Raw genomic sequence first — 144,179 nt, 5'->3', positions numbered from 1 at the left:
ATTTCAATAACTTGAGATATCTGCAAAAATAAAGTTCTTAACGGCGTGTTTTCATTCTGTCCAGCCCGTGTGTAATCATATGTGAACCCCATTGATCCTGCGCCCTGAATAATATGTGTCCCGTATTCCAAACGAGCAAGTTTACGCCGTCCGACGCGTAATTATGAAAACCTAGGTTCTCTAAGAACCTAGGTTCTCTAAGAACCTAGGTTCTCAGAGAACCTAGGTTTTCAGAGAACCTAGGTTTTCAGAGAACCTAGGTTCTCAGAGAACCTAGGTTTTTCAAAGAACCTAGGTTCTCAAGAGAACCTGGGTTCTATGAGAACCTTGGTTCTCATAATGAGAACCTAGGTTATCATGAGAACCTAGGTTTTCTGAAAACCTAGGTTCTCAGAGAACCTAGGTTCTCAGAGAACCTATGGTTCCCAAATGAAAACCACGGATATGACAAGCAGTTCGACGCATAATCCCAAGAAACTAGGTTTCTCATGAGAACCTAGGTTCTCATTCTGAGAACCTAGGTTCTCATGAAAACCTAGGTTTTCAAATGAGAACCTAGGTTCTCATGAGAACCTAGGTTTTCCAATAAGAACCTAGGTTCTCAGGAAAACCTAGGTTCTCATTTGAAAACTTGGGTTCTTGACGCCATGTGCAATCTTCAAGCGAGAACCTAGGTTCTCATTCTGAGAACCTAGGTTCTCATTTTGAGAACCTAGGTTCTCATGAGAAACCTAGTTTCTTGGGATTATGCGTCGAACCGCTTGCCATACCGGAGTATGTCAAGCGGTTCGACGCATAATCCCAAGAAACTAGGTTTCTCATGAGAACCTAGGTTCTCAGAATGAGAACCTAGGTTCTCAGAATGAGAACCTAGGTTCTCATGAGAACCTAGGTTTTCAAATGAGAACCTAGGTTCTCATGAGAACCTAGGTTTTCAAATGAGAACCTAGGTTCTTTTGAAAACCTAGGATACCAAACGAGAACTTAAGTTCTCAGAATGAGAACCTAGGTTCTCATGAGAACCTAGGTTCTCATGAGAACCTAAGTTCTATGTGTCTATGAGAACCTAGGTTCTCATGAAAAACCTAGTTTCTCATGAGAACCTAGGTTCTCAAGCGTAAACCAAGGTTTTCAAATGAGAACCTAGGTTCTCATGAGAAACCTAGGTTCTCATGAGAACCTAGGTTTTCATGAGAACCTAGGTTCTCATGAGAAACCTGGTTTCTTGGGATTTCATAAACCTTGGTTCTCATGAGAACCTAAGTTCTCATGAGAACCTAGGTTCTCGTGAGAAACCTGGTTTCTTGGGATTTCAATAACCTAGGTTCTCATGAGAACCTAGGTTCTCTGAGAACCTAGGTTCTCAGAGAACCTAGGTTTTCAGAGAACCTAGGTTCTCTGAGAAACCTAGTTTCTTGGGATTATGCGTCGAACCGCGTGCCATAATTAACCTCCAGTTGTCTCCCATTGCTTGGTACACGCTGGCGGCATATGTGTAAAATGAATAGAAATAGGCGTGAAACCGTGAATGTTTCTCCCCAAGAGCATTTTCTGAACAATGTTCAGACAATGCTCAGTAATATTCTACGAAACTTATCTGTTGAATATTTGTGACAACAGGCATTAGCCGTCGGTGACCTCTTCTTGTTCATGTTTCCGTGCATGGGTGTTCTTGAGGAATGAAATTAGTAAAGTAATCGGTCGACATTGGTCTGAACACGTTAATAAAAAATTGAACTGTTTATGAAATACATCTTTAATTGTAAATATTATTTTGAGACTAAAAATTCAGATCAATCGTTACATAATACATTGTTACAGCATTGAATGAGTTTCAAATATTCAGTTCCCTTGTTCGGGCCTCAAACGACTGTACGGCACAGTTTTCTAATTTAAGTATGTCTGTGACCTACATGTAGGAAGCAATCATTATGGTATAAAGTTTTATCTCTATTGATTATGTGTAATAATGTATTATTCAATCGTAAGATATCGGCAACATTGCAAGAAAAACTTATGCGCTAAAGACTTTGCAAACATATTTCAATAACTTGAGATATCTGCAAAAATAAAGTTCTTAACGGCGTGTTTTCATTCTGTCCAGCCCGTGTGTAATCATATGTGAACCCCATTGATCCTGCGCCCTGAATAATGTGTCCCGTATTCCAAACGAGCAAGTTTACGCCGTTCGACGCGTAATTCTGAAAACCTAGGGATCTGAAAACCTAGGTTCTCAGAGAACCTAGGTTCTCATGGAACCTAGGTTCTCTGAGAACCTAGGTTCTAGAGAACCTAGGTTCTCAGAGAACCTAGGTTTTCAGAGAACCTAGGTTCTCAGGGAACCTAGTTTTTCAAAGAACCTAGGTTCTCATGAGAACCTAGGTTCTATGAGAACCTTGGTTCTCATAATGAGAACCTAGGTTCTCAAGAGAACCTAGGTTCTCTGAAAACCTAGGTTCTCAGAGAACCTAGGTTCTCAGAGAACCTATGGTTCCCAAATGAAAACCACGGATATGGCAAGCAGTTAGACGCATAATCCCAAGAAACTAGGTTTCTCATGAGAACCTAGGTTCTCATTCTGAGAACCTAGGTTCTCATGAAAACCTAGGTTTTCAAATGAGAACCTAGGTTCTCATGAGAACCTAGGTTTTCCAATAAGAACCTAGGTTCTCATGAAAACCTAGGTTCTCATTTGAAAACTTGGGTTCTTGACGCCATGTGCAATCTTCAAGCGAGAACCTAGGTTCTCATTCTGAGAACCTAGGTTCTCATTTTGAGAACCTAGGTTCTCATGAGAAACCTAGTTTCTTGGGATTATGCGTCGAACCGCTTGCCATAGCGTAGCGAGTATTATACCACTATCTTATTTTTGGAATGACAATCATTCATTAAACGAGGCGAAATGACATCAAGTTCATTAAGTCTAACACCTACAATGCATGCACTATTCACTTTTTATTCTCGCAGATTTCAATATTAGTTCTTAATTTACGGCGGGTTTAGAGAAGGTGATTAACACACCAAAACGAAAGAAAGCCAAAACGACAAAAAGGATCACAAACTCATAAATTGTCATATGGGCGCCGTTTTGGTCGTTTTGGTGAGTATGTTTGTGTCTTTCTTGTGTTGGCGTTTTTGCGGGTTCGAAATGCGAAACATATCATAACTGTCGTATCGTCGGCCTTTTTGTTTTTCTGCTGGGTATTATTTGTCGTTCTAACATGCTGGCATGTTGACGACCTTCTTTAAGCCCGCAGAACACTCAGTACACTATGGCAAAAATCAGTTACCAAAGTTTTTACTTGAGTGAAACTATATCATTTCATAAGTTTACATAGCAAAGCCTTTCAGATAGGAATTCACATTTTGAACGTTCCAAGGTTTTAGAACTATCACTTTACAGTAGCAAGTGTGCGTATTATTAAAGTATGTATTAACACAACAGTAATTAGCTAGATTAGCAAAATGTTTGATTTTTTAATAATGTGTCAAAGATTCTAGAAACAAAGTGTAAAATAATTTTATTGGCCAACGATTCCTTATTTATCGTTTCGTAAATAGATAACCAGCAGTCATAATGGATAAAATTAGCAAGCGTTTTGAGCGCTGTTCATCGATTATTTGAAAACACGTCTGCCACAAACTAAGTGTCAACATACTCTCCAAAGTTCTTACTCATAAATGGCTGCTTGGTATCGCTTGAGAGTTTGCTTAAAGGGGACCGTGGTTCGAATCTCGTCGATGGAAATTTTATATTGTATTGTTAATTATGAATAGAGTTTTAATAATTCTAGATAATCGAGTTATTCACAACAAACATTTACGAAGCAACCACTCGCCAGTAGTTAATGAATATTAATTTCACGTTGAAGTTTTAAAGGCATAATATTTAGATTTTTTTCCCGATCATTTGGAAAACATGACCGTCCTTTGAAGCTTTTGATTAAATCCTTGACTGTCAATACTGGGTTTGTGGGTTTGATTCCCAGCCCGGCCATGCTTGTGATGGGCTTGGTCATGATCCTGTTGGTAAGAGAGAGCCCTACATCTAAGTCAAGAAGGACAACTGTTGGTAGTTTTTGGATAAGTATGTGTACTACCGGGAGAAGTCGTAAACTTAAATATAAATGTTTAATATTCCCCCGAACCTTTCAAGATGGTGATCTGACCACCGCTATATTACTGAAAACTATGCAAATGGTTCAAACGACAGAAAAGCAACGACACTTAAACAACAACAACAAATGTATGTCAACGTATCGAATATAAAGTTTCTTAAAAAATCAAATGCACGGGCATATCATTTTTTAAAGGGGCCTTTTCACGTTTAGGTAAATTGACACAATTAAAAAAAAAGTTTTCAGATTCGCAAATTTTCGTTGTAGTAATGATATTAGTGAGGAAACAGTAATACTGAACATTTACCATGCTCTGAAATATCCTTATATGAATCTTTTGACGATTTAAAAACCGGAAAATTATAAAGAGTTACGAATCGAAACGATTGAATAATTTGGAGAGTTCTGTTGTGTTCGTTATATTTTGGGATACTAAGAGGATTGCTGATATAAAGCATAAAATACATCACCCATGTCATGAGCACGGATGGCCCACTGGTCTAAGCGATAGACTTTTACTCCAGGGGTCAGTGGGTCGAGCCCAGTTGAGGGTTACTTTTCCTAGCTTTTATTTTATTCTTGTTTTTTACTTGAGTTTTTTAGATTCAATGTTTACATTTATTAATACAACATGTATAAAGCATTTATTGACATACTTCAATACATGCCAAAATATGTCAAAAGGCCCCTTTAAACAGCCAAAACCTAGTTTTAAGGTAAATAAGATCAGCAAGATGAATAAAAAAGAATTAAACGGAAAAGAAATATATTGAAAAACATAAAAATTCAATTAAAGCATTTGTTGCACAATAAAGAATTAAGTGTTCTTATTATTCCTACAGTTCATGACAATATTTGTCGGTGCTAACGATATCGTGTCATGACTCTAGGCTAATACTGAATTATGATTTGCTCATTCAATGCTTGTTCAATGGCTGTACATTTACTAATACCATAATCATAGTCTTAAAATTTTAAACATTGTTCTTTCATACAAATGCTTATTCATTTAATTAAAGCAGCAACAACAGCTCTATAACAGTAAATAAGATACAGAAAGGGATTAGGCTCATTACATTAAACTTACTATAGACAATAAAAATTAGTAAACATAACATATAGTTAAAGACATGAATACAATCGTATCACAGATAACAATCAGCTACAAACGTTTGCAGAAAAAGACAAGAAAACAATGTTATCACAGATATATATCACCTGCATAATTGAGTAGAAATATATAAACGAGTTGAAGCAAATGAAACACAAGTAAAAATACAACATCAAATAGCGGTTACACTTTCCATACAGTTACGACTGTAGAATTATCGGTATTTGAGATTTTTGAACGGCAGAATATTATTTTACGGAATAACTGGAGCATGATCTGCGTTTAGGTAGAAAAATATACCCGACCCGATAAAAATACAAACAGGGAAAAGCATCGCTAACGTTGCTCCAAGTGCAGACTTTTCCCGTGGCGTTGGTGATTTAGCATTCGAATCCACGAGATCCTCCGAAACTGTGGCTTGTCCAGGCGGTGAGGCCGTCATAGATTTGTGTTGTTCTTCACAGGGCATGTCACCCGATGCAATTGCGTTTGTTCCAGAAATAATGATTGAGGAAACATTTGCATTGAATATCGTCCCATCTGAAATTTAATTAATAACATAAAAAACAGCGCTTTTAAATAATGGCGGATTTTTTTGATAGTATTGTGCATTTAATTCACTTGAGTAAAGAACAACAATCCACTAGTTCAGCTAGGAACTTTGGGATAGCGACTGGTTTTATATGTATTTGGTGATGTTCTGAATAGAATACAATTTATGGCTGTGCTTTATTCATTTTCTTGAAAAAAAAATCACGCACTGTGTTAATGTCTGTCTCAGTCACGTGGAGACAGGGAACATGCCGGTAAAGGTTCTGCCAATAAATTCAACTAGTTTGTGCTGATATTGGTCATTTATTACCTGTAATGCTGATGTTGATAATCCAAAGACCTGTTGCATTTTCTCCCCAGAAATTCACGGACCTCATTAAGACATCCGTTATGATGTCCTTTGTGCTGATTTGGCCTTCTTGTACAAGAATTGACTTAGTACCGCTTGGTGAAGTCATGTGCACACTTGTCTTGTTGGGATTTGACGTGTGACAAGTGATCGAGACCTGAACTTGCTCAACCGTAGATACACATGAGCAATAATCTACGCACTTGATGTCAAATCCGAACGAACACGACATGTCACCGCAACTAAATAAAACAATACTATGCGGTATGATTAATAAATGATGATACCAATTGTTTGATTTTCCTACAATTATGAGAAGGCCATACCACAAACGTGTCATTGTAATTTTGAATTGAAGTACAAGTGCTTTTTTGATTTTGAATTGAAGTACACAGTACTTTTTAATACATTTTAGAAGAGACACATCGGAATGTATCGTTACTGTGTTGTTCCGATGCGTTGTACCGTACAAGTTGATTGTGTGACGTTGTATTTAAGGAGCCAGCAGCGATGCGATGTAACATAACCAACGAGTGGTAAACAACTAACCACTACTGACATTTAATATTCACTTTATGATTTACGGATGAATTTCCTTATTTTGACGGTACTTAAACAATATTTTATAAAGTTGTGAACAGATCAGAAAAAAATCATTTACAAAGATCAAGTTACCTTCACTGTATATTTGCTTATACATAATCATAATATCGACTATTTTACATAGGCAAAATAATAAGCGAGGCCTATGATGTGTAGAAAAATAAAAAAATGTAAGAGTCAGTAAATCCGCCACCTCTCTTTAAAAAGTTCAACTGCTTTTAAGTAAGATATGTTTGATGTAAACTCTTCACGAAAGCAACATCTGGTGGCTAGCTCACAAACAAAAAGAAACAACATGTGTTTATACATACATGTAGTTTATTTTCTGGTTTTTAAAGATGCATTGATTTGAGAAGCCGTTAATCGGGAACCGCGATAAGCTTATTCCACTGTATCTTTACGATTGTTTTTAATCAATCTTCAATAATAGTCAGGGTGTATGCACATACCATGATGATTCGATTTTACAATGGACGTAATGCGGACCTTAAATCGAGCATCCAAAGTATGACACATAGAATGCCTCATTGTCATGCATTTTTAATTTAGGGGGTCGTATATAAAGGAATCATAGGATAAATGCGAAAAATGTCAATAATGTTAATAACATCATCTGCATTGATCAAGACCATCTCACCACTTATTACCATTTTTAAGGCTAATTTTGGTGAGGTGGCTGATTTGCTACAGTGGCGAAATGAGTCGGTGTGCCATTAGCTCCTTTCAATAAAACAAATAAAGATATTCTTGAAAAAAAAACGAAAAGAAAAGCTCAGTTTTTCTCAATGCCATTCGGAACCTTACGGATAACGGTCTTAAGAAAACATAAAAGTATTGCGTTCTTTTTCCAAACAGATTTCACACTGTAACATTAAAAATTCGGATATAATCTTCTGTTTTGGTACTAAAATGCACGTGTATTTCAGGTAGATTATCTATATGTATGTTATAAATCGTGATATGTTATAAATCGTGATATGAATTCAATACAAACCTTCTTTGAAACAGATGCGTTCCTGTAACAGCGAACATATTTCCGACAGGGGTCCACGTTCTTGCCAGTGATACAGCTTTTCCAGCATTTATTAAGCCAAAGCCAAACATTGCGTGAACTGTAAAAATAGTATTGTAAACTCGGTTAGAGTATTAAAAAACCCTAACTTGTGAGTCTTAGACTTGGCCAGGTAAAAAGGTTTATCTGATGTGTAAAGTTTGTGTTGTGTGAAGTTTTTTTTTATGGCTTTAAAAAATTATTTGTAAGAAATTCTATTAAACCAACACCTAACGTTTTTCTTATCTCGATATAGTCGCTTAAGCGCATGAGTTATTCACATGCAAGTACGCTGAGTGGCCCACGGAATGCAACGAATCACAGCGTATTTAATTTACATAAAACGATTATATTTGGCTTTCTAATAGAATATTTTTAAGTATGTTATGCTTCTTTATTATTTATAACACGAACAAATGTGTTATGCTTTCTATATAATATATTCCAGTCGTTACTTTTCAAATGTTTTTTAGTGGTTCATGAAAAAATAAACACAGTATTGTGCGTTATTATGAAGCTTAACAAGTAAATATTCAGTTCATAATTATGGATTATACTAGTATTTGGGAATACTGAACATTTAGAAACATTTCGAACAAAGAAATTCTTGTAGGATCAGCTATCTTGTATTTAATGCAAGTGAAAATACAACAAAAACATTAAAAATGACACAAATAGTTCAACACAAAAAATACACAACAGCTGTGAACACATCTACAAAGGATCTACAAATATATATATTAACTATTCTTTCGTTTTGTATTTTGCGAAACTCTTGGTGAAACATAGCACACGATATATTTTGATGGCAATGAAAACAATCTCTTGCACTTGCAAAGCACATGTATTTGTATAGGTGTATATTTATGAATGGCTCGCTTACAATATTTGCCTGCTGCGTTCGGTGTGAAGTTGGAAGATTCACTCTTCAGCGACTCGTGTTCGGATGACTGTACTATGATATGCATAACATCACGCCAAGAAAGACCTGGGCTGTAAGTTACCAACAACTAAATGCCAACCTTAAAACGTACAGTTAAAGGTTAAATTTTATATTGAAAATTAAGTATACATGTACATTGTTTATAGAATATATGCATACTTAATTATTTGTAAGTTAATAAATAGTTTTCAAGAATCTTCCTTCAAACAATCTTAATATCAAACTTCTAATAAACCTGTCATAATTTTTTGTTTCCACGCATATAATTTCAGAATTTTAATGGGATATGAAGTATTTAAAATAATTCTTGCACACGTATGGAAAGATTGACAAATAGTAAAATCAAAAACTCACTTAGCTTGGAGAACAAGTGCCAGTATACCGGACAGAAAAGCTGTTGATGCTGAGGTTCCCCCGAATTTGTCCGTGCATTTTCTATCTGGATAAATGCCTGCTGTGGTAGTCTGACAAAGAAAAAAGATAGTATTCAATTGATATACATCCAAGTCTTTCGCGGATTCCAATATAACTAAAAACGACACTAAAACATCGCGAAAGTTTTGCATATAAAAGTCGGTTAGTTTAAATATAGCTTTGTAGACAAGATCAATGCCAAAGATAACGCATCATTAAAAACAAATCATAAATAATATGTTATTAAATATGTTTATATGGGGATGAAATAGCCATTTCATACCATACTTTTTAATGAGTTCAGGAAAGACTCGCATGCTAAACAATCGCTATGGCGAATGTAATAAATCATGGTATGAAATTGACAATGACTGCAGATCTTTGTTTAATATATTTAATCAAAGAAAATTGTTATTTACGAAAAGATCATGATAAAACCGGACAGCAGATGACATTACATGACGACACTTAACGTAGCAACGTCATTGTCAAAAATGTCGTAATTGAAACAAAAAGAAGACAATGAAAACGCTCACAAAGCTGAACTTAACATTTTTAAGTAAAGCAACATCATGATTGTTATATTACATAGAAAACATTGCATAGCGTATGATAAATACTCATTCATAACCGTTATAATTAATAATTATGATAATTTTATCTTCTTTTTTTCCATACAATTATGAGGAATTTGTATATAGCATTTGTAACTGTTTGATATACGATACCATTCCTGCAGACATCAAAGAAAAACTGTAAGCAAGCGCTGAAGTAAGGACAGCAGCATTGCTAGCAACGGACGCCGGAACACTTCCATTTGGATTAACACCACTGACGACGATAGTGTGTATGTTGTTTTCAAGTCCACCTCCGATTTTCGCTGACGGAAAAACAAACATCGATCCTTTGCCTTGTCTTCCCTAATAATGTGGAGGAAGTAATAATTTAAGGACATTACTGATGACTGCTCTTCTTGTTCATTTTCTCTGAACAATATCACGTTATGTGATTCATCAATCATGTGTATCGATTAAAATTCGCATGAAACCTGTTTATTTATTTTTTAAACATGTATAAAATTGTAATAAGGAACGATCTTCAAAAACGTTTTGAAAAGCTCACTAAAATATCATACTTAAAAGTGTACGAATGATAAAGTTTACTTTCGATTTTATTTATACTTTAGTGCTGAGCGTAAAAAAAGCTCCAAAATTAAAATATTGCACCTAGTTTTTTTGCGTTTTTATCATTTATATTTTTTGGAAAATATACTTAACGGCTTGTAACAATTAGATTGTTGAGTTTCATTGACGTGTCTAAAGCAAAGACTAATTTTAATGTGTGAAGAATTTTAAAAACCATTAGAAACATGTGTAAAAAAGAGAAATGCGATTTTCTAATACGTAACTAGATTTAAGTGGAAAGCAGTCGATATGCCCCTTTAATGTTGTCTTAACATTATCAAAAAATGCAGCATAACATACAATGCGTGCGCCCTGTTTCAACACAGCTTCGGTGGCGAAGTTGAGGTTTCGAAAAGTGTTGCTGTAAGTAAATGCGTTCACGTATACTGAGATGGTATCTGTTCTATGTACTAATCCTCCAGCAATATTGTCGTCGTCAGCGAGGATACCTACTTTAACGTCCAGATGAGCAACTTTTATTACTGAAATATAAACAAAGTGAATCCCAGATGCGTTTGAAACACGAGTTCGTTGAACTAAGTCAAGAATTCCCCGCCCATACAAAAACAAACAGCAATAACAGGCAAACACAATAATGCTAATAAAAAAAAATAGAAAAATATAGAAATCACTAAAACAACATGATACACATATTTATAATGCCCAGATGACCGCACTGGAATAATAAGTGAAAGCTTTCGATTTCTCAGCAAGGTTTATTGAATTAATCGGCTCACAGCTGAAGGTTACACAATAAAAGCTTACTGGCTAGTTTTGCTTTAAAAGCAACCCCTTTAGCACATGGTGCACTCTCATTGCTGTTCGCTGACAAGAGACCGCATACATTGGTTCCGTGGCTGGAAGAAACATCAGTTATAACGAAACAAATAAGAGAGCAATGAAAACATCGAAGCAAATGAATAACTATAAAAAGAAAAAATTTGAAGATATTGTGTTGACAGGGAATGATACAAACAAAGAATTTGAGGTGAACGCAAAATACCCTCACCACTAACAAACAAATCCACTAATTTATATTGACAACGGCCGCATTAAGAAATAACGAACTGTTTGATATGCGATTTACATGATGATTAATTGCAATTGACATTGCGAAACAGTTATTTTCTTATAGAAACTGATGTGATGTCAACTCACTCTTGCAACTGTAAAAATTCTCCATAGCTACGTTGATATCCGGGGGAAACGTCAGAAGTGTTTGAATCGTAGTTCCAACTTAATTGCTGAGCCTTTTTATGAAAATATACTATATATTCGCTACGAAATTTCCGAGCAAGATTTGTTTCAGTTTTATATTATTCAATTATAATTCATCGTCAAAATGTATTTTTGTTTTGAATCGAATAGATACTGACCCTTATCCTGTAAGTCATAAAATTTATGAGGATTTTCAACAATTAAGAGATAATTGTTACTTATTTAACGTTGGAAAATATATCCCCAAGTAAAACAAAAACCTCACTCAAATGGATACTCACAATATTGTCCAGGAGGTAGGGATGTGTGATATCCACGCCAACGTCTAACACCCCTAGTGTAACGTTCTCTCCAGTCATGCTAAAGTTCCACGCATCTCCTATGCCCATTCCGTACCTCGAGTCATGGACACCAAGCTTTTTGAACAGTGTGCAGATTACATTTATTATTGAATTATATTTACATAGAAAATTCATTGAATATTATCGAAATAAATGCTTTATTTTCTTGTTCTAATTATGTGTTTCATAAATTCAATGGCGATAGTTACATTTTGCCCGGTCAGACCATCTGATGTAGGTTGTATGTGCCATCTCCTGACTTGCTCAACCGTTTGTATCTGTAATATTCATGTTTTATACGAACAACTGGTATATTTTAAAATGAACATGCATGTATTATTATTTTTTAATTGTCATGGCAGTATAAAACAGTCTTTAAATTAATCAAGTTATTTGATATTCTAAATATTAAGTCGAAATAAAAAATTACTAAAGATATTAAATGATTCACGCCAATGGTTCTAAAGAATGATCACTGCTATAGTACATCGCGCTGTGCCATCAGTAAACAACTTGCCTTGTCATCATAGCTCTTGATCAACTGTAAGTCCTCTTCTGACAATTTCCCAGTTAACCCTCGTTTTTGGAAAACGTAAATGCCTGAAATGATCTTTACAAACAGAAGAAATTGTGCTTGATTAATATTAACATTAAGAATGAAGTCAATTACTGTCTTAGTATTTTACAAGTTGTGTAATTGGTCACACGTTAACATACATAACAGTGTGCAGTTAACTTGTTCTTTCTGATGGCTCCTATTGTTTGTCGGTAGTTGTCAATTTATTCGAGATTTATGTGAACGTATTTTTATGTAGTGATTTACTTTTAATAGTTTCAGTGAATTATTCTTAGACAATAAAAGTAACACGACTTATTGATATGGAGCGAATTGCCCAGGTTACTATTTTGTAGCTTTAAGTTTCGCGTTTATTCTGATCAGACACATACGCACAATGCTAATAAAAATGATTGCCAAATAGTTACTTGTAGTATTTGCCTTATTATAAATCTCAAGTTCATAAAGAGCTTGCGTAATGTGGCTGTTATCGCTTTTATTTCAGGTTGGTCATGATTGCTTTACACTTAACACGTTCTTGTACATGCATTAAAACATTTTCCCTTTTACTCATAGTATCGGCCCTCCTCATTGTATCGTGATTTAAGCGAAAAACCCTCAAGAAGTACTGGAAAGAGATTTTTTTCAATTTTATTTATTTGATGGTTATCCATGGCTATGACGAAGATCACTCTCGTGTTAATTGGAAAAATGTCATGTTTATTCCAGGTTAATGCTATGATTTTTAAATTACGTAACACACGATTATATATGTATGTAAGTTTTTTTGGGAGTAATAGTAACTTTGTCAAATGTTTTTTATGCCGCTTATTTTGTATAAAATGTAAAAAAAAAAGAACAACATGAGCATGGCATGAATCTCGTTTTTCCATTATGATACTACTTTTAGAACATGCACATGCGCGTAGTAACACATCCAAGAAACCAATCAGAAGGGCAGATATTATGAGAACCATTGTACGTGATACAGATTACTACAGGGAGATAAATCTACCCCGTATTTTGTCAAAACAATGTCGATTTCAATGCAGTTTTCCAAAAAAAATACACATTTAAGTATAGATTGACATATAACGCTTGCGTGTTTTTGTATCTGTTCACTTCCATAGTTCGTATGTATTCATTAAGAGGGCCGATACTACGGATAGACATGCTAGGCATTCGTTTCGGATGTTTTAGGATCAATAAACGATATTCTCACGGTTTATAATAATAAGTTGGGTAATAATTTCCAGCAAAGACAATTAATACCACTAAACTAACCTTCAGCCCCATAACTATATGATATCTACGGGGGAAAACTAAATGGTTTCACACTATTGATTCATTGATTAACATACATATTTTAAAGTTGCACATAAATAAACAAATAAACAAAGACCAAACTTATATCAAACAACGTACTATAGTATATAGCTTGTTTAAAACGCAAGTTATGTTACAAGATTGACATACCCTAGGAAACAATTTGTTTGTTAAATTTTGATTAAATATCAATACTCGATCCCCTATGTTATCAACTTATAAACAAAGAGTTAACAAATTGTATAGTGTATGAAAACTCATTTCGCAATTTATATTTCAAAATATAATAATTTAACAGTCTGTTTCTGCAAATAGAATATGTTCGTGTCATTTGTTGGTAAATAAATTTAATTTTATTAGGCATTGATCACATATTTAATAAAGAATCATAATGAATCTACATATGCAGGAAAAAATATGGATTTTATGAAGATACTGTTCTTAAAATTCATGCGGATGGAAGTGATTTCGTATATTTATCGTGATTAGTTTAGACCATTATCCCATGAGTAGTGTTTAACAGGTATTTACAAAAATAATTATACTGGTGGTGGCGATGTCTTATATTTTCATTGTAAGGTGGATGACCAACTTGCTGAATAAAATAAACAATGCTGGTGATTGAGGTCTTTAATAACTCTCATGAAAAGGGTGTAATAATAACCCGAACGAAGTGCAAGACTAACATGTTGAATGAAATAATAATGATGTTTGTGGTGGTGTCTAATATTTCACATGTTTAGTGTATAATCATTTCCCATGAGAACTGTGAAACATTAAAAACGATGCACCGTGTAAAGTGTTTTTACAAATTATATACATTCTGGTGCCGGCCATGTGTTGTATTTCTCATGGTATCTTGTCAGAAAAGTGATGGTGACAGACAAACAGACAGCAAACATACAGACGGACAGACGGAACAACGGACGGATATACGGACATACGGACGGACGAACGGATGGGCGAACCGACAGACATACAGACAGACAGACAGACAGACAGACAGACAGACAGACAGACAGACAGACAGACAGACAGACAGACAGACAGACAGACAGACAGACAGACAGACAGACAGACAGACAGACAGACAGACAGACAGACAGACAGACAGACAGACAGACAGACAGACAGACAGACAGACAGACAGACAGACAGACAGACAGACAGACAGACAGACAGACAGACAGACAGACAGACAGACAGGCAGGCAGGCAGGCAGGCAGGCAGGCAGGCAGGCAGGCAGGCAGGCAGGCAGAAAGACAGACAGACAGACAGACAGACAGACAGACAGACAGACAGACAGACAGACAGACAGACAGACAGACAGACAGACAGACAGACAGACAGACAGACAGACAGACAGACAGACAGACAGACAGACAGACAGACAGACAGACAGACAGACAGACAGACAGACAGACAGACAGATACAAATTAATGCAATCGATGGTAAGTACACGTAGGCTCTATCAATGCGGAACATAATTATTAAGAATTGCATTTCTTTTAACACTAAGCCTTTTTGATAAATTTACACGCGTTTTAAATCATTGATTTGTCACATGAAACTCGTATCTTATGGAATTTATATACAGATGATTGATATATGGGTACGGCCTACGTATTTTTTTCTTATCTCAGTGTAACAGCAAAATACATACATTCAAAATGGTATTCCTCTTTTAAATCTTTGTCATAACATTACTGACAATAACGTTCATCTCGTAGAATGTTATTCTGAGCGTATCTCCCAGTTTGAATTATCAACGGGTGTGCAGATACTCTTAATCTTAAAAAAAAATAAGCGCAGTCGTCTAGGAAGTAAATCTAAATATTCTTCTATATAAAAGGCTTTGCAAATTTACACATGACTCATTTATAATGATTATTAATATAACCTTGTCATTCTTGTTTAAAAAATGTTAACAACGTCAAGTCTACATTTAAACCCGCTAATAAAACCTTTAGCTTGCACAACGTTTGGATTTTCAAATACATAACCGCTGGACATTTGAGACCCATTTTGTATAGCCTTCATCACAATCGTTTAAATAATAGAATATCATAATAAATGTTAAATACGCCAAGTGTAATTTCGATCCTGTCTAATGTTTTTCAAGGTCTTCGGTCTTTGAATCTCACGAGGGTAATGCCAGAATCCTCAAACTTCAGATTCGCCTGAGGTCTGAGACGCATTTCACAATACAAGCTAGGACTTTGATTTTCGGCTAGTAGGAGGTTATTGCATGTTATTGCTTCTCCTTTTATACCCTATACGTACGTATATTTTCCTACAGTTTATACGACACAGTTTGACAATATTTACCCTGAAAAAAATATGTCAGTCTGAAACGACCCGACAATGCGCATTATTGATACTGAATTATAAAAATCATGAGACATGCATAGAAAATATAAAGCGAAACACTAAACCTGTGACACAAATGTATAATCCTCTTTCCTTAAAACACCTGCAACATGTTCAAAGTCTTTATCGTTGACCTTAAAGAACAATTTATCGGTGTAATCTGATATTTGTCCGTGCACTGTTGCTAGAAGAAACACCAATGTGCATGTGAGTGGCATTGTAAAACAATGAGCTCACTGTTAAACCACTTCAGATGTTAAAACGTTGAATGCTCACATTCGCTGGTATACTTTTTATTATGTGAAACAGGATCTGTCGTTAAAGGACAGTAGAAAAGAAAACTGATATGAATGGGGTCTACATCAATACACTCGAGACGCGTCAATGTAAAGGAAGTTTAAGTTCAACAGAAAATTCAACGTAATTATTGTGTAATAGAACAGCCTTGCAATCACAACATATTTAAAGTTTCGCGGCCACTTCCTCATTAACCGCTTAAGTTCCGTATTATTAGTTGGTCGCGTTAGCGGTCGACTAAATTTACAGAGCATATTTTGCAAATCAGTATGTGCTCAGAAGACTTAAGAACTGTAAGAACCGCAACTCACTCTGCCAGGGACGATTACCACTCCCTGTGTGCAGCAGATGACAAATGATTCTGCTCTAGCATTGAGTGTATATACCAGCTTGTAAGACGACATTGTCCAGTCTAGTATCTAGTATAGTGTTTATCATTGAAATCTGTACATATCTGCTGCTTTCAGGGAAAACGGGGCTTAATGCACGTCTAATAAGATTAGCCTGTGTACACTGATTAGCCTGTGCAATGCGCATAAGTTAATGAAGGACGACAACAGCGAACATCTTCAGTGCCTTCAGCGCTTTGATTTATCTTGTGTCGTATTCGAGTTATCAAATAATTTGGAAAGACCTCGGGAGCGAATTAGTAGTATAACGGCTTTCATTGTGCTGACTTTAAATGTCCAGATAATAATTTTCGGAATATGTATGTGGTAACACGATCACCACACGATTTCTTTCGCGAAGAAGTTAATATGATAATTAGTGCGAACCTTTACTTGTAACAGCAATTTAATCATGTTAAGGTTGCCTTTAGCAAGATATTGACATTGTTACTTCTGTCGCTTAATTAACGTTTAGGTGATTTAGTTAAATAATATACATTTAACAGAAATATTTTTGTAAACGATTACTCAATATTATGGCAAGTAAGAAGTAACATGAATCTTTTCGCGAACGCTAACTAATGAACGTGATATTTTCGAAAAACGTACGTGGTTAACACTATACGTAAGTGGTTAACGCGAATCTTATGTGGTTATTCTAATGTTGTTCCAAGCCACCATACAAAATATTGCATTTGTGTTTCAGTTATTAATTTTACCAACGAAAAAGGTACTCGGGTGATAACAACATAAGTATCTCATTCAAGAAAATCGTTGGTGAGTAATGTTATGACACTGGAAAATACATATCATTTTATTTTTTCCTTAATCGTTTATTGAATTTTAAATACTGCGTCATATGTGATCCGATATATCTGTTGGTATCAAAACAAAATCATAAGCATGATCGACATACTGGCATGTAGGAAAAGTCAACATTAAAATAAAACCTCACTCTGTCATAGCGCTTATTTTGCTCGCCTTCTAAAGTTAACAAACAGCTCACACTATTGAAACACTTATTTTATCATCACTTAAGTTTTATTTGTGTAATAAATTTGATGTAAATAAAATCACTTTAAAGTGGTTGCTGTGAGGTAAAGTGTATTTAAATTTTACAACGCTGAAATCAATGAAACACATTCATACGTACACATTTGGATTTCGCAAACCAATCATTTAAAACCCATAATGCGTTGATTTGAAAATTCCAAGGCAGTGATCACAACTCTAATGTGTTGTGTTTAATGTTGATTTGTTTGTTCTTGTCCTGTATTGTATAGGCCACTATTCACTTGCCTTAAATTGGGGCCTCGATGATGTTAACGCGAGTTTCCTTCCTCTTAATATTTCTTAATTTTAACCTTTAATTGTTTATTTTAGGGATATTATATTGATATTTATTATTTTGAATAATATCTTACTTGATTATTCAACTTAAAAATAATAAACTTGATATTTCCACTTCATTATCAACAAGATTTTAATAATTCAAAAACATTTTTTTTAATTTTGCCTTCAAATATAAATTAATAATGTATGCCCATTTTTTATTTCGTGTTTTACGTAATTGATTTAACAAATGTTTAACGGATTCGATAAAGAATTTGAGTAAAAAGTGCAAAAAATATTTCAACGATATAACAATCAACCACAGCCTACAATTAACGTATACCCAGTTGAAGTCATTCTCCTAGCAGAGTTGTCGTTCGTGCCTCAACATACATGTAATGAACCAATCTTCACGCAGAGTTGTCGTTCCTTGCTCTCACATACAATCTCTGCCATTACATAAAATCCTGCCATTTTGGTAGGACTTTATTTTAATGGTTTAGTATTATATAATGAAAAGTAGTATCATTTTCTTTAACATTTCGAAAATAGTTTATAAAATTAGGTTCATAATAAAAAATAATTACCAAAAGTAAAAAGAACAACATTAAAATTCCAACCTCCGCGCAGAGATTTGGCGGGAACCAGCATAGGTGGATCAAATCCCTGCCTTCATAACCAACAACGTTATGATAGCCTAGCCACGTGGTACAATTAGTTTACCGTTGTTATTTTTACTCTGTTATTTATTTAGGTAATTATTTTTTATTTTGAACCTTAACATATCCACTATTTTCAAAATGTAAAAGAAAATGATACTACTTTTCATAATATAATAATGAAACCAATAAAATTAAATCCTACCAAATCTGGGAAGATTTTCTTGTGATGGCAGAGATTGTATGTGAGAGCAAGGAACGACAACTCTACGTGAAGATTGGTTCATTAACGAATGACAACTCTGCGTGGAGATTATTAAAATAATTGCACGACGTGTCTAGACACTCTTCACGTGGTTGGTTATGAAGACAAGGATTTGATCCAGCTATGCTGGTTCCCGTCAGTGTAAGGGAGTGAGCTTAAGATTATTTTACTGATACCGGTTTATTTATAAATCAACAATATATGATGCAAATCATCAATATATTGCTGTTCATAATTGGAGTATGAATATGGTATCAATATCTCAAAATTGAGACAATCTAGGGTCATTGTAAATGTATTTTATACTACATACTAAAAGAATACCCTTCACACGGACCTAGGGGTGACTAATGCGCGCAATATATGCCGTCCTGACCGGGCATACAACACGATACCCACGTTCGACCAATTCCGCTACTCTCCATTTATCGACCGTGGGACATTACGAACTCTTTTCACCGTTTTAGTGTGTGTCAAATCCAGTAATTTTATTGGATCACTGACGGTTTCATGAGGATATTTTGACCAATGATACAACTCGTACTATAGAGACTTCGGGTTTGTTGTCAAATTGGCGTCGTCCGTAGAAATGGAATTTCGTCGTGCACGCGAATACTTTTTATTTGAGAATTTAAACGACTTCAGAGTAAACGTATCTCTATTCTCTTACATGGACGCGATGTCTTTTGAAGCACTTGGACAGGTGTGGGTTTATTTTCTATGGCGGCCTTTATCCAGGCGAAGCATTGACACTTCCAAAGCGAAGAGAATTCTTTTTTTAAAACAGCGATTTCATTGGTCTACTGAAAGGTTATAGTTAAGGTAAAAACGGCGTGTATTGCTTATATTGTCCCACGGTTAATGCTGGAGAGTAACGGAATGAATTAGTCGTGGGTATCAGACGATGGGCATACAATTGCCTTATTTAAATACATTATTGTTCGTCGTTATGTTATGCATGTTCACGTGTGTTGAACAGCCATGTGAGGTTCATCAAAATGCTCTATAGATATGCACATACGTCCATATTATAATAAGTGTTAAGCTAATGTTTTATAAGTTGTTGTTCTTCTTCTTCTAGTAATGTACAGATCCCCTCTGGGGCAATTTCGTACATGGGGTTTATGTACAGGGACGTATGCACGGCGCGCAACTATATACAGTGCTGATTAAAAGGTTAAAAACATCTGTCTCTCGGGTCTACTGCTTCGCCGACATGCCCCTCTTGAAGGCCTCTACGCTCTCAGCTATGGTGCCCGGCGATGGGTGCTGGTTCCACAGTCTGATGGCGGAGGGGAAGTAGGAGTACTTGTAGACGTCTGTCCGACAGAAGGATAGCAAGAAACGTGAGCAGTCGCCCCTTGTGCTTGAGGTAGTCAGGTGGAAGAAGGTCTCTGGTTGGATGTCAATGAGGAAGTGTGTTATTCTGGACACCATTACAAGTTTGGCGTTGGAGCGTCGTTCGGCAAGGGGCTGCCACCCTAGGTTTGCCACCATTTGGCTGGTGCTGCTAGTAGTGTGGTAGTCTCCCTTGACGAATCTGGCTGCTCGGCGTTGGACAGCTTCCAATTGGTTGATGTTTGTCTTAGTGTGGGGGTCCCATGCGGTTCCTGCGTACTCTAGGATTGGCATGACAAGGGTCTGGTCACACTGTGCCTTTATATCCTGTGGGCAGCTTGTCAGATTTCTCCTGAGGAAAGCGAGGCTGTTGTTTGCTTTCTTTGCGGTCGTGGCTACATGCGTGTTCATGATCAGCTTCTCGTCGATATGGACTCCGAGGTTTGTTCCTCCCTTCACTACCTTGAGATCCCTACCATGGATGGAGTAGGTAGAACGGATAGGGTTTCTCTTCCTTGTGATCTGGATGACCTCACATTTAGATGGGTTGAAAGACATCAGCCAGTCCCGTTCCCATTTCTGAGATTAATGTACATTTTCTGGCTTCAGTTTGATCTTTTGATTTATCTGACTGACATCGCCAAAAAGGATGGGAATCAACATTTTAATTTGAGCGAAACGACTAGACTCTTTCACGATTGTGTGTATAAGTTCAATGGTCACATTAAGTACGTCTAATTATAACGATAATAACATATTTAAATGTAAACTTTACGTCATCTTTATGTCATAAGATATGTAATTATGTAATTAACAATAAGTAAAAACAGCACATTGTGTGACGTAAAAAATGCCATTGAAAAGAATTAAATCATAATAAAAACTTACTTCAGAAAAGACAATACTTACTCAATAGTATGATTTATATCATAGGTAGCGAAATATACTATACTTTTGTATATGCTTTCACTCCAGGACTCCAGGGGTCAGTGGTTCGAGCAAATTTAAGTTCTACTGTAGTACATACATCACAGGAGTTGAATTAGGACATTAACCGTAAAATGAGATTTCGTATTCGTTTAATTGTGTTGTCTTATACAAACACACTTGTTCTAAACACTTGATAACTCGAATGGGGTTATGTATAAGTATGTGTAAAACTTTAAAAACAATATACTCACAATGCGTTCGCAAGAACGTTAGCCATAGTGTCTTCTGTAACAACCTTTTTATGCCCCCGGATCGAAAGATCGGGGGTATATTGTTTTTGGCCTGTCCGTCATTGTATGTGTCTGTGTGTGTGTGTCCCAAAACTTTAACCAAAACTTTAACCTTCGTCATAGCTTTTGCAATATTGAACATAGCAACTTGATATTTGGCATGCATGTGAATCTCATAGAGCAGCACAATTTGAGTGGTGAAAGGTCAATGTCAAGGTCATCCTTCAAGGTCAATGGTGATATATATGACTTCAAAGCGGCGCAGTAGGGGCATTGTGTTTCACAAACACAGCTGTTGTTTTTTTCATGACCATCTTGTTCTTCAAGGGGTTTGGACAACTGAGAATATCACAGCGGTGGATGTGAAAACTCAGTTTCTAAATTGTTTTATTGTATTTTTTCTCTTCTCTGTACTCTAGATTGTTAAACCTAAAGACTACATTCGTTTGCAATCAAATCAAACTCATCAGTTTTATGCTGTGACGAAACGTACGTCGCAAAACTTGCACTTGTTATTACAGTGTCATCTGTGTTTTTGCGGTCGGTATGTCAACTTACTAAGCTACCTTCTATGTCAGTTTGACTATTATCCTCGTTTTGGAGCATATATTGTGATGTTTCTAATGTGTTCTCTGAGAGTTCATCTGTTAAAAAGTTTGTGTCATTTTGAATGTCATTTTCTATGTTTCCAATCTCTTGGTCGCGTTCGTTTTCTTTGTCTTGTTTCGTTTCCCCGTCTTCGAGTTCAGGCAAATCCTTTTCTATTATCCCCTCTCTATGTTTGCTTTCTAATAAATCAGAGTAATTCCTGGACGGTATTTTAGCACTGGATGATACACCACTGGACAAAAATGACCCGATCGGGGCTGGGTTTTCAAGTGCTTTCCAAGATATCGGCTTGGTACTTAGATCCTGTGACCTTCCCGTTATTGACATATCTGCCAATATATAAACGCACAGTTAATAGACTACAATGCGAAATAAACGATTTAGCAACATAAACTCGGTTTCAATATTTACACGTTAGTATTTCAAATTACTGCAAAAGTGAAAGTAAAGAAATATACTTTAATACAAATATAAAAAAAATATGTTCGCGTTACCTTAACTTTCAAAATATATTTGATAGTTTCATACCATTTTCCTAATTGTTGATTGGTTACACTCAGTGAAATAAAGACAATAGAAATAATACACAATCTCCTCTTTATAAACTTGTTTCGGTCGTTTATCGATTACAAATTTAACCGGCTTTACAGTATACATTTTTTAACAATAGGACAAGCCGCGTGCATCCATACGTGTAAATACGTAATTTGTTGACGGGGGCTTGGGCTCTCTTGTACAAGAAACAACCGTAATGGCTTGTTGTTCAGTTTATAAGTAAGACTGTTGTTTCTGAGGATGAACATTAAGGGCAACTGCTAATGCAGTTTACTTTTTTCAAAATACATATGGTTTACCTAATGTTTTGTCACTCATGTGTGAATATAGAATAGTGAAAACGATAAAATGAGTCGATCCGGTTAGCTTAGTTGTTAGGGCACGGGTCTAAACAATTTGACAATTGCGGGTTCAATCACCGGCCCTACCAAATAACTTCTGTGATGATTTGTCTTGAACTTACTCCAGGAATTCTATCCCTAGCTTTTATTTAATTCTGCAGTTGTCACTTAGTGGCAAAAGTTTGGATATTTATTTACTGATAAACCATCTAACACATGGAAAGTGTGCGTTTGTACACGTATTTGCCTTGATATGGCTGAAATAGGCCTTTCCCAAAATTAGGTTTCATCCCTTGCGTAATCACGAGTTATGTCACATTTCATTGTTTTTGTTGATCTCGAGCAGTGTCCAATCATCACACTACCATTCAGAATTGTTTTTTTATTGAATATTTTAATTTAGAAACTGCAAGTTCATTATTTTATTTCCATCAACATTCTTATCGTTTCTATTTATCCGTGCGCGCTTTGGTTGGTGAAAATCTTGCCTCAGACAGCCTGAATTAAATACAAATCTCTATTCATAATCCATTAAAAAAAATAATTCTCTCCCAAGAAGCAAAAGGAACATACAAACTATGGACTCACAAAATGTTTCTGTGTTGCATTTTGTTTAAACAATAGAAGAATATTTCCCCGTACACCTTCTTAGTTTAAGCTTCACTTCCAAGGGTACCGCATTTGGCAAAAATATAGATGCCATAATCAATTAATCATGCTGCGAGTGAGTGTTTTAGATTTTGCGTAAACTCACGAAACATATCGTCTTTCGTCTACAACTATCATAAACTACATAAAAGTATGAACACATGTAGACCATCATTTGCATACACTACATAACAGCATGAAAAAATGTAGTACATCATTTGAAAACAAAAGCAATCGGACTCGAAATAGCACAGATTGCTCACTTAAGATTGCTTGTCTCACCAATGATATTCAGAACTACCTAGTTTCAATATAGGCTAGTTTAAATAAGCAAAACTATTTTTAAATATATAAAATGATGGTTAGTTCACAACCAACTCATAATGCATCAATTTTTTTTTACATGGTACCTAAACAGATAGGGAAGAAATTACTCGGCTAAACCATGAACATCAACATACTTTTTCCATAATTAATAAGAGTAGGGAACATTTGACTGGCAAATAAAGCTTCTTTTTCACACATTTTTTCAATTTGTTTTGTTTTGCCATTGTATACTTTTATTGACAACACAATACTATTTGGAATAGGCGTCAAGTATCCTAAAAAAGAATAGAACGTTGAATAAAAAATCTTTACTGGTAGCGGGAATAGAGACGCGATCCTCTTAATATCAAAACCAATAATTAAACCCAAAAGTTTATCTTTACACTTCGAAGGCTTAACATATGGCGTAGCGAGTATTATACCACTATCTTATTTTTGGAGTGACAATCATTCATTAAATGAGGCGAAATGACATGAAGTTCATTAAGTCTAACACCTACAATGCATGCACTATTCACTTTTTATTCTCGCAGATTTCAATATTAGTTCTTAATTTACGGCGGGTTTAGAGAAGGTGAGCAACCCACCAACACGAAAGAAAGCCAATGTATACCCAACCGCCATAACGACAAAAAGGGTGACAAACTCATAAATTGTCATATGGGCGCCGTTTTGGTCGTTTTGGTGAGTATGTTTGTGTCTATTTGTGTTGGCGTTTTTGCGGGTTCGAAATGCGATACATATCATAACTGTCGTATCGTCCCCCTATTTGTTTTTCTGCTGGGTATTATTTGTCGTTCTAACATGCTGGCATGTTGACGACCTTCTTTAAGCCCGCACAACACGCAGTACACTTTGGCAACAATCAGTTACCAAATTTTTTACTAGAGTGAAACTATATCATTTCATTAGTTTACATTGCAAAGCCTTTCAGATAGGAATTCACATTTTGAACGTTCCAAGGTTTAAGAACTATCACTTTACAGTAGCAAGTGTGCGTATTATTAAAGTATGTATTAACACAACAGTAAATTTTAAGATTTTAGGACAACTGTTTATAGATTAGCAAAATGTTTGTTTTTTAAATAATGTGTCAAAGATTCTAGAAACAAAGTGTAAAATAATATTATTGGCCAACGATTTACTTATTTATCGTTTCGTAAATAGATAACCAGCAGACATATTGGTTAAAATTATCAAGCGTTTTGAACGCTGTTCATCGTTTATTTGACAAACACGACTGCCACAAACTAAGTGTCAACATCCAAAGTTCTTACGCATAAATGACTGTTTGGTTTCGCTTGAGAGTTAGCTTAAAGGGGACCGAGGTTCGAATCTCGTCGATGGAAATTTTATATTGCATTGTTAATTATGAATAGAGTTTTAATAATTCTAGATAATCGAGTTATTCACAACAAACATTTACGAAGCAACCACTCGCCAGTAGTTAATGAATATTCATTTTACGTAGAAGTTTTTAAGGCATAATATTTAGATTTTTTCCCCGATCATTTGGAAAACATGACCCTCCTTTGAAGCTTTTGATTAAATCCTGGACTGTCAATACTGGGTTTGTGGGTTTGATTCCCAGCCCGGCCATGCTTGTGATGGGATTGGTCATGATCCTGTTGGTAAGAGAGAGCCCTACATCTAACTCAAGAAGGACAACTGTTGGTAGTTTTAGGGATAAGTATGTGTACTACCGGGAGAAGTCGTTAACTTAAGTATAAATGTTTAATATTCCCCCGAACCTTTCAAGATGGTGATCTGGCCGCCGCTATATTAATGAAAAACATGCAAATGGTTCAAACGACAGAAAAGCAACGACACTTAAACAACAACAACAAATGTACGTCAACGTTTCGAAAATAAAGTTTCTAAAAAAAATCAAAAGCACGGGTATATCATTTTTTAAAGGGGCCTTTTCACGTTTTGGTAAATTGACACAATTAAAAACAAAGTACAAAATTGTCACAAAACCAGATTTTCAGTTGAAAAAAAGTCTGATAAAGGGAGACAATTCAAAATGTGTATTGTTAACCCCCTTGTGTACAAGTTTTGACCTTGATTTCAATTAGAAAAAAAACAACAAGAGATGAGTTCGTCAGAAACACAATGTCCCCTATTGCGCCGCATTGAAATAATATTTTTATATTTTTATTTTTTGACCTTTGACCTTGAAGGATGACCTTGACCTTGAACTTCCACCACTCAAAATGTGCAGCTTCATAAAAACGTCGCTTTGAATTTTTTTTTGGACCTTTGACCTTGAAGGATGACCTTGACCTTGAACTTCCACCACTCAAAATGTGCAGCTTCATGAGAACGCCGCTTTGAATTTTTTTTTTTTACCTTTGACCTTGAAGGATGACCTTGACCTTGAACTTCCACCACTCAAAATGTGCAGCTTCATGAGACACACATGCATGCAAAATATCAAGTTTCTATCTTCAATAATGCAAAAGTAATGGCCAACGTTAAAGTTTTGTTTTCGGACGGACAGACGGACAGACTGACATACACACATATATACATACATGATACTGACATACTGACGGACAGTTTAACTGCTATATGCCACCCTACCGGGGGCATAAAAAGTCTGTTAATGATTGTTCATAGTTACATTGTTACAAAATCAATCTATTTTGAGTTGTGGCGACCTTGACCTTGGAGATAGTGACGTAATTCTTTCGCGCGACACACCGTCCAATAATGGTGAACAAAAGTGCCAAATGATTTTAATATGTCACAATGAATGACTTAGTAATGGCCCAAACAAGCTCATTTATGGCCATTTTGACCTTCAAACTCAAATTGTGACCTTGACCTTGGAGATATAGACGTGTTCTTTCGCGCGACACACCGTCAAATGATGGTGAACAAATGTGCCAAATGATTTTAAAACCTGACAATGAACGACAAAGTTATGGCCCGGACAAGCTTATTTATGGCCATTTTTGACCTTCAAACTCAAATTGTGACCTTGATCTTGGAGATATCAACGTAATTCTTTTGCGCGACACACCGTCTAATGATGGTAAACAAACGTGCCAAATGATTTTAAAATCTTACAATGAACGACAAAGTGATGGGCCGGACAAGGTTGTTCCGCCCGCCAGCCCGCCAGCCCGCCAGCCCGCCAGCCCGCACCCCGCCCGCCCGCCGACATTCGCCAATCTAATAACTAGTTTTTTCCTTCGGAAAACCTGGTTAAAAATGGTTTCAGATTCGCAAATCTTCGTTGTAGTAATGATATTAGTGAGGAAACAGTAATACTGAACATTAACCATGCTCTGAAATATCCTTATATGAATCTTTTGGCGATTTAAACACCGGAAAATTATAAAGAGTTGCAAATCGAAACGATTGAATAATTTGGAGTGTTTTGTTGTGTTCGTTATATTTTGGGATACTAAGAGGATTGCTTATATAAAGTATAAAATACGTAACCCATGTCATGAACACGGATGGCCGAGTGGTCTAAGCGATAGACTTTTACTCCAGGGGTCAGTGGGTCGAGCCCAGTTGAGGGTTACTTTTGCTAGCTTTAATTTTATTCTTGTTTTACTAGAGCTTTTTAGATTCAATGTTTACATTTATTAATACAACATGTATAACGCATTTAATGACATACTTCAATACATGTCAAAATCTGTCAAAAGGCCCCTTTAAACAGCCGAAACTAAGTTTTAAGGTAAATAAGATCAGCTAGATGAATAAAAAAGAATTAAACGGAAATGAAATATATTGAAAAACATAAAAATTCAATTAAAGCAATTGTTGCACAATAAAGAATTAAGTGTTCTTATTATTCCTACAGTTCATGACAGTATTTGTCGGTGCTAACGATATCGTGTCATGACTGTAGGCTAATACTGACTTATGATTTGCTCATTCAATGATTGTTCGATGGCTGTACATTTACTAATACCATAATCATTGTGTTAAAATTTTAAACATTGTTCTTTCATACAACTGCTTATTCATTGAATTAAAGCAGCAACAACAACACTATAACAGTAAACAAGATACAGAAAGGGATGAGGCGCATTACAAGTTTAAACTTACTATAGACAATAAAAATTAGTAAACATAACATATAGTTAAAGACATGAATACAATCGTATCACAGATAACAATCAGCTACAAACGTTTGCAAAAAAAAGACAAGAAAACAATGTAATCACAGATATATATCACCTGCATAATTGAATAGAAATATATAAACGAGTTGAAGCAAATTTAACACAAGTAAAAATACAACATCAAGTAGCGGTTACACTTTTCATACAGTTACGACTGTCGAATTTTTAAGGGTGTCACGGTACTCCGTGGGACGGTATATCGTAATAGTCTCCCCTCGGTACGGTTCACGATACGCCTCTGAGTCCGTACGGTACGGTACGGTACGGCATTTTCCATGACGCATTTTAAGGGAAGTAACTGTAATTCGCCCAAAAATGGCGGAAGTTGAATTGAAATCACCTTCAGCGAGCTTTTAATTAAAGATATGGAAGCATTTTGTGTTATCAGTAAGAAAGTGGTAGGCGCTTATTTCGTATAAACATTTGCTTTATATCACGACTTTAGTCGCTACGAATTTCCTAAGCAGGAGCTGTAATTTTGTGATTCCGCTGAGAACTTCGCTAAATCTTTGAAACCATTAAAATTAAATTTCAACCACTCAAACATGTGCTGTGTCGCCTACGTCACGAAACAAGGTGCAATATTTAACTTGTTCTACGAATTGCGCTTGGAGTTTTACGGCACAAGCAAATATAGCCAGGACACAAGCAAAGATAGCCAATTTGACTAGTTGGTAACCACGTTTTATTTTTAACTTAAATAATCTATCGAAGTAAAAGAAACATAAAGCAGTCCGTATTTTGTAAACATATTCATAATTTCGTGTTCATATTTAATCAAAGTTTTAGATTTGTAAATAATAATTACTAATTGTCATTTCGTGTACTTTCATGACATAATATGGTATTTTGTATATTGTATGACGTATGGTATATGTAGAGGTCTTTAAATGAAATTGAAAAATGGTTTTAAATGGTTTGTATGTTGTTTCCATCTGACGATACGTATCGCGATACGTATTGTATCGTACACACTGTACCGCGATACGTATCGTATCGTAAGGTGAGCGTATTGTGACACCCTTACCAATTATCGGTATTCGAGATTTTTTAACGGCAGAATATTATTTTACGGAATAACTGGAGCATGATCTGCGTTTAGGTAGAAAAATATAATCGACCCGATTAAGATACAAACAAGGAAGAGCACCGCTATCGTTGCTTCAAGTGCAGACTTTTCCCGTGGCTTTGGTGTTTTAGCATTCGAATCCATGAGATCCTCCGAAACTGTGGCTTGTCCAGGCGGTGAGGCCGTCATAGATTTGTGTAGTTCTTCACAGGGCATGTCACCCGATGCAATTGCGTTTGTTCCAGAAATAATGATTGAGGAAACATTTGCGTTGAATATCGTCCCATCTGAAATTTAATTAATAACATAAATAACAACGCTTTTAAATAATGGCGGATTTTTTTAAAGAGAAAAAATAATGATAGTATTATGCATTTAATTCACTTGCGTAAAGAACAACAATCCACTAGTTCAGCTAGCAACTTTGGGATAGCGACTTTTTTTATATGTATTTGGTTTCATCATAAAAGATGTTCTGAATAGAATACAAGTTATGGCTGTGCTGTTTTCATTTCTTGAAAAAAACATCACGCACTGTGTTAATGTCTGTCTCAGTCACGTGGAGACAGGTAACATGCCGGTAAAGATTCTGCCAATAAATTCAAACTAGTTTGTGCTGATATTGGTCATTTATTACCTGTGATGCTGATGTTGATAATCCAAAGACCTGTTGCATTTTCACCCCAGAAATTCACGGACCTCATTAAGACATCCGTTACGATGTCCTTTGTGCTGATTTGGCCTTCTTGTACAAGAATTGACTTGGTACCGCTTGGCGAAGTAATGTACACACTTGTCGTTTTGGGATTCGACGTGTGACAAGTGATGGAGACCTGAACTTGCTCAACCGTGGATGCACATGAGCAATAATGTGCGCACTTGATTTCGAATCCGAACGAACAAGACATATCATTGCAACTAAAAAAACACAAAACAATACTATGCGGTATGATTAATAAATGATGATACAAATTGTTTGAATATCCTACAATAATGAGGAGGCCATACCACAAATGTGTCATTGTGATTTAAAATTGAATTACAAAGTGGTTTTTTAATACATTTTAGAAGAGACGCGTCGAAATGTATCGTTACTGTGTTGTTCCGATGTGTTGTACCGTACAAGTTGATTTGTGACGATGTATTTCAGGAGCCAGCAGGGATGCGATGTAACATAATCAACGAGTGGTCTACAACTAACCACTACTGTCATTTAATATTCACTTTATAATAAACGGATGAATTTCCTTAAGGAGTCACATTTTGACGGTACTTAAACAATATTTTATAAAGTTGTGAACAGATCAGAAAAAATCATTTACAAAGATCAAGTTACCTTCACTGTGCATTTGCTTACATCATAATCTTAATATCGACTATTTTACACAGGCAAAATAATAAGCGAGGCCTATAAAGTGTAGAAAAATAAAATAATGTTATAGTCAGTAAATCCGCCACCCCTCTTTAAAAAGTTCAAACTGCTTTTAAGTAAAATATGTTTGACGTAATCTCTTCACGAAAGCAACATCTGGTGGCTAGCTCACAAACAAAAAGATACAACCTGTGTTTATACATACATGTAGTTTATTTTCTGTTTTTTAAAGATGCATTGATTTGAAAAGCCGTAAATCGGGAACCGCGATAAGCTTATTTCACTATATTTTTACGATTGTTTTTTTCAATCTTCAAAAATAGTCAGTGTGTATGCACATATCATGATGATTCGATTTTACAATGGACGTTATGCGGGACCTCAAATCGAGCATGCAAAGTATGACACATAGAATGCCTCATTGTTATGTATTTTTAAGTTAGGGGGTCGTATATAAAGGAATCACAGGATAAATGCGAAAAATGTCAATCATGTTAATAATATCATCTGCATTTATCAAGACCATCTCAACACTAATTGCCTTTTTTTAAATGCTAATTTTGGTGAGGTGGCTGATTTGCTACAGTGGCGAAATGAGTCGGTGTTCCATTAGCTCCTTTCAATAAAACAAATAAAGATATTCTTGAAAAATTGAAAAAAAACGAAAAGAAAAGCTCAGTGTTTCTCAATGCCATTCGGAACCTAACGGATAACGGTCTTTAGAAAACATAAAAGTATTGCGTTCTTTTTCCAAACAGATTTCACACTTTAACATTAAAAATTCGGATATAATCTTCTGTTTTGGTACCAAAATGCACTTGTATTTCAGGCAGATTATCTATATGTATATTATAAATCGTGATATTCATTCAATACAAACCTTCTTTGAGACAGATGCGTTCCTGTAACAGCGAACATATTTCCGACAGGGGTCCACGTTCTTGCCAGTGATACAGCTTTTTCAGCATTTATTAAGCCAAAGCCAAACATGGCGTGAACTGTAAAAATAGTATTGTAAACTCAGTTACAGTATTAAAAAAACCTAACTTGTGAGTCTTCGACTTGGCCAGGTAAAAAGGTTTATCTGATGTGTAAAGTTTGTTTTCATGGCTCTCAAAAATTATTTTATATAAGAAATTCTATTAAACCAACACCTAACGCTTTTTTATCTCGATATAGTCGCTTAAGCGCAGGAGTTATTCACATGCAAGTACGCTGAGTGGCCCACGGAATGCAACGAATCACAGCGTATTTAATTTATATGAAAACAATTATGTTTGGCTTTCTAAAAGAATATTTTTAAGTATGCTATGCTTCTTTATTATTTTTCATGCTTTCCATATAATATATTCCAGTCGAGACTTTTCAAATGTTTTTAGTGGTTCATGAAAAAATAAACACTATATTGTGCGTTATTATGAAGCTTAACAAGTAAATATTCAGTTCATAATTATGGATTATACTAGTATTTGGGAATACTGAACATTTAGAAACATTTCGAGCAAAGAAATTCTTGTAGGATCAGCTATCTTTTATTTAATGCAAGTGAAAAAACAACAAAAACATTAAAAATGACACAAATAGTTGTACACAAAAAATACACAACAGCTGTGAACACATCTACAAAGGATCTACAAATATATATATTAACTATTCTTTCGTTTTGTATTTTGCGAAACTCTTGGTGAAACATAGCACACGATATATTTTAATGGCAAAGAAAACAATCTCTTGCACTTGCAAAGCACATGTATTTGTATAGGTGTATATTTATGAATGGCTCGCTTACAATATTTGCCTGCTGCGTTCGGTGTGAAGTTGGAAGATTCACTCTTCAGTGACTCGTGTTCGGATGACTGTACTATGATATGCATAACATCACGCCAAGAAAGACCTGGGCTGTAAGTAACCAACAACTAAATGCCAACCTTAAAACGTACAGTTTAAGGTTAAATTTTATGTTGAAAATAAGGTATACATGTACATTGTTTATAGAATATATGCATACTTAATTATTTGTAAGTCAATAAATAGTTTTCAAGAATCTTCCTTCAAACAATCTTAATATCAAATTTCTAATAAACCTGTCATAAATTTTTGTTTCCACGCATAGAATTTCAGATTTTTTTTAATTCCGCGCAATTTAATGGTATATGAAGTATTTAAAGTAATTCTTGCACACGTATGGAAAGATTGACAAATAGTAAAATCAAAAACTCACTTAGCTTGGAGTACAAGTGCCAGTATACCGGACAGAAAAGCTGTTGATGCTGAGGTTCCCCCGAATTTGTCCGTACATTTTCTATCTGAATAAATGCCTGCTGTGGTACTCTGTCAAAGAAAAAAGATAGTATTTAATTGATATACACCTAAGTCTTTCGCGGATTCCAATATAACTAAAAACGACACTAAAACATCGCGATAGTTTTGCATATAAAAGTCGGTAAGTTTAAATATAGCTTTGTAGACAAGATCAATGCTAAAGATAACACGTCATTTAAAAACAAATCATAAATAATATGTTATTAAATATGTTTATATGGGGATGAAATAGCCATTTCATACCATACTTTTTAATGAGTTCAGGAAAGGCTCGCGTGCTAACAAATCGCTATGGCGAGTGTAATAAATCATGGTATGAAATTGACAATGAGTGCAGATCTTTGTTTAATATATTTAATCAAAGAAAATTGTTATTTACGAAAAGATCATGATAAAACCGGACAGCAGATGACAGTTCATGACGTCACTTAACGTAGCAACGTCATTGTCAGAAATGTCGTAATAAAAACAAAAAGAAGACAATGAAAACGCTCACACAGCTGAACTTCACATTTTTAAGTAAAGCAACATCATGATTGTTATATTACATAGAAAACAGTGCATAACGTATGATAAATACTCATTCATAGCCGTTATAATTAATAATTATGATAATTGTATCTTCTTTTTTTCCAAACAATTATGAGGAATTTGTATATAGCATTTGTAACTGTTTGATATACGATACCATTCCTGCAGACATCAAAGAAAAACTGTAAGCAAGCGCTGAAGTAAGGACAGCAGCATTGCTAGCAACGGACGCCGGAACACTTCCATTTGGATTAACACCACTGACGACGATAGTGTGTATTTTGTTTTCAAGTCCACCTCCGATTTTCGCTGACGGAAAAACAAACATCGATCCTTTGCCTTGTCTTCCCTAATAATGTGGAGGAAGTAATAATTTAAGGACATTATTGATGACTGCTCTTCTCGTTCATTTTGTCTGAACAATATCACGTTATGTGATTCATCAATCATGTGTATCGATTAAAATTCGCATGAAACCTGTTTATTTATTTTTAAACATGTATACAATTGTAATAAGGAACGATTTTCAATAACGTTTTGAAAAGCTCACTCAAATATCATACTTAAAAGTGTACGAATGATAAAGTTTACCTTCGATTTTATTTATACTTTAGTGCTGAGCGTAAAAAAATCTACAAAATTAAAATATTGCACCTAGTTTTTTGCGTTTTTATCATTTATATTTTTTTGGAAAATATACTTAACGGCTTGTATCAATTAGATTGTTGAGTTTCATTGACGTGTCTAAAGCAAAGACTAATTTTAATGTGTGAAGAATTTTAAAAAACCATTAGAAACATGTGTGAAAAAGAGAACACGCGATTTTCTAATACGTAACTAGATTTAAGTGGAAAGCAGTCGATATGCCCCGTTAATGTTGTGTTAACATTATAAAAAAATGCAGCATAACATACAATGCGTGTGCCCTGTTCCAACACAACTTCGGTGGCGAAGTTGAGGTTTCGAAAAGTGTTCCTGTAAGTAAATGCGTTCACGTATACTGAGATGGTATCTGTTCTATGTGCTAATCCTCCAGCAATATTGTCGTCGTCAGCGAGGATACCTACTTTAACGTCCAGATGAGCAACTTTTATTACTGAAATATAAACAAAGTGAATCCCAGATGCGTTTGAAACACGAGTTCGTTGAACTAAGTCAAAACTTTCCCCGCCCATACAAAAACAAACAGCAATAACAGGCAAACACAATAATAAACTAATTAAAAAAGAAAAGAAAAATATAGAAATCACCAAAACAACATAATACACATATTTATAATGCCCAGATGACCGCACTGGATTAATAAGTGAAAGCTTTCGATTTCTCAGCAAGGTTCATTGAATTAATATTTGCACGGATTCACGGATAGCTGCTAGCACATACATTTACAACAGGCGCAAATATTGCCAATAATATTTCAAAAGTTTGTTGTAATTTTAAAAAGTTTTTTAATTAAATGTCATCGAAAATACTAAAATAATGTATTGAAATATCGGCTCACAGCTGAAGGTTACACAATAAAAGCTTACTGGCTAGTTTTGATTTAAAAGCAACCCCTTTAGCACATGGTGCACTCTCATTGCTGTTCGCTGACAAGAGACCGCATACATTGGTTCCGTGGCTGGAAGAAACATCAGTTATAACGAAACAAATAAGAGAGCAATGAAAACATCGAAGCAAATGAATAACTATAAAAAGAAAAAAATTGAAGATATTGTGTTGACAGGGAATGATACAAACAAAGAATTTGAGGTGAACGCAAAATACCCTCACCACTAACAAACAAATCCACTAATTTATATTGACAACGGCCGCATTAAGAAATAACGAACTGTTTGATATGCGATATACATGATGATTAATTGCAATTGACATTGCGAAACAGTTATTTTCTTATAGAAACTGATGTGATGTCAACTCACTCTTGCAACTGTAAAAATTCTCCATAGCTACGTTGATATCCGGGGGAAACGTCAGAAGTGTTTGAATCGTAGTTCCAACTCAATTGCTGAGCCTTTTTATGAAAATATACTATATATTCGCTACAAATTTCCGAGCAAGATTTGTTTCAGTTTTATATTATTCAATTATAATTCATCGTCAAAATGTGTTTTTGTTTTGAATCGAATAGATACTGACCCTTATCCTGTAAGTCATAAAATTTATGAGGATTTTCAACAATAAAGAGATAATTGTTACTTATTTAACGTTGGAAAATATATCCCCAAGTAAAACAAAAACCTCACTCAAATGGATACTCACAATATTGTCCAGGAGGTAGGGATGTGTGATATCCACGCCAACGTCTAACACCCCTAGTGTAACGTTCTCTCCAGTCATGCTAAAGTTCCACGCATCTCCTATGCCCATTCCGTACCTCGAGTCATGGACACCAAGCTTTTTGAACAGTGTGCAGATTACATTTATTATTGAATTATATTTACATAGAAAATTCATTGAATATTATCGAAATAAATGCTTTATTTTCTTGTTCTAATTATGTGTTTCATAAATTCAATGGCGATAGTTACATTTTGCCCGGTCAGACCATCTGATGTAGGTTGTATGTGCCATCTCCTGACTTGCTCAACCGTTTGTATCTGTAATATTCATGTTTTATACGAACAACTGGTATATTTTAAAATGAACATGCATGTATTTTTTTTTAATTGTCATGGCAGTATAAAACAGTCTATAAATTAATCAAGTTATTTGATATTCTAAATATTAAGTCGAAATAAAAATTTACTAAAGATATTAAATGATTCACGCCAATGGTTCTAAAGAATGATCACTGCTATAGTACATCGCGTTGTGCCATCAGTAAACAACTTACCTTGTCATCATAGCTCTTGATCAACTGTAAGTCCTCTTCTGACAATTTCCCAGTTAACCCTCGTTTTTGGAAAACGTAAATGCCTGAAATGATCTTTACAAACAGAAGAAATTGTGCTTGATTAATATTAACATTAAGAATGAAGTCAATTACTGTCTTAGTATTTTACAAGTTGTGTAATTGGTCACACGTTAACATACATAACAGTGTGCAGTTAACTTGTTCTTTCTGATGGCTCCTATTGTTTGTCGGTAGTTGTCAATTTATTCGAGATTTATGTGAAAGTATTTTATGTAGTGATTTACTTTTAATAGTTTCAGTGAATTATTCTTAGACAATAAAAGTAACACGACTTATTGATATGGAGCGAATTGCCCAGGTTACTATTTTGTAGCTTTAAGTTTCGCGTTTATTCTGATCAGACACATACGCACAATGCTAATAAAAATGATTGCCAAATAGTTACTTGTAGTATTTGCCTTATTATAAATCTCAAGTTCATAAAGAGCTTGCGTAATTTGACTGTTATCGCTTTTATTTCAAGTTGGTCATGATTGCTTTACACTTAACACGTTCTTGTACATGCATTAAAACATTTTCCCTTTTACTCATAGTATCGGCCCTCCTCATTGTATCGTGATTTAAGCGAAAAACCCTCAAGAAGTACTGGAAAGAGATTTTTTTCAATTTTTATTTATTTGATGGTTATCCATGGCTATGACGAAGATCACTCTCGTGTTAATTGGAAAAATGTCATGTTTATTCCAGGTTGATGCTATGATTTTTAAATTACGTAACACACGATTATATATGTATGTAAGTTTTTTTGGGAGTAATAGTAACTTTGTCAAATGTTTTTTATGCCGCTTATTTTGTATAAAATGTAAAAAAAAGAGAACAACATGAGCATGGCATGAATCTCGTTTTTCCATTATGATACTACTTTTAGAACATGCACATGCGCGTAGTAACACATCCAAGAAACCAATCAGAAGGGCAGATATTATGAGAACCATTGTACGTGATACAGATTACTACAGGGAGATAAATCTACCCCGTATTTTGTCAAAACAATGTCGATTTCAATGCAGTTTTCCAAAAAAATACACATTTAAGTATAGATTGACATATAACGCTTGCGTGTTTTTGTATCTGTTCACTTCCATAGTTCGTATGTATTCATTAAGAGGGCCGATACTACGGATAGACATGCTAGGCATTCGTTTCGGATGTTTTAGGATCAATAAACGATATTCTCACGGTTTATAATAATAAGTTGGGTAATAATTTCCAGCAAAGACAATTAATACCACTAAACTAACTTTCAGCCCCATAACTATATGATATCTACGGGGGAAAACTAAATGGTTTCACACTATTGATTCATTGATTAACATACATATTTTAAAGTTGCACATAAATAAACAAATAAACAAAGACCAAACTTATATCAAACAACGTACTATAGTATATAGCTTGTTTAAAACGCAAGTTATGTTACAAGATTGACATACCCTAGGAAACAATTTGTTTGTTAAATTTTGATTAAATATCAATACTCGATCCCCTATGTTATCAACTTATAAACAAAGAGTTAACAAATTGTATAGTGTATGAAAACTCATTTCGCAATTTATATTTCAAAATATAATAATTTAACAGTCTGTTTCTGCAAATAGAATATGTTCGTGTCATTTGTTGGTAAATAAATTTAATTTTATTAGGCATTGATCACATATTTAATAAAGAATCATAATGAATCTACATATGCAGGAAAAAATATGGATTTTATGAAGATACTGTTCTTAAAATTCATGCGGATGGAAGTGATTTCGTATATTTATCGTGATTAGTTTAGACCATTATCCCATGAGTAGTGTTTAACAGGTATTTACAAAAATAATTATACTGGTGGTAGCGATGTCTTATATTTTCATTGTAAGGTGGATGACCAACTTGCTGACGAAAATAAACAATGCTGGTGATTGAGGTCTTTAATAACTCTCATGAAAAGGGTGTAATAATAACCCGAACGAAGTGCAAGACTAACATGTTGAATGAAATAATAATGATGTTTGTGGTGGTGTCTAATATTTCACATGTTTAGTGTATAATCATTTCCCATGAGAACTGTGAAACATTAAAAACGATGCACCGTGTAAAGTGTTTTTACAAATTATATACATTCTGGTGCCGGCCATGTGTTGTATTTCTCATGGTATCTTGTCAGAAAAGTGATGGTGACAGACAAACAGACAGCAAACATACAGACGGACAGACGGAACAACGGACGGATATACGGACATACGGACTGACGAACGGATGGGCGAACCGACAGACAGACAGACAGACAGACAGACAGACAGACAGACAGACAGACAGACAGACAGACAGACAGACAGACAGACAGACAGACAGACAGACAGACAGACAGACAGACAGACAGACAGACAGACAGACAGACAGACAGACAGACAGACAGACAGACAGACAGACAGACAGACAGACAGACAGACAGACAGACAGACAGACAGACAGACAGACAGACAGACAGACAGACAGACAGACAGACAGACAGACAGACAGACAGACAGACAGACAGACAGACAGACAGACAGACAGACAGACAGACAGACAGACAGGCAGGCAGGCAGGCAGGCAGGCAGGCAGGCAGGCAGGCAGGCAGGCAGGCAGGCAGGCAGGCAGGCAGGCAGGCAGGCAGGCAGGCAGAAAGACAGACAGACAGACAGACAGACAGACAGACAGACAGACAGACAGACAGACAGACAGACAGACAGACAGACAGACAGACAGACAGACAGACAGACAGACAGACAGACAGACAGACAGACAGACAGACAGACAGACAGTCAGACAGACAGACAGACAGACAGACAGACAGACAGACAGACAGACAGACAGACAGACAGACAGACAGACAGACAGACAGACAGACAGACAGACAGACAGACAGACAGACAGACAGACAGACAGACAGACAGACAGACACAAATTAATGCAATCGATGGTAAGTACACGTAGGCTCTATAAAGGCGAAACATAATTGTTAAGAATTGCATTTCTTTTAACGCAAAGCCTTTTTGATAACTTTACACGCGTTTTAAATCATTGATTTGTCACATGAAACTCGTATCTTATGGAATGTATATACAAATAATTTATATATGGGTACGGCTTACGTATTGTTTTCTTATCTAAGTGTAACAGCAAAATACATACAAACAAAATGATATTCCTCTTTTAAATCTATGTCATATCATTACTGACAATAACGTTCATCTCGTGGAATGTTATTCTGAGCGTATCTCCCAGTTTGGTTTCTCAACAGGTGTACAGATACTCTTAATCTTACAAAAAATAAGCGCAGTTGTCTAGGAAGTAAATCTAAATATTCTTCTATATTAAAGGCTTTGTCAAATTTACACATAACTTATTTATAATGATTATAAATATAACCTTGGCATTCTTGTTTAAAAATGTCAACAACGTCAAGTCTACATTTAAACCCGTAATAAAACCTTTAACTTGCACAACGTTTGGATTTTCAAATACGTAACCGCTTGACATTTGAGACCCACTTTGTATAGCTTTCATTACAATCGTTTAAATAATAGAATATCATAATAAATGTTAAATACGCCAAGTGTAATTTCGATCCTGTCTCATGTTTTTTCAATGTCTTCGGTCTTATAAATCTCACGAGGGTTATGCCACAATTCTCCAACTTCAGATTCGCCTGAGATTTGGAACACATTTCACAATAGCAAGCTATGACTTTGATTGTCGGCTAGAGGAGGCTATTGTATGATATTGCTTCTCCTTTTAATACCCTATACGTGTCTTTCCCTACAATTCATACGACTCAGTTTGACAATATTTACCCTGAAAAAATTATGTCAGACTGAAACGACCCGACAATGCGCATTATTGATAGAGATTTACAGCAATCATTAGACACACATAGAAAATATAAAGCAAAATAAAAAACCTGTGACACAAATGTATAATCCTCTTTCCTTAAAACACCTGAAACATGTTCAAAGTCTTCATCGTTTACTTTAAAGAACAATTTATCGGTGTAATCAGATATTTGTCCGAGCACTATTGCTAGAAGAAACACCAATGTGTATCTAAGTGGCATTTTAAAACAATGATCTCACTGTTAAACCACTCAGATGTTCAAACGTCGATTGTTCACATTCGTTTGTACATTTTTTATTATGGACAATAAGATTTGTCGTTAAAAGACATGGTTGAAAAGAAAATTGATATGAATCGGGTAGCAATCAATACACTCGAGACGCGTCAATTTAAAATCCATATTGATACGAAGTAAAACGTTTCGAACTATAATAACCTGTTACATGTTTACATTCTTGCAAATCTCTTTAATTTCAGTTCATAATCTTCAGGAATTTTAAGTTAGGGAAGTTTAAGTACAACAGAAAATACTCCGTAATTATAGTGAAAAAAGAACAGCCGTGCGATCACATTATAAGTTTCGCAACCACTTTTTCATATCCACTTAAGTTCCGTATTATTTATCTTGCGTCGTACTCGAGTTATCAAATAATTTGGAAGACCTCGGGAGCGAATTAGTATTATAACGACTGCTATTGTGTTGAGATTTAAATGTCCAGATAATAACTTTCAGAATATTTATGTGGTAACACGATTTTATTCGCGAAGAGGTTAATTAATATGATAATTATTACGAACGAACTTGTAACAGCAATTTAATAGTGTTAAGGTTTACGTGAGCAAGCTGATATAAAAAATGATACTTATGTCGCTTAATTAACGTTTATGTGATTTAGTTAAATAATAAAACATTTAACAGAAATATTTTCGTAAACGGTTACACCATATTCCGATAAGTCAGAAGTAACATGAATCTTTTTGTGAACGCTAACTTGTGACTAGCTAGCTATACGTGGTTAACACGTGGTTATTGTACTGCTGTTCCAAGCTGTTACAATTAGTGTGTACCCAGTTGAAGCTTATTTTAAGGACACATAACGGGTTATGTATAAACAAATAATATTTGACGCAAATAATAAATATATTGCTGTTTATAATTAGATTATTAAAATGGTGTAAATATCTCAAAATTATGACAATTTATGGTAACTGTAAATGTATATTTATTTTATACGCAAACTTAATTGTCATTGTTGTTAACCATTTCATTTGTTGTTGCGTATGTTAAACTTCCACAGTTTTAGAAACATCTATTTTTTTCTGTTTGGTCCAGGGAATTATAAACCCGAAGATTTATACTATAATCTTTACAGATATTTAAAGGACAGAGCTGAAACAAAATCTTGCCGGACGGAAAGCAACGAAAAGACTACCCCTTAGCCCTCACACAGACCTAGGGTCGGCTTATGCGAGCAATATATGCCGTCCAGACAGAGCATGCAATTGCCTAATTTAAATGTATCATTTTTCGTCGATATGTTATGCATGTCCGCGTGTGTCGAACAGCCATTTGAGGTTCATCAAAATGCTGTGTGTGATTAGCTAATGTTTTAAAAGTTGTTCTGAGATAAATGTCCGTTTTCTGGCTTCAGTTTGATCTTTTGATTTATCTGACTGTCATCGTCCTAGAGTCTCGAGATCGCAATAATGGATGGGAATCAATATTTTCATAAGAGCGAAACGAATAGGCTTATTCACGATTGTGTGCGCAAGTTCAGTGGTAGCATAAAGTACGTCTAATTATAACGATAATAACAGATTTAAATTTAAACTTTACATCATGTTTATGTCATAAGATATGTAATTAACAATAGGTAAAAATCAGCAAATTAGTTATATATGACGTAAAAAATGCCATTGAAAAGAAAAAATTCAGAATAAATAAAACTGTAGAAGTTCAATAGTCCGAGTACAATTATGCAATTTCAGAAAGAAGCCGTGGTGCTGGTTAAAAAAGTGACACGAATGCACAAGAGAACAAACTCAATTAAGCGATACTGACCGATTGTTGCCCAACAAAACAAAATGCCAGTGTGTCTTTTCAGTTTTTAAAGATACGAAACTCTTCAAACCACTGTATATACAACGTGGATGCTAGAGTGTCATATTGAGAAGTACCCAATGCTATAAGGCTTAGGTAGACTAACTATAATTTGTTTGAATGATCTAGTATTTTATGAAGGGTATTATATATTTAGTTTTAATGTGATCTGTTTATTGCATCTTTAATCGATCATGTTATGTATGGTTGTCTTATATTTCAGTGCAAACAAGCATATTATTGTTATAATTAGTCTAGATTAAGGCAAAATGACGAGCATTTCTTTTTGTTTTATCTTTAATTAATTTGACATATAGTCTGTCACGGTTCAGCATTTTTTGCGGGTAGGCGACTTGTGTCAAGTTTATAAGCGAATCTTATGGACGAGTTTGATCAACTTTGATAGCAATGACAAATCAAAGCGCTGAAGGCACTGTAGGTGTTCGCTGCTGTAAAATGATTAGCTTGTGCGCATTGCACAGGCTAATCAGTATGCACAGGCTGATCTTATTTGACATGCATTCAGCCCCGTTTTCCCTGAAAGCAGCCAATATGTACATATTTCAATGATTAACACCAGATAGCTAGGAGAATTAGCATAAAAATCTTGCAAATCTGTAAGCAAGCATGAAATTTTGCATGAACTCTCAGTTTGATATGCACTATTGACAGAAATCGTTAGCCAAACAAAAAATTCAAAATGGCGGCCATTTTCAAGATGGTCGCCATTTCCGATTCAATCTATACAGCAATGTTGGGTATATCTTAAGCAACTGTGCGTAAAAATTGTGCAAATCTTCAACTTAGCATGACATTTGGTATAAACACTAAGTTTGACACACACTTTTGATAGTTAGTCAAAAATTCCAGATGGCGTCCAGTTACAAGATGGCCGCCATTTCTGGTCTCAGTTCATGTGAACAAGTTGGGTAGCTTACATAAGTATGCATAATAATTTAGAAAATCAGTATGGAAACATGCAATTTGGTATAAAAACTAAGTTTGATGAGCGTTTTAAATAAAATCTTTTAGCCACCCGAAGATAGAAGATGGCGTCGATTTTTTTTCAAGATGGCAGCCGTTTCTGGTCTCAGTTTTGATGTCCAAGAAGTTGGGTTTATCTTAAACTAGTATTATTTGGGTATTTTAGACATGAGTATTAGTATATGTGACAAGGCTTGTACAGCTTAGAGTTATATATATATATATATATATATATATATATATATATATATATATATATATATATCGGTTTTGGCGGTCCTAGACCGATTGGGGTCATGAAAGACCGATTGAAAATCCCAAACAGTCGGTCCGATTCTGTTTGCTAAAATTCCCATGTCATGAAATCGAGTACACAGTGCACATGCTATTACATCCTAATTACATTCTTATCTCGATTAGGTGTGATAAACCATTCGTTGCAGTCTCTAAACCGGTCAGGACCAGTTTATTGCAAGTCAGCCGACTAGTATCAGAATATGACCCCAAGCAGCGAAGATTCGCGCGGTTGTGTATTAGTCATGCATGAATAACCCCGTGTAAATATCAATCGATAATTTCACTGGCTTATACCTTGCACGCTAATCGGTCCGTAATGTGTACTCGTCTATATATATATATATATATATATATATATATATATATATATATATATATATATATATATATATATATATATATATATATATATATTGCAACAGCCAGCCTCAGTTTGTGTGACAAAAATGGCTTCAAACTTTACAACTATGAACTTTGATTCCTCTAAACATTTTCTTAAATTAAAGCTTAGTTACACGAAGAACAATACAATTTCGTATCTTATTTTGATATTAAAAACCTTACTGACTGATATCAACTTGAATGCACTTTTTGTATATTTTATTATTTCTAGCGATTGTAAATGCAAATATCAATGAAAGTTCCATTAACAACAAACTAAAACTAGAGTTGAAGCCAAACAATTAGCTCACCATGTTAGGATTTTAAACAAAAGCATGAACTGATTGGATTTAAAATCGGATTATGAACGATCATATATTTTATTTTTTGACTTCGTTTATGACATTCAATTTTAGGAATCAACATTGATACAGAAAACAGACAAGATGTATCTAGGATGGCCATACTTGCCAATAAACACACTGATGGTATGATTATTGGCATTTTCCCATTACACACTCATTGTTTCAGTATCAGGACACGATCGTCTTTGAAGTGAAGTTAAATGAAGTTCACAGTATTCATTGCATGCGTGCAGGTCACATTATTAATTGCATGCGTGCATGTGTGAACATATTTATCAATGGATGTTTGTTTTGCAAAAAATATAGGGCGATGCAGATAATTTCTTTGTACGATATTCATGATTGAAGAAGTTTTTAATGTAACGCTTTTTACACTATTGATAAAGTGCAGGTGCCAGATTTTACTGAATCGCAATTTGCAACGCTGAACCCGTTATATAAAAGCAATAGCATATCCAACGCGAATTCATTTGTTTAGAAATTCTAATAAAACTTTGCGAATGTCGGTGTTAATACGAATTCAAAATGAGCAATGAGCTTGCAAAGTATGCGGTTGTGATAGATGAAACGGTTTCCTGTTTTGCTGTCATATGCATTCAGAAGAAGATGAGTGCATGTTTGCAACTGACAAATATGATATATTGTTACATGCAGTTATGCGCCTTCGATTGCCTTAGTTTCATTAATTGTGGAACAACTTGCGGTATTTTGGCATACGATATGTATGGTGATTTCCGCGGAGTTCTTTCTGAAATATCTGTTAACTCTGCCTTGATCTTCTTGAATGATTGGAGCTTTTATGAGTACATTCGTTTACCGATCCTGGGTGTCATATAGCTGAGAGTTTGATTATTGCAAGTGTCCCGTATAATAATATTGTGAAAGTAAGTCATTGAGAATATGTGAAAGATTGATAACAATGCTCACAGGGATCGAAAAAAAATACACATCTAGGAATTCAACCCAATGAATACTGTTACATATGTATCCTTAATATGAGAAGTATAAGAAATAAAAAACGGTTTTTATACATATTTTGTGTTGAAAAATCTCACTAGCAATACTAAGTGTGTGTTTTATTATGTCTGTTTTTAAAGATTTGTCACTAAGTTATGCATGTCACTTTTCCAGAGTCAACGTACTTTGGCCCCCTGTGACTTCTTTGTGATCACACCTCTTCAATTTCTTTAAATTACAAGTATTTACAATAGCTTTACTTGTACCTCAGTACGTATACTTTTTCATTTGTAGTTATTATTTCCATTTGTTTGTGAACAACTACGTAAACGGTATTGAAGATATTACAAAATCACAAACATATTATATTGATGTAGAGTATTTTTACAGAAGTTCAAGAATCATACTTCATAGGACACTTCACCCAAGGTCAATAAATTTAAATAAACTCGTGTTTACATCTATTGATTAAAATATGTTTTGTTTTGAAAAAAATGGTTTTGTTTTCGCCAATAGCACGATACTAGACCTTGTCTGAAAAGTAACGTAACAATCCTTACTGCGAGTTCATGAAAATTGAGTCGTAACGTTATTATGAAGTTTTTCACAAGATTTTATATTTTGGGGTCAGCGTGTCATTTGTATACTGCAAATCAATGAAACGATTGAATATCCATGCACAACATTAAATGCTGACTTGGCTAATAGCTTGCAACCTTTATCTGAATATCACATGTTATTGAAATGGACACCTTGATTTTATCATCCCGCGTTCTATGAATTAAATATCTAAAACACAGATACTATTTGAATTATCTTATGTTTAGGTCACCTCGTCACATGAATGATCGCATGTGGTAAAATCACCTGATATGCATATACAGGTTAAATGCTAGGACGTCAACAACACGTGTTTGGGGTTTTATCCGTATTTATCTTGATAAAGTCTATTGACGAGTGTTTACTTCATTTATTTATCTCAAACTAAGATAGTTGCAATATAGATTGCCATTTTATCAGCCAAGTTACATATTCAATATAAAGCAATCTTCGGACTATTTGTTTTCATACTCTGCATTGATTGTAGGGCGTATGTAAACAGTACCAATTACAATAAAGTGCCAATAAATGTCTTAATGAGATCATACGTTTAATCATACCATAGTAAAACACCCAACGATCCTTAAACAATATATGTGAATAAAGAAAGTTCATATACATTATAAGGAGAGAAGTTCTGAATAACCCTGCTAGTATTTCAAACTCAATTTAAAGTCAGTAATCAAGATTGATCACACATATCTTAGAGTCAATAAATATAAGTCTTCAAGTAATGATGTTGCACCTATAGATTTACAATAAACTATTATTAATAATCTTGAAGTTCAAACTAGTCTTTATGACAAAGGTGATGATTGTGGTTTATATTGTGTTATTTTTATTTTTTGGAAGGTACTGTCCAACAATTGATACCAATAAATCCATAATTAGCGCACCCCTAGGTGTAAACTAGTTTTCTTTTTAAATGTTATATATACTTATTTATTCAACATGTTTTATCACAGCTGTTTATCTGTGCCATATATGTGTATGTATTGTCTTTATATTATAATTTTATTGTGATATATACGTACATATGTGTATTGTGCAAATTGCGACAATTTTGATACAAATGTACAATATTTCACATGTAAATGTCAAAAAAGAATAAATTGTATCTTTTAAACATTCTTAACAACAAAGCAACCTGAATAATGTTTGTTTTCATTAGTCTCCGAGTGCAAATACCTTGATTTTCAATAAAAATTGTATACACAATTATGCAGCGGCCATTTTGGAAAAAATGGCCGCCATGTTATTATTTTTGGTGGCTAACGGGTTTTTTGGAAAGAGCACATATTAAGGTACATTCATGGAACATTTGGTGCTTGCTAACGAGTTTGCAAGATTTTGCTGATAAATGAACCTAAATACCCAAGCTAAGACTGGTCAATCTCCTCTTACAAGCTGTTAAACACTATTAGTCATATAAACCCTCTGCAGTGTACCAGTGGTGAACTGTAAATAGGCAAATGTTCTGGTTATCTTCCTAGCAGACGTTCATAGCATTTGTCCACTCTCTTACACAAAGGTTCATCACATTCACATGAATGTTGAGGCACGAACGACAACTCCGCTAGAAGAATGGCATTTGTCGTCTGCTACAACAGGCAGTGGTTGTCTTTCCATACCGTACCTAAGGCTTATAAGCACATACTGATTTGCCAAATATGGTCAGTAACATTAGTGTGAGCTAACGCTCACACTAAAAACGTCATATCTGTTATCTCATGCCTTTAATATAGCAAATACTTCGTACACATTCTGATAAAGTATGAAAGTTATTGACATTGATGTCGTTGACGTTGCAACGTCATTTCAGCGAAATAACATAATACGATTGGTCACTCGTAGCTAGTCATTGGAACAATACAAATTGTATCTTGTATATGATAACGTAAATGTCGTTAAAAGAATATGTAATATAAGTTAAAACCTAATTGTTAAGTAAATATGGTTGTATGGTAACACTTGTCAGGTGCACACAAATGTTGCTATGTATTTAGATTGCATATTGTATTTGGGCCGGTGGCCATATATGTACAAGAAATGAATGAATGAATGTTATAACATACAAAAAAGCAACTGCCTTGCACACGAATTCAGCTAGTTTTATGAATGTTAACATAGACTATTAATCTTGTAAAAACGTTTTTTGTTATGTGTTTCAAGTCAGACTGTTATGAACGGCACACTGTCTATGTACATGGTTAACATGACAACTTTTAGTAAATATTTTGGATGTTTGTAGAGACATCTTTCTTGGCTAAATAAAATAGTTTTTTTCTATGAAACAATATAGAATTCTGATTATAACATGCAATCAATGAATATTTCATAAATACATTAAACTGTTGTTCATTGTAGCAAGTTTACATTCCATAACATATAGACCAGTAAGAACGGAGGTCAACGGAGCATGCCTGGAACCTTTTTTTGAAATATGCTGGTGATGTTCTATATTGTCTAGGGTAAAATCAAATTTTTGTTCCCAAGAAAAATGTTATGCCCACGGGGTCTTAATCCAAGATGGCCGACCAAAACATATTAAATACCGTTTTTCGTGAATAACACAAACAATATATATTTTCCATGATTTTGGACAGCTTTTTAATTTGAGCAATTGAGAACATATTATTCTTATTAAAGAAATATATTTTTTGCTGGTTGCCTTTGAGTGGCTGGTGAAAACAAAAAAAAATTTAACTGGCTTTTCTTTGAATTTCCTGCCCCAGAGCCGTGCGTCTGTATCAAAGAGATGATCCCTGAAACAAAATGCTCAGATTTAGTTCAGTTATTGTTAATCAGTATTAATGCAAGAATACAAATTGCATGGCATCCCTGATAGTATCACAATATAGGAGTAGATCTAATAGTCGTCATTTCTTGCTGCACAGCAATATAACTCGACCCCCAAAGTAATTCACACGAACGAGAGATATGCTGACTACGAATACAACTTATGTATTCCAATACCACCTATGTTTCTCTAATATATTTTGGTGAATTGTGGCCTTTCAAAAACGATTTGCGTCACAGGCGAAGATTCTGGTGTAGCTGGCAATGTTAAATATTGAAATATGTGAAAATGGATAAAATAACCGAATGTTACGGGTAAGAATTTCGATGAAAATTCGAAATACTCCCCAATTGTCTATAAAGGTCAGCAATTGGCATACGATTTCGGAACGGATTCTAAAGATAATATATATTAACTTGATTATTTACAAATTTACCAGAATTAATGTGTGTGCGTTCGAATAGCATTGAGCTTTTTGAGAGAAAGTGTCTCCAAGAAGAGCGTATAAGCAGGGCCGTACGCAGGAATTTTTTACTGGGGGGGGGGGCCCAACAGGGAAGGGTGCGGGAGGTGTCTCCCCGCCAGATTTTTTTAAATTTTGCACTTTTCAATATGAATTGTATTGCTTAAAAAACTTATTTCGTGATATAAATGTATGGAATATAACAAGTAAATCAGCACCTTTTTGAAGCCTAAAGCTTTAAACATTGGTGTGAAATTCACACCAATGTTTAAAGCTTAAGATTTCATAAATATATGATGTTTGGTAAAGACGAAAAGCAAACTTTGACTATCAGAGAATTTTATTAAGAACTGTAGCACAAAGTATGACTGATATATAACCATAATAGTATTTTCTCTTTGAATTTAAACTTCCTGTAAAGTTTTAAAATAAATTCCTAATACAATGTTTATCATCTACTAAATATTTCAACTTTTGCAATTATCAATACAGATTAACAATCGTCCGAATTAAATTGGACTTAAAAATGTTCTATTTACAAAATGTAATAACCGTTTTCCGGAGGTTTTACATGCAAAATTGTGTGAAATTCGTTCCTGTCCATTGATTTTTGGCGAAGTTATGGGAATTGCACTTAGTTTTTTTATTTTATTTTTTATAATAACCGTTTTTCGGAGGTTTTTTTACTCAACTCTCTCATATATTGAGCTGGTTTTGATGCCCCCGGTAGGATGGCATATATATAACGGTCGGACTGTCCGTCCGTCTGTCGTTGCGGCATTTCATTTTCCAGAGTTATTTTTCAAAACGCTTTGAAATATTGACCTGCTATTTGATGTGTGAGTCTACCTACGTGACTTACAGATGGGGTGTGGGTTTCGCTCCGATTCATTGATATTTGGCGAAGTTATGGGCCTTGTGCTTATTTCTTTTATGTAATATACGTTTTCTGGAGGGTTTTTAAAGCAACTCTTTCAGATATTGGGCTGGTTTTGATGCCCCCGGTAGGGTTGCAAATATCAGTCGCACTGTCCGTCCGTCTGTCCTTCCGGCATTTCATTTTCCACTCTTATTTTCAAAACGCTTTAAGATATTGATCTGCTATTTGGTGTGTAAGTCTACCTACATGACTTAAAGATTGAGTATGAGTTTCGTTCCAATGCCATTGATTTTTGGCCACGTTAATTATGGGCCTTAGACTTGAACAAAGAGACGCACAGGTTCAAATAATGCCGATTATTAGTATCACCTCTCATTTCAAACATTATTTGTTTTATGACCTCCGTGTGTGTGTGTGTGTGTGTGTGTGTGTGTGTGTGTGTGTGTGTGTGTGTGTGTGTGTGTGTGTGCGTGCGTGCGTGCGTGCGTGCGTGCGTGTGTGTGTGTGTGTGTGTGTGTGTGTGTGTTCCAGAGTTTAGTTACAGGTCCTGCGCGCCCCTTCATGGGGTCATTTTGGCTAGATCTGCCCCTGTGACCTTTCAGGGGAAAATATTTAATTTTGAGCCAAAGTAGGTCAAATTTACCCCGGCTGCCCGGGTATTCGCCAAAGAAATAATTTTTATCCAAATAGACAAGTGCAAGGTGGCCAATGAGACAATTTGCACTGGTAGACAATTTTAAGACAATTCATGTCTGGATACCCCGCCCTCGAGGGGACAAGGCGACTCCGCCAAGGGAGTGCTGATAATCTTCAAAGAAATCTTCCCGCTCCCAGAACCCAGCTCTGCCTTTATGGCCGCTCTAGACGTTACCGGCCGTCGACCCGAACCCCAGAACGGTTTCCCTAGCACATTGAGCGTACTAATTTAAGTACCGCCGTCCTGGGAAACTTCCATAATTTTCATAAGGCCGTCCCTCGAAGTCTTGGTCTGCATCGCTGCTCCAGGTCCGCCCCGTTCGTCCTCTACGCTGCCACCTCCGCTGCCCCGCTGTTCTCGTTCCTCTTCCGACCCCTATCCACCCACCGGCAATTAGCATCCGGCTCGGCGATTCTTCCGAGTTCAGGGAGTCAGCGGGGTTCGCGGGAGAGGACGTCCGACTTGAGGGATGACGGTACTCGCTGGATTCGCAGAGCCGCCCGTTTTATGATCTCCTGTATCAGTAGTCTTATTTATAAGTTGCTTTCATTATATAGCTGCTTCTCTTTCCTTGGTCAATCAAAATACGTGTTACATCAAGCATCGATAGATGAAGCATTCAGGATCACAAGGGGATGTGTTTAGAAGGCGATAAGAAAACATTGCTTAGGGGCTTATCTCCACTGGCGAGCGCGATTCCCCTTGTTTATCAGAGACATATCAAAAGCATGAGCTCTTAAGAAGTTTTGAGGGAATTAGGTCGGACCTTAATTAATGATTCATGAAGAAGCCGGCAGGGCCTGCAAATAAACTCTGAAATACACACACACGTTTTGAGGGAATGTGAACTGTGGGCCCTTTCATGAGAGAACAATATGCAGTAGGCCCATTATTTAAAAAAAATAATAACTCTTCAAACAGCTTGTAGAGTGGGAGGGGGGAGGGGGTAGCGGGTCCCAGGACCCAAAGCCTGGGTAAGGGCTTGATACGTGAAAATTCAAAAGACTCTCCTCTTTAGGCTCCATTTTAACCTTTTTCCTGTCAATTTATGTATCTCCGGAAATACAACCTATGATTTAAAACGTATCCTCATTGGGGATTTATAAGTTGATTGAACGGTCGTGTTTACGTCAACGTCAACGTTCATGGCGGTTGTTGCCCTTTTACGACCAGTTTTTGGCGGGTCCATACAATAACCGAAAAGCACCGAAAAGCACCGAAAAGCACTCAATTTCTCTCTATATATATGCAATATATCGTTTTTAGTGTATGTTAACGAGTTTAATTAGTAATAAATGGTTATTTGATTGTATGTTTATACTACATTGTGCCCAAAATGGTAAATATCGGCAATTACCGACCGAAAAGCACTTCATGTGGAAACCGAAAAGCACTCAATTTCTCGCTATATATATGAATATTTGCGTTTCTATTGTGTGTAAACGGATTAAATTAGTTATAAATGGTTATATTTCATGCATATTTATACTACCTTGGGTTTATTATGAGGTATTAAGCCCCAAAATTGGATAAATATCGGCAATATACCGACCGAAAAGCACTTCAAGTGAAGACCGAAAAGCACTCAATTTCTCGCTATATATATGAATATTTGCGTTTCTATTGTGTGTAAACGGTTTAAATTAGTTATAAATGGTTATATTTCATGCATATTTATACTACTTTGTGTTTATTATGAGGTATTAAGCCCCAAAATTGGATAAATATCGGCAATATACCGACCGAAAAGCACTTCATGTGAAGACCGAAAAGCACTCAATTTCTTGCTATATATATGAATATTTGCGTTTCTATTGTGTGTAAACGGTTTAAATTAGTTATAAATGGTTATATTTCATGCATATTTATACTACCTTGTGTTTATTATGAGGTATTAATGCCCGAAATTGGATAAATATCGACAATATACCGACCGAAAAGCACTTCATGTGAAGATCGAAAAGCACTCAATTTCTCGCTATATATATGAATATTTGCGTTTCTATTGGGTGTAAACGGATTGAATTAGTTATAAATGGTTATATTTCATGCATATTTATACTACCTTGGGTTTATAACGAGGTATAAATGCCCGAAATTTTATAAATATCGGCAATATACCGACCGAAAAGCACTTCATGTGAAGACCGAAAAGCACTCAATTTCTCGCTATATATATATAATATTTGCGTTCCTATTGTGTGTAAACGGTTTAAATTAGTTATAAATGGTTATATTGCATGCATATTTATACTACCTTGTGTTTATTATGAGGTATTAATGCCCAAAATTGGTTAAATATCAGCAATATACCGACCGAAAAGCACTCCCGCGACAGCAGAGAATCACCGAAAAGCACTCAAGTTCTCTATATATACATGCAAGTTAACTATAAGGGCCGATTTTAATGGATTGAAAAGATGTACATATTTATTTAGTCAATAATGACTTCATTAAATAAAAAGTTTAAATATAAAGCTAATTACTATTTTTGGTGGCCACCGAAAAGCACTCCCGCGACAGCACAGAATCACCGAAAAGCACTCAATTTCTCTATATATAAACGAAACTAAGCTATAAGTGCCGTTTATAATGGATTGAAAAGATGTACATATTTATTTAGTCAATAATGACTTCGTTAAATATTGATTTAAGTTTAAAGATAAAGCACAAGCACTCAATTTCTCTCTATATTTAATATAATCAATGATGACTTCGTTAAATATTGATTTAAGTTTGAAAATAAAGCACTTTATATATATGAGGCGCGTTCTGAGAAAAGTGGGCTTAATGCATGTGCTTAGAGTGTCGTCACTGATTAGCCTGTGCAGTCCGCACTGCTAATCAGGGACGACACTTTTCGCCCAAACGTGATTTTCGGTGAGGAGTGACTTCCTTGAAACTAAAAATACCATAAAAGCGGAAAGTGTCGTCCCTGATTAGCCTGTGCGGACTGCGTAGGCTAATCTGGGATGACATTTTACGAACATGCATTAAGCTCCTTTTTCTTCACAGAACACGACTCATATATACATGAGGTAGTTTGCCAACATAATGAATATGTTGCCCAGCTTTTGCCACGTGGAGGCCACCTCTTGTAAGAGCCAAATTTTGAAAAAAAAGGCCGAAATATTCCCGAAAGTTTATGCAAGAAATAAAACAAAAACGGAAATAGTCCCATTTGTATAAACAAGAAATTAAATATTTGCAGCTGTTTGTAATGAAATAAAACTGCACAGCTTAAGATAAGCTTGTCTGTCAATGATTATGTTACCCTCAAGTTCAAATCAGATTATGGTTATAGAAAGTAATGATATGTAAAAAAAAATCCAGGACATACACCGGCATATGGGACGCAATGTGTATATAAATATATGGTACAAACTAACTAATAAGTGGTACATAATATAAAAAACATAGAATAAAAATGGATAAACTATACATACAACTAGGTTACATATACATATGCAAAGAAGGTAGTAAAGTTCGAATAAAAGATAGATTAAACAAAATAAACAAAGATACAACTATGTTACATAGACATATGCAAAGAAGGTACACAAGTTATAAAATTCAAGATCATGATTATAATAACAAATGTGAACAATGATAAAAAACCAGGTATGATTATCATTAAGATTTGTAAAGAAATCTATACGACGGAGCATTTAAATCGTGTTTCATTTATTTTCAGATATAAATATCAACGGAATGCACAGGTAAACTATCAGTGAGTTTTAATTACAACACAACTGATCGAAGGTGTTAATACTGTTATCTTATCAGCGGGGTGTTAATTAAATAGCATCCGATTGAAGGTGCGATAGTCTTAATACACGCAGCGCGCAATCTGATTACCCGCTGCGCACACGCGTCAATATGATAGAAAGCGGGTATATACGATTTTTTATATGTGTTTATTTGTAATATATTGATAAAATATGTTACAATTGCACAAAATAGACAAGAAAAATTCTACATTAAAGCCGAATTTCATAAAATGCAGCAAAGACAAATTAGCGACCCGAGCCGATTGTGACGAACATATTTTCCTACAATAACCGAAGCATTCGACTTTGTATTAGGATAGGAGTTAGTGTTCGTGTGTCGTATGAATAGATGTCGTTGCAGAAATTCAAATAAACCGTTAAACTAAGTTTAGATTCACATTGTACATGTATGATATACATGCTGGCGAATTCGGCTGTACAGCCGTTTTCAATTTGAGTATTAAATATCTGGCTTGTTTCGCATTTTTCGACACATGTTCTTCTTAACTTTTATTTTAATTTATATTGAAATATATATATAATTAGTTTTTTAAACATTTTATATAAATTCATAAATATTTGACAAAATCGTATATACCCGCTTTAATTTCCCACTAAACAATGTTACAGTTTTGTCTGCCTCAGAAGCCGTTGCTTGGTCATTTGTCAGTTCATCATTCTGATTTGCATCACTGCTCTCAGATAATGAGTTTTCAAAAGACCTTTCAACAGTTTCCGAGTGGTCATAATCGGAGTCGTCACCATCAATTACCACAAAAGTTGCATTAGCAGGAATTGAACATGTTTCTACCTTTGTAACTTTAATATCATCACTGAGTGGCGAAACATCATTTACTAAAATTTTGTTTGCAGGAATCAATGGCATTCAAACATTTTGAAATAGATCTAAACAGACAGTTGCCGTCACCGATTTTTTTGATAGGTGTGTAATGCCCTATCATTACAGGATGAAATTTGTGCAGAATATTGATCGCCATCTTGTCCGCGTCTGAAGACGGGAACGTAACATCAGTCTGCTGTAATCCCACATTATACGCATCTAATAGTTTCCTTTCGGACTTAGCAGCATTTATCAATGCATTTTTCTTTTTTGACTGTAATGCGGCCCGAAGTCTGTAAAAAGAGGGTGTCCCGAAGAGTTGACTAAATTTCTACAGCTAACATTTAATCAAGCGCGTAAACTTCTCAAAAAACGATATTTCCCTATTTCCGTTCACATTTTAAAAATGTATGTATTAATGGCTTACTAACGCTCGATTGGTCATTGTCGGCTCGGGTACTACCTACATGTACCCGGTCGATATTAGACTGTACCCCAGTTGTATTTCCCGCCCAAAATCCGATGTCGTAAAACGCGCTAACGATTATCTTAAACAAACTTCTGTTAAGAAAAACTGCATCAACATGAGTATGAGTTACTTAAGAGTACCCGGGGTACATGTAAGTTTTACCCGAGCCGACAATGACCAATCGAGCGTTACTAACAGTAAAATACCCAACAGCGGTATAATGTTATAGATTTATTTTTGCATTAACATTAATTCAAAACATTTTTAGTTCAAAATGTTATTCACGTTAAATAAATACATCAGTTCTTCTGTTCATTTGCATCAAATTAAAGGTTAAAGTCCGATTGTTTTTAAAAAACTGCTATTTTATGAATACATCTAGCATGTACACTTAACAATAATGATGTTTTAAAATTTTGTGAAGTGCGCGGGCCATTGAACGTTGAGATAAGCAATGTTGCGAATTAAATTACACATAATTAAAAACTTATTTATTGTAGGATACCGATTACACGGAGCTTGATTACGCTGCGAACTAGAACTCTGCGGCAATGTATCTCCAATGAAAGATGTAACATTAATTCAAGCACGTATACTTACCAAAAAAAAGATATTTCTTTATTTCCGTTATCAGTTTAAAAATGATGGTATTAAGGTGTTACTAAACAGTAAAATACCCAACAGCGATCGGGATTAATGCACTTGGCCGCTAGACGAAAAATTTTATACAACTATTCTGGGCAAATTTCACTTTCAATAAATACATCAGTTATTTTTATCAACCAAATTCCTGTTGTGTGCTACTGTTTCTTATCAGAATTATATATTTTACAATACACCATCAGACCCGAATGAATACACCATTTATTCCAAGCAGGTAAATAACAATTACTATAATAAAACAGTGGAAGTCTACACGGTGTATTAGCAACCTGCTGTGGTGATCTTATCAGTTCAATACACAGGAACATGGCTACTGTACTGGAATTGGATTTACAGCCAAAATAACTGTTTTTACTCATAGTTATGAGTAAATTTATTATTCTCTATTCTCAAAATACTATTAAAATCTCATCATCTTTATAACCCATATCATCATCATTATCATTATCAAACAAATAATAAACCAAAGACAAAATAGGAGTGAGTGCTTGTATTTGACAGGACTTTCAACATATAAATGCAAAAAACAATTCTTCTGACGCCCGTATGTGTTGTATGTGCAATGGATATAGACCTCAACGGCACCGCTCAATTGATGAGCCTCGAGACGACTGGAAACAGTGTAACATCTTTGTTCAGGTGTATAAAGAACTGAAACGATACTATTTAAATGCTGTAGGGCATGTAATTATGAATTCTTCACATGCACATGTGTGTCATGTGAAAAAATGCAAATTTATTCATAACAATTAGACGTCATGTATATAATTCAAATAAAGAGTTACTGTTTGAATAAACTGATCCCGGCCGATGCCCAAAGTGCACACAGGACGCCCACAATGCCCATCAATCACGCTAACTTGCTTAAATATTATATATTAACAATTATGAAACATTAATTTGTTCAAAGAAGCTGCTAATATCTGCAAGATTCATCCATCACCACCAATCAAGAGAAGTGTACATGACTTCACGTACACCCCATACAATAATCAGTAGTAATAAACGACTCAGGTAAAACCGCGAGCGGGATACGCAACCCTACTGCCATTTCTGTTTTCTTATTTTTTCTTTTAATGGCAGGGGGACGTATGAGGACCCATGGCTCGAGACCGGTGTCTAGGTGCCTTCATCACCTCCCGAAACCTCTACTTTTAGAGAAATCTACAAATAAGCAGCTATTATTATACTGTAAACATTAAGTATTATTTAGTAAAAAATGTAATTAAAACATTATCAATTTCATTGCGCAAATTAACATAACAAACAAACATCAAAAGCATCCCGCACACACCCCGGACATCAACATAAAAACAAACAAATCACTCAAACCATAAAATCCATAAAGCACCTAAAAAGAATGTTGATAAATCATAAGTATTCCGAGAAATATATAAATGCATATGACGAACAGCTATATTAAACCGACTTCAACATCTAACCAGTCACACCAAAATGAAAATATTAAGTAATCGTACAATAAGAATGTCTTTAGAATTAAACGTTCATTACGAAAGACAACAAAAAATAATAACACTGAAATTTAAACATACCAATATTTCAATAAATATGCTGGAGGTACTATCTCCAGGTAGTGAGAGTCTCGAAAAACATGACACCCATAACTTAAAAAACCTCATTCAAACACAATATTAAGTAAAAAATGAGTCAAAATAATCAAGAAAACTTAGCTGCTTCAGACTTAAATGAAAATACACCCATCGTCTTTCCCAGTAAAGGAATCGGTTTGTGTTAAGATCCCATCTCACATGGACTAAAAACCGAACTGAAAATATACTAAATATAGACTTTATAATTGCAAAATTATAAACATAAAAGCAATGTAACCAATTATTTAACCATACATATGTTCATTAAGGGCGGGCGGGCGGGGTTATCACCCGTTCGTTTTCTTGCTCCATAACTTTGCCTGTCAAAAACAACCCTCGAATGGCGTCTCACTAGATGTGCAAATCATATATACCCCAAAACGAAAAACTCGTGCGCTTTCGCGCTAAAACATGCACACAAAACCCGTGCATTATACGCGCTAAACCATAATCTCTCTTCTAAATAACACGTATTTAACCATACTATACCGTATTTATCAAACCGAGAATAATTTCATTCATTTCAGTCTACACTGTGTATTAGCAACCTGCTGTGGTGATCTTATCATCTCAATACACAGGAACATGGCTACTGTATTGGAAATATCGGATATACAGCCAAAATAACTTTCATTTATTGCTGAAGTGGTGTGCTCTAACAATTGATCCACCTCACCGTTGCACTTTTTTTTATTACATTAATTAATTTACTGAGTCGGCGCTGCGCTAATAAAGTGTGATGGTGGAAATTAAGAAATAAGATATATTTTCGCATGAAAACTGAATACACATGATACATGGATAAAATATATATAAGACACATTTGAATCTTTCATTTCTCCAAAAATTAGCACGTAGTCACATATATATAAGATAGATTAAATACCAGAAAACAATATAAGTAAGACACATTTGCATCTTTCATATCTTAAAAAAACAACATGTGAATTTAAAGAAATACATTTATTACTGGCACTAGCTATTCTAAAAGTCGGCCGTCAACATAAGTTCAAAGAAGGAACCACAATTAAATACGATCCATTTTCGAATGGTACTGATTGTATAGCAAGTAGTCACATATTAATTCTAGCTTGCATTAGTTAAAATAATTTTGTTAATTTTGTTAATTAAGGTCAAATTAATCTGTTCTTTAGAGATTAAAAGGGTTTAAAGACGGCGCTAATAAAGTGTGATTGTGCCCGTGCCTGAAATATACGTGACACGTTGTTTTTTCTGCACTCATTTGGGGAGCTATTGAATTTAAAGTGTACATGTTGATTTTTTTGTATCTTCAATTAAAATCGCTATTATTAATACAAAGCACATTAACTAAAAGTCATGCTGCAATTTCTATTCAAGAGTTTCACGTCAATTAGAAATACTTAAAACATATACATCAATTTACGTATAAGATGATAAACACCATGAAATGCTTTTCGGTTGGTACATTGCCGATATATTTATAACTTGCTACCTGTTTTTTATAAAAAAATATATATTATATTCGATTTTTAACATGAATGTCTCAGTCCTCTAAACCGAAAAGATCCGTAACACAAAATAGTGTCTTTGTGTCGTATGAACGAATCTGCACTAAAACTAAGATTAGATTCACATCGTACATCGAATAATTAATTGAGCACATGTAAATCTATGGCACGCCTGAACCACAAAAAAGAGAAAAACTAAGTTTAAGTAACTTAAACTTAGTTTTTCACTACTTAAACTCAATTTAAGTAACTTAATTCGAATTAACGCTACTAAATGCATTAAGTAGTTAAGAAGAGTTATTTTCTATTTATGTGAGAAAAATGAATTAAGCAGAGAAAAACTTAGTTTAACTCGTTAAGTGCGCCCGAACAACAAAAATTGATTTTTATTACCGTTAAGTTACTTAAATTGCATTTAACGCTGCTTAAAATTAATTTAAGTGCTTTCGCATCGTTAATTGTATTTAATTATTACTTAAGTAATAAATTTTTTACTTAAGTTGAATTATTAATTATCGTTAAGTCAAAACTCGCGTCCGAAAATAAGCATATGAAACAAGCGTTTTGATTGGTTGTCAGGTTTGTTAATAAATTCATGCCCGAGGTCGGAAGAAAAAGATTGCCATGTGGTACGAGCAAAAAATACAGATATTATAAATTTGGATTAGAATCTTAAGTCAGCTAAAATTTGTTTTAGTCTGGAATAACATTCAAAACACCCTTTCATCATCAAATTTTGCTGACAGTCAGTAACTATGCAATAAACATCAAAAACGATCCGCCCGTCTATATATTTCCGGGTCATATCGCATTTACCTGTAGTTTGCCTCTCTGTACATCTCTGAGTGTTATTGAAACTCTTTCAAGAACACTGTCAGCTGTAGGTAAATGCGTGCGTTGTAACCGATCCATTGCAAAATTGTAAATGGCGGTAGAAGAAAATCCTTTCCTGTTTACGTTTGTTACGACGTTTCTGATTGGCTTAGGTCTTCCGGATCATTAACTGACCAATCAAAACAATTCGACTTTACAACTTAAGTAAAATTCCTTACTAAAGTTGAATTCGTGTAACTAAAAACATATTTTAAGTAGAAAAACCTATTTTAACGCAACTTAATTGAAAATAGTACAATTGATAGAGAAAATCCTTGTTAAGTTGAATTAATTCAACTTAAGTAAGAAAATTACCATTAAGCACCGTTAATGCATTTTCGGTGTTTTAATTAGCGTTAACGCCGCGGGAACCACAAAAACTACTTAAATTCATTTTAAGCAGCGTTAATTCGAATTAAGTAACTTAAATTGAATTTAAGTAGAGAAAAACCTAGTTTAAGTAACTTAAACTTAGTTTTTCTCATTTTTGTGGTTCAGGCGTGCCATACAGCGTTAAATGCAATTTAAGTAACTTAACGGTAATAAAAATCAATTTTTGTTGTTCGGGCGCACTTAACGAGTTAAACTAAGTTTTTCTCTGCTTAATTCATTTTTCTCACATAAATAGAAAATAACTCTTCTTAACTACTTAATGCATTTAGTAGCGTTAATTCGAATTAAGTTACTTAAATTGAGTTTAAGTAGTGAAAAACTAAGTTTAAGTTACTTAAACTTAGTTTTTCTCTTTTTTGTGGTTCAGGCGTGCCATAACGCTGTATGACGCTGCTTAAAATTAATTTAAGTGCTTTCGCATCGTTAATTGTATTTAATTATTACTTAAGTAATAAATTTTTTACTTAAGTTGAATTATTAATTATCGTTAAGTCAAAACTCGCGTCCGAAAATAAGCATATGAAACAAGCGTTTTGATTGGTTGTCAGGTTTGTTAATAAATTCATGCCCGAGGTCGGAAGAAAAAGATTGCCATGTGGTACGAGCAAAAAATACAGATATTATAAATTTGGATTAGAATCTTAAGTCAGCTAAAATTTGTTTTAGTCTGGAATAACATTCAAAACACCCTTTCATCATCAAATTTTGCTGACAGTCAGTAACTATGCAATAAACATCAAAAACGATCCGCCCGTCTATATATTTCCGGGTCATATCGCATTTACCTGTAGTTTGCCTCTCTGTACATCTCTGAGTGTTATTGAAACTCTTTCAAGAACACTGTCAGCTGTAGGTAAATGCGTGCGTTGTAACCGATCCATTGCAAAATTGTAAATGGCGGTAGAAGAAAATCCTTTCCTGTTTACGTTTGTTACGACGTTTCTGATTGGCTTAGGTCTTCCGGATCATTAACTGACCAATCAAAACAATTCGACTTTACAACTTAAGTAAAATTCCTTACTAAAGTTGAATTCGTGTAACTAAAAACATATTTTAAGTAGAAAAACCTATTTTAACGCAACTTAATTGAAAATAGTACAATTGATAGAGAAAATCCTTGTTAAGTTGAATTAATTCAACTTAAGTAAGAAAATTACCATTAAGCACCGTTAATGCATTTTCGGTGTTTTAATTAGCGTTAACGCCGCGGGAACCACAAAAACTACTTAAATTCATTTTAAGCAGCGTTAATTCGAATTAAGTAACTTAAATTGAATTTAAGTAGAGAAAAACCTAGTTTAAGTAACTTAAACTTAGTTTTTCTCATTTTTGTGGTTCAGGCGTGCCATAACGCTGCTTAAAATTAATTTAAGTGCTTTCGCATCGTTAATTGTATTTAATTATTACTTAAGTAATAAATTTTTTACTTAAGTTGAATTATTAATTATCGTTAAGTCAAAATTCGCGTCCGAAAATAAGCATATGAAACAAGCGTTTTGATTGGTTGTCAGGTTTGTTAATAAATTCATGCCCGAGGTCGGAAGAAAAAGATTGCCATGTGGTACGAGCAAAAAATACAGATATTATAAATTTGGATTAGAATCTTAAGTCAGCTAAAATTTGTTTTAGTCTGGAATAACATTCAAAACACCCTTTCATCATCAAATTTTGCTGACAGTCAGTAACTATGCAATAAACATCAAAAACGATCCGCCCGTCTATATATTTCCGGGTCATATCGCATTTACCTGTAGTTTGCCTCTCTGTACATCTCTGAGTGTTATTGAAACTCTTTCAAGAACACTGTCAGCTGTAGGTAAATGCGTGCGTTGTAACCGATCCATTGCAAAATTGTAAATGGCGGTAGAAGAAAATCCTTTCCTGTTTACGTTTGTTACGACGTTTCTGATTGGCTTAGGTCTTCCGGATCATTAACTGACCAATCAAAACAATTCGACTTTACAACTTAAGTAAAATTCCTTACTAAAGTTGAATTCGTGTAACTAAAAACATATTTTAAGTAGAAAAACCTATTTTAACGCAACTTAATTGAAAATAGTACAATTGATAGATATGGCACGCCTGAACCACAAAAAAGAGAAAAACTAAGTTTAAGTAACTTAAACTTAGTTTTTCACTACTTAAACTCAATTTAAGTAACTTAATTCGAATTAACGCTACTAAATGCATTAAGTAGTTAAGAAGAGTTATTTTCTATTTATGTGAGAAAAATGAATTAAGCAGAGAAAAACTTAGTTTAACTCGTTAAGTGCGCCCGAACAACAAAAATTGATTTTTATTACCGTTAAGTTACTTAAATTGCATTTAACGCTGCTTAAAATTAATTTAAGTGCTTTCGCAGCGTTAATTGTATTTAATTATTACTTAAGGAATAAAATTTTTACTTAAGTTGAATTATTAATTATCGTTAAGTCAAAACTCGCGTCCGAAAATAAGCATATGAAACAAGCGTTTTGATTGGTTGTCAGGTTTGTTAATAAATTCATGCCCGAGGTCGGAAGAAAAAGATTGCCATGTGGTACGAGCAAAAAATACAGATATTATAAATTTGGATTAGAATCTTAAGTCAGCTAAAATTTGTTTTAGTCTGGAATAACATTCAAAACACCCTTTCATCATCAAATTTTGCTGACAGTCAGTAACTAGGCAATAAACATCAAAAACGATCCGCCCGTCTATATATTTCCGGGTCATATCGCATTTACCTGTAGTAATAACTTGTCTTGTATACGAGTAGTCACACCAGCTTGTATGTAGAAACTGGGACTATATTATATGTCCCAGGTAGAAATTAAAGATTATATCGTGTCACCGAATCCAACTTAATTATATTCTATACATGTAAATTTTGGCTTTGATTTTAGTATTTAAATGGAAAAAAAACAGTCTCCAGTATCTCAGTATTGGCAGTGAACTTATAAGTAAACAATCCCAAAAAGTACACATATCAGAAATTACCCAGGTGATATTTTAAGTCTGAGTGATTGGCTTAGGTCTTCCGGATCATTAACTGACCAATCAAAACAATTCGACTTTACAACTTAAGTAAAATTCCTTACTAAAGTTGAATTCGTGTAACTAAAAACATATTTTAAGTAGAAAAACCTATTTTAACGCAACTTAATTGAAAATAGTACAATTGATAGAGAAAATCCTTGTTAAGTTGAATTAATTCAACTTAAGTAAGAAAATTACCATTAAGCACCGTTAATGCATTTTCGGTGTTTTAATTAGCGTTAACGCCGCGGGAACCACAAAAACTACTTAAATTCATTTTAAGCAGCGTTAATTCGAATTAAGTAACTTAAATTGAATTTAAGTAGAGAAAAACCTAGTTTAAGTAACTTAAACTTAGTTTTTCTCATTTTTGTGGTTCAGGCGTGCCATAGATCCTTGTTAAGTTGAATTAATTCAACTTAAGTAAGAAAATTACCATTAAGCACCGTTAATGCATTTTCGGTGTTTTAATTAGCGTTAACGCCGCGGGAACCACAAAAACTACTTAAATTCATTTTAAGCAGCGTTAATTCGAATTAAGTAACTTAAATTGAATTTAAGTAGAGAAAAACCTAGTTTAAGTAACTTAAACTTAGTTATGGCACGCCTGAACCACAAAAAAGAGAAAAACTAAGTTTAAGTAACTTAAACTTAGTTTTTCACTACTTAAACTCAATTTAAGTAACTTAATTCGAATTAACGCTACTAAATGCATTAAGTAGTTAAGAAGAGTTATTTTCTATTTATGTGAGAAAAATGAATTAAGCAGAGAAAAACTTAGTTTAACTCGTTAAGTGCGCCCGAACAACAAAAATTGATTTTTATTACCGTTAAGTTACTTAAATTGCATTTAACGCTGCTTAAAATTAATTTAAGTGCTTTCGCATCGTTAATTGTATTTAATTATTACTTAAGTAATAAATTTTTTACTTAAGTTGAATTATTAATTATCGTTAAGTCAAAACTCGCGTCCGAAAATAAGCATATGAAACAAGCGTTTTGATTGGTTGTCAGGTTTGTTAATAAATTCATGCCCGAGGTCGGAAGAAAAAGATTGCCATGTGGTACGAGCAAAAAATACAGATATTATAAATTTGGATTAGAATCTTAAGTCAGCTAAAATTTGTTTTAGTCTGGAATAACATTCAAAACACCCTTTCATCATCAAATTTTGCTGACAGTCAGTAACTATGCAATAAACATCAAAAACGATCCGCCCGTCTATATATTTCCGGGTCATATCGCATTTACCTGTAGTTTGCCTCTCTGTACATCTCTGAGTGTTATTGAAACTCTTTCAAGAACACTGTCAGCTGTAGGTAAATGCGTGCGTTGTAACCGATCCATTGCAAAATTGTAAATGGCGGTAGAAGAAAATCCTTTCCTGTTTACGTTTGTTACGACGTTTCTGATTGGCTTAGGTCTTCCGGATCATTAACTGACCAATCAAAACAATTCGACTTTACAACTTAAGTAAAATTCCTTACTAAAGTTGAATTCGTGTAACTAAAAACATATTTTAAGTAGAAAAACCTATTTTAACGCAACTTAATTGAAAATAGTACAATTGATAGAGAAAATCCTTGTTAAGTTGAATTAATTCAACTTAAGTAAGAAAATTACCATTAAGCACCGTTAATGCATTTTCGGTGTTTTAATTAGCGTTAACGCCGCGGGAACCACAAAAACTACTTAAATTCATTTTAAGCAGCGTTAATTCGAATTAAGTAACTTAAATTGAATTTAAGTAGAGAAAAACCTAGTTTAAGTAACTTAAACTTAGTTTTTCTCATTTTTGTGGTTCAGGCGTGCCATAATTGATAGAGAAAATCCTTGTTAAGTTGAATTAATTCAACTTAAGTAAGAAAATTACCATTAAGCACCGTTAATGCATTTTCGGTGTTTTAATTAGCGTTAACGCCGCGGGAACCACAAAAACTACTTAAATTCATTTTAAGCAGCGTTAATTCGAATTAAGTAACTTAAATTGAATTTAAGTAGAGAAAAACCTAGTTTAAGTAACTTAAACTTAGTTTTTCTCATTTTTGTGGTTCAGGCGTGCCATATAAATCAACAAAACTGTACATTAATTCACACGAGCCGCACTGTTCGGACATGAATTAAAGGCACCGATCATAACACAACTTCTCATCATTATCTGGAATATAATTAATTGAAGGTGCGAAAATCTATTTCCAAACTGCTTTGTGCTGATTAAAGAAGCGTACCGGCCGTTCGTTCACAAGTTGTTAATGATGACTTCAGACATTAAAATTAAGTTTCAATATGAACAGACTTTGACTAAATAAATATGTACATCTTTTCAATCCTTTAAAATCGGCCCTTATAGTTAACTTGCATGTATATATAGAGAACTTGAGTGCTTTTCGGTGATTCTCTGCTGTCGCGGGAGTGCTTTTCGGTCGGTATATTGCCGATATTTAACCAATTTTGGGCATTAATACCTCATAATAAACACAAGGTAGTATAAATATGCATGCAATATACCATTTATAACTAATTTAAACCGTTTACACATAATAGGAACGCAAATATTATATATATATAGCGAGAAATTGAGTGCTTTTCGGTCTTCACATGAAGTGCTTTTCGGTCGGTATATTGCCGATATTTATCCAATTTCGGGCATTAATACCTCGTTATAAACACAAGGTAGAATAAATATGCATGAAATATAACCATTTATAACTAATTCAATCCGTTTACACCCAATAGAAACGCAAATATTCACATATATAGCGAGAAATTGAGTGCTTTTCGGTCTTCACATGAAGTGCTTTTCGGTCGGTATATTGCCGATATTTATCCAATTTCGGGCATTAATACCTCGTTATAAACACAAGGTAGTATAAATATGCATGCAATATACCATTTATAACTAATTTAAAACCGTTTACACATAATAGGAACGCAAATATTATATATATATAGCGAGAAATTGAGTGCTTTTCGGTCTTCACATGAAGTGCTTTTCGGTCGGTATATTGCCGATATTTATCCAATTTCGGGCATTAATACCTCGTTATAAACACAAGGTAGAATAAATATGCATGCAATATAACCATTTATAACTAATTCAATCCGTTTACACCCAATAGAAACGCAAATATTCACATATATAGCGAGAAATTGAGTGCTTTTCGGTCTTCACATGAAGTGCTTTTCGGTCGGTATATTGCCGATATTTATCCAATTTTGGGCATTAATACCTCGTTATAAACACAAGGTAGTATAAATATGCATGCAATATACCATTTATAACTAATTTAAACCGTTTACACATAATAGGAACGCAAATATTAGATATATATAGCGAGAAATTGAGTGCTTTTCGGTCTTCACATGAAGTGCTTTTCGGTCGGTATATTGCCGATATTTATCCAATTTCGGGCATTAATACCTCGTTATAAACCCAAGGTAGTATAAATGTGCATGAAATATAACCATTTATAACTAATTCAATCCGTTTACACCCAATAGAAACGCAAATATTCATATATATAGCGAGAAATTGAGTGCTTTTCGGTTTCCACATGAAGTGCTTTTCGGTCGGTAATTGCCGATATTTTCCATTTTGGGCACAATTTAGTATAAACATACAATCATATAACCATTTATCACTAATTAAACTCGTTAACATACACTAAAAACGATATATTGCATATATATATAGAGAAATTGAGTGCTTTTCGGTGCTTTTCGGTGCTTTTCGGTTATTGTATGGACCGGTTTTTGGCCTGCAGCATCTCATGGTTGCAAGATCTGTTTTGTAAACTTAAACGATTAAATCAAAGCCGAAGTTGCGATGTCTTCATTTGTAAAGCAGCAAGTAGGTGAAATATTATTATTTTAAAAGTATTATAAAATATTTTTTATTTCAAACATGCGTAGATGTGTCATAAGTTTTCGCGATGGTTAAAGCATGTTTTGTTTACATATTGATATTAAATTAAACATGCACGCTTTAAATTGTGAATGTTGAACTGGTAACACAGAAATCCTGTTGAGACTGAAATTACTCTACAAATGAAACTTGAAATCGTATAAAAAAGCCTATTTCAGAGGCAACACATCTGGATCTAGATGGGTACGTTGCAGGGCCTTTCAGCATCGGTAGAGAGGGTGGTTAGTCCCACTGTAGGACAGTTGAACTGAAACTGCCAACAGTGTCTGCGTGTGCGGCTGTCACTTAAACGCTGCGTGCGCTACTCTTTCTTCTAGAATGTTCCACTCTATTAATGTCTTAGGGAAAAAAGAGTACTTATATAGTCGCGGTGGTGTTGTGGATGAGGTGTCTGCCTATCGATCAGGAGTTCTTGGGTTCGCTCCCCGAGTATCTCCTCCATAGACACCAAGTACTGGTTCTTCCCAGGAAACGGACTTGATAATGTCCATATCTGCCTGTAATTCTCGAAAGGGCGCTCGGCAGTATAAATAGATAGACACATGTAAACAGTTATTGTGGGGTTTTACACTTGATTTGTATGAAACACTTAGAGTTTTTGTTAGAGTAATTTTCAACAATGTTTAATATCTGCTTTAAAGTCTGAAGTCTGAAAACATATTGCATATTTTCGTCTTAAAGTAGACAGCACTAATACTCCCCACTGTCTTAAAAATTTCAATACTTTCAGGTAGCTCATCCAAATGACATATGAAGTGTTTGGTAGCGCCACTACATTGTATATGAGAAAAAAGTGTTACATTTTTTTCAATAAGATAACACCGTAATTACTATATATAAATTTTTGGTCATAGAAAAAATAAATAATTTTTAAATGTCAAAAAACTAACATAATTATCCTTGAGTGCCTTATATTGACACATCTAAGCAGTCTGTTGAAGTTTTGTTGCTCTAACTAGGGATATAGGTCATATATATTTTATTTAATTACACATTTACCTTTTATTTACACATTTTAAATAGAGTTGATTGTTTTATCAACAAAAAATTGTTTATGAAGGAAATGATCTGATGCTACTGTAACGGCGGCCATATTTGTTGAGAGTACCCTTAAACGACGCCTCTGATTGGTAACCTGCTTCCAAGTTTTAATGTAAAAGCTGAATAATAAAATAAACCAGGGCCCTCTGTTCCACCCACTTTCCTCATGAGGGGAAATTTTTGCGCTAATTACAGTACACTCCACGCGTTTTCCCCAATTGCCCTTCATACTCCGTGCTGATTGACCTGGAGGGAGATTAAGAAAATCCCGTCAGACGCGGCGTTTGCATGATTTTGGACACGGCGGTTAACGTTCGGCAAAACTGATAAGCCGACGCGGCGGCCCTCGGCGTTGGCAACGCGGGGGAAACTCCGCGTTTTACGAGATAACGATCAATTTAATTTTGTTTGACTTCCTGATTTTCAAATAAAATTACATTTATTACAAGTACATACATGTACATGTAGTATACTATTTACAATTAAAAAAAACAACCAAGATAGATCGATCCCGACGTGGTTGTAGAAGTAGTTGTTGTTGTATAGAAAACTCGTTGATTTATGACAAACAAAACGTCGTCTTTTAACTAATACTTACCAATTAATATAAACACAGTTTGCAACATTGTTTTTATTTGATAATTTGATCCAAAGTTTTCATGTTAGCAGGTGATTTTCTATACTGAACATGTAAACAAATGACCAAGGACCCTAAAAATCTCGCAAAACTGTGTGAATTGACAGTTTGACGTAATCAAAGAAAAGCCGCTTCCTGTCTAAAGGCATAACTTACTCAAGTAAACACGTTCAACGAATGCATAAGGAATGGTTTTAATTGTCGGAACAAAGTCAATTCTCTGCTCGCTAATGCATTTATTTTCTCTTTGAAGTGAGTTATTCCATTGATTGCTAAAAGAAGGTGGTAACTATTGAGTTGATAGTTGCATTTAATATTCACAGTTGTATTCTTGTTGCGTCAACATGCAAAACAATGTTTACCAGTAATTATGGACCAAATCGGCAGAGTGACATTCACACATGTTAATCCCTTTTGTCAAAACACCGCAGACAGCAGTCTACACAATAGGTCAGTAGACAAGCTTTGCGTGTTTTCATAACATCAAACACTTAAAATCCAGTTCAGCCCAGATGTCTTCTTTAATCAGTTTACAGTACAATAACTGTTGAAATAATTACTCTACTAAAATACTGTAAAGATAAAGATTCGGCGTGTATGATTTGAAATTATTTTGGAGAAAATATCAACTTATTCGCGATATAATTTTGTTAAAAAATACCAAAGAAACTTTTAACCGAAATCAACAAAATTCAATGTTCTCTGCGCTATAAAGTTTGTATAAAAAAAATCAATACACGCACGCTTTGCAGGAGTATACCTTGTACATTGCAGCATAATTTTCGCGCGCTTTTGTCGGGAAATATACATGATGACGAAGAAGTCTCATATAACTTAATTATGATTTCATAAATCTAGGTCTTAACTTTATTTTTTAAACATCTTACAAAATATATAACTTGAATTTAGTCATTTTTGTCCATAAATCATTCCCAAACTTGCCACTTTTATTTATTAAAAAAAATCCCAATTTGACCAGACTCCTTTTCTAGAAAACTCCCTGAACATGCACTTAAAAACAATATCACTTCTGTTACTTATAATCCTATTTATAATGCTTAATTTTTCCCAATTTCATGGTTTATCGCGCTATTTTTCCCAATTTCACGGTTTATTGCGATAATTTTCCCAATTCAAAAGGCACAGGCTGTAACAAATTAAAGCCAAAAAAATCACTGATGACTGTATATTGGAAGCATTTGTAAACGTCGTGTTAACATTAAAAATCGTAGTGTGTTTCGGATTACTTATTATTATTCTCATTTGGAAATTTTACGGAACATTTATTCTTGTCTTATATGTGTTATGATTTAAATATTAATTTGTCAAATGTCTTATATTCATTCATATTGTAGACGTACCTGTGAATTAAAAAACATAATTTTTATACGTATTAATTTTCTATACAATTATCTTTTTTATACATGTATTACAGTATTTAAACAATTTATTATAACAATGTTTTTATTTTTTGGCGTGCCCAATAGCACACTGCAAACGCGGCGTTGCGCAGCGGTCACTGATAAGAACGGAAATTGTCTGCATTTACCGATTAGGCTTAAGTAATACACTCCGCGGGAATAAGCGAACGCGGCGTAACACTGAGCGTTTTATCAAGTTAACATCGCTCTCTCAACGCCTCGTGAACACTCGCTAGCAGAAAAAAACCCGCGGAGGGAGCGCGTTTTTTGGGGAAAACGCGTGGAGTGTACTGTACCTTTTATGGGATTTTTTTTCTTAGTATCTCATTACTTTTTTTTTTTTTGTATATGTTTGCACTATATTTATTGCTTTTTAGCTCACCTGAGCGCAACGTGCTCATGATGAGCTTTTGTGATCGCCTTTTGTCCGGTGTCCGTCGTGCGTTGTCTGTTGTGCGACGTCAACATTTGCCTTGTTCACTATCTAGAGGCCACATTTATTGTCCAATCTTCATGAAATTTGGTCAGAAGATTTGTTTCAATGATATCTTGGATGAGTTCGAAAATGGTTACGTTTGCTTGAAAAACATGGCTGCCAAGAGGCGGGGCATTTTTCCTTATATGGCTATATATGGCTATAGTAAAATCTTGTTAACACTCTAGAGGCCACATTTATTGTCTGATCTTCATGAAACTTGGTCAGCAGATTCATCCCAATAATATCTTGGACGAGTTCGAAAATGATGCCAGTTGGTTGAAAAACATGGCTGCCATGCAAGGGGTGGGGCATTATTCCAGATATGGCTATAGTAAAACCTTGTTAACACTCTAGAGGCCACATTTATTGTGTTAAAAAACATGGCCGCCAGGGGGCGGGGCATTTTTCCTTGTATGGCTATTGTAAAACCTTGTTAATACTCTAGAAGCCACATTTATTTTCCGATCTTCATGAAACTTGCTCAGAAGATTTGTCCCACTGTTATCTTTGATGAGTTAAAAAATGGTAACCTTTGCTTGAAAAACATGGCTGCCAAGGGGCGGGGCATTTTTCCTTATACGGTTATATATGGCTATCGTGAAATCTTGTTAACACTCTAGAGGCCACATTTATTGTCCAATCTTCATGAAACTTGGTCAGAAGATTCATCCCAATAATATCTTGGACGAGTTCGAAAATGATGCCGGTTGGTTGAAAAACATGGCTGCCATGCAAGGGGTGGGGCATTATTCCAGATATGGCTATAGTAAAACCTTGTTAACACTCTAGAGGCCACATTTATTGTCCAATCTTGATGAAATATGCTCAGAAGATTTGTCTTAATGATATCTTGGATGAGTTCGAAAATGGTGACGTTTGCTTGAATAACATGGCCGCCAAGGGGCGGGGCATTTTTCCTTATATGGCTATAGTCAAATCTTGTTAACACCCTAGAGGTCACATTTATTTTCCGATCATCATGAAACTTGGTCAGAAGATTTAGCCCAATGATATCTTGGATGATTTCGAAAATGGTTTTGGTTGCTTTAAAAACATGGCCACCAGGGGCGGGGCATTTTTCCTTATATGGCTATTGTAAAACCTTGTTAACACTCTAGAAACACTCTAGCCACATTTATTGTCCAATCTTCAGAAATTTGGTCAGAATATTGGTCTCAATGATATCTTGGATGAGTTCGAAAATAATTATGTTTGCTTGAAAAAAATGGCTTCCAAGGGGCGGGGCATTTTTCCTTATATGGCTATAGTAGAATCTTGTTTACACTCTAGAGGCCACATTTACTGTCCGATCTTCATGAAACTTGGTCAGAAGATTCATCCCGATAATATCTTGGATGTGTTAAAAAATGATGCTGGTTGGTTGAAAAACATGGCTGCCAGGGGCCTGGGCATTTTTCATTATATGGCTATAGTAAAACCTTGTTAACACTCTAGAGGCCACATTTATTTTCCGATCTTCGTGAAACTTGGTCAGAAGATTTGTCCCAATAATATCTTGTTATCTCAGGTGAGCGACTTTGGGCCTTTCAGGCCCTCTTGTTTATAATTTAGTATATTTGACACTCGTATTAGATTATACTGTAATGATGTATTATAAAGTGAATGTCAATACAGTCCAACCCCTACTTCCGGTCACCCATCATCGCCGGTCACCTTGTGTAGGCGGCCGATCTGTGCCGCGACCGTCGATAAACACTATATAATGCACCCCTCTTAAGCGGTAACCCCGTTTCTCCGGCCAGCGGCCAGCAATTTTGCATCCCAAATGTTAAATTCCCCCCCATATGAGTGGTCACGCGCAAGTAAGTCAGTCATGTACATTGGCAAAATTACACAGACGCAACGGCGAAAAAATCGATACGTACTTCCAGTCTGCGGTTTAGGCTCTGTAGTACTGAAGCGTGATGTTTGATAAACATTTTGACAGCTAGTTTGCAAATTGCAATTAATTAGCGGCGGATTATCGGGTTATCGGGTTAAAAGCAATATGCGACCGTTTGATCTTTTTGTTTCCGCACGTGCGAATATCACCTATTATTACTGGTAAGGAGATTCTTAATTTATAATATATTATTTGTATCTCATACTATTTCAAGTACACATTTATGACAATTATCGGCTAATTAAAGTTAAACAGAACAACAAAACTTTTAACCGAAATAAACTGGTCTAGATGTTATCTGTGCTACAAAGTTTTTATCCAAAAATCAATACACGCATGCTTTCGAACCACGGGTATGGCGTGACATTGTACATTGGTGCATAATTTTCGCGCGCTTTTGTCGGGACAAAGTAAATACACGATGCTAGAATTTGTAAACGTCTCGTTAACATTAAGCAATCGGGAGTGTGTTTCGGATTACAAATTAACATTCTCATTTGGGAATAAAACAAAACATTTATATTTGTTTTATATTTACAATGATTTCAATATTAATTTTGATAAAACCCTTTATGCGGCGAAAAAATGCTTTTATAATATTATGCATGAAAAGCACGATTACCAGGAGGATTACACCCGGTTGCTATTATCAGTCTCTTAAGTAACTGGCAATGATTTTATTGTGCGGTAGGTATTCAAAGCCATAAAACTGCAATAAACCAATTAAATTATCGATTTATAGTGATACGGGAGTTATTCACGCATAACTGATTCACAACTGTTCCCATCTTAAGTGCATTGGGGCCATACAACGCGCATTGTGTAAACAATGAATCATGAGAATGATTCTTTTTCATTGACTTGATTCTGATGATGATGATATTGATGATGATTAGAAAGATGAATAGAATATTTTTTTGAATGAAAATGTTGTCTTATAGCTGATTTTAGAACGGAAGAAATAAAATTATTTTAAGTCTATACATTGTTTAGTACATGTACACATATTTACCATTTTGTTTATACAAAAATTGAACAGTTGGCCATGCACTCATCAACTCCAGACTCCCTATGACCCAACCCCCTCTTAAGAGGCCACCCCGCTTAAGCAGCCAATTTGGCTGTTTCCCTTGACTGGCTGCTTAAGAGGGGTTGGACTGTATACTAAAGAGGTGAAACTTCTGTTGTTCCAGCAGTATACCTCTCCTATTATTTCACACATACATGGTCCTTTATTTATGGCAAGTTACCATTATCAGTGCTCAAATAATTATTGAAAAGACACATTTTCTTCTCTCATCTCTTAACTAGTCAGTGAATATGTTTTTTAACAATACGAACTGTTAGATAAGAACATGACTGTATCGAGTTAGTGTGAATAAAATAAGTCTGTTTCATGATTTTGCACAGACTCATGTTCATCTTCAATTTGCATCGACTTGTCATTTGATGATGCGGTCGCCGATGCCTGTGTGTGACTGTCTGTTTGGTTTTTATTAATACATTCTAATGCAGTTTGTTAAAAAACAAAATCTTTTTTTATGCCCCCGGATCAAAAGATCGGGGGTATATTGTTTTTGGCCTGTCTGTCTGTCATTCATTCATTGTGTGTGTCCCAAAACTATCGAAAGATCGGGGTATATTGTTTTTGGCCTGTCTGTCTGTCATTCATTCATTGTGTGTGTCCCAAAACTTTAACCTTGGTTAAAGTTTTGCAATAACTTTTGCTATATTGAAGATAGCAACTTGATATTTGGCACGCATGTGTATCTCATGGAGCTGCACATATTGAGTGGTGAAAGGTCAAGGTCATCCTTCAAGGTCAAATTGCCAAAGTATGCTAATCCATACATATATATGCATGAATGACTTGACAAGTTAGATCGCAAACTGGATATATCCAGATAAGTGTATCTCACGAACCATGATATAACGGAGTTGCAGTGTATCTGTTTTATCATAATAAATTTACAACATTAATCCCTGTTAATATTTTCAAATGCACATTATTACATACTAAAACTGTGTTAATGTTTTTTGCGTTAATTTTGTGCAAATGAAAAAGCACTAGAAAATTAGTCTTTATATACATAACATTCATTTGATATTTTTTCCTCTTGGAAAATGGCTGTTTTTCACAAATTTTAGAAGAGAGTGACTCAAATTTTCACAATTTTTAGAAGTTTTGAGCTCAAATTTTCAAAATATTTAAAAGTTTGCTTCTCATTTGTTCAAAATTTGAATACCGGTAGTTTGCAACTCATTTGTTAACAAATTGAGGGGGCCAAGGCAGCTGCACAAAGATGGAAAAAAAAACCTCAGCATGTAAACGATGTGTTTATTGATTACTGAATAAAACATTGTAGAGAACATTAAAAACTTAAATATTTGATCAATAGTTTCTTAGTGATTTTATACAAATGTATAATATGAAAGAGTCATATCTAAGGCTTAAAAAATGCTTCTGTTTCCAGTTACTGGATCAATTGTATTTTTTACTGCCAATCATATCTTTTCCCACTAGAAATGGTTTATTAACCACAACGTCTTTCATAAAGCTCTTGTTATGTTATATGTTTATTGTCCCCTTAATATTTAAAAGTTCGCTTCTCATTTGTTCAAAATTTGAATACCGGTAGTTTGCAACTCATTTGTCAACAAATTGAGGGGGCCAAGTCACACATTTCTGGATCCTGCGATAACTTTAAAAGTTCTTCATATTTTTTCATGAAACTTAAAATATGGACAGATGGCAATATGGAGATTATGCACGTCAATTCATTTTGTTCCTACGTCAAAAATTGTGGTTGCTATGGCAACAAATAATTAAAAATAATTACTGACAAGGGTGGAGTTTCACCGGTAGGGGACAATATTGCTTGGCAACAGTGTTCTCCAGAAGCACCAGCAGCCGGCGATTTCACTGGTTACTAACTATCTTGGCACCGACTACTTTTCCCAAAAATATCAATTCCAAACAGTGCAAAAAACTGCCAGTTTAGTACTTACATGTACAGGTAGTCGCTGGCTTCTTTAAAAATATAACTGGCTACTCAAATATTAATGGAAAACACTGCTTGGCAATCTCTTGTTTTATCAAAGTTGATTCATCATTATTTATAACATAATTGGTATTGTTTAAAGCACTTTAATAAACAAAAACCAATACTCTTTGGAAACAAAAAAGACTAATATATGTCTAGAAATTTTGCTAGTGGTTTGTGATTAACTTGGTCAGATAATTGTAATATAAGTAAAGGGTCAAAATAAAAGGTATGCATTTGGAAAGTATAATTACTAAATGTATAATTGCAGTACTGACGCATGTATGGAGTAAAATGGACTACAGGAATAAAGTAATCTTGGCGCCAATGGTTAGGATTGGCACACTTCCAACCAGACTGTTGGCACTCAAGTATGGAGCAGATATCGTTTATACAGAGGTGAGCAAAGTTTTCTTTGTAAATCAAATCATGGTGCACACTATCTGACCTGGAAATTTACATTATTTGTATCCATCAGAGTCATTTTAAGTCTTTCTGTTAAACTGGTCAGCTGTGCTCATTTGTCACTCTATGACAGGGTTGTCATGATCATTTTAGCTGTTTTGTAAAAAAATTGGTCTTAAGCCATATTTGGCCATCGTAGCTCCAGACCATTCAACACATTTTCCCAGTCTGGTTCGGAGCTACCCTGTCTGCTTAAATCCTGCAAGGATGTGTGATCCCATTATCAGACAGGGTAGCCCCTAACCAGACTGCACATACATGTAGACGCTGGCATAATGTGATGTAAGACCCATTTTCGCATTATGCAACTCATTTGACACTTTAGGATTTTCATATTACTCAAAGCAATCTGGCAAGGGTTTATACTCGGCTCATTTGTCTTTTAAATTAAAGCTGATCCTGAAAATAAAGGATTTTGTTTAATGATTTTAAATAATTTGATAGGAAATAGGCTTCTGATCACAATCCTACCCTGCAATACTATATATTAATTTATTTAAACAAACTGAGAGTCTTATGTAAAGTTTTAAATGCCATAATTTGATATTTTGGTCAAATTCATTATTACTTTCAGGAGATCATTGACAGAAAAATACTGAACACTGAAAGGATAGAAAACAGTAAGTTTTAAAAGTGGATGGAATAATTCTGGGGTTGTGTTAGGCATAGGTGTAAAAGACACTACAGTGTTTTTTTTTCACCATTTTAGTTACAGGGCCCGGGTTCTCTATATTATGAAAAATCACACCACATTAATAGCATTTGGGAATGGGTGTTTTTGTCTTTTGCTTACAAATACTTCACAATTAATGAAGTGTTTTCAATATTATAATTACTGAGGTTTAACTTATAATGATTGGGCATAAAACTAAGTTTATTTAAAAACAATTTACTTTTCATCTTAAATTTGGAATTTTTGTGCCGTTATTTGAGGAAAATATATACTTTTTATGCCCCCCTTCGAAGAAGAGGGGGTATATTGCTTTGCTCATGTTGGTCTGTCTGTCTGTCGGTCGGTCCGTCCACCAGGGGTGGTTTCGGGATGATAACTCAAGAACGCTTGGGCCTAGGATCATGAAACTTAATAGGTTCATTGATCATGACTCGCAGATGACCCCTATTGATTTTGAGGTCACTAGGTCAAAGGTCAAGGTCACAGGTGAAGGTCACAGTTACAGGAAATAGGCATTTTAAGGATTTAGCATGGTTCAAACAAGGGAAACAACTACTGTTTATGCATGTTCTTTTTGTTACAGCATTTGCCTCCCTTAAATTCATTTAAAATCTCATTTTACAGCAGAGAGTCCAAATATGACCTGTAAATGAGCCCCATATTTACTGCCAGTGCTAGGTTACCTTTTCCCATTTGATCATTCTTAAGTATTGTTATTGTAATGCTATGTTAGCGTTACCACCACCACCACCACCACCACCACCACCACCACCACCACCACCACCACCACCACCACCACCGCCACCGCCGCCGCCGCCGCCGCCGCCGCCGCCGCCGCCGCCGCCGCCGCCGCCGCCGCCACCACCACCACCACCACCACCACCACCACCACCACCACCACCACCACCACGTTTCCTTTGACTCAACCGAGGTGTTCAGGACTAACTCTAGGTTGATTGTTTTCAGAGGTTCTAGGTACCATTTGCTATGTTTCCTCTAACTCAACCCTGGTGTTTAGGACTAAATCTATGTTGATTGTTTCAGAGGTTCTAGGCACCATTGACTATGTTTCCTATGACTCAACCCAGGTGTTCAGGACTAACTCTAGGTTGATTGTTTTCAGAGGTTTTAGGTACAATTGACTATGTTTCCGCTGACTCAACCCTGGTGTTCAGGACTTACTCTAGGTTGATTGTTTCAGAGGATGTAGGTACCATTGACGATGTTTCCTTTGACTCGACCCTGGTGTTCAGGACTAACTCTAGGTTGATTGTTTCAGAGGTTCTAGGTACTATTGACTATGTTTCCTCTGACTCAACCCTGGTGTTCATGACTCACTCTAGGTTGATTGTTTCAGAGGTTCTAGGTACCATTGACTATGTTTCCTCTGACTCTACCGTGGTGTTCAGGACTTACTCTAGGTTGATTGTTTCAGAGGTTGAAGGTACCATTGACGATGTTTCCTTTGACTCAATCCTGGTGTTCAGAACTAACTCTAGGTTGATTGTTTCAGAGGTTCTAGGTACTATTGACTATGTTTCCTCTGACTCAACCCTGGTGTTCATGACTCACTCTAGGTTGATTGTTTCAGAGGTTCTAGGTACCATTGACTATGTTTCCTCTGACTCTACCCTGGTGTTCAGGACTTACTCTAGGTTGATTGTTTCAGAGGTTGAAGGTACCATTGACTATGTTTCCTTTGACTCGACCCTGGTGTTCAGGACTAACTCTAGGTTGATTGTTTCAGAGGTTCTAGGTACCATTGACTGTTTCCTTTGACTCGACCCTGGTGTTCAGGACTTACTCTAGGTTGATTGTTTCAGAGGTTCTAGGTACCATTGACTATGTTTTCTCTGAATCTACCCTGGTGTTCAGGACTAACTCTAGGTTGATTGTTTCAGAGGTTCTGGGTACCATTGACTATGTTTCCTCTGACTCAACCCTGGTGTTCAGGACTAACTCTCGGTTGATTGTTTCAGAGGCTCTGGGTACCATTAACTATGTTTCCTCTGACTCTACCCTGGTGTTCAGGACTAACTCTAGGTTGATTGTTTCAGAGGTTCTGGGTACCATTGACTATGTTTCCTCTGACTCAACCCTGATGTTCCGGACTAACTCTAGGTTGATTGTTTCAGAGGTTCTGGGCACCATTGACGATGTTTCCTTTGACTCGACCCTGGTGTTCAGGACTAACTCTAGGTTGATTGTTTCAGAGGTTCTGGGTACCATTGACTATGTTTCCTCTGACTCGACCCTGGTGTTCAGGACTAATTCTAGGTTGATTGTTTTCAGAGGTTCTGGGTACCATTGACTACGTTTCCTCTGACTCAACCCTGGTGTTCAGGACTAACTCTAGGGAGAAACCGCTGCTGGTCTTCCAAATGGTGAGTACATTAGGCCTCTTTTCATTCTTCTTACTTTTGTTTTGGATCTTGTAATAAGCTTGAAAACTTTCTCTGTGACAATTTTTAACTTAATTTTTTTAGTACAATGCTTTTTTATGCCCCCAGAGCGAATGATTGGGGGTATATTGTTTTTGGCCTGTCTGTCTGTCATTGTATGTGTGTGTATGTCCCAAAACTTTAACCTTGCTCATAAAATGAAAACTCTTGGGTCTTTAAACTTCACATGTTCATGCATCTCATTGAGATCTACTATCAAACATAGTTTGAGGTCACTAGGTCAAAGGGTAAGGTCACTGTGACCTTTACATTAAAAATATAACCTTGTTTCTAAAACAGCTGCAGTGCGGCTTCAAAGTGAAGTAGGGGGCATTGTTTTACACAAACACAACTCTTGTTCGGTCAAATTTGAGGCCTGAAGAAGAATCTTCATGTATCCTCAATGGAAAAATGTATATCTTTTTCCCAAATGTGAGCTACACATTTCCAATTTAAGATTTCCCCTCCAAAACAACGATTATTTTAGTCTCAACATTTATTTAATTTCCAATCAAGCAATAGCCTTAGTAAATGTAATATTGAAATCACTTTGATTCTCAGTTTTAAAGCATTTGTCAGGCAAAAAAACTACAGCATTTATTTCCGTATTTCAGCTCATAACCAAAACTTATACAAAAACTTTGTACTGGCACTTTTAACAGACTTATACTTAAAATCTGGCACAAGTATGATTTGCCACATAAGAATTTAAAGTGAAGGGCCTTTTTCAGGGCTCAACATTAACCTAAAAACCAACTTGCCCTGCCGGGCAAGTACTTAGAAAATCTACTTGCCCTGAACGTAAAGCCACTTGCCCAAACATGAAATATCACATTAACTGTAAACCTCATATATTTTTAAATAAAGATCAAAATGATACACCATAAAACCTTTTTTTATTTTTGCACATTTAACAAAATGATTACAGCAATTAAAGTCTAATTAAAGTCTTAATGTAAATTTGTGCCAATGTTTGATTATTAATGAAATCATTAGTCTCTCCTCCACGTCTTCGTCAGCAAACACAGGTCCTCAACCATTCAAACTCACTTTTCCATTGTGGTAAAAAGTTGCGTTTTCGCTTCAATTCGTACTTTTTGGCCATTTCGGATGATTTGTCTATACATTTTTTATTGCACTTTGAAGACTTACAGTTACTTATAAAGCTGAAGCTAAATAAACTAGACATTTCTCGTCTGCTAACAATACTGTAAACAACACGTGAACCGTAACAAAAATGTCAATTGACATAAAGCAAAAGATTGTTGAAAATGTATGTCGAATAATATGAAATATATATATACCAAGCTATTTGTTGTTGTTAACCAGGTTTTCCGAAGGAAAAAACTGGTTATTAGATTGGCGAATGCGGGCGGGCTGGCGGGCTGGCTGGCGGGCAGGCGGAACAAGCTTGTCCGGGCCATAACTATGTCGTTCATTGTCAGATTTTAAAATCATTTGCCACATTTGTTCACCATCATTGGACGGTGTGTCGCGTGAAATAATTACGTCGATATCTCCAAGGTCAAGGTCACACTTTGAGTTCAAAGGTCAAAAATGGCCATAAATGAGCTTGTCCTGGCCATAACTATGTCATTCATTGTGAGATTTTAAAATCATTTGGCACATTTGTTCACCATCATGGGACGGTGTGTTGCGCGAAATAATTACATTGATATCTCCAAGGTCAAGGTCACACTTTGAGTTCAAACGTCAAAAATGGCCATAAATGAGCTTGTCCTGGCCATAACTATGTCATTCATTGTGAGATTTTAAAATCATTTGGCACATTTGTTCACCATCATGGGACGGTGTGTCGCACGAAAGAATCACGTCAATATCTCCAATGTCAAGGTCGCCACGACTAAAAATAAATTTAAAAAAAAAACAAACTTACAAAGGGGGTTAATTTTGTTTGTTCATTTCAAAAGTTCAGTTTGAGTTTTCTCCCTTTATCAGATTTTTTTTCACAATGAAAACCTGGTTTTGTGACAATTTTGTCCCTTGTTTTTATATAGTTAAATAATGTTAGTAGTTTTCTACGTCACTGAAAACACTAACGATGTTATTCGTAACTGAATAGTAATGAAAAAGATAAACATAATAGCATTTGAAAGCCGATGTTTGGAATCCCAAGCCATTTACGGCGTTTCTAAAAATAAGTTTGGAAATGCATGCGCAGCATGCGTAGTTAGTTCGGACTTCCCCAAACAACAATCGCCGAGGTAAATTCGTGCATTAGGCAAATCGTTCGTGATTATTTGTACCATTTAACCACAGGAACGCACATTTTTCTTTGTTCGTTTTTACACTTGCCGGTGTGGACAACAAGATTATAAAATAACTTGCCCGAACCAAACTTTTACTTGCCAGGGGCAATCCGACAACCGTTAATGTTGAGCCCTGTTTTTACTATCTCTTTAAGTATCAGAATAGCCCAAGTTGATATAAGGTAGCATAATTCTATACATGATGTGTAATACAATGAGTTGTTTCCCTTGCTTTTAGGTGCAATCTGTAGCAAGTGTTGCTCTTTTGATTGGATCTTTGGCTTGTTTTGATGCCATTCCATATGATAAGCTCATGAGCTTGTTATGATGCCATTCCATATGATAAGCTCATGAGCTTGTTATGATGCCATTCCATATGATAAGCTCATGAGCTTGTTATGATGCCATTCCATATGATAAGCTAATGAGCTTGTTATGATGCCATTCCATATGATAAGCTCATGAGCTTGTTATGATGCCATTCCATATGATAAGCTCACGAGCTTGCTATGATGCCATTCCATATGATAAGCTAATGAGCTTGTAATGATGCCATTCCATATGATAAGCTCATGAGCTTGCTATGATGCCATTCCATATGATAAGCTAATGAGCTTGTTATGATGCCATTCTACATGATTAGCTAATGAGCTTGTTATGATGCCATTCCATATGATAAGCTAATGAGCTTGTTATGATGCCATTCCATATGATAAGCTCATGAGCTTGCTATGATGCCATTTCATATGAGAAGCTCACAAGCTTGTTATGATGCCATTCCACATGATAAGCTCATGAGCTTGTTATGATGCCATTCCATATGAGAAGCTAATGAGCTTGTAATGATGCCATTCCATATGATAAGCTAATGAGCTTGTTATGATGCCATTCCATATGATAAGCTCATGAGCTTGTTATGATGCCATTCCATATGAGAAGCTCACAAGCTTGTTATGATGCCATTCCATATGAGAAGCTAATGAGCTTGTTATGATGCCATTCCATATGATAAGCTAATGAGCTTGTTATGATGCCATTCCATATGATAAGCTCATGAGCTTGTTATGATGCCATTCCATATGATAAGCTCATGAGCTTGTTATGATGCCATTCCATATGATAAGCTAATGAGCTTGCTACGATGCTATTCATATGATAAGCGAATGAGCTTGTTATGATGCCATTCCATATGATAAGCTAATGAGCTTGTTATGATGCCATTCCATATGATAAGCTAATGAGCTTGTTATGATGCCATTCCATATGAAAAGCTCACAAGCTTGTTATGATGCCATTCCATATGATAAGCTAATGAGCTTGTTATGATGCCATTCCATATGATAAGCTCATGAGCTTGTTATGATGCCATTCTATATGATAAGCTAATGAGCTTGTTATGATGCCATTCCATATGATAAGCTCACAAGCTTGTTATGATGCCATTCCATATGATAAGCTCATGAGCTTGTTATGATGCCATTCCATATGATAAGCTCATGAGCTTGTTATGATGCCATTCCATATGATAAGCTCATGAGCTTGTTATGATGCCATTCCATATGATAAGCTCATGAGCTTGTTATGATGCCATTCCATATGATAAGCTCATGAGCTTGTTATGATGCCATTCCATATGATAAGCTAATGAGCTTGTTATGATGCCATTCCATATAATAAGCTCATGAGCTTGTTATGATGCCATTCCATATGATAAGCTCATGAGCTTGCTATGATGCCATTCCATATGATAAGCTAATGAGCTTGTAATGATGCCATTCCATATGATAAGCTCATGAGCTTGTTATGATGCCATTCCATATGATAAGCTAATGAGCTTGTTATGATGCCATTCTACATGATTAGCTAATGAGCTTGTTATGATGCCATTCCATATGATAAGCTAATGAGCTTGTTATGATGCCATTCCATATGATAAGCTCATGAGCTTGCTATGATGCCATTTCATATGAGAAGCTCACAAGCTTGTTATGATGCCATTCCACATGATAAGCTCATGAGCTTGTTATGATGCCATTCCATATGAGAAGCTAATGAGCTTGTTATGATGCCATTCCATATGATAAGCTAATGAGCTTGTTATGATGCCATTCCATATGATAAGCTCATGAGCTTGTTATGATGCCATTCCATATGAGAAGCTCACAAGCTTGTTATGATGCCATTCCATATGAGAAGCTAATGAGCTTGTTATGATGCCATTCCATATGATAAGCTAATGAGCTTGTTATGATGCCATTCCATATGATAAGCTCATGAGCTTGTTATGATGCCATTCCATATGATAAGCTCATGAGCTTGTTATGATGCCATTCCATATGATAAGCTAATGAGCTTGCTACGATGCTATTCATATGATAAGCGAATGAGGTTGTTATGATGCCATTCCATATGATAAGCTAATGAGCTTGTTATGATGTCATTCCATATGATAAGCTAATGAGCTTGTTATGATGCCATTCCATATGAAAAGCTCACAAGCTTGTTATGATGCCATTCCATATGATAAGCTCACAAGCTTGTTATGATGCCATTCCATATGATAAGCTCATGAGCTTGTTATGATGCCATTCCATATGATAAGCTCATGAGCTTGTTATGATGCCATTCCATATGATAAGCTCATGAGCTTGTTATGATGCCATTCCATATGATAAGCTCATGAGCTTGTTATGATGCCATTCCATATGATAAGCTCATGAGCTTGTTATGATGCCATTCCATATGATAAGCTCACAAGCTTGTTATGATGCCATTCCATATGATAAGCTCATGAGCTTGTTATGATGCCATTCCATATGATAAGCTCACAAGCTTGTTATGATGCCATTCCATATGATAAGCTCATGAGCTTGTTATGATGCCATTCCATATAATAAGCTCATGAGCTTGTTATGATGCCATTCCATATGATTAGCTACAGAGCTTGTTATGATGCCATTCCATATGATAAGCTCATGAGCTTGTTATGATGCCATTCCATATGATAAGATAATGAGCTTGTTATGATGCCATTCCATATGATTAGCTAATGAGCTTGTTATGATGCCATTCCATATGATAAGCTAATGAGCTTGTTATGATGCCATTCCATTTGATAAGCTAATGAGCTTGTTATAATGCCATTCCATATGGTAAGCTCATGAGCTTGTTATGATGCCATTCCATATGATTAGCTAATGAGCTTGTTATGATGCCATTCCATATGATAAGCTAATGAGCTTGTAATGATGCCATTCCATATGATTAGCTGAAGAGCTTGTTATGATGCCATTCCATATGATTAGCTAATGAGCTTGTTATGATGCCAATCCATATGGTAAGCTAATGAGCTTGTTATGATGCCATTCCATATGATTAGCTAATGAGCTTGTTATGATGCCATTCCATATGATAAGCTCATGAGCTTGTTATGATGCCATTCCATATGATAAGCTCATGAGCTTGTTATGATGCCATTCCATATGATAAGCTCATGAGCTTGTTATGATGCCATTCCATATGATAAGCTCACAAGCTTGTTATGATGCCATTCCATATGCAGGCATTTCCCCAGGATTTTGGTCAAGCACAGCGGCAAGACATGGCGGAATGGGGGTTTATTCAAAAGGATGCCCATTAAGCTTTCTTGTTTTTCTACATTTTCTTAATCACAATACACAATTCTTAGGAGATATTTAACCACTTTTTTCTACATGTTCCTATATACAATACACAGTTATTTGGAGCTATGAAAACATTAAAATTTATTTTATTGTTTATTTATTTTTCCTCAATTTATTATATTTAAGTCATATTTTATATAATAAAATAACAAGAAAAATAACAGTAGGCATTAGTCCACTGCATCATTGTCTGGTCCTTCAATGCTGACCATCAACAGAGCATTGCGGACAGCAGACTTCAGGCGAGCAGAATTTTCTGTTTTTACCCCCTTTCATTGTGCTTAAGCCTACTCGCAGTCTGAAATACAAAAAATATGTAAAATTATTCTGAAATTAGAATGTTAAATCTCATTGACTTAACACTAAGAGATGCTTAAGCAAACAATCATTTTTCGTTTGTTATTACGTTTATTATTAACAGTCTAGTCAAGTACCCAAGGAGCAGTGCCGACTTCTGAACGCACTGATCTGCACATGTGAAGAATACACAAAGAGCACAATAAAACTAAAAAAGGGTGGATTATTTTTCAAACAACTGTTTTATTTTTAAGTCTTGTATATGTTTATAAAGTTACATTAAGATATGATTTTATATTAAAATGTTATCATCTGTAGTGTCTAATATTTGATTCAACACAATATCTGTCTGTTTTTAATAATTATTCACGTGTGATTTCATTTTGCGTTGATTTCACTACATACTCATAAAAAGTTTAGTTAAGTAAAAATATTCTTACCTCCTTCAACTTCTGTTACCCATGGACAACATTGCTGCCACTGACTCGCTGTTTGAGACTTTTGGTTCGTGGGTTGGAGGTCTCAGGATCACTAAAACGTCCTTGACACTTTCACTTATTTCACTCTCTGACAGCGACGATAATTAGAAGTACTGACAAAGAAATGTGCAATTGCAGATTTCCCAGACACAGGTACTGGTTGCATATTCGATCGTATCATTATTTCGTGCATCAAAACAAAAAAAAACTTTGTTGCAGGTATTTAGCGTTTTCCGAAAATATCGAATAGGCTATTTGATGTGAATGAATGTTATGTTGGTGCTGTTAATTTAGTCGCGTTTGAGAAAATAGTGTGAAAACATTGTAAGTTTGCGGGAGAAATCAAGTGAGACGCTTGACTTCAATTAATTGTAAATATAACTTAAATTACGCTGAAATGTATACCGTGTTTTACTAAAATTATATGATTAACGTGACATGAATCTTTTTATTCACGCTTTGTTTTGTTCTACTGCAAGTAATAATAAAACACATGTTATGTTCTGTTATTCAACTACCGCAACAAACAACGTTGACTGTTTATTTTGTGAATAGTCGTGTGCAATTAAAATGAAACAACAACAAAATAGAGCATACCTTTAATTGCTCTTACGTCACGTGTACTGGTAATAATAGATCAATATAGACCATTATTAGGGGATACACACCATAAATGACCCCTATAAACGACCCATAAATCGTGCTCGCGTCTTATCAAATCTATTATTATGAACACAAAACTTAAAAGGATTGGTCGATGCCAGAATACAGACAACATTCGGATCAGAGCTTGCAATGGCTTGTAAACTTTTCAAGCATCGCGATGTCATTATCTGAAAATCAAGCGCCGCGGCGCAAAGAATTTTAAAGTTCAGGCACAGCGGGCCCGCTGTGCTTAAACCGTCTGGGGAAATGCCTGCATATGATAAGCTCATGAGCTTGTTATGATGCCATTCCATATGATAAGCTCACAAGCTTGTTATGATGCCATTCCATATGATAAGCTCATGAGCTTGTTATGATGCCATTCCATATAATAAGCTCATGAGCTTGTTATGATGCCATTCCATATGATTAGCTACAGAGCTTGTTATGATGCCATTCCATATGATAAGCTCATGAGCTTGTTATGATGCCATTCCATATGATAAGATAATGAGCTTGTTATGATGCCATTCCATATGATTAGCTAATGAGCTTGTTATGATGCCATTCCATATGATAAGCTAATGAGCTTGTTATGATGCCATTCCATTTGATAAGCTAATGAGCTTGTTATAATGCCATTCCATATGGTAAGCTCATGAGCTTGTTATGATGCCATTCCATATGATTAGCTAATGAGCTTGTTATGATGCCATTCCATATGATAAGCTAATGAGCTTGTAATGATGCCATTCCATATGATTAGCTGAAGAGCTTGTTATGATGCCATTCCATATGATTAGCTAATGAGCTTGTTATGATGCCAATCCATATGGTAAGCTAATGAGCTTGTTATGATGCCATTCCATATGATTAGCTAATGAGCTTGTTATGATGCCATTCCATATGATAAGCTCATGAGCTTGTTATGATTCCATTCCATATGATAAGCTCATGAGCTTGTTATGATGCCATTCCATATGATAAGCTCATGAGCTTGCTATGATGCCATTCCATATGATAAGCTAATGAGCTTGTTATGATGCCATTCCATATGATAAGCTCATGAGCTTGCTATGATGCCATTCCATATGATAAGCTAATGAGCTTGTTATGATGCCATTCTACATGATTAGCTAATGAGCTTGTTATGATGCCATTCCATATGATAAGCTAATGAGCTTGTTATGATGCCATTCCATATGATAAGCTCATGAGCTTGCTATGATGCCATTCCATATGAGAAGCTCACAAGCTTGTTATGATGCCATTCCACATGATAAGCTCATGAGCTTGTTATGATGCCATTCCATATGATAAGCTAATGAGCTTGTTATGATGCCATTCCATATGATAAGCTCATGAGCTTGCTATGAGCTTGCTATGATGCCATTCCATATGAGAAGCTCACAAGCTTGTTATGATGCCATTCCATATGAGAAGCTAATGAGCTTGTTATGATGCCATTCCATATGATAAGCTAATGAGCTTGTTATGATGCCATTCCATATGATAAGCTCATGAGCTTGTTATGATGCCATTCCATATGATAAGCTCATGAGCTTGTTATGATGCCATTCCATATGATAAGCTAATGAGCTTGCTACGATGCCATTCCATATGATAAGCGAATGAGCTTGTTATGATGCCATTCCATATGATAAGCTAATGAGCTTGTTATGATGCCATTCTATACGATAAGCTCATGAGCTTGTTATGATGCCATTCCATATGATCAGCTAATGAGCTTGTTATGATGCCATTCCATATGATAAGCTCATGAGCTTGTTATGATGCCATTTTGTATGATAAGCTCATGAGCTTGTTATGATGCCATTCCATATGATTAGCTCACAAGCTTGTTATGATGCCATTCCATATGATAAGCTCATGAGCTTGTTATGATGCCATTCCATATGATAAGCTCATGAGCTTGTTATGATGCCATTCCATATGATAAGCTCATGAGCTTGTTATGATGCCATTCCATATGACAAGCTCATGAGCTTGTTATGATGCCATTCCATATGATAAGCTCATGAGCTTGTTATGATGCCATTCCATATGATAAGCTCATGAGCTTGTTATGATGCCATTCCATATGATAAGCTCACAAGCTTGTTATGATGCCATTCCATATGATAAGCTCATGAGCTTGCTATGATGCCATTCCATATAATAAGCTCATGAGCTTGTTATGATGCCATTCCATATGATTAGCTAAAGAGCTTGTTATGATGCCATTCCATATGATAAGCTCATGAGCTTGTTATGATGCCATTCCATATGATAAGCTAATGAGCTTGTTATGATGCCATTCCATATGATTAGCTAATGAGCTTGTTATGATGCCATTCCATATGATAAGCTCATGAGCTTGTTATGATGTCATTCCATTTGATAAGCTAATGAGCTTGTTATGATGCCATTCCATATGATAAGCTCATGAGCTTGTTATGATGCCATTCCATATGATAAGCTCATGAGCTTGTTATGATGCCATTCCATATGATGAGCTAATGAGCTTGTTATGATGCCATTCCATATGATTAGCTAAAGAGCTTGTTATGATGCCATTCCATATGATTAGCTAATGAGCTTGTTATGATGCCAATCCATATGGTAAGCTAATGAGCTTGTTATGATGCCATTCAATATGATTAGCTAATGAGCTTGTTATGATGCCATTCCATATGATAAGCTCATTAGCTTGTTATGATTCCATTCCATATGATAAGCTCATGAGCTTGTTATGATGCCATTCCATATGATAAGCTCATGAGCTTGTTATGATGCCATTCTACATGATTAGCTAATGAGCTTGTTATGATGCCATTCCATATGATAAGCTCATGAGCTTGTTATGATGCCATTCCATATGAGAAGCTCATGAGCTTGTTATGATGCCATTCCATATGATAAGCTAATGAGCTTGTTATGACGCCATTGCATATGATAAGCTCATGAGCTTGTTATGATGCCATTCTATATGATAAGCTAATGAGCTTGTTATGATGCCATTCCATATGATAAGCTCATGAGCTTGTTATGATGCCATTCCATATGATAAGCTCATGAGCTTGTTATGATGCCATTCCATATGAGAAGCTCACAAGCTTGTTATGATGCCATTCCATATGATAAGCTAATGAGCTTGTTATGATGCCATTCCATATGATAAGCTCATGAGCTTGTTATGATGCCATTCTATTTGGTAAGCGAATGAGCTTGTTATGATGCCATTCCATATGATAAGCTCACAAGCTTGTTATGATGCCATTCCATATGATAAGCTCATGAGCTTGTTATGATGCCATTCCATATGATAACCTCATGAGCTTGTTATGATGCCATTCCATATGATAAGCTCACAAGCTTGTTATGATGCCATTCCATATGATAAGCTCATGAGCTTGTTATGATGCCATTCCATATGATAAGCTCATGAGCTTGTTATGATGCCATTCCATATGATAAGCTCACAAGCTTGTTATGATGCCTTTTCATATGATCAGCTCATGAGCTTGTAATGATGCCATTCCATATGATAAGCTCACAAGCTTGTTATGATGCCATTCCATATGATAAGATCATGAGCTTGTTATGATGCCATTCCATATAATAAGCTCATGAGCTTGTTATGATGCCATTCCATATGATTAGCTACAGAGCTTGTTATGATGCCATTCCATATGATAAGCTCATGAGCTTGTTATGATGCCATTCCATATGATAAGCTAATGAGCTTGTTATGATGCCATTCCATATGATAAGCTAATGAGCTTGTTATGATGCCATTCCATATGATAAGCTCATGAGCTTGTTATGATGCCATTCCATTTGATAAGCTAATGAGCTTGTTATAATGCCATTCCATATGATAAGCTCATGAGCTTGTTATGATGCCATTCCATATGATTAGCTAATGAGCTTGTTATGATGCCATTCCATATGATAAGCTGATGAGCTTGTTATGATGCCATTCCATATGATTAGCTGAAGAGCTTGTTATGATGCCATTCCATATGATTAGCTAATGAGCTTGTTAAGATGCCAATCCATATGTTAAGCTAATGAGCTTGTTATGATGCCAATCCATATGGTAAGCTAATGAGCTTGTTATGATGCCATTCCATATGATTAGCTAATGAGCTTGTTATGATGCCATTCCATATGATAAGCTCATGAGCTTGTTATGATGCCATTCCATATGATAAGCTCATGAGCTTGCTATGATGCCATTCCATATGATAAGCTAATGACCTTGTTATGATGCCATTCCATATGATAAGCTCATGATCTTGCTATGATGCAATTCCATATGATAAGCTAATGAGCTTGTTATGATGCCATTCTACATGATTAGCTAATGAGCTTGTTATGATGCCATTCCATATGATAAGCTAATGAGCTTGTTATGATGCCATTCCATATGATAACCTCATGAGCTTGCTATGATGCCATTCCATATGAGAAGCTCACATGCTTGTTATGATGCCATTCCACATGATAAGCTCATGAGCTTGTTATGATGCCATTCCATATGAGAAGCTAATGAGCTTGTTATGATGCCATTCCATATGATAAGCTAATGAGCTTGTTATGATGCCATTCCATATGATAAGCTCATGAGCTTGCTATGAGCTTGCTATGATGCCATTGCATATGAGAAGCTCACAAGCTTGTTATGATGCCATTCCATATGATAAGCTAATGAGCTTGTTATGATGCCATTCCATATGATAAGCTCATGAGCTTGCTATGATGCCATTCAATATGAGAAGCTCACATGCTTGTTATGATGCCATTCCACATGATAAGCTCATGAGCTTGTTATGATGCCATTCCATATGATAAGCTAATGAGCTTGTTATGATGCCATTCCATATGATAAGCTCATGAGCTTGTTATGATGCCATTCCATATGATAAGCTCATGAGCTTGTTATGATGCCATTCCATATGATAAGCTAATGAGCTTGCTACGATGCCATTCCATATGATAAGCGAATGAGCTTGTTATGATGCCATTCCATATGATAAGCTAATAAGCTTGTTATGATGCCATTCCATATGATAAGCTTATGAGCTTGTTATGATGCCATTCCATATGAGAAGCTCACAAGCTTGTTATGATGCCATTCCATATGATAAGCTAATGAGCTTGTTATGATGCCATTCCATATGAGAAGCTCACAAGCTTGTTATGATGCCATTCCATATGATAAGCTAATGAGCTTGTTATGATGCCATTGCATATGATAAGCTCATGAGCTTGTTATGATGCCATTCTATATGATAAGCTAATGAGCTTGTTATGATGCCATTCCATATGATTAGCTAATGAGCTTGTTATGATGCCATTCCATATGATAAGCTCATGAGCTTGTTATGATGCCATTCCATATGATAAGCTCATGAGCTTGTTATGATGCCATTCCATATGATAAGCTCACAAGCTTGTTATGATGCCATTCCATATGATAAGCTCATGAGCTTGTTATGATGCCATTCCATATGATAAGCTCATGAGCTTGTTATGATGCCATTCCATATGATAAGCTCACAAGCTTGTTATGATGCCATTCCATATGATAAGCTCATGAGCTTGTTATGATGCCATTCCATATGATAAGCTCACAAACTTGTTATGATGCCATTCCATATGATAAGCTCACAAGCTTGTTATGATGCCATTCCATATGATAAGCTCATGAGCTTGTTATGATGCCATTCCATATAATAAGCTCATGAGCTTGTTATGATGCCATTCCATATGATAAGCTCATGAGCTTGTTATGATGCCATTCCATATGATAAGCTCATGAGCTTGTTATGATGCCATTCCATATGATAAGCTCACAAGCTTGTTATGATGCCATTCCATATGATAAGCTCATGAGCTTGTAATGATGCCATTCCATATAATAAGCTCATGAGCTTGTTATGATGCCATTCCATATGATTAGCTAAAGAGCTTGTTATGATGCCATTCCATATGATAAGCTCATGAGCTTGTTATGATGCCATTCCATATGATAAGCTAATGAGCTTGTTATGATGCCATTCCATATGATTAGCTAATGAGCTTGTTATGATGCCATTCCATATGATAAGCTCATAAGCTTGTTATGATGCCATTCCATTTGATAAGCTAATGAGCTTGTTATGATGCCATTCCATATGATAAGTTCATGAGCTTGTTATGATGCCATTCCATATGATTAGCTAATGAGCTTGTTATGATGCCATTCCATATGATGAGCTAATGAGCTTGTTATGATGCCATTCCATATGATTAGCTAAAGAGCTTGTTATGATGCCATTCCATATGATTAGCTAATGAGCTTGTTATGATGCCAATCCATATGGTAAGCTAATGACCTTGTTATGATGCCATTCCATATGATTCGATAATGAGCTTGTTATGATGCCATTCCATATGATAAGCTCATGAGCTTGTTATGATTCCATTCCATATGATAAGCTCATGAGCTTGTTATGATGCCATTCCATATGATAAGCTAATGAGCTTGTTATGATGCCATTCTACATGATTAGCTAATGAGCTTGTTATGATGCCATTCCATATGATAAGCTCATGAGCTTGTTATGATGCCATTCCATATGATAAGCTCATGAGCTTGTTATGATGCCATTCCATATGATAAGCTAATGAGCTTGTTATGATGCCATTCCATATGATAAGCTCATGAGCTTGTTATGATGCCATTCCATATGATAAGCTCACAAGCTTGTTATGATGCCATTCCATATGATAAGCTCATGAGCTTGTTATGATGCCATTCCATATGATAAGCTAATGAGCTTGTTATGATGCCATTCCATATGATAAGCTAATGAGCTTGTTATGATGCCATTCCATATGATAAGCTCATGAGCTTGCTATGATGCCATTCCATATGATAAGCTAATGAGCTTGTTATGATGCCATTTCATATGATAAGCGCATGAGCTTGTTATGATGCCATTCCATATGATAAGCTAATGAGCTTGTTATGATGCCATTCCATACGATAAGCTCATGAGCTTGTTATGATGCCATTCCATATGATAAGCTAATGAGCTTGTTATGATGCCATTCCATATGATAAGCTCATGAGCTTGTTATGATGCCATTCTGTATGATAAGCTCATGAGCTTGTTATGATGCTATGCAGTTTGATAAGCCCTTTATGCCTCGGTCTCACTGTCACGAATCAGAGCTACGAACGAGCTACAAATACTTTTCGGCAGAGTTTGTAGCTATCCTTACGGGACCGTTGCTCTCCGTACTTGATCTGTGATTAGTCATAGTAGTTTTTGGATGTCAGTAGCGACTCTTGACACATTTTGAACATGTTCAAAAATTGCTACGAATTTATCCACCGTAGCATATCTGTAGCAGTCTGTACTAAACCGTACTGATCCATACTAGTTCGTAACGACACCGTAGTCGTCCGTACCTTTTCGTAGGCCCAAAGATTTTCAAGGACTTTTACGAATTGATACAAAGAACTACAGAGCGGTATGATTACACTACGTATTAGCTACAATTATTCCACGGATATACTACGGAAAGCTACGGAACTAGTACGTTGTACTACGGATAGGCAGGAATTTGCACGATCTTGTACGATGTACTAAATTTCAGCACGAAACAGTAGGGACATGTACGGTCCACTACAATAAATTGCTACTGAAATACATCATTGAAATTATAAAGCAACCGTACTTGCTTTTGTTGAGTTCATAACCATGAACCGCCAGCAAATTGCGTTTGCGATAAATTTGTTTCACTTGGATATTGATATGGCTCAAAATGCAGAGGCCGTAGTTGAGCTGCTTGACGATATGCACAGAGGTAATAATGGTTCAATATCGTATAACTAGTATAGCTTTGTGCTTAAGGTTACGTATTTTGAAAATATTAGAATTTGAACTTACCAGTAAAACAAAAGCAAGTGTCTGCCTCATATGCCCTTTGAATCTTGCTCTTACTTTTACGTGATTTAATAATTGTTAAATTAATAGCCGACATAATAAAATACAAAATTAATTATACTTTCCTAAGCATAATCAATATTTGTACATCAATAATTACATACTTTATCAGGTCAGAGAAGAAAAAGGAGGTGGTTTAAGACGACCGGCTCTTGGTTTTGTCTGGAGAAGGTACACTCTTCCCCAGACACGGCTGATTCCATTATTTCTGTTACGTGCTGTTGCTGCCGCTTGCATGTTCTCTTTTTGGGAGGCATTCTGTGAACGACAATACAAGAGGCTGTGGGCACAATGTTCAATCGTAATTCGTTCCTACATGTCCGAACCAGTCCGTCGCAATTCCCACTGCTTTCTAGCGGACCGTTCTAGTTCGTACTTACCCGTACTAGACGGTAGCTGATCCTTAGTTAGATGGTACTGATTCGCATATCATCGTACTTAATCGTACCAACCGTAGCGGATTCGTAGTTCGATCGTACCGATTCAAGGCGCTCCGTATTAAATCGCGTCGATCAGTAGCAGTCCGTACCTTCCTTGTTCGTTTTTCAACATTTTGATGGTAGATTTGTTTTTCTCCATACTGAAATAGTAGCAACCTACGAATTTTGGCAATTTCGTAGTCTTTCGTAGCTGATTGATTCATAGCTCATTCGTAGCTCTGATTCGTGACAGTGTGACCGAGGCATTAGCCTGTTATAATGCTATGCAGTATGATAAGGTCTTAAGCTTGTTATGATGCTATGCAGTATGATAAGGTCTTAAGCTTGTTATGATGCTATGCAGTATGATAAGGTCTTAAGCTTGTTATGATGCTATGCAGTATGATAAGGTCTTCAGCTTGTTATGCTGCTATGCATTATGATAAGGTCTTAAGCTTGTTATGCTGCTATGCATTATGATAAGGTCTTAAGCTTGTTATGATGCTATGCATTATGATAAGGTCTTAAGCTTGTTATGATGCTTTGCATTATGATAAGGTCTTAAGCTTGTTATGCTGCTTTGCATTATGATTAGGTCTTAAGCTTGTTATGCTGCTATGCAGTATGATAAGGTCTTAAGCTTGTTATGCTGCTATGCAGTATGCAGGGATCATATTTTCCTGCAACATCAATCGGTCGGGATATAAATTGGGAAAAGTATCCGAAAATGTATATCCGAAATCATGACAAATTACGTTAAAATATATACCATTGGTTTTGCCATTCAAGGTGGTATAATACATGTACAAGTAAAATTCCCGTAGGCATTTTTAGCTCATCTATTTTTTGAAAAAAAATTATGAGCTATTGTCATCACCTTGGCGTCGGCGTTGGCGTTGGCGTCCGGTTAAGTTTTGCGTTTAGGTCCACTTTTCTCAGAAAGTACCAATGCTATTGCATTCAAACTTGGTACACTTACTTACTATCATGAGGGGACTGGGCAGGCAAAGTTAGATAACTCTGGCGTGCATTTTGACAGAATTATGTGCCCTTTTTATACTTAGAAAATTGAAAATTTTGGTTAAGTTTTGCGTTTAGGTCCACTTTTCTCAGCGAGTATCAATGCTATTGCATTCAAACTTGTTACACTTACTTACTATCATGAGGGGACTGGGCAGGCAAAGTTAGATAACTCTGGCATGCATTTTGACAGAATTATGTGCCCTTTTTATACTTAGAAAATTGAAAATTTTGGTTAAGTTTTGTGTTTAGGTCCATTTTATTCCTTAAGCATCAAAGCTATTGCTTTCATACTTGCAACACTTACTAACTTTCATAAGGGGACTGTGCAGGCAAAGTAATGTAACTCTGACTGGCATTTTGACAGAATTATGTGCCCTTTTTATACTTAGAAAATTGAAAATTTGATTAAGTTTTGTGTTTAGGTCCACTTTATTCCTACAGTATCAAAGCTATTGCTTTCATACTTGCAACACTTATTAACTATCATAAGGGGACCGTGCAGGCAAAGTTATGTAACTCTGACTGGCATTTAGACGGAATTATGGGCCCTTTATACTTAGAAAATTGAAAATTTGGTTAAGATTTATGTTTTGGTCCACTTTACCCCTAAAGTATCATAGATATTGCTTTCATACTTGGAACACTCAAAAACTATCATAAGGGTACAGTTAAAGGACAAGTTGCATAACTCTGGTTGTCATTGTTACGGAATTATGGCCCTTTTTTGACTTAGTAACTTTTAATATATGGTTAAATTTTGTGTTTCGATCCACTTTACTTCTTAATTATCAAGGCTATTGCTTTCAAACTTCAAATACTTTCATGCTATCATGAGGTTACTGTATCTGGCAAGTTGAATTTTACCTTGACCTTTGAATGACCTTGACTCTCAAGGTCAAATTATTAAATTTTGCTAAAATTGCCATAACTTATTTATGATTAGATTTGATTGATACTTTGACGAAACTACTCTTACCTGACATACCACAATAGACTCCACCCAAACCGTCCCCCGTGCCCTCCCCCCCTCCCCCCCTCCCCACCTCCCCCCCCCCCCTATTTTTTTTTTAATTTTTTTTTAAGATCCTCTCACAAATGACCACCACACCCTCACTCTATACCCCCACCCCACCCCCCCACCCCACCCCCCCCCCCAATTTTTTTTTTTAATTTTTATTTTTTTTATTTTTAAGATCATCTCACAAATTGCCACCACACCCTCACACTATACCCCACCCCCCCCCCAATTTTTTAACCAGGTTTTCCGAAGGAAAAAACTGGTTATTAGATTGGCGAATGCGGGCGGGCTGGCTGGCTGGCTGGCTGGCTGGCGGGCTGGCTGGCTGGCTGGCTGGCGGGCTGGCGGGCGGGCGGAACAAGCTTGTCCGGGCCATAACTATGTCGTTCATTGTCAGATTTTAAAATCATTTGGCACATTTGTTCACCATCATTGGACGGTGTGTCGCCCGAAATAATTACGTCGATATCTCCAAGGTCAAGGTCACACTTTGAGTTCAAAGGTCAAAAATGGCCATAAATTAGCTTGTCCTGGCCATAACTATGTCATTCATTGTGAGATTTTAAAATCATTTGGCACATTTGTTCACCACCATGGGACGGTGTGTCGCACGACAGAATCACGTCAATATCTCCAATGTCAAGGTCGCCACGACTAAAAATAGATTAAAAAAAAAAAAAAACTTACAAAGGGGGTTAATTTTTTTTGTTCATTTCAAAAGTTCAGTTTGAGTTTTCTCCCTTTATCAGATTTTTTTTCACAATGAAAACCTGGTTTTGTGACAATTTTGTCCCTTGTTTTTTTTAAACGGTTATGTTTGAAATACCGTCCAACCATCGCACCCAAAAAATCCCCCCCCCAATCGCCCTTCCCTCCACCCCCCCCCCCCCCGCCCCCGATTATTTTTTTTTTCGCTTTTTTGGAAGATAATGTAATAAATGTCCACAACCCAACACTATACACCCCTCTTCACTCCACCCCTCCCTCCTTTGTGATTAAAATTGAGAGTCCCTTCACCTTTAAAAAGAAAATATATGAGCGGTCTGCACCCGCAAGGCGGTGCTCTTTTTTATGAGGGATGGTGTTTGGTGATACTCGATCATTGCATTTTGCAATAAGTCAATTTCTTCAATGTAAAAGTTAAATAACCTCATTATGTTCAGACACTTAGCTATCCCTTAATACAAGTTACTGTGTGCAGTCAAATAAACTCAATATGTTCTGACTTATACATCCTCTCATACAAGTTTTCAGTACAAATATGTCACCAGTAATCATGACTCATTATTGCTCGGAAATTATATTTGAAAAGATGAAATGTAGCGTATATACATGTGAACAATTTCACACGTTTTATCCCTGCAGGCCTTTCATAGCATAGATTATGAGTGAAGTATGATAATTTAACATTTATACTGTTAAATTTATAACAAGAATTTGTTACTGCTAGATCCAGTGTATGATAATTTTTGCTGAACAGATTGCAGCTTTGGTTGAGCACATGGATTTATTTGAAGCTGTACTGGACATTAAGGTTAATAAGGCTATCGTTTGATCTAATGGAGAAACTTATCTGGTGTTAAGTAGAGAGTTTCATAATATGTAGTTTGCTATATTTGGCCAAACAATGTACATATTGAATCTTTATGTCAATGTCATTTTTTATAGAGTGGGCATGTATAATCCTTAATATGGCTTTCACAATGATGGTTTAGTATGTGTACATGCCACCATCCTTCCTTCGTCTCTCATTATTTGAAGGGACGGTCAACAACGAAGGACGAAAAAAGAAAAGTTGCAAAATACCATATTTTTTTAACAACTATTTGTTTTTATTGATTTAAATACAGTGATTTTTTTTGCTTTTATTTGTTACAGCCTGTGCGATTTAAATTGGGAAAATTAGCACGATAAACCATGAAATTGGGAAAAATTAAGAATTATAAATATGAGTATAAGTAACAGAATTAATATTGTTTTTAAGTGCATGTTCAGTGGGTTTTCTACCCATTTTGAGAAAAGGAGTTTGGTGAAATTGGGATTTTTTTTTTAATCAATAAAAGTGGCAAATTTGGGAATTATTTATCGACAAAAAGGACTTAATTAAAGGTATATAGTTTGTAAGATGTCTTAAAAAAATAAATAAAGTTGAGATCTAGAGTTAAGAAATCATAAGACACTTCTTTCTTGAAAAAAAAAAAAAAAAAAAAAAATTTTTTGGGGGGGAAATTTGGATTCTTTTGGGGAAATTTTGGTCAGATTTTTGGGAAAAAACATGAAATTTCGCGATTGGGAAGCAGCCAAAATTCGGCGGTAATTTTGGGCAAAAACAATCACTGAAATATCACAACTGGTATATTACATTACTTTAAAAAGTTCAGTGACATGTGTATCTTGAACTTTGACACTCACATAAACTATTACAGTGGTGTTTGCAAATGTAGAGACATGCGTATTATCAATTTGTTTTCAGGGAACAGCCAATTCACAAACAGCTTTAAAAGCAGCAAAAAAGATGTAAGTGATATTCAGTACTATTCTAAGCTCAGCGTTTTCGGAGAAAACCAGAGGTATTGTCATAGCCAGCTCGTCATCCGCCGTCTGCGTCGTACTAAAACCTTAACATTTTAAGGTTTTGAACATTGGCTCTAAAATCAAATTGCTTCCACCTACAACTTTGAAACTTCATATGTAGATGCATCTTAATGAGTTCTACACGCCACACCCATTTTTGGGTCACTAGGTCAAAGGTCAAGGTCACTGTGACCTTAAGAAAAAAAAAAATTCTCACAAGCTTTCATTTATTTAAAACTGCACCCGTAGCCGAGCGTGGCACCCGTTATGCGGTGCTCTTATTTATAGGTAGAGATCATTATTTGTTGAAGAAGTTGCATTTTGTATTGTAAAAAAACTAATGGTAATATAATAATGGCAATATAATTACTGTTTTTTAGCTTACCTTAGCACAAAAAGCTAATGGTGAGCTATTGTTGTTTGTCCATATCTGGTAATGTCTTGTCATGTGCCTTCTGTCATGGATTGTTCGTCATGTGTCGTCAACTTTTAGTTTGTTGACAATCCAATCTTAATGTAACTTGGTCATAATGTTTGTCTTGATAATATGAAGGTCGTGTTTGAATCTTTTGAACTTGCATCTAAAACTAAGGTCACATTGCCAAATCTGAGAGAAAAAATGCTACTTATTAGAAGCAATACTAATGACTCAATCTTGATGTAAATTGGTTTGACTGTTTATCTTGTTAATAATTTGACTGGGCCCGAATCGGGGTCACATGCATCAATAAACTAGGTCACCAGGGCATATCTTAGAAAAAACTTTTTATGTCTCTAGATGCCATCTTTATCTTTACCATATCTGAGTTTTAATCTGTGTCATGGTCACCCAAACGCTTAGTCCATTGGTCAAACTTTAAAAATGATACCATTCTTGATAAAATTGGGTCAGAATGTTTATTTTGACAATATAAAGGCCTAGTTTGAGTATGGGATATGTGTGTCTGAAAACTTGGTCACCAGGTCAGGTCTTTGAAAAAACAACATGTTACCACTCTCGAGGCCCCATTTATGACTTATTCTTGATGGAATTATTTTTCTGAATGTTTATCTTGACGATATCTATATTTAGTTCAAATCTGAGTCTTGTGTGTGCAAAAAGTAGGACAACTGGTCAACTTATTACCACTCCTGAGGCCCCATGTATGTCTTGGTCTTGACAAAACATGGTCCAAATGATTATTTTGAAAAAATTGGCATATTTTTATGTCCCCTTCCACTATAGTGGGGGACGTTTTATTTTTGCCCTGTCTGTTGGTTGGATGGTTTGTGTGTTTGTTTGCTCTTACTTTTTCAATATTGAAGATAGCAACTTCATATTTGGCATGCATGTATATCTTATGGAGCTGCACATGTTGAGTGGTGAAATGTCAAGGTCATCCTTCAAGGTCAAAGGTCAAATATATAGCTTCAAAGCAGCCCAAAAGGGGACATAGTGTTTCTGACAAACACATCTCTTGTTAAATCTGGATCATGTGCATCCTAAAACTAGTTCACCAGGTCTTCTTAGTCTTGATAATACTAGGTTGTGATGTTATTCATGACAAAATGTAGAGTTAGTGCCCAAAAACTAGGTCATGAAGTAAAATCTAAGAATAACCTTGATTCCACCTTAAAAAAATTCAAGACCAACTGAGTCTGGGTCAGGTTGGGTCAAAATGAATGTTCACAGATCAAGTCTTCAGCAATGGAATACATCGTTTCATGAGAATCATGGCTCTCATGTTATATGAAAGTGATAAAAATTTGTTTTACTCATTTGCATGAGGTCTTTTGGAGTTGTCGACTAAAATATCCAGATTCTTTTAGTGCGTTTTATTTTGCTCACCTGAGGTGCGCTGTGTGCATCATGCATTGTAGACTCTTGGAAAAATTTATGACCATTCTAGAAGCCAAATGTATTACTTAACGTTGTTGAATCATGGTAAATTAATAATCTTTATTTTTAACAGATTAATGACACGTTTAAATCCTGTTTAAGCTGGGTAAAAAACAAGGTCACAAGGTCTGTGTGTACCTTAAAGGTTTATAAAATAAAAAATTGCAATGTTAAACAATGTTGAGACAGTGTAAAAAAATCAATTAAGATTGTCTTTCCTATTAGACATTATGTGCTGAAATTGTGTGAACACAATTATTTGTTTGATATTTTCAGAGAGCAGGATGTCTCAGCAATAGACATAAATATGGGTTGTCCAAAGGAATTTTCAATAAAGGTGAGTTATAGACATAAACATGTGTTGTCCACAGGAATTTTCAATAAAGGTGAATTAAAGACATGGGTTGTCCACAGGAATTTTCTATGAAGGTGAGTTAATCTTAAGAAAATATTTGTTGATAAGAACCTATTTCAGGTGATCATGTCATTAACGAAATCATGAACAAATCAGGAATTAAAAATAATGGTAAGGTTGTTACATAGTCAAAGATAAAGTTGTAAGGCATATATCAGCCATTTAGTAAGGCACCATAATGACCCATACTTGCCCTAGCCATTGAGGAAATCTTATTCACACAAGTAAAATGCAGTATTTACTTCTGTCAGTTATAGTTATGTCTTACCATATTATTTATTATTAATTCTGTGTTTGTGGATGAGCAAACAATTCAACTAAGTGCAAGTAAAATGTAGAAATAATCAATGACTTTAGGTTAAGTAAAATTTTGTATAAATCATGTAACTGATTTCAGGGATGTTAAATGTAGTATTAATCATGTAACTGATTTCAGGGATGTTAAATGTAGTATAAATCATGTTACTGATTTCAGGGTGGCATGTAGTATAAATCATGCAACTGATATGAGGGATGTTAAATGTAGTATAAATCATGTTACTGATTTCAGGGAGGCATGTAGTATAAATCATGTTACTGATTTCAGGGATGTTAAAAGTAGTATAAATCATGTTACTGATTTCAGGGAGGCATGTTGTATAAATCATGTTACTGATTTCAGGGATGTTAAATGTAGTATTAATCATGTAACTGATTTCAGGGATGTTAAATGTAGTATTAATCATGTCACTGATTTCAGGGATGTTAAATGTAGTATAAATCATTTCACTGATTTCAGGGAGGCATGGGGGCAGCCTTGTTAAAGAAGCCAGACACCATCAAAGAAGTGAGTACATATCAAATGTGATATTAAAGAAGTGAGTACAATATCAAAGTTTATTAGTTTATTTCAGTCACATTCATATACATACATATAAAATCAACACAGTAAGAATATACATTAATATCATGTACATGACCGTTCTTTAAGAACTATAAGTGACTATGGTAATGCTTCCGAGCATGGTCAAACAAACCAAAGAACCCCTGCAGTCATACCAAATCTTTTATAATGTTAGCCGGTATGGATCCTTATCTTGGTGTGGTTATTATGTCCCCCACTATAGTAGTGGGGGACATATTGTTTTTGCCCTGTCTGTCTGTTGGTCTGTTTGGCCCAACTTTAACATTTTGCAATAACTTTTGCTATATTGAAGATAGCAACTTCATATTTGGCATGCATGTGTATCTCATGAAGCTGCACATTTTGAGTGGTAAAAGGTCAAGGTCAAGGTCATCCTTCAAGGTCAGAGGTCAAATATATGTGGCCAAAATCGCTCATTTTATGAATACTTTTGCAATATTGAAGATAGCAACTTGATATTTGGCATGCATGTGTATCTCATGGAGCTGCACATTTTGAGTGGTGAAAGGTCAAGGTCAAGGTCATCCTTCAAGGTCAGAGGTCAAATATATGTGGCCCAAATCGCTAATTTTATGAATACTTTTTCAAATTTGAGTGACAAAGCTCGCAAATATCATTACATACACACACATTCTTTTTACATTTCTACATGATAAGAAAAGACTGGAATTGACTTGCTAATAATGAGTCATGACATACATCCATCTAAAAAAATTTGACACACAAATATATGAAAGATAACTGTCTAAAAAACAGGATAAAATGACTTTAGATAAAATTTGACAATTTTGTAAATCGAGCATTAGACATGCTTCAAGGTAAAAAAATCTAAAACATGTGTCACCTCTAATCAGATTAGAAGCAAACAGATTAGAAAGTGATTTCCAGCATAAATATAAGTACAGGTAAAGTTAATAAACACTAAGCATTTCATTGCATATAAAACATACATTTCTTTAAAATTCATGTTTATTTTATATACAATTATTTTTACTGTACAATATGTTATTTCTAAGTTTCAGTATATTAAAACAGGTTTTTGCTAGTAACCTAACCATATCTGGGCGTGTGAAAAGGAATTTCATCTTATCTATGTCATTTAAAGTTAGAAAAGTATAACATATGGAGGCCGCTTTTTCAAACAGTATTTCTCTTTCTAAACTATACAAGTGGCAATGAAGTTTTACGTGCATCTCAGTTTCTACCGTACTAACACAAAAAGGACATTTTCTTTCATCAGGTGTTAAGTTTTCATAACGTCCAGTTTCAATTCTTAGTGGAGCCACTCCACACCTGAATTTGGCAAGTGCTGATCTCTGACTGTATGGTATTTGTATTTTACAATAATGTTCCACATAGTAATCAGATTTAAATAGTCTATATGTTCTAAGCTTATTTCTACCTGGGCCATTTACAGCTGTTTCCCCCAACAGGTCTGTTTTCCAAGATTCAATATGGGTTCGCATTATATTTTCAGACACATCTTGCAGAAACTTTCTATGCGAGAATGGCAGCTGTAAATAGACTTCTAAACTAAAACTTTTTAGCTTATCTACAATACTTTTGCACCAATTTTTAGCTCATCTATTTTTTGGAAAAAAATTATGAGCTATTGTCATCACCTTGGCGTCGGCGTTGGCGTCGGCGTCTGCGTCGGCGTCCAGTTAAGTTTTGTGTTTAGGTCCACTTTTCTCAGAAAGTATCAATGCTATTGCATTCAAACTTGGTACACTTACTTACTATCATGAGGGGACTGGGCAGGCAAAGTCAGATAACTCTGGCGTGCATTTTGACTGAATTATGTGCCCTTTTTATACTTAGAAAATTGAAAATTTTGGTTAAGTTTTGCGTTTAGGTCCACTTTTTCAGAAAGTATCAATGCTATTGCATTCAAACTTGGTACACTTACTTACTGTCATGAGGGGACTGGGCAGGCAAAGTTAGATAACTCTGGCGTGCATTTTGACAGAATTATGTGCCCTTTTTATACTTAGAAAATTGAAAATTTTGGTTAAGTTTTGTGTTTAGGTCCATTTTATTCCTTAAGTATCAAAGCTATTGCTTTCATACTTGCAACACTTACTAACTATCATAAGGGGACTGTGCAGGCAAAGTAATGTAACTCTGACTGGCATTTTGACAGAATTATGTGCCCTTTTTATACTGAGAAAATTGAAAATTTGGTTATGTTTTGTGTTTAGGTCCACTTTATTCCTACAGTATCAAAGCTATTGCTTTCATACTTGCAACACTTATTAACTATCGTAAGGGGACTGTGCAGGCAAAGTTATGTAACTCTGACTGGCATTTGGACGGAATTATGGGCCCTTTATACTTAGAAAATTGAAAGTTTGGTTAAGTTTTGTGTTTTGGTCCACTTTACCCCTAAAGTATCATAGATATTGCTTTCATACTTGGAACACTCGCAAACTATCATAAGGGTACAGTAAAAGGACAAGTTGCATAACTCTGGATGTCATTTTTACGGAATTATGGCCCTTTTTTGACTTAGTAACTTTGAATATATGGTTAAATTTTGTGTTTCGATCCACTTTACTTCTTAAGTATCAAGGCTATTGCTTTCAAACTTCAAATACTTTCATGCTATCATGAGGTTACTGTACCTGGCAAGTTGAATTTTACCTTGACCTTTGAATGACCTTGACTCTCAAGGTCAAATTATTAAATTTTGCTAAAATTGCCATAACTTCTTTATTTATGATTAGATTTGATTGATACTTTGACAAAACTACTCTTACCTGACATACCACAATAGACTCCACCTAAACCATCGCCCGTGCCCCCCTCCCCCCCCCCCCTGAATCCCCCCCTATTTTTTTATATATTTTTTTAAGATAATCTCACAAATGATCACCACACCCTCACACTATACCCCCCCCCCACCCCACCCCCTCCCCAATTTTTTTTTTAAACGGTTAAAAACAAAACTATTTATTTTGATTATTTTATGTTTGAAATACCGTCCAACCATCGCACCCAACAATCCCCCCCCACCCCCCCTCCCCCCACCCGAATCCTCCCCCCCCCCTAATTTTTTTTTTTTTTTTTTTTTTTTTTAAGATCATCTCACAAATTACCACCACACCCTCACACTTTACCCCCCCCCCCCCACCTCACCCCCCCCCATTTTTTTTTGAAACGGTTAAAAAACACAAATATTTATTTTTATTTTTTTATGTTTGAAATACCGTCCAACCATCGCACCCAAGAATCCCCACCCCCTTCCCTCCCCCCACCCCCCCCCCCCGATTTTTTTTCCCCTTTTTTTCGCATTTTTGGAAGATAATGTAATAGATGTCCACACCCCCACACAATGCACCCCTCTTCACTCCACCCCTCCCTCCTTTGTGATTGAAAATGAGAGTCCCTTCACCTTTAAAAAGAAAATAGATGAGCGGTCTGCACCCACAAGGCGGTGCTCTTGTTACATCTAGCATTGCCCTTTTGTAAAGACCGTATAAATATCTTATGGTTTACTCTGATTTCATTATAATTTAAACATCTATACCAATGGTTACATATCATCTTCCATTGTTCATTTACAATTGGCTTCCAAGCCATTTCACCCTGTACAGCTGTATTTGGTGTCTGCTTGCCCGTGCATTGCCCTATAATGAATTGTGTTGATGCAAGAATAAGACTTTACTCCCCATACAGAGGCGCCATATGCTATAACAGGGACAACACAAGCATTAAATAGTTTAGTGTATCCATCATACGGTAGCCCACCACAACTTTTATACTTAGCAATGAGGAGCCCCAAGGCACGGCCAGCACTTTGAGCTACTACTTTAGCATTGATATTATAATCTAGATGCTCTTATTAGGTAATACAAGATAGACATAACTATTTCGATAGTCAATCACAGATTCGCCACATTTGAATACAAAATCTGAACGTTGAACAGAATTTGGTCAGAAATGCACAATATTGCTTTTCTTTGCATTAAAAGACATGCCATTATTCGTGCACCAATTATGCAATTGTAATCAAATGTTATATCAAAGAAGTGAGTAAATATCAAATGTTATATCAAAGAAGTGAGTACAATATCAAATGTTGTATCAAAGAAGTGAGTAAATATCAAATGTTGTATCCAAGAAGTGAGTACAATATCAAATGTTGTATCAAAGAAGTGAGTACAATATCAGGGTTTTACATTCATGTCAAATTTTAGGGGTCCCTAGGACTCCTGTTATTAATTTTCAGGGGTCCTGTCAATAAAAATGGGGGTCCCAATATAACTTAAGATATATTAGTAGTATAGCACACGTGAATGGTCCTTTATTCATGGCAAGTATTGTTTGCTTGTTTTTCACAGTGCATCAAATCGTTTCTGAATGAAAGCCATTGATATTTATTAAGCCATTCCGGCAAAAACTTTCGAGCCTTTTTAGTGGCAGGGTGCATTGTTTCAGTCCCACAGGAACCTTGCTCTTGTGTGGCTGATTCTGCATCTTTTGAACTACTTTGAAAGAATGCGCGTAAGTCATCTTGTTTTGACATTTTTGCAGACGAAAAAAGGAATTTTAAAATGCATGCCATTTGAGATACAAGCAGCGAATGTATGCTAAATATGCTGGCTGTGTTAAAGGCAAATAGTTAAAACTTAAAGTAGTAATTAAAGTATAGTAATCGATTATTTACGTAAACAATAGCCGCAATTTAACACACACCTATAAAATTAAATATTGTATAATGTATTTATTTTTACAGTTATATCTTGCTTGCCAGATAATAAGCTATCGTAACCTCGGTAAGCTTTTCTTTCTTAGCGACATAAAATAGCTCGCATTTACACATTGTAATCTCAATTCGGGACTTTGCACCTAGCAACAGCAGGTGCGCGATAATACGATTGGTCGATAAACCAAACAAGCGAGACAATCCTACATCTTTCTAGAAAATTACGAACTGCAGTTGTCTCTCAGAATTTCTTGTTGATATTACAAAAACCAATACGTCTAAATAATTGTGCGTCCCATGGGACGCAAACCAACAAAAATGACGGGTCCTGACTGGCATTTTATGCGTATTTGATGCAGAATATTGTGCTCCGTAAAACCCTGCAATATCAAATGTAATATAAAAAAAGTGAGTATAATATCAAATGTGATAAGGATCCTATCGTTAAAAATCTCAGAACAGTGCTTGTAATGTTTCTTGGGAGTAGATGCCAATTGGTTTTGAGGTCTACAGGTCAAAGGTCAAGTTTACTTGGTAACACATACTACAGTAATGCATATAAACAACATATATAGATGACACTTGGACCTATGATCATCTACATTGTTATGCTGCTAACTTAAGAAAAACACTTATTTAGATATTGATGAAGAGATCAACAGGTCTAAAGTCGCTGGGGTTTGCAATTGAATTTTGTTTCAGCATTCAGTCTTCAGAACACCTTAAAGTACTATCATCCAATGGGCATGCTTTATATTATTGTGGAATGGAACTAGTAATTTTGAGGACAACGGGGCAAAGGTCAAGGTCATAGGGCCATGCAATACTAAAGAATTGTTTAGAAAATTGCACATACCATGACGTTGCTGTAAGTCTTGGGGCATACGCTTGTACAAACATCTCGCATTGTACAAACATCTTGTTCATAATTGGGGTTTTAAACTTCAGATTTGTAACTTCAGATTCTCACAACATTGGTCCAGAATGTGGCAGTACCGGTGACCTGCAAAATAAGACTGCTGCCGGAGGTTTGTTTTTCTTAAAAAAGATTTTTATATACGATTGTTTGCTGGTATTAGAACATATGAATGATATCTATAAATTTAAACTGCCGTATAATTTAAACAATTTTGTAATTCTAGCAATAAAGAAAAAAAGATAAACAAAATATAGCCTGAATGGTTAGTTTATTTCAAATCAAATGCATGTACAGTATAGTCACTTATGTCACAGGTTACCATAATTGTTTGCCCTGGTAACTGTCACAGGCTGTCTATGGATTCCTATATTACTATACATCAATATTTTGAATCAAAGTTCTATATTTTCAAACATCTATATTTCCTATATGTCAAAGTCTTGCACAAATAAGTTAATAAGTGAACTCCTTTAAAAAACAACTACTTTATGGGAACACTTGACAGGGTTCCCAGCCAACCTGGAAATCAGGGACTCACTTTTTCCAGTCAGGGAAAAGTCAGGGAATTTGGGAAAAGTTCCTGAAATCAGGGAAAAATCAGGGAATTTTGTTTGGTCAGACTTTCCCGACTTGTGTCGAAAAGTCCATACAATTAAAACAGCAAATCGATTCCTCTGCATTGCTATGATGGCTTTGTAGTATACATGTAGCTTAGTGTACTATTAGTAAATACCTTCTTCTTTCTCTCTTTCTCTCTGTTTATATAGCAGCTGTGATATATATACAATTATAACCTTGTAATATGTAACATGTTTTGTGTCTAAAATAAGTAACAGGTCGAAATTGTGATCCTGGAATTTTTATTTTCCATCAGGGAAAAATCAGTGAAAAATCAGGGAATTTTGTTCATACAAAAAGCTGGGGACCCTGCTTGAGTGGGCAGGCAGGCAGCAGAAAATGTTTGTCTGGAGGATAATTTGGTCTATCATGAGTAGATTTCAATTTGACTGAAGTGATCACCATGATGAGACAAAGTGTAGTGCATAAGAACCAGGATGCTTGGTTCAAGGTCTTTGTCAATTCAAGGGAAGAGGTCAAATTAAGGAAATTATTACTGAACACTTTGTCAGGAGCTTAACATTGTCTGACATTGATAGATTCTCCAATAACTTTCCATAAGTGATCAACATTATGAGACTGAGCATGGCTTGCAAATAAACAGTTCCCAAGGTCTAAGGTCAAGGTTACAATTAAACATAAAAGGTCAAATGTTGGAAGTGTCAACAGCATTGATGGAAACATGTCTGAAGTGATCAGAATTCACTTCTTTCATAGCTAAGTGCATCTTATGTTAATAAAGACTAAACTGTCAACAAATGCCTATATTTGTATTGAAAATTAGACAACTCCTATTGTTTGCCAAAATATGTGGTATATTTTTCCTTTATGTTCAATTTAACCAGGTTGACATGGAAACTTGGTTTAAAGTCTGCTCTCACTATTTGTTAATGCAACAATCAGCATTTGCCAATTGTAATACTGACTTCCATACATTTACCCCAGATTGAAGACAGCCTGCGCCTGGTGAAGATGATCGAGGAAACAGGTGTGGCGGCCATTGCAATCCACGGGCGACTGACGGAGGAGCGCCCACGCCATCCCAACAGGAACGAGACGATCAAGACACTAGCACAGCACCTCACTATTCCTGTCATAGCAAAGTGGGTCCTTAACTGTCACCTCACCATTCCGATCATAGCAATAGAGGCCTTAACAATCACCTCGCCATTCTGGTCATAGCAAGTGGGGCCTTAACAATCACCTCACCATTCCTGTCATAGCAAAGTGGATCCTTAACTGTTACCTCACAATTCCTGTCATAACAAAGTTGGTTCTTGACTATCACCTCACCATTCCTGTCATAGCAAATGGGTCCTTTACTATCACCTCACCATTCCTGTCATATTAAAGTGGGTCCTTAACTGTACCTCACCATTCCTGTCATAGCAAAGATGGTCCTTGACTGTCACCTCACCATTCATGTCATAGCAAAGTGGGTCCTTAACTATCACCTCACCATTCCTGTCATAGCAAAGTGGGTCCTTGACTGTCACCTCACCATTCCTGTTATAGCAAAATGGGTCCTTGACTGTTACCTCACCATTCCTGTCATAGCAAAGTGGGTCCTTAACTATCACCTCACCATTCCTGTCAAAGCAAAGTGGGTCCTTAACTATACCTCATCATTCCTGTCATAACAAAGTGGGACTTTAACTTTCACCTCACCATTCCTGTCATAGCAAAGTGGGTCCTTAACTATCACCTCACCGTTCCTGTCATAGCCAAGTGGGTCCTTTACTATCACCTCACCATTCATGTCATAGCAAAGTGGGTCCTTGACTATACCTCACAATTCCTGTCATAGCAAAGTGGGTCCTTGACTATACCGCACCATTCCTGTCATGGCAAAGTGGGTTCTTAACTATATCTCACCATTCCTGTCATAGCAAAGTGGGTCCTTAACTATACCTCACCATTCCTGTTATAACAAAGTGGGTCCTTAACTATCACCTCACCATTCCTGTCATAGCGAAGTGGGTCCTTAACTGTCACCTCACCATTCCTGTCATAGCAAAGTGGGTTCTTAACTTTACCTGACCATTCCTGTCATAGCAAAGTGGGTCCTTAACTATACCTCACCATTCCTGTCATAACAAAGTAGGTCCTTAACTATACCTCACCATTCCTGTCATAACAAAGTGGGTCCTTGACTATCACCTCACCATTCCTGTCATATCAAATTGGGTCCTTAAATATACCTCACCATTCCTTTACTATCACCTCGCCATTCATGTCATAGCAAAGTGGGCCTTTGACCATACCTCACCATTCCTGTCATAGCAAAGTGGTACCTTAACTGTCACCTCACCATTCCTGTCATAGCAAAGTGGGTCCTTGACTATACCAGGGTTCACACAGGGCTTGAAAAGTGCTTGTAAACGAGTCCTAGGCTTGAACAGCCCTTGAACAAAGGTTGGCCTTGAAAAGGTGCTTGAAAAGTGCTTATTTCACGTAAAAAAGCCTTGAAATTTTTTATTTTAGCTCAAAATTGCTTTTTTCATCGCTTTAATTATAAACTTAAATTGTTCTTAAGGGAAATATTACGAAAATTTATCAAAAATTCCTTCGCGCAATAAGTTAGAGTTCGAAATATGTTTAGTACACTTTTGAGTACAAAATGTTATGTGTACACGTCACAGATTATGTGTACTACATCAGACGCACTCCATTGTGATCAATTATAGCGAGTGAAAATGCAGCGATGGGGAAGTGTCGTTTCAAACCAGGGTGGTTTTGTGAATATTCCTGGGTACAGAAAAGAAATGACATTCGAAAAGCACATTGTTGGGTCTGTATGAAGACCATTGATGTCGGAGGGATGGGGGAAAGCACTTTGAAAGCCACGAGAAAGGGGAAACCCACAAAGAAAACATGAAATTGAGAAGTAAACAGGGTTCCTGCGATGTGTTTTTTGTGAAACAGGAAGCTACTTTTGTTAAAACTGTTAAATCTCAAACAGATATAAACTAGAAATGGCGCGGCAGAGGCCGACGCGTATCCCCACGCCGCATGTTTGACCCAGGGGCGCCCCATGGTTGGTAATGGGTCCATGCATAGTTGAGATTGACCGTATTGTCATAAGAGAAGTTCAGTATCAATTAGAAGTGAATCGGTGTAGAAATGAAGAAATTATAGTAAAAGACAATTTTGGGTGGGTGTGGCCTATTATGGGCGGGGCACCCCAGGGTTGGTAAAGGGGCCATACATAGTTGAGGTTGACCTTATTGTCATAAAAGATGTTCAGTCTCAAGTTGAAGTAAATCGGTGTAGAAATGAAGAAATTATAGTAAAAGGAAATTTTGGGTGGGCGTGGCCTATGTGGGCGGGGCCCCCCAGGGTTGGTAATTGCGCCATGCATAGTTGAGAATGACTATATTGTCATAAAAGAGGTTCAGTATCAATTTGAAGTGAATCGGTGTAGAAATTAAGAAATTATAGTAAAAGGCAATTTTGGGTGGGCGTGGCCTATGTGGGCGGGGCGCCCCAGGGTTGGTAATGGGGCCATGCATAGATGAGATTAACTGTATTGTCATAAGAGAGGTTCAGTATCAATTTGAAGTGAATCGGTGTAGAAATGAAGAAATTATAGTAAAAGGCAATTTTGGGTGGGCATGGCCTATGTGGCCGGGGTGCCCCAGGGTTGGTAATGGGGCCATGCATAGTTGAGATTGACCTTAGTGTCATAAGAGAGGCTCAGTATCAATTTGAAGTAAATCGGTGCAGAAATGAAGAAGTTTATGTAAAATAACATAAAAAAATGAGTGAAAATCTCTGACCCGGCCCCGCCCCAACCCCCATAACTTTTGACCCAGGGGTCAGATCAAAATTCCGTCACTGTCACCATCGCACATATGCTCATAGCTACCATGTTTGTAAGTTTCATGCTAATAGTGTAGGAGGAGCAGGTGGCCATGACGGACGGACAAACAGACGCACATCAATACAATATCCCCACCTTTTCTCCGAAAAACGTGGGGATAACAACAACAGCACATCTGTGTCGAACCAGGAAGGCACAGCCACAGAGAGTGTGCAGATAGAAGATATTCAAATTCCAGGATCTTCGCAACCATCAGCAGCAGTATCAAACTCGCAGACATATATAGACAAATTCGTTACAAAAAATGATATGTTGAAAGCGGAAGTATTGTGGGTATTGCATTCAGTTTGCACACATCAATCCTTCAATTCCAATAAAAACATTACAAAGTTATTTCAGGTTTTGTTCCATGACAGTACCATAGCAAAGAATTTTCTTGCGGAGACCGCAAGACAGCATATGTGGCTGTTTTTGGGCTAGCTGAACATTCAAAACTTTACTTGATAGTTCTATAAGTGGACTGTACTCAGTGTCTTTTGATGAAAGTTTAAACAAGAAAGACCAATCCAAGCAAATGGATATCCATGTGCAGTTCTGGGACAGAAGTCAAGTCATAACAAGATACTACACTTCCGAGTTTCTTGGTATGCTTTTGTGCAATTAATACTGTTCTCTATAATATGGTTGATTGGCATGATACATTCTTGAAATCTAAGTTATTTATATTATACTGTATTGTCTATTCCGTATTGCTATTTAGATGCATACAATTCATCATGTGTCATGATTATGATTTATCAATGATTGCCTTAATGGTATAATTATTTTGATTACAAAGAAGAATTGTATATTATAAATTAAATGAAGTTTTTCTTCAGCAATGGAAATACCAAACTGATGTCCCAGAAGAAGAGAATAGTCATTGTCTGGTCGCATAATCTTTTTGATGTTTTTTTTTGTTCCATTTTTTGTGTGAGCTAAATGTTTAAAATTCAAACAAAAAATATTGCAAAAATAAATGGAGTATGTCCTGTCTTATACGCTTAGGCGAAAAAGACAATTATTTCCTGGATTTATTTTCTTTAAAATTTGTGTACATATTTTTCAGGTCATGCCACAGCCACTGATATGTTAGACCATTTCTGCAAGGCTGTGTTGTATTCCCTCTAGCCGGCTGATATGATTCAGGTTTCCATGGATGGTCCAAATGTTAATTGGAAGTTCTATGATGGGCTTACGGAAAAATTAACCCGAGAACATAAAACAAAGCTAGTGAATGTCGGGTCATGAGGACTACATACAGTCCATAACAGCTTTAAGGCGGGAGCTGATGCAACAGGTTTGCAACTTAAGGCAATAAAAATAATTAAAATAAATTTGTTTCATCTTTTTCTAAATATATATGTTTATAAATTGTGCAGCTTTTGAAAATATGACTAATAAGTTAATTTTTCAAAACTATTATTTCCATTGTTGTTGTGCATTCAAATTTCTGCTCAGCTACAAGTTGTTGTTCAAGTATTTTTTTTTAAACTCAACTATTATCATTTGATCTTTGATTATCTTATGTATTTTAGGGTGGAAAATTGGTGATATCCTTACGAGCCTCTACTACCTCTTCAAAAACACACCAGCCAGGAGAGAGGGCTTTACTAAGGTAAGGGGAAAGTACTGTGAGTTAACTGTCTGCTGCATGTTTTGAAATATAGGCAGCCATGAAGATCAGATTACAGTGTATTCACTGTCTTCGGATATTTTGCTTCTTTATCATGTGAAGGGATATTTAGATAATTGATGTTGAGACACAATGACCTAGTTTCTTAGATTATAACTGGAAAAAAAACTTTACAATAACAAAGCACCACAACTGTCAAAATGATGAGCTCGCCCTCGCAACACAATTACGAAATGTGGCCAGAACGGTTTGATTGCTCTTGGTCAAACAGTTGATAGTAATCCAGCAAACTTTAGGCCCTTAAAGCTCTAGGTTCAAGGTTAGTGCAGGAAAATTTGACCAGAACAACTTAAAACTTTATAATTCATTATTCAATACAAGAGCTCACAAACTCTGGCTTTGCCTTTTTTATGATTTTCATGTATAACTTTTGTACAAATTGTTTCCAGATAACTGGAAGCACACAGTTTCCCCTGAAGTTTGCAAATCATCGGTGGCTGGAAAATGTTCCGGTGACTGAACGGGCCATATCAGTGTGGGACGACATACAGCAGTATATCCAGGGGACAGAGAAGTCAAAAGCACCAACCTGCAAGTCGTACGAAGTCATTAGGACAGCAGTGAAAGATCCACTGATTATCGCTAAATTGCATGTTTTCAAGTCTGTAGCTAAGTTGTTGGACCCATTCCTCTCTGACTTTCAAACTGAAGCTCCTATGGCCATCTTCTTGGGTACTAGCTTAGCTCATCAGCATTTTGAGACGGTTCATCAAACCTGACATTATGGAGAAAATTACCTCATCAATTTGGGTAATGAAATAGACCCATCTGATAAGACACTGCATGTAACTTACAGTAAAGTTGAAATTGGCTTTCAGGCAGAAAAAGCTTTGAAGGATGCTCAGCCTAAAACCTCAGAAAAGCAAAGAATGGAGTTTTGTATGAGTGTGAAAGACTTTCTGGAAAAAACTTCTCAGAAAATTCTGGAGAAATCTCCAGTTAAGTACTCTCTGGTGAGAAACCTTTCCTCACTGGACCCAAGAATGATGGCTGGAAAACCTGAAAAATGTAGGAAGCAGTTCAAAAGGTTAGTTCACCTTTTGAACAGTCTGCATAAGGTTAATGATAATGATTGTGACAAAGTGTACGAGGAATACAATAAACTTATTGATAGAATTCGATTGCTAGGTGTGATAACATTCTCTGAATTTCATCTTAAATAGGATCGGTTGGATGCATTCTATGCAAAGATACTGACAAATGACTATGGACATCTGAAAAATGTGGTAAGTCTAATACTTGTACTCTGCCATGGTCAGTTCGATGTTGAAAGAGGATTTTCTGTAAATAAATAGTTGGTTGTTGAAAATCTTGCAAAGGAAACTTTAATTGGACTAAGAAATATATGTGATTATGTTAAAACTGTCGGGGTGTTTTGAATGTTCCCATAACTAAGGATGTGCTGAAATCAGTTCAGTCTTCGAATGCTAAGTACAATGCACATTTGTCTGTAGAAAAAGAGAAAAAGTTGTCTGAAGAAATGAAATTAAAAAGGCAACTAGAAACTGAAGAACTTAACCAACTGAAAGACAAAAAAAGCAAAACTTGAGAGTAATGTGGTCATGTTGGAGGAGAAAACTGAAAAACTTCTGGAGAAAGCTGAAGCAACTAGAAATTTTGCTTTTGTCACAGAAAGCAATATTTTAAGGATGGGTTGTAAGGATAAGAGGAGACAGCTGGAAGAACTGGAAAAGGAAAGCAAAGCTGTGAAAGACAAAATGATAAATAGTAACTGACTTCTGTTTAAATGAAATGAACTAGTCTGTTTGATGTGAGCATAGAAAGAGACAATGTGTTTGTTTGTGATAACTTAAAAAAGTAAATACATATGCGAGACTCATTGAGTTAAGGATGTATGACATGTATTTGTATGTAATAAGTAGAAATAACATGTATGAGTTACTGTGGAATAAGTTTAATGCGTTTGAGCAAATAAATGATATTTACTGTGATAATCTGGCTTGAAAATGCATTTTTTTAAAGGAAACTAACGTACAGTTTCTCGGCCTTGCAAATCAAAATTTGGCCTTGAAAAGTCACTGAAAAGTGCTTGAATTTAGGTTTGAGATTTCTGTTTGAACCATGTATACCTCATCATTCCTGTCATAGCAAAGTCGGTCCTTGACTATACCTCATCATTCCTGTCATAGCAAAGTGGGTCCTTGACTATCACCTCATCATTCCTGTCATAGCAAAGTGGGTCCTTAACTGTCACCTCATCATTCCTGTTATAGCAAAGTGGGTCCTTGACTATCACCTCATCATTCCTGTCATAGCTAAGTGGCTCCTTAACGATCACCTCATCATTCCTGTCATAGCAAAGTGGGTCCTAAACGATCACCTCATCATTCCTGTCATAGCCAAGTGGGTCCTTGACTATACCTCACCATTCATGTCATAGCAAAGTGGGTCCTTAACGATCACCTCATCATTCCTGTCATAGCAAAGTGGGTCCTAAACGATAACCTCATCATTCCTGTCATAGCAAAGTGGGTCCTTGACTATCACCTCACCATTCCTGTCATAAAAAAAGTGGGTCCTAAAATTTCAACTCACCATTTCTGTCATAGCAAAGTGTGTACTTAACTATACCTCACCATTCCTGTCATAGCAAAGTGGGTCCTTAACTAGACCTCACCATTCCTGTCATAGCAAAGTGGGTACTTAACTATACCTCACCATTCCTGTCATAGCAAAGTGGGTCCTTAACTAGACCTCACCATTCCTGATAAAGCAAAGTGGGACCTTAACTTATTAAGGGACCTCATTTTCATTTTTATTTGAAGCAGTGAAGTAAGTGGCAACTGTAAAGTTTTAAAGACACACTTTGTCGTATTTGGCAAAACACAATTATTGTAAAAGGAGACTTTTGATTTATCACATAAGATACATGTAGCATAATTATATACATAGCTACTTCATTGATACTCTGTATACTGATTACAGTGGTGGTTCTCTGGAGATTCTCTCTTACGAAGATATCGCCAAGTTCCGTGAGGCAACAGGATCTTCATCTGTGATGGTTGCTAGGGCTGCCCAGTGGAATACGTCTATTTTTAGACCCAAGGGAATCCTACCAGTGAAGGAGGTTGTAAAAGAATACCTCAAGTTGGTAAGAGGTGGTTTGGTTTCTGCTATTGCATCTTCATTTAAGTGGTTGTCAAAAACATTTATTTGATCTCTTTCTAGGCATTCTGACATTGATTTTTAAATTGTTATGTACATATTTGTGGCTGTGTGTTTTCATGAGCAAATTTAAAGAAACATTTGTTGATGGTCTTCCCATGCATATTTATTATGATTAAAGATGTCTGATAATTTATTGTTTAAATTCTAAATTTAGAAATGATTTTGCCTGCATAACACAAACCTAGTTACTTACTCTGCACATATTTTAAAAGGCTAAAGATTTGGGTCATAATTCCCAAAACAATACAACTTTTTTTTATGTCCCCCACCACTATAGTGGGGGGACATATTTTTTTTGCCCTGTATGTTGGTTTGTTGGTTGGTTTGTTTGGTCAAACTTTAACATTTTGCAATAACTTTTGCAATATTGAAGATAGCAACTTGATATTTGGCATGCATGTGTATCTCACGGAGCTGCACATTTTGAGTGGTGAAAGGTCAAGGTCATCCTTCAAGGTCAAAGGTCAAATATATAGCTTCAAAGCGGCGCAAAAGGCGACATAGTGTTTCTGACAAACACATATCTTGTTTTTTCAATTTTCTGAGCAATAGATTTAAATAATGCATGGCTTGTTTTCTGATCTTTGTGAAGCGGCTTTGACCCCTAATGTTAATAAAAAAATGAGTCGCAAACTGTGCAAAATTGTGAATAAATGAGCCGCAAATATTTAAACATAGTGAAAATTTGAGCAAAATTCTAAATTTGAGAAAAATTTAGTTGCACTTGTCTCAAATTGAGATAAACAGCCATTCCCTTAGAAGGCAGAAAAATCCTCTAATGAGATCGCAAACAAGATGTGCGGAATTCACATGTGGTTATTTTCCTGTGTTTAGATCATTAATTTTCTAAAACTTGTTTTGTATTTTCATATGATTCTCATATTTTCCAAGGAAATAGATGTAGATAACGAATTCCCAAACACCAAGAACTGCATCCACATATGAATTTCCTATTTTTCAAGGCAATAGATGAAGAAAAAGACTTTCCAAAAAACAAAGTACTGCATTCACATTTTATTCTCTTTCCAAGGCAATAGATGTAGACAACGACTTCCCCAACACCTACTACTGCATTGGCATTTGATTCTCCTATTTTCCCAGGCAATCAATGTAGACAATGACTTTCCCAACACCTAGTACTGCATTCACATTTGATTCTCCTATTTTCCCAGGCAATCAATGTAGACAATGACTTCCCCAACACCTAGTACTGCATTCACATTTGATTCTCCTATTTTCCCAGGCAATCAATGTAGACAATGACTTTCCCAACACCTAGTACTGCATTCACATTTGATTCTCCTATTTTCCCAGGCAATCAATGTAGACAATGACTTCCCCAACACCAAGTACTGCATTCACATTTGATTCTCCTATTTTCCCAGGCAATCAATGTAGACAATGACTTTCCCAACACCTAGTACTGCATTCACATTTGATTCTCCTATTTTCCCAGGCAATCAATGTAGACAATGACTTTCCCAACACCTAGTACTGCATTCACATTTGATTCTCCTATTTTCCCAGGCAATCAATGTAGACAATGACTTCCCCAACACCAAGTACTGCATTCACATTTGATTCTCCTATTTTCCCAGGCAATCAATGTAGACAATGACTTTCCCAACACCTAGTACTGCATACTGAGCTTGTTACATGCTGATATGGACCAGCAGGAAGGGCTGGCTACCCAGGCGGCCAAGTCAGTCGAGGAAATCTGGTATGGGGATCATACAACAGAGTGTGTAGCAATATGCGATAAATAATAATAAAAATAAGTATTGTAGTAAAATAGACCCAACAGATGGATTAACAGGGGTGTGATTTTTCCTCGGATTTCTGCGGATCAGGTTGTCCCGGGGGTAACTTCTGAGATTCGCGTAAATTCATTTTAAAAAATGTGGGGGAGAGGGGGTACCACCGATTCCGCGGACGCTTTTCATAAGCGGCCCGAAATATCCACGGCCCGTGAAATCTCTCCGCATTGAACATTGGTAGATTCTGCCTAAGCATTTTTAAAACGAGCGATATAATTGGCTGAAATTTCCTAATCTTCCAATTAAAATCGGTTTTTTAAAATGTGTTTGGTATTTCTAAGCTGATCCGTTTGCAAATGGTGCCGTTGTGAAGCGAAAATTAAGATTTTGAAATGACAAATAGCAATCGAATTAAAGACTGACATCATAAAGTGTGATAGGAATAATGAAATGTGTTTGCCAACGAAAAAGACGTTTTATATACAAGCAACACATATTTTGTTTAGAAATGTGCGCAGTGAATTGTTGTCACGAAAACCATTGTTTGCAAATTGGAGTTCAATTGGTTCTGGCTACCATAACTTTAAATGTCACTTTTTATGATTTTTGACTGGCGCGACTTTATAGTTATGGACCAACCCCATTAGGAAAGTCAACCAGAAATTCCCGAAAAGTTGACAGTTAACAAAGACCGGTCCAAAACAGCTTTTAAACGCAGTTATTGGCCCAAATCCATGATCGGAAAGTTTGACATTTTTCACATTTAACTGATATATTCTTTCACAAAATACTATCTTAAACATTTAAAATTGATCTATTCTGCTCTTACATATCGAGAAAAACAGCGATGTGACAGACTTTCTTGAAATGCGAATCTCCCGAGATTTCATGGTCATATGACGTTATATCTATTTTTAGTAACATACCATGTGCTCAAGTGTTTTCAAATTCAGAATGACATTTCCCGGTATTTTAGATTATTCTGGGTTGTTTTGTAAACAAATTGTAGTGTAAATACAAACTCAAAGTAAATATTATTTAAAACTACCTGATTCACACTGAAATCAGTCTTATAATCCACCATATGTAAGTTGTTAATCACAAATAATAGATTAATAGATTTCAGAAAACGAACGTAGTGTTTACAATTTCAGCATAAAATGTCAAGGTCGATCCGAACGTATCCAAATGAAAACTTGTCACGTGACAAAGCGACAATGGCGTCAAAATTGTGAATTTCAGACTGATGAGAGTTATTTTCATCTAGTGTAAGATGCATTTGAAACATTTGAACCTTAAAATATTCCTCGATGCAGTAATTTATATTCATTCACCAATATATGTAGACATGTATCCAAGAAAATGAGCTTTCTTTGATTTATAGCGTGACATAAATATGTTACGACTCTGGTTGACTTTCGATACAGGGTTGGCTTCAGCATACAGGTATGTCATTACTATAAAAACTGTACGCTGAAGTTTCTTTAACTAGAGTTCAGTCTACTCGCGAAGTAAAACAATTTTGAAGAGTATCGTTCGAACATGGAAATAGACAAACATAATTTGATTTATATGTTAGTGGATCTGTGTATTAACCGATTCATATGCATATTCTGCTTTATTATGTTTGTCACGCTGTTCAGTTAACTGAAATAGCATTGAACTGAAGATGTGAAATGCAAGATATTGAAAGGTAAACACATTAAATATATTCATTTAACTCAGTTAAATACATCATTAACACAAGTAGAACACTCAAGTGTGTTTGTTTATATTTAGTCCATTTACTGTAATTCAATACATTGAAAAACTGCTGCTATTGATCACAATACATACTGTTTACTTTGCATCCTCAGTATGTTAAATGTGAAGTTTAACAGGTTTTTATAAAGAAATATTGTTATGAAGTTCAAGAAGTTGTTTATTTTAATGTATGTTTTCATGTTTGTCATTGCCTTATGAGCGCCGTTCGCGAAGTTGAAATCAGTCGACAGAATTTTCCTCCCCTCTGACTTTGCCTCAATCACACCCCTGATTAAAAAAGTGTTCATTACTCTTGAACAAAAGTAGTAGAGTTTAATACAAATTAAGTATTTTAGACTTGCTGAACTTGTCTCTATTGTTAAAATATAACTGGAAAAAAAGTGGGACTTAAAATTGATGGTAAAATGTTTATCTCGATTCAGTCTATGTAAAGAACATTTCATCTGATTGGAAAATGAATGACTTCATATTTTTGAAAACCAGCTTAGAAATGAACAAGAAAAGTACTGTAACATTCTTTTAATCGGTTTCTATATAAGTCAGTGTTAAATCCTTCATGGTGTATCTCTGAATATGATGTTAGATTAATATGGGGTATCTCTGAACATGTTGTTAAAGTAATATGGTGTACCTCTGAATATGATGTTAGAGTAATACGGGGTATCTCTGAACATGTTGTTGAAGTAATATGGTGTACCTCTGAATATGATGTTAGAGTAATATGGGGTATCTCTGAATATGTTATTAAAGTAATATGGGGTATCTCTGAATATGATGTTAGAGTAATATGGGGTATCTCTGAATATGTTATTAAAGTAATATGGGGTATCTCTGAATATGTTGTTAAATTAATATGGGGTATCTCTGAATATGTTATTAAAGTAATATGGGGTATCTCTGAACATGTTGTTAAATTAATATGGGGTACCTCTTAATATGTTATTAAAGTAATATGGGCTATCTCTGAATATGTTGTTAAAGTAATATGGGGTATCTCTGAATATGTTATTAAAGTAATATGGGGTATCTCTGAATATGATGTTAGAGTAATATGGGGTATCTCCGAATATGTTGTTGAAAATAATATAGGTATTGCAGAAAATGTTGTTTAAGTAATATGTGGATGTTTTTGACGGTTTTAAATGTAAACAGATAACACTGACTATATAGCCCTGTTTTATACCGAATATGTTGTTGCAATGCAGTGATATCTGAGGTTTTGTTGACTACTTTTTGTTGCAATGAAGTGATATCTGAGGTTTTGCTGACTACTTTTGTGACAATGCAGTGATATCTGGGGTTTGGCTGACCACTTTCAGGGTTTTCTCAACAAGAGCCGGCCGCCGGCCAAATCGTCCGATTGAAATCAGATTTTGGCAGGTTGAAAATCGCTCAGATTTGGAAAATCGGCAATTGACTTTTAGAAATTTGCGTGTCTTTACGGTAATTTTGCTCCTATTTGCTATTAAGCAAAGACGTTGCTTCATTATCTCCCTTAAAGCATTATAAAAACTACAATGAAAAGGCGCATATTGGAATCGGTCAAAAAGCAGTAAAATATTTTGATGTTCTGTTCATCATATGTTGAGTGAACATTTTACAAAAGTAATAGAGCGTTTTCCATTTATCTTTTGTTAGTTAAAAAAGCTAAAATTCATAAAATTCAAACAAAAATGCTTAAATTTAAGTGCCTTGTTGACCACTTAAATAGCCATAAAATGGCCCAAAATGCAGGAAATCAAGTGCTCAATTTTAAAATGTTCAGGGGAAGCATGCCCCCCCGGACCCCTAGAAGACCTGTTGGTTTCACATGTGAGCCTGTTGGCCCTAAAGTTATTGAGAACCCTGTTCTTTTGTTGCAATGCATTGATATCTTGGGTTCGGCTGACTACTTTTGTTGCAATGAATCGATATCTGAGGTTTTGCTGACCACCTTTGTTGCAATGCAGTAATATCTGGGGTTTGGTTGACTACTGTTGTTGCAATGCAGTGATTTCTGGGGTTAGGCTGACTACTGTTGCTGTAATGCTGTGATATCAGTGGTTGGGCTGAGTACTATTTTTGAAATGCAGTGATATCTTGGGTTTGGCTGACTACTTTTGTTGCAATGCAGTGATATCTGGGGTTTGGCTGACTATTGTTATTGCAATACAGTGATATCTGGGGTTTTGCTGACTGCTTTTTTTGCAATGCAGTGATATCTGTTGTTTGGCTGACTACTGTTGTTGCAATGCAGTGATATCTGGGGTTTGACTAGGGCTGTAACGATACATTCGAATTTACTCGAATACGGCTGTGGACGAATCGTATTCGTTATTTGCCACTTCCCGGACCAAATATTTGACAAAATCAAACGACATGGTCGAGTTTGAAAGTATAATCATCTTATCTTACCTTACAAATGAAGCTTCATACAATAAACCCCTATATTTAAATGTTCTTCTCCTTATTCCGGCGTTTTTCATCATGTTTACCCCAACCACTTTGTTACACAGTGAGATTATCAACAAAAATGGCAGGCACCGGTTGAAAATTTACAACATAGAATTGAAAAAATGTTTCGATGGTTGTTTAATGTTTATTTAGGTAAGTACGAGTGATTTGATGCTCAAACAAACACACAAAGGATTAGCAGATGGAATTTCTTTTTTGTTTATCTTTACGACAATGATTGTGATCTTATCAACAAACATGGTGCCTAGAAAAAGGAATGCTATTGATATCGTTGACCCGCCTGCCAAATACACGTCGTTTGTCTGGCGCTGTGTTCAAAGTTTAAGCAGTTCTAGTCAGTGTTTTTTTATTTCAAAGTATTATATTTCATATTTTCTGTATGCAATTATACTCAATTAATAAAATTAACAAATACTCATAGTTTCATACTATATAATGTCATGTCAAGTTGTCAGTATTACTTTTGTTCATTGAAATTCATATTCGTGAATAAATATTCGTATTCGCCACCCTGTATTCCTGATACATAACGTATTCGTCACCTAGTGTATTTGTTACAGCCCTAGGTTTGAGTGACTTATTTTGTTGCCATGCAGTGATATTTGGGGTTTGGCTGACTACGTTTGTTGCAATGCAGTAATATATGGGGTTTGGCTGACTACTTTTGTTACAATGCAGTGATATCTTGGGTTTGACTTACTACTTTTGTTACAATGCAGTGATATCTTGGGTTTGCCTGACTATTATTGTTTCAATGCAGTGATATCTGGGGTTTGGCTGACTATTGTTGTTTCAATGCAGTGATATCTGGGGTTTGGCTGACTATTGTTGTTTCAATGCAGTGATATCTTTGGTTTGGCTGATTATTGTTGTTACAATGCAGTGATATCTGGGGTTTGACTGACTATTGTTGTTTCAATGCAGTGATATCTGGGGTTTGGCTGACGACCTTGCAAGGGCAGTTGAGTCCCGTAAGAGGAACAGAGAGCAGGTAGACCATTGCCATGGCATCAAGAGAAGGAAAACAGAGGACGGTACCTCTCTCGTAGAGATGCCTGTTCGGTTTATCAAGTAAGCAGGTTTTATATTTATTTGTGTTTTATGTACTTAAAGTTATCATGTGATAATTGAATAGCAGCATCATGCAATAAAGGATCTTATGCCATATGCGGTTAGCATAGCTCCAGTCCAGCCTGTGCAATCATGCAGTGGGTCAGAAACACCAAAGTTATGCAAGGTTTGGTGGTGTCCTAAGCAGACAGGCTAGCACCTGAACAGCCTGCATGATTGGCAGACTGTTCTGGAGCTGTGTTGTTGGCATATAATATAAAACCCATTTTCACGCGAAGGGGCTCATATAAGACAATAAAGTCATAAGTTCCCTAATTTTGATTATAACCGGCCCTTACAATGTAGAATTCAAAAAATTACCTCAATGTGTTCATCTACCCAGAACATTGATAGTCATGTTATTCTCATGTCTCTCCTTAAATATTCTGAAGTCAGCTCAATAGTGATTAAACCTGAATTCATTTATCATGGACTGTATTTGCTAATGATCCGTTTCATTCCTGTTTTCTTTCCCAGGAAGGACTACGGTATAGGAGAGAGTCCAAAGCAGCGTGTCCACCTGTGGACACAGAAACAACCCAACAAGAAGGCTTCCTACGACACTGTGAGTTGCCCCCCCTTGTACAGTTTAATAGATTGGATGTTTCTTTTTATGTCCCCTTGTCTATACTGGGGAACATAATGTTTTTGCCCTGTCAGTTTGTTTGTTTGCTTGTTTGCGTCAAACTTTAACATTGGCCATAACTTTTGCAATATTGAAATTAGCAACTTGATATTTGGCATGCATGTGTATCTCATGGAGCTGCACATTTTGACTGGTGAAAGGTCATGGTCATCCTTCAAGGTCAAATATATGGGTCAAACATAATGTTTCACAAACACATCTTGTTTTATATACTTAGACAATAATTTATAACATTAGTCCTGAGCTCAAATAACCTGAAATCTTCCTTATCTGAACCAAAACAATATACATATGTAATCCAGATGGGCAATGGCCATTAGTGCATTTGAAGGCAGATAGAATTGTTCATTCATGAAATTCCAAAGGGACTTTAAGCTCAGTTCTAAAGTTGTATGTTGATTTTTTTAACCATGGCAACTGTTTGTAGGTGGAGAGGAGAGAAGACCGATGCTACAAGAGTGTCCTCACTCTGGATGGTGTGAAATACACTGCAACATACTGGTAAGTGTGATATTGTGTGTGTGTGCGTATGATATGAAATACACTGCAACTTACTGGTGAGTGTGATATTGTGTGTGTGTGGGTATGATATGAAATACACTGCAACATACTGGTAAGTGTGATATTGTGTGTGTGTGCGTATGATATGAAATACACTGCAACTTACTGGTGAGTGTGATATTGTGTGTGTGTGCGTATGGTATGAAATACACTGCAACTTACTGGTAAGTGTGATATTGTGTGTGTGTGCGTATGATATGAAATACACTGCAACTTACTGGTGAGTGTGATATTGTGTGTGTGTGCGTATGGTATGAAATACACTGCAACTTACTGGTAAGTGTTATATTGTGTGTGTGTGCGTATGATATGAAATACACTGCAACTTACTGGTAAGTGTGATATTGTGTGTGTGTGCGTATGATCTGAAATACACTGCAACTAACTGGTAAGTGTGATATTGTGTGTGTGTGCGTATGATATGAAATACACTGCAACTTACTGGTGAGTGTGATATTGTGTGTGTGTGCGTATGGTATGAAATACACTGCAACTTACTGGTAAGTGTTATATTGTGTGTGTGTGCGTATGATATGAAATACACTGCAACTTACTGGTAAGTGTGATATTGTGTGTGTGTGCGTATGATATGAAATACACTGCAACTTACTGGTAAGTGTGATATTGTGTGTGTGTGCGTATGATATGAAATACACTGCAACTTACTGGTAAGTGTGATATTGTGTGTGTGTGCGTATGATATGAAATACACTGCAACTTACTGGTAAGTGTGATATTGTGTGTGTGTGCTTATGATATGAAATACACTGCAACTTACTGGTAAGTGTGATATTGTGTGTGTGTGCGTATGATATGAAACTTTTTGCCTAAAATGGCTGATAAATTAGGTAAAAGATATATTTTTATTAGTGACCATTGTTTTTGTGGATGTATCTAAAAATGTATGACTTACTGATGTGTTTTGCGTCGATTGCGCTAAAAGTTCTTAAGTATGTAAAAATTGGTTCAAATCACACACAGTATTCATATTGCCTAATTATTTTCATCAAAAATGTTATAGAAACACAGTACAACTTAAATGAAAATGTTTTGTCTGGTAAATAAGCACAGCCAATAATATTGTGTGTTGCAACATCACCTTTGAAATAATGCTAGTTTCTTAAAGATCTTCCTTGATTCAACTGATCTGATCCATATAAAATGTTCAAAGATTATTTTCTATTGAAAATCACGCACATCATGGCCACAAGTTTACTCCAGCATCAAAAATATTATGTATTCATTGTGTTCATTTATATGAACATTTAAAAATAAAAAATGATATTTACAAACAAATTGATTATATAATATTGTATATTAAGATGAATGTATTTGACATTTGTGGAAGTGTTAACACTGCTGTTTAGTGTAATCTTGTTTTTATGCGCCCGGATCGAAAGATCGGGGGTATATTGATTTTGGCCTGTCTGTCTGTCTGTCTGACATTCATTCATTCATTCATTGTGTGTGTCCCAAAACTGTTACCTTGGTTAAAGTTTGATAACTTTTGCAATATTGAAGATAGCAACTTGATATTTGGCATGCATGTGTATCTCACGGAGCTGCACATTTTGAGTGGTTTAAAGTCAAGGTCAAGGTCATCCTTCAAGGTCAAAGGTCAAATATTGTATTTTTCTTTCCTAAAACTTTAACCTTCATTAAAGTTTGGTTATAACTTTTTGAATATTGAAGATAGCAACTTGATATTTGGCATGCATGTGTATCTCATGGAGTTGCACATTTTGAGTGGTGAAAGGTCAAGGTCAAGGTTATCCTTCAAGGTCAAAGGTCAAATTTATGGCTTCAAAGCGGCGCAATAGGGGGCATTGTGTTTCTGACAAACATATCTCTTGTTGCATTTGTAATAATATTGTAGACTGAGGTAAATGTGTTAATCATTTGTGGATGTGTTTAAACTGCTGCTATTTGCTAGGGAGAAGTCCAAGCAATTTGCTGAGCAGGCGGCAGCCATTGTTGCACTGACTGTGATAGGAGAGCATGATGGGAGAAAACCGGCTACAACTAGTCCAAATGATGAAGTGCTGAGGGCCTGGAGGGAGGAGTTCCAAATGAGGGATGATGTCAGCGCTATTTGTAGACACAAGAAGGTGCTTTCTGGGAGTGATGCTGCTAAAAATAGACTTGAAAGAGCTATGGAGGAAGACCTTGACAAAAGTTCTTCGCTGAATGGCGGTAAATGTGATGTAGATGCTTCGAATGAGAAATTATCTTTGGTCAGTAGCTTATGATAAAGATGTTAGATTAATCCAGTTTAAAGTATTATAAATAGGTAAATTTATATTAATTTCATTGTGTCTAAAAAGAAACCAACACATTTTCCGCTAATGGAAAGTGCATCATAGCCTTACTTTGTGTTATGGATCAGGTTAAGAGCGTTTTAGTCTATCATGAGTTATATTGAAGATGTAATTATGGTTGTGCACAATGCAACTTATGATGGCCATATTTTATTTTTATGCAATGTGCAAACTTGTATATGTTTGTAAATAGCTATTTTGTTTAACTTTGTGAAATGAGTTTCTGAAGTTATTTTTGTAATTTTGAAATTTATTTTTTAAACAAATGACACGCTTGGATGTGTAGCTCACCTGAGCACAAATTGCTCAAGGGCTTTATTGTAGTCAGTCACCATCTGATATTTGTTTCTTGTATCAACATTTTTTTGTATGAAATACTGATTTTGAAAAATCTTGCTAGGAACCATGTTCCTTGGAAATATATGTATTCTTAACATTGAAATAAGGACTTAATTTATGACTGCATTATTTTAAGAAACAAAGGCGGAATCTCCTTTCAAATGACATTTTATTAGTACAAATACAGAATATATAAAATAGAAGAATACCAATGGCAATTATTTGACCACAGTGCATCTAATTATACTCCTATGAATATCAAGGTCAGACCTTGTCATTTGGAGTAAGCAGAGCTACAGATAAGCTTTTTGAGGTAATTGGGTAATACCCTTCAAAATAAGAATGAATTGGGTAATGGAAAACGTGATTGGGTATCCAAAAGTATGATGCCCGCTCATATAAAAAATAATTGGGTATTTGTACCAAAACAAACAACTGAATTGGGTATTTGCAATAAAACGTGAATTTAGCTTCTCAAAACCGTACCTACATAAAGTCACTGTTATGTATTCAATCGCAGTATAGGTTGTTCCATCCTTCTGCTATCAGATTCAACAATCTGAAGACAAGGGAATTTCTCAACCCACTCATCGAATGTGTTTCTACTTGTTTTTAGCCGGATTTTTTTCAAAAAAATCTCGGCTTATAGATTGATGTTGTCGGGCGGGCGGGCGGGCGGGGTGGCGGGGTGGCGGGGTGGCGGCGTGCTCGAAAATGTTAAAGTTCTTATTTCATGGTATAACTTTGGTATGCTTGGACCTAGAGTCTTCAAACTTGACATGAAGGTTGGCCAGGATTAACAGATGACCACTGGTCATTTCAAGGTCATTCATTTGAAGGTCAAGGTCACTGTGACCTTCAATATAAAAAATGTTAAAGTTGTTATAACTTTGGTATGCTTGGACCTAGAGTCTTGAAACTTGACATGAAGGTGGGCCATAACTAGTTAGTAACCACTGGTCATTTCAAGGTCATTCATTTGAAGGTCAAGGTCACTGTGACCTTGAATGTAAAAATGTTAAAGTTCTTATTTCATGGTATAACTTTGGTATGCTTGGACCTAGAGTCTTCAAACTTGACATGAAGGTTGGCCAGGATTAACAGATGACCACTGGTCATTTCAAGGTCATTCATTTGAAGGTGAAGGTCACTGTGACCTTCAATATAAAAATGTTAAAGTTGTTATAACTTTGGTATGCTTGGACCTAGAGTCTTGAAACTTGACATGAAGGTTGGCCAGAACTAGTAAGTAACCACTGGACATTTCAAGGTCATTCATTTGAAGGTCAAGGTCACTGTGACCTTGAATGTAAAAATGTTAAAGTTGTTATAACTTTGGTATGCTTGGACCTAGAGTCTTGAAACTTGACATGAAGGTTGGCCAGAACTAGTAAGTAACCACTGGACATTTCAAGGTCATTCATTTGAAGGTCAAGGTCACTGTGACCTTGAATGTAAAAATGTTAAAGTTCTTATTTCATGTTATAACTTTGGTATGCTTGTACCTAGAGTCTTCAAACTTGAAATAAAGATTGGCCAGTACTAGAAGATGACCACTGGTCATTTCAATGTCATTCATTTGAAGGTCAAGGTCACTGTGACCTTAAATGTTAAAATGTTAAAATTGTTATAACTTTGGTATGCTTGGACATAGAGTCTTCAAACTTGACATGAAGGTTTGCAAGCACACTTAGATGACCACTGGACATTTCAAGGTCATTCATTCTAAGGTCAAGGTCACTGTGACCTTGAATGTAAAAATGTTAAAGTTTTGACCTTTGAACAATATTTCAGTAATTTAAGTATTGCATTGACAAAAACACGAAAGGTACTTTCCTGTCATTTAAATAAAAAATCCGGCTTCAATGCGGTCATCTCCGACCGCGGAACTCTTGTTGTTCCAATAATATGGGCCAGTACTTTTGTTTTAGAAACCCAACACACCCCATCATAGGGGTTTGGAACGGTATTGTGGTAGTATAATATAGTGTATTTTGACCGAAAATGCCCCAAACAAAATTCATTAAAGTCATCAACTATGCCCATTGCAATTGTTTTATATTTAGATTAATTTACCACGACAAAGGAATCTAAATGTTTTTGTATTTTTTTGCGCAACTTTTCGTCTGCCTCGAGACGCCATTTTGTTTGACTCGCATTTGTTATCATCTAAACGATTGGTAAATACGTTACCAGATAAAAACAAGCGCTTGTCGATTAAGACTCGATTCAAAACGGCCAAAACAAAACGGGATTTTTCATTACGCATAGAAGGCGGCTCGAATTGGGTATCGGCGATTTGTTTTGCGTACCGGTACGCACAGATTTTTATCCATAAATAGTTAAAAAGTCTCTGCTCTTAGGCAGCCTGTTCCGAGTGACACTAAAGCAATGTGGTGTTAAATCAGGAGAGGCTGCCATCCATACAGAATTGTAATTCTACAAATTGTGCATTGTATAAATTGAGACAACTTCTTAAAGGAAAGGCAGCAAACTCCAGTTAAATGATTGCCAAAGTTATCAAAATGCATTTGTATTTGAATAATTGTATATCTGACATCATCTGATTCCCAGCAGCCTTGAATTTTCCACTACAAACCCACTGTGGCACCTATCAAAGGCATGAAGAAACGACTCGTGAATCTTTCCAAATGTTAAGCAAGACATAAGATAAAAAACAACAACATTTAATTTTGTTTCACAGTTACGTCCACCAAGCACAGCTGGATATCTGGGGGCCGTTTCATAAACGATCGTACAACAATTTTAACTTACCAGAGAATTTTGTAATCTTAATAAGTAGACAAACTAGCTCGCCATGCTCGTCAAATATATACGGCACTTGCGATGCCAATGTCATTAATTTAAGTACTGAAAATCAATTATCATAATTATGATATGGACTTTAGTAATTATGTATCTTCAAAAAAGTATCGTATCGTAAATGTGTACTACGATGTTTATTGAAACGGTCCCATGGGCTTCCTGGGTCCACGTTGTTCATTGTCACATGGTGCTAAGGGGTGCATCCACTTATCACATCCATTGAATGTAATATTTTAAGCGGTGTCCATATTGAATACACATCCGCAGGATATTGCATGTGTTAGCAGCACATTGCCAGCTTCTGTAAGAAGAAAAACTCAGCGGCAGGATTTTAATCGCCATAAAGCTTTTCTTGAATATAGAGGTACTCGGGCATTTTCCTTCACTTTTAATTTATAGTTAACAAGTTGGCTTTAGCTTCCTACTATAATTGGGTTGTGGCGGGCGCATATATTTTGTAAAAAAATAGCCTGTACATGGAATTGCCCTGGAAATAGAAAAGGAGGACAACTTCCTACTTCCTGTTCCTGTTAAACATGTGCTTTGGTATGGGGAGACTACTGCTAAAGACAATGGATATACAAAACAACTAGGTTGCTTCCCTTAGACAATGTAACTTTGCTTTAAAATAATATAAGCTTATTGCTTAAAGCGGGTATATACAATTTTTTATATGTGTTTAATTGTAATATATTGATAAAATATGTTACAATAACACAAAATAGGCAAGAAAAATGATACATTAAAGCCAAATTTCATAAAATGCAGCAAAGACAAATTAGCGCCCCGAGCCGATAGTGACATACTTATTTTCCTACAATAACCGAAGCATTCGTCTTTGTATTTTAAACCGTTAAACTAGCTACGAGGGGTGTTCCAGAAGTTCGTGGATTTTCGCTATAACTTATTAGTTTGCTGGTAAAAGTCAATGAAATTTACGTATTATACAAACCAATTATCACGGACTTTATATATAAGCTAAAAATGCATGAATTCCATAAAGCGCGTTTGAAACGCGTTGCCATAGAGACCTCAGTAACGACATGCGGCACACGCGTGTATTTTATTATAAGTATGAGCGTTACGCGAATTTAAATTTGGTTTAAATGTTGTTGATAAACAGAATTTACGGCAAATTTCACGTTACAGCGCCTAAGTCCTCCTTACAGCCCGGATTTGGCCCCTATGGACTTCCGCGTCTTCCCGGAAGTTCAATCACAGTTGTGCAGTATTTGCTTTGCAAGTAAACAGGAACTTACAGTTGCAGCAAAGCGAATCGTGTCATCTTTTGACGCTGACTGGTATAGAGACACTTTTGTCAAGTGGATTTCCCGACACATAAAGTGCATTCGCGTTGGAGGTGATTATGTGGAAAAGATTTGACAGTTGTTAACTTCATAACGTCATTGACGTTGAACAGAAACGTTACACGTGCGTCGGTGTTCGCATTGTGTACATGTTTAAATCTCTGATATATATTTATTGTTTTATGTATTTCCATGATATTTGGAGAGTAGATTTGGAAAGGACAAAATATTCTTAACATGCTATTTGTTTGTCCATTTATGTTACCAAATGAAAGTTATAGCGAAAATCCACTAACTTCTGGAACACCCCTCATAAGTTTAGATGCACATCGTACATATATGGTATACATGCTGGCGAATTCGGCTGTAAAGCCGTTTTCAATTTCAGAATTAAATATCTGGCTTATTTTGCATTTTTCGACACATGTTCTTCTTAACTTTTATTTTAATTTATATTGAAATATATATATAATAAGTTTTTTACACAGTTTATATAAATTCATAAATATTTGACAAAATCGTATATACCCGCTTTAAATTCAATAAGCTGTATAATTAAACAACAACACATTACTTTGGTGAACTTGTTCAATGATATAATGCCAATGTATTTTGCTTCCAAATAACCAGCACACAAATGTATTAGAATTTGTCAAATGTTCTGCAACATATTTACTTATCATATCATGCAATTAAAGTGTGGGATTGAATGGCCCTAGGGTTGAGACAAGTTGACACCATGATTTCCAAAGAAGCATCATTTAACATTGTCAACTTCAACAGTTTCACTTGCCATGTCATACCCACTGATCTTGGCTGCGACTCCTCTACCAAACCCATTTTAAGGGCGCTTTTTCTTTTCATTTTTTGGAAAAATAGGGTAAGGTACGGCAGTAGTGCTTGTGATCGGGGGTTTAGGGAGCCCTTGTAAATCCTTCACGAGGGCCGCTTGGGATAGGGGCGTCGCGCTTTAACACCCTAACACGCCCTGGTGCACGTGTGAGGGGTAAGTAGAGGAAGTTGCCTCTGTTTTAAAGGTGACCAGACTGCGCCACCTAAAACCCGCCTCGCTATCAGTTTTTCCTCGGGGCATCTTCCGTTCTCTATGCCTAGCTGGGGTATGGGACAAGTATGGGGGTATGGGAGTATAGGAAAAGGTCTGCAGCGACAGAAAAGGTTTTGGCCTAGACGGGCTGCGTACTGATATTTGGTTCGGGTCTGGCGGAGCCAACTGTTGTTGTATAGAAAGGGATATTTGGCTAATCGGCTGGGACAGTCTGTCTTGCAATTGGGATTGCCATGCTGTAATATTTGCCTCCAGTGAGGTAATCTCTGCTTTTAGCGCAGCCTTCTCTAGAGCGTTAAGCCTGTTCCTTTGGATAAGTGTACTTAACCCCCACCTTTCGTGTGAGACTGACCCACCTTAAAACAAATGCCCCATGTCTTCATCATGGATTTCATCACCTTCCCCAAGGGCCTCAGCAAATAACCTTGGGTTAGGACGGAAGTCCAACATCTGCATATCCTCTCCATCCAGAGGCCGCCGCATAATTACTCTCAAGGAGTCAGGATACAGGTTTCCAGCATGCTCCCTGATTTGCATGCCTTTGCCAATTTTGGCCCCACCCCCGGAATGGATGTCAATATGTGGGGAGGGTCAAAATTTACCTGTACCTTCCTGGGGAATACCGGTGTCCTTGGTGAGGCAGTTCTTCTGCTCATTTCCGCCATTTCAATTTAAAATATTTAATGGATGACTCAAAAGACAGGAATTCAAGAAAGAAAAAGAAAAATTTGTGTGATGATGACAATGACGTTGAAAAACATTTTCCTTTACCATATACCTACTGTGAACTGGCCCACCTACCACCTGAATTTTAACCCCAATTTCGGGTAATAACAACAAAAGCGCATGTGGCTAACAGGAAATTCAAATATTTCTTACAATTTTATTATACGCCCGCTTTTAAAAAACGGGACGTATTATAGTTTCACCTTGTCGGCGGGCGGCGTCCACAGCAGTTTCCGCTCTCCAATTCAAATAGTTTTTATCCGATCTTCACCAAACTTGGTCAGAAATTGTATCTAGACAATATCTAGGTCAAGTTCGAATATGGGTCATGCCGGGTCAAAAACTAGGTCACAGGGTCACTTAGTGCATTTCAAGCATTTGGCATGGTGTCCGCTCTCTAATTAAAGTAGTTTTCATCCGATCTTCACCAAACTTCGTCAGAAGTTGTATCTAGACAATATTTAGGTCAAGTTCGAATATGGGTCATGCTGGGTCAAAAACTAGGTCACAGGGTCACTTAAACCATTTCAAGCATTTAGCATGGTGTCTGCTCTCTAATTGAAGTAGTTTTCATCCGATCTTCACCAAATTTGGTCAGAAGTTGTGTCTAGATAATATCTACATGTAGGTCAAGTTCAAATATGGGTCATGCCAGGTTAAAAACTAGGTCACGAGGTCACTTAGTGCAATTCAAGCATTTAGCATGGTGTCCGCTCTCTTATTGAAGTAGTTTTCATCAGTTCTTCACCAACTTTGGTCAGAAGTTGTGTCTAGATGATATGTAGGTCAAGTTCAAATATGGGTCATGGTAAAGTTATCAAGTTGTCCAAAGCCTTAAAACGGGCGTATCTTGTGACAGTTTGGCACTTTTGTTTCAATTATTTATTTGACAAGCAGCGGAAATAACGTCGCTATAATGTTCGGTAAATGGTTCCAATGTAGCGTGGTTCCAATGTAGCGTTGTTCAATCTCCTATTTGTTTCCAATGTTCCGAACACATGGTCATGCAAATGACAAAACCTGAAAACACAAATCGACACTAAACCCCATCCGTACTCCCTTTAAAGTGTTTAGCTGGTTATGCTTTTGGGGCTCTGGGGTACTACTAGTACTGGTAGTCTAACAGGAAAGCAATGACTTAAAACTATTATACTTACATTGAGATGGGACGTTCTTCTTGGTTATGTATGTCGACTTCTCTTGTCGGCGGTCAAGCAGCAAGAGAGCGTTTTCGTCTGGAACAACAATCTCTAAGAACTCTTTTTTCTGGGGATTAGGCTAACGTCCACCAACATGCTGCTGCGGCCAGTTCCCTCGCATCGCAAGGGACTGGTGCCCGGCACAACATAAGTATTAACTTCAGAAATATCAACCACCCAAATAAAAATGCAATGCCCTGAGACAAATCACAGTAAACAAAAATAACAACCTAAGAAGCCAAACACAAATGTGTTTACAAACGGATTTGCCACTATCAAATTATTCTTCTGTAATCATACAAGTTATTGTGAATTGTCAAACAGTCAAAACAATAATTCACACTAAGTCTAATAAATGAGTGTTTAATCTGTATGTGAAAAGAATTGAACTTGTATTCAATTCAATGTTTACTTGATATCAGCTCACACCATTTGGAGACGTCTGTCCAAAACAGACCTTACCTACAGGTACATGTACTACTACACTGTGTTGAGAATAACTACTCTACTATAACTTCCATATAAGGTAAAATACTAGTCACATGGTCTGTAAGTGAAAAAAATCTGTTTCACTTCCCATGTCATGTTGTTTTTACAAAAAGGCCATCAAACTAGCTCCTCTTGAAATCTTTAAGCCCCGAATCTGAAGTCTACTAGATTATAATTGACCTAGCAGGTAAACAAATTCTGTCATGTAACTGTTTAATCTGGATTTCTCAGAAAACAATCAATATGCACTGGAAACTTATTCTGATGCATGAAGTAAAATAATAAAATTACACTATTAAACTACATGGATTGCTTGTATTCATGACACATGATGTCTTGTGATGGTGACATTTTTATTTTAAATGATTAAAATCACATAATCTGATTTATAACCACTTAATTCTCATTTGAACTCTACATCCGATTCTGGCCCAGACCGCTTTGCACAATACAACCAAAGTTAAAATGCCTGTCTTCCATTATAATCTGTGGACTTTGGTCTCTCGATTGAAGTTGCCATTAGATAGTTTAGAATGTCGATGTTCAGGAAAGACCGCCAATCTAACTTCACCATGGCCATTGTAGAAAACCCTGCCATGCACTGCACAGGAGGATTTCAAGCAGCGTGAGGATGTTCCTAAATGTATCTTTCAGATTCTGGTTTGCCAAAATATGTGGTAGAAGGTGTACATCCCAATCTTGTAAGAACTGCTTCATAGTGGTCACATTATCAGTTTATTTAAACTATCTTCCCGATACACTACTGGTCTCTTTAAAGGCAGAGCTTAAAGCCCGAGTCCTTTTGACCATCTGCAGTTTGAAACTGGATTCCTATCTGAATGTAATCCATTGTCAATATATATGAGAAAAAGGGGTTAAGTGCATGTGCCTTAAGTTTAATTACTTACCTACTCATCACATGCAAGCATTCAAACGTCTTAGTTGTGAGCTTGGGGTCTTAAAATGCGGACCTTGAGGCTTTAATTCTTTTGACCATCGTCTGTTTGGACTCCACTGTTATTGGCATGGTGGCCATGGTAAATATACATAATTTTATGCTGATCATTCGAATACCTTATCAATACATGTAAGTATTAACACACATAAGTTGTGGGTCTATAAATGCGGACTTTGAGGCTCTAGTTCTTTCAACCATTGTCGCTTTGGTCTCAACTCCTATGGGCATGGTCGCTATTGTAAATATATATGTGCTGAACATTCAAATACCTTCTCAACACATTTAAGTATGAAAACGCCTTAGCTGAGTGATTGGGGTCTTAAAGATGGACCTTGATGCTCAAGTCCTTTTATCTTCTTTGCTTTGGTCTTAAATCCTATTGGCATGGTGGCCATTTTGAATATATATGCTTAACATTCAAATACTTACCTTTTCATCACATTTAAGTATGAAAATGCCCTAGCTATGTGATTGGGGTCTTTAAAGACGGACCTTGTGGCACAAGTCCTTTTTATCTTCTTTGCTTTGGTCTCAACTCCTATTGGCATGGTTGCCATTGTGAATATATAATTATATGCACACAAAAAATCATAAAAACTTAAGCTTTTTTAGTCTCCCAACTGGAAAAACCAAACAGGAAGATAATGAGATCATTACTAGGTATATAGCAACAAATACTTACATTCTCATCACATTTAAGCATTTAAACACCTTACATGTGAGATTGGGGTCTTTAAACGCGGACCTTGAGGCACTAGTTCTTTTTATCTTCTTTGCTTTGGACTCAACGCCAATTGGCTTTGATGCTGTTGTGAAAATATATGTATATGCACTAAAAAGAGCTGAAGAAATCTGAAGCTCTTTTAGTGCTCACAACTGAAAAAAACCCCATGAAGATAATGAGATAAATACAGGGTACATGACAACAAATACTTACCTTCTGATCAATTTTAAGTATGAAAACGCCCTAGCTGTGTGATTGGGATCTTTAAACGCTGACCTTGAGGCTCTAGTCCTTTTGATCATCTTTGGTTTGAACTCCACCTCAAAAAGGCCAAGGCTTTCTTGATGCTTACTGGCTGAGGCCAAGGCTTATTATACGATTTGTTTGTTAGTGTTGAGGGTTCTTAAAGGAAAAGAAAAATCGTCTCGTATATGTATACTGTATTTTGGAAAAAAAGGCGTAATTTGTACGTTTTACTCTCAGTATGAAGATTGTTTTAAAGGGAGCCTTGTTATTCTTTGACGCGATTAAGCGAGTCCTAGAAGGGAAAAGTACTGTCGATGTCGCTTGATCAACTTCTTTTACCGTCCATGTTAAACTTTATACAATACTAGCACTGTAAACAACACGTCTTCTCTCTCTGACGTTCAGGGTAATACTGACAAATGAAAATTGCCTTGTTGTTGACCGGCTAATTCCTTAGTTGTAAGATTTGAGTCTTTAAACGCAGACCTTGAGATTCTAGTCTGTTTGAGCATCTTCAGTTTGTACTCCACTGGGCATGGTGGCCATTGTAAATATGAGCCTGTGAAGTCTGCAAGGATGACACACTTCGCCTTAACTGGATTTTTGTCAAGAGCTGCATTCATCTTACTCAAAAAAGCAATAAAAGCAGAAAGTGTCATCCCTGATTAGCCTGTACAGACTGCACAGGCTAATCTGGAGCGACATTTTACGCAGACGTATTAAAACCTTTTTTCACAGATCGAGTCTCATTTGCTTAATATTCAAAATCTATACTACGGGAACTTTTCCAAATACTTTACTCTTGTATCTTGCAGACTTAAGGGGCTGTTGTACACATGCCGAATAGTGGAGCTCAATTGGTCATTGTCGGCGTGGGTGGCACTTAGTTACCTTTGTTTTCTATTAGAATTTTGCAACCGCAAGAAATCTATTTATTGTTTTATTTAGAAGATAATAGTTTTATCCTTGAAAAGTTGAACAGAATGCCCATTTAACAAGAAATATGAATGGTTACACACAACAAATAATTGAAGCTTTTGTTTTGAGAAAAACACATTTTATATCAACTTCTTTTGATTGTTATCAATGTGAAATCATGAAAACCCATAACATTTTTTAACCACTCTGAAATTATTAAGCAATTAGTTTGAGGTCAATAGTAAATTGACTGGACTAATAATATATCATTCATTACAGAATATTTAAGCATAAAGTTAAAATTGAGTAAATGCATCTCAATGTGCAAAAACTCACTGAAAACTTGCATCTGAGGACAGACTTGGTTCCTGCAGCTAATTCATGTCCTTTCTCTCAAAGGAACCACGAAAGGTTTTATTTGTGGCATGACTGCACTTGTTTGTCCTTCAAAGTAATTTTGAGTTGTTAACCTTCGGTAATGTGTTACCTGTTTAATGATGTTTGGGAAGCGGGTACTGGTACCACCAGTATTATTAGGATTTCAAACTTTCCACATGATGTAGTTGGTTAAAATGTAACAAATAGTTTCTAATTATTAATAATTAATGGATATGTTTTTATAGAGACTGATAATTATATAAGTTATATAATTGTGTTATATCTTTATTACCCAGTAAAGCCCATCCAAACCATCAAAAAAAAATAAAAATGAATTGCACATTTTTTGCAGAAAAAAAGTAATTATTAATATGCATCCACACGAAGTAGAAGTTAACAGTGTAAATAATAGAATAGAATTGCTAAAATTAATAGTTATTTTCTGTTATGTACTAAATCATTTTTATCATTATGCAAGTTGTGCTGTTGTATAATTGTGTAATATCTTCGATACCCAAGTAATGCCCATCCAAACAGACAAAGAAAAAGAATTTCCATTTTCATGAAAATGAGAAGGAATTATGAATATGTTTTCACATGAATTAGAAGTTGACAATGTATCTAATATTTAAAAATTGTTAATAGATATGCTCTTTTAATATGTACAATCTCATTATTATCGTACAAGTTATACAATATTGCAATATCTGTATTACCCAGTATTGCCCACTATTGCCCAGTAAAACCCGGGTTTTCTCAGTATTACCCGCTCGGGCCGGTCAATACTATAAAACCCTGGTTTTGTGCCAACCCTGTGACCATCTAACGCCTGGGCACAATCCTCTTCAATAGTTTGGTGGAGTTGCTGGTAAACTTCATTTCCAGTTTCCAATGAACAATCCTTGCTCTCAAGTTATGGCCAAAATAGTTCTGTTAGTATTCTAGAACACAGTTCTAAATGCTAAGTACGTTGTCTTATTGATGTGATGTACAAGTGTTTTCTTTGTTGGTTTGTTTACTTTCTCAAAAAAATCTTTTATACCATTAGCCAAATAAAAACAATTAAATAACTTCATAGGTATGAAACAAAATGTTGAACTGTTTTCCTCTAAATTCATCAAGTAAGCGGAGTTCTGTTTGTTATCTTGGACTATTTTCTAATGAAGTAATCTCCCCTGGCCAAACATTTGCTAGCTGTCCGTTCTAATCTTACTGATGCTGAACTCTTACTGATGCTGAACTGAAGTTAAGATCGGATCAATGAAATTGTTTATTGATCTTCCCTCCTGAAATGACAAACCGTGAAGAGTCTGAATTTACCTGGAGTTGATTTTGGAACCAGGCGAAGGGGGCTAACAATGAGGTTTTTAATTGGTTTATGCGTAAATGGGCCTGCTACCCGACCCTCTGAGATCTCATAAATAATATTATCCAGCAAAGGAGGGGTTGTTCAATTGCTAACTTGAGTTTTTTTTAGTAACACCCTATCCAAGGACCCATGTAATGTAGTGAGAACCCATTCTTAAATCCTTTTATTAAGAACTCTGATTCAGACTGATATATAGTTGTGACAAAGTTTTTAGAGGACCTCAATATTTATAGGAGAGTGTGCGAGTGAGTAAAGGCAGTAAGAAGTAGAAATAGGTTCAATGTCTGTTTGGTATTGGGGAAGCCTCCGCCACGGCATCGAAAGGAGTTATTAGGGTGCCCTTGGGTTGAGTTGAAATTCAGTGGCCGGATTTGCCGTGTTTGTGCTCCAAAAGCTTATCTTTGAGATGATGAAGTTTGAGCTTGTGAATGGTTTGGGCAGTTAAGCTCTGCGTGTGACGCCAGGGGCCAGGAGCATCTGTCTTTGTTAAAATCATTACAAATGTATCTCAGGTTTGCATATGATGTGTGAGCGGCATTTTCTCTTAACAAGATGCAGCGCCTCCACAGGTCATTGTTATTGAAGCCCCAAGACGCGGGGGGTCTGAGCCTGGCGGAGACGAAACTGTTCATCGTAAGTCCTCCATGCTGTACCGGCTGATGTTTCATCAGGATGAGCCTTCAAGTAGAAATCAAAAAGGCATCGGTCCACTTTTCAATGAACAAGATCTAGTCTTTGCACTCAGATTGATCGGTTTCTAACCTGCCTTCTGAATTGAGGGTCAGACATACCCCCGAGCAAAGAGCATTCAGCTCGATTGCCCATTTTAGAAGGATTGCCAAATTAAAATACTTTCCCAAAATTATTTGTTCTTATCCCGCGCCATAGGCGGAGGGATATTGTTTTGGCGTTGTCAGTCCGGCTGGCACTTTTGTGTCCGGAGCCATATCTTGAAAATGCTTTGGCGGATTTCATTGAAACTTGGTATGAGGATATATATGAATAAGAGGATGATGCATGCCAAATGACATTGTACACCATCTGTTAATAACAGAGTTATGGCTCTTTGTATCATGAAAATATGCTTTTTAATATAAGCTTAGAGCTTTATCTCCATTGACACATGAGCCAGAGCCATGAAACGGGCCATAGTTGTTCTCAATCATCTGAGTGTGCTTCACATTCAACACCCATAATCTTAGGGGCTAAGGTCAAGGTCACACATTGAGGTCAAAGGTCACAAATTTGATGAATTATTCATTATTTTGTCTTTCCTTTACTATGCATCAAGGGATTCTGTAATAACTGTCCTCCATTATATAGCTGAGTGTCAAATATAAGATCCAGGTTGCTAGGGTCATGGTCAAAATCACATACAAAGGTCAAAATCACATACAGTCGAAACTGACCTAACGACCACCTGAATTTACCGGTCACCTGCAGACAACGGTCAGTCTGGAATCCCCCGACAAAAAACACTATATTACACTTGAATTTAATGGCCACCTGACCATAACGGCCAACAGCCACTATATTCCACTCCGAAATTCATGTTTGACCTGAAATCAACGGTCACACGTCAGTCGTCTCGAGTCGCGAAAATTAAAAACACAGCACATTATTTGTCCGTCTATTTTGCGTTTAAAGTGTCTGAAAGCAGTAATTGTCTATGATATTATAAAAGCGGCCCGCTGCGAGTAAACAAATTATAAGGTGTTGAGAAGGTATCTTTTCCGGGGATAATTGTGGGGGTATCTTCAAAAGAAAATATGTCAGAGTTTATGACTTGTTGAAAGTAATTATCGCTAAATTAAATAAATTTCTTTGAATTAGAACGGTACAATTACACCGTACTATTGGTTTATGACACCAAATCCGCTTTTTAGACTTTTACGGATGTGACGTCAACGGAACATGACAAGCTTTATTTACTGAATGAATGAGATGCATGAGTAAACAATTATACCAGCGCTGATAAAGTCATTGTTTAATTTAACAATATGAAATTAAATCAATCTAAAAGATATTATTCTCTATTATTCAATGTACACGCGTAAGTTAATGCTGTTATTATGCTTTGTTAATGCAATGAGCATTTGTTTTACACTGTATGCAAACGACTGGGTGGGGTAACGACGTAGTAATACTACCAACTGACCAACCTTCTTAAAATTGTGATCCGAATTCAACGGTCACCTGTGGACAACGGTCACTTTGATCATTACCCTTGACTGACCGCTGAATTCAGGTTTGACTGTATTGTGATTAAATAATTAATATACCTTATTTGGGAAGGATTCTACCATACTAAACTGTATTCTCAAAATGTCCTGATGTAATTGTACTCAATTATCAGGCACAACCCTTCACTTATACTTTTTCTTTTTGTTCTACACCCATCCATAA

The 144,179-nt window shown here is 35.8% G+C and overlaps 3 protein-coding genes across 8 annotated transcripts in view; 1 reads left to right on the top strand and 2 right to left on the bottom strand.

Annotated features, from left to right (window-relative positions):
• LOC127843860 (furin-like protease kpc-1) overlaps positions 1-16,550 on the bottom strand; it is a 36,871-nt gene extending 20,321 nt beyond the window's left edge. Inside the window, exons 1-12 of one of the 2 annotated variants that reach the window (XM_052373725.1) lie at positions 16,203-16,497; positions 12,402-12,494; positions 12,094-12,162; positions 11,825-11,959; positions 11,484-11,575; positions 11,091-11,182; positions 10,626-10,807; positions 9,870-10,061; positions 9,082-9,191; positions 8,668-8,777; positions 7,728-7,845; positions 6,092-6,372 (exon numbers count right to left, since the gene is read on the bottom strand). In XM_052373725.1, the coding sequence (XP_052229685.1) occupies positions 6,092-6,372; positions 7,728-7,845; positions 8,668-8,777; positions 9,082-9,191; positions 9,870-10,061; positions 10,626-10,807; positions 11,091-11,182; positions 11,484-11,575; positions 11,825-11,959; positions 12,094-12,162; positions 12,402-12,494; positions 16,203-16,355 (1,627 nt within the window). In that variant the 5' untranslated portion in view covers positions 16,356-16,497. Of the gene's footprint in view, positions 1-6,091; positions 6,373-7,727; positions 7,846-8,667; positions 8,778-9,081; positions 9,192-9,869; positions 10,062-10,625; positions 10,808-11,090; positions 11,183-11,483; positions 11,576-11,824; positions 11,960-12,093; positions 12,163-12,401; positions 12,495-16,202 lie in introns of both variants that reach the window. The other variant, XM_052373727.1, reaches the window with a different exon arrangement.
• Positions 2,943-41,160, bottom strand: LOC127843859 (furin-like protease kpc-1). 5 transcript variants are annotated; one of them, XR_008032383.1, is made up of 15 exons: positions 40,405-40,764; positions 36,396-36,488; positions 36,091-36,159; positions 35,822-35,956; positions 35,482-35,573; positions 35,089-35,180; positions 34,474-34,655; positions 33,717-33,908; positions 32,928-33,037; positions 32,496-32,605; positions 31,587-31,704; positions 30,396-30,530; positions 29,972-30,252; positions 27,804-29,621; positions 2,943-4,823 (listed from the first exon to the last, which is right to left on the bottom strand). XR_008032383.1 is itself a non-coding variant. In XM_052373722.1 (14 exons), exons 4-14 carry the CDS (start codon positions 35,927-35,929, stop codon positions 29,335-29,337), a joined length of 1,707 nt encoding a protein of 568 aa, XP_052229682.1. In that variant the 5' UTR covers positions 35,930-35,956; positions 36,091-36,159; positions 36,396-36,488; positions 40,774-41,160; the 3' UTR covers positions 27,703-29,334. The 5 variants fall into 5 exon arrangements, 3 of the variants coding, with proteins under 3 accessions (XP_052229682.1, XP_052229680.1, XP_052229681.1); XM_052373722.1 differs by lacking the exons at positions 2,943-4,823; positions 40,405-40,764 and adding an exon at positions 40,774-41,160 and having other exon boundaries at positions 27,703-29,621; XM_052373720.1 differs by lacking the exon at positions 2,943-4,823 and having other exon boundaries at positions 27,703-29,621.
• Positions 41,161-67,739: 26,579 nt separating this feature from the next.
• Positions 67,740-119,986, top strand: LOC127846088 (tRNA-dihydrouridine(20) synthase [NAD(P)+]-like). Its single transcript, XM_052377266.1, has 11 exons — positions 67,740-67,839; positions 76,710-76,837; positions 77,478-77,523; positions 79,869-79,960; positions 100,328-100,371; positions 102,584-102,644; positions 103,501-103,548; positions 109,297-109,362; positions 110,817-110,974; positions 118,376-118,541; positions 119,933-119,986. Exons 2-11 carry the CDS (start codon positions 76,733-76,735, stop codon positions 119,984-119,986), a joined length of 840 nt encoding a protein of 279 aa, XP_052233226.1. The 5' UTR covers positions 67,740-67,839; positions 76,710-76,732.
• The last annotated feature ends 24,193 nt before the right edge of the window (positions 119,987-144,179 follow it).

This window comes from Dreissena polymorpha, chromosome 9 (genome assembly GCF_020536995.1).
Source record: "Dreissena polymorpha isolate Duluth1 chromosome 9, UMN_Dpol_1.0, whole genome shotgun sequence".
Lineage (NCBI taxonomy): Eukaryota > Metazoa > Mollusca > Bivalvia > Myida > Dreissenidae > Dreissena > Dreissena polymorpha.
This window is presented reverse-complemented; position numbering and strand designations above follow the sequence as displayed.

Excerpts from the sequence above, each read along its gene's own strand:
- LOC127846088 (XM_052377266.1), top strand. The coding sequence starts at position 76,733 with ATGGACTACAGGAATAAAGTAATCTTGGCGCCAATGGTTAGGATTGGC. Across the intron at positions 109,363-110,816 it reads AAATAAGACTGCTGCCGGAG|ATTGAAGACAGCCTGCGCCT; the intron begins GTTTGTTTTTCT and ends CATTTACCCCAG. Across the intron at positions 118,542-119,932 it reads TAAAAGAATACCTCAAGTTG|GCAATCAATGTAGACAATGA; the intron begins GTAAGAGGTGGT and ends CTATTTTCCCAG.
- LOC127843859 (XM_052373720.1), bottom strand. The coding sequence starts at position 40,557 with ATGCCACTTAGATACACATTGGTGTTTCTTCTAGCAATAGTGCTCGGA. Across the intron at positions 33,909-34,473 it reads TGGAACAGGGCACACGCATT|GGAAGACAAGGCAAAGGATC; the intron begins GTATGTTATGCT and ends CCACATTATTAG. Across the intron at positions 32,606-32,927 it reads GCACTTGTACTCCAAGCTAA|CCCAGGTCTTTCTTGGCGTG; the intron begins GTGAGTTTTTGA and ends GGTTACTTACAG.